This window comes from Schistocerca nitens, chromosome 5 (genome assembly GCF_023898315.1).
Source record: "Schistocerca nitens isolate TAMUIC-IGC-003100 chromosome 5, iqSchNite1.1, whole genome shotgun sequence".
Taxonomy (NCBI): Eukaryota; Metazoa; Arthropoda; class Insecta; order Orthoptera; family Acrididae; genus Schistocerca; species Schistocerca nitens.
In genome coordinates, this window is record NC_064618.1 from 712,478,964 (window position 1) to 712,623,142 (window position 144,179).

Consider the following 144,179-nt stretch of genomic DNA (forward strand, 5'->3'; position numbering starts at 1 on the left):
GGTGTGCCAATGTCGTATCCTGAGAGAGACTGCTCAAATGCTTGTCACTCCTGTGGGGTACATACACGATCCTGCTTGCTCGAGATGTGTTTGTCTGTGAAAGCGTTTGTCATTGGGGCTTGGATGACAGCTACGTAAGGGAAATGTTGATGATTAAAGTTTACCATTCCGAGAAATCGGCATAATTTGTGGTAGTTTCGCGCCTGCAGCAGCTGCCGGATGAATTCTGTGCATTATGTGGTAGGCTATATGCCATCACAACTAACATTGTTGTCATTGATCACAGCACCAAAATAAATCAGGTGACGCCACCTCTCTCAAATTGATACCCGAGAAATTCTTGTCGAAGCAAATGTTGTCTCTCTCTCTCTCTTTCTCTCAAATGGCTACTTCCTGCCCAGTGAGCGTCCGCCACATGCCACAATAAGCCCACTTTTTTCACAAACAAAGAAATAGATAGCTGGTAAATCACCAGCTATGGATGTCTTCGAAATATTTCCTCACTCTATCAGGTTGACTAACTAATTAATTAAATAGATACCCTTTGTGTGTGGACAGTTTTTCCTTGCATACTAATGGTGGATACTCATCATCATCATTGGGTTGACTAACTAATTAATTAAATAGATACCCTTTGTGTGTGGACAGTTTTTCCTTGCATACTATTGGTGGATACTCATCATCATCATTGGGTTGTCTGCCTTGCGGCAGGTTTCTACTGCACATCCCTCCATGCTTCTGTGTCTTCTGCATTCCTCTTCATTCTTTGGTACCCTCCTTGTGGCCTGCTGACATCATCCAACATCTGGAACCTTCTTCTGCCCTTCCCTCTCTTTCCCGGAACGAAACCTTCAATTGCCTCTACTAGAAGGCAATTTCTTCCTAGATTGTGGCCTATCTAGTTAATTTCCTATTGTTCACCGTCAGCAGCATCCTTCGTTCTTCTCCAACTCTTCTCAGTACTTCTTCATTCCTGACTTTATCAGTCCAGCTGATCGTCTCCATTCTACGCCATATCCACATGTCACAAGCTACAATTCTCATCTCATCCTGCTTTCTGAAAGTCCACGTTTCTGCTCCATACAAGACCACACTCCATATTAAGCACTTAACCAGTTGCTTCTTTAATTCCTTACCTAAACAACCAGTTAGAAGTCTTCTCAGCTTTTGAAATGCCTCTTTCGCCAGAGCCATTCTCACTTTGATATCTTGTTGGCAATCCATACCTTCTTTAACCCAATTTCCCAAATACTTGAATACACTTACCTATTATATGATTTCTGACCCCAACTACTAGGAATGGTATATTTGGTTGCGTTAGATCCCTGAACTGCCCAGATTTCAAAACTTCGATTATTTTTCCCTTGCCTCCTATTGGTATATACTGGCACATTTATATCGTTTGGTAGGAAGTCTATTACACTGAAGGTAACGGGGACTTGAAATTTCAGCTCAGTTGCATGCTATGTATTTAAACAATCTGCAGAGGTGTTCGATTGATGTGTGTGCTCGCAGTACCACTATTTGAAACAGTAAATCGGCCAATCGGGAATTTGATGTTACGACTGGAAGTAGTGCTGTAATGAGAACTACAATATAAAATTTCGGTGTGAATTTATACCGTCTCGGTTGCGGAGTTCCCTACCATTACAGGCCTGGTAAATGTATTTTACAGAATTCCTAAATTTGTTATCTCAGCTACACCAGGAAGAAGAAGGAGGGGGAAAGGCTCTACCATATGATAGGATAGTAACAACGAGAAATACCATTGCAAGACAGAGTGCACTGCAGTGTATTGAGAAGCACTAAACCACGATCCTAGTAGTTGTCAAGGCTAGATGCCTTAGATCGCTGAGAGTACTTTTCCATACGGCCCACTCATCTCCCAGATATCCACACACAGCGCGCCCATCCCCTTACACACCGCCAGCACCAATGCTCAGAGGCCATAGAAAACAGCTGCCACGACCACAGCCACAGTCATGAACAAGCGCCTCAGCGATCACGTCCAGTCTGCAGCCAGTCTTGGCCCACTGGAAGGACTGACCAGTCGGGCAAGGTGTTCAGGATGACCAGAGTGGTAGGAATTTGGACGTTATCAATCTATCCAGCAACAACGCTTGTCAGTGATAGATATTGGGTCTTCTCAAATACCCATGTAAAAATTGGAGAATACATGTAACACACATGTTAATGGAGACAGCCCAGTGCATACTGAGTATTAGTTCACTATTCAACTATCCAGATGGCGCCATGATGGCTGACACCGGGACTTGGGACTTGTCCCCTCGCTGCATGCAAGAGTCTCAAGCGGTATCCATCTTAAAGACTATACATGCTTTATAAATGGAGGTAAGGTATTGCTTCAGAACGAATTGGTATTCCACGCAAATACCGCGACATTGAATGTAGACAGTAATTGTGAGGGTGTGTACTAAAACACGGTAAGGGCAGGTGCACATCGCTAGCATGTATTTTTGTAATAAAATTCCATTCTCACCGAATTTAGAAAGTGATTCGGCTAACGAACTTGGTATTAAGCCTATATTTGCAACTCCCTCATACTGCTACTAGACATTTCCCACGGTAACAAACAGTATTTGTAAAGCATTCTGTCTCAATACCATGTAGAGAGTGTAACAGAGGTTCTATGATATCTTCAAGGGGTTACAGGTGAGGAAGGATGATGGTTGAGTGAGAATGGTCACATACAATAGACGATGTGCTATGTGAGGTATCACTTAAAAAATGCAACACTAGACTGAAGTTGTAAGCAATGTACAAAATCCTATGACCAATACACTGGCTTTTCAAACGTAGTGTTACGCTTTCTGGTAGGAATGCTGTGTGCAATTTGGAACCAAGTCCCTCCATTCAACCACACACTTGCGTTGGATCCTATGGAGATGTCTTTTAATGATGACAGCCACTGGTGGCACTCTCATATCTCGAAACTAGTCACGTTTTCCAGATCTATTTGCTGAGGACCCCATGCAACAAAACTCCAGCATGGCTTTACACAGTCTCTCTGCATCTTGTAACTATTCCTCAGTCTCTGCCCGGGGCTTCCCTGCAGCTTTGTCCATGTGATCGTTCCAATTTTAGTCAGAACTGAGCAGAAGTCAGAGAGTGCTATATCTGCCACCTTCTTCATCCCGTGGGGAAACAGGGTGAGCTGAGATAATGAGACAGGACCATGTTTCGACCATTCAGTGGAAATGGGAACATGTCATAGCTCTGCCCACAATGCACAGTGTGTAAGTCCAGTGCCAATGGAAGCTTTCTCCTGCAACACAAGGTAGCAGAAAAGACAGTATGAGCAATTATGGTGGTGTTTGTCACCTGGAAAAATAGGAAGACTTCATATGGTATGTGAAGTGGAAGAAGGATGACGATTTAGCTACTGCATTGCGGTGCATTTCCAACCTAGATACAGGATATGTGTCTCTCAGGGTGAATCCAATCTCTCGCTCCGTGTTATTTTGTACTAACCAAAAGAATAAAACTGCAAACTATAAAAACTTCACTAACATCACCCAGTGGAGAACTCGATTAGATATTACCACATCCATCTCTTCCAATATCTCGAAAACAAATATTGGTTGCATGCCAACATCAAGCACATGTGGCAATCCTACTAAATATATTGGTATTGGTCCACTGGAGCAGATGGCCGGTCATCAAAGTAGCTTGCACAGACCAGAGCAAAGTTTCGTTGTCTATACTGTAGAAGGACGATATCCCACAGACAGTCGATCTCAAGAGAGGGTTCCTGTGTTTCTCTTCCATAAGTAGTTTGATAAAATGTTTTTCTGCTGTAACACACCCAAGCAGTGTATGGCTACAGCTTTGTACAGCACTATACATTTTGTTTTTCCACCACAAATTTGATGTCTGCATCAGGTGTTAAGCCGACATTAACGTGTTTTGATCCATTGGCTCTTACAGACAGCTGGACGTTGCATGGTGTAAACTATGCTGCTCACACAACACAAAGGATGGTTGAAGTAAAAGAGAGAGGTGGTGTTTCTTATTGACAAAAATACGGAGCACATTGCAACGTATGGAAACTGCAAAAGTTTCAGGCATTAGGGAGCATTTCCAAATGGCTGTCTGAATGAGCACTAGTTCAGTGTCCTAGGTGGTAGTCATCCTGACCTCCAAATCTTTGGACACTGTGTCTTTCAATTTTATGACTTACAGTGAATAATGAAATGTGAAACAAGGGGTATTCTGCAGGACTTAAACTCATAGAGCACCGATAGTATACACCATCAGTCGTCAATTCCACCGCTGGAGGAATGGAATGATTTTCATACACCCTGGCAAGCATGTGTGTACCCTCATCCCTCTACATTTTTTGTTGCATTCTCATTAGTTTTACGTATTTTCAATCAATTTCCGTAATTTTACCAGGTTTTCCGTAATTTCAGAGTATTTTACTCAATTACACAAGGTCGAAACTATCACTCTCGATGAGTTGTCACATCTACAAAATATCTCATCACGTTAGTCTCGTGATGCTATTGGCCAATGACACTGCAGCATGGTTCTCAATTTCTGTAACATAGCTAAACCACCGTCTCATTACTTTACAATGGTCATATACATGTGGACATATCGCAAATTTGTTACACAGCCTACATCAAATAACACAAATGCTGTTTCTTAGTATATGAAATAGCCACCAGTACAGAGGAGGTGCAAAAACTACGTTTGTAAATTCGGTAAGATTTTATTACGATTTGCCATATCCTACAAAGTGGATGGAGGCAGGAACAGTTCTCAAATTCATGGAATGAAGTTGGAGATTCAAATTTCTAGCACTCAGCTCTCTATTTCGAAATGAGCTACCCATTCGTTTAACCTATAGGCTAGGGACCTTGAGCAAAACTTTGTATGGCCTCTTTCTCTCTATGCATATCGTAACTCTTCCTCTGTTTTTAACCAACCTTCCCTGCAGTATTGTTCCCCATTCAGTCTGAAATTGAGCAGATGTCGGAAGGTACATCACACATTGCGATCGATGTCTCGTGAATGAACAGAACGAGCTGAGTTCTTCTTAATCAATATTCTTCGATATTATGCTTTCACAAAAAGTATAACTCCTGTTTCAAACTTGTACTGAGCGGCGCTAGTGATATAGACAGGTTTTCTCATTCCAGCACTGTAACTGCTGTTCTGCCAAGACTGTTCCATACCAACATTACTTACGTCACCCTTCCAATTACTCACGCTCTCTCTAGATGCTTGCATGCTGATAGTTTAGCACTCCTCATTAGTATATAGTATATACAAGCCTGATACATTTGAGAGTGTTGTAGTGCTGCAACAGGCGACTAAGAAGAAGAAGAAGAAGAAAAAAAGACACGTTTGAGTTATGGATGGTGGAGCTCGAGAAAAAAGGAGTTTGAAACACTTTACGTAAATTACTTGTGCTATCAATTCTGAAGAATTGTAGTGTCTGGATTATTAAAGAACGTTACACTTGGCAACAGGTCTGCCAATAGTTCGCTTTGTGAATTCTTTGATATTAAGGTAGTCAGATATATATTTTCTGTTCTCTCAACCATTCTGTAGCTATAATAGTAGTTACATTTTTTGGCGCATCGCAGCTAACTAATTTGTATAAAAAATTTTCCACAGTTCATCCACATTCATATGCTCCGCTTGTTTTTTTTTTTTTTTCACTGAGTCGAGTGTTGAAATTTTGTCTTTGGATTTGCACCCTGTATGTGATTTAAGATGCCACGCAAAACAGCTAGGGTTCCTGCGCGTAATCTTACAATTAACGATACCGCAATGAATGGACGACTTTCCGATCATTGGCAACAATGTTGAGAAAGACAGTGACCACTCTACGGTGCAACAGTTGCAAAACACCACAGTCTGTTTCCAAATATAATGAACAAATCCCTGAAATTATAATTTCACATTTCACCCACTAATTTGACGAGTAATAAGACGGTAGATTTCGGTATTGCGGACGCCGGTGATCTCCATATGGCTATGTCCACAATTCAGAACTTGATTGTTTAACTAACCACTTTTCACACTGTTAATCAGTTTGCCAATAGTATGTCAGAGGAAACAATAGTTCAAAGTACTCAGTCTGTTTTTAAAAATCCGTCTGATTCCGTAAACTGTAATTATGCAGACAATGCAACAAACGAGACGTCCATGATTGTAGATGACGTCTCCACACCACAGAACACAACACAGGTGACACCCGACGCCACAGTTCAAAGTAATATGGAAGCGATGTTTCAAAATCTCATGCACATGTTCAATGAACGATTTAATAAAAATGATGAACAATTTTCCATCACAGAGAAATACAAGTTGACGCCACCACTCAGTTCAATGAATGATTTAATAAAACTGATGAACTATTTTCCATTATACGAGAAATAAACGAACCGGTTACGACAAGAAATATGAGAAATACAAGTTGACACCACGAATGAGTTAGGACAAGAATTACGAGAAATAGAAGTTGACACCACCACTCTGTTCAATGAACAATTTTCCACCATACGTGACGAGCTTAAATCGTATACAGAAACGGCTGATAACCGTTTCAAACAGGTTGATATAGACATTAAAGCGAATCAAAAACGTGTCTGCGACAAAATTGAAACCATAGCCAGGCAAGGCGGAGAAAGCACAAACCTTTGAGAGATGACATTAACTCTTTAAGACATCAAAAAAAGTATAATCAAATCCAATCAGTTATTGAAAGAATAGATCAACAAGACACTCGATTAGATGCACGTCTTAAAGTTCACACTGAGACCTCAGAAAAGCTATACAAAGACTTTATCCGTTAACACACAGAGGAAAACAATCTAGTTGTTACAATCATTAGCAGTACAAAGACAGGCAGTAGAACAGCAGGTGCTCACTAGTTTTACAACCCATTTTGACGCTAGTATAAATTCCGTTACAGACGAGGTTAATAGAGTAAAACAGTCACAGACCCAAATACAGACAAATGTACATAAGTGATTTCGAAACGACTGTTGACACAAGGATCCAAAAAGTGGAAGAAAAGTGTACGGACGACGTTGAGTCGTTAAGATCCCGTCTTGAACAAATAGAGTTGGTGCAGGACCCTGATACAATTAAAGCAGATTTTAAAAAGATGAACAAAACTACACGCAAATTACAGAAGCAAGTCGACGCTTTAGATTCAAACAATTCCACACACGTTCTTACGCTCAAGGAAAGATGCGATGAGCTATCGGCAAGATTAGAAACACTTGAAAATCAAACCGAAAATAAGTCAGATGACACAGCTCCCATTCCGTCCACTGAATCTCAAGAGTATCGGTGCATGCAGTAAACATTAAACCAGCTTGGTGCACATAACAGTTCAATACATAGGAAAGTTAACAGTTCACATCAGGAAGTAGACAATATCAGAAAATTTCCTTCACGTAATCAGTTTCAAACTAATCCCGCAACAGCAACGGTCACTTACTTTTCAGCCTCATAATAATATGAGCAGACTACAAAGAGTGCGTGACTTTGATACAAGACAGTCATCTCAAAATCAGTTCTTTAACGCCGCCGAACCCTCTCAAAATCTACAACGCGAAGGATTCGACTATAAACATTTCCTATATGAAAAGAAATTCGAGGTATTTAGAAAAAACCGCACAGATCTGTATCCCCTTGATTCCGTGCAGCAATTTTCATTTTGCTGCCACCAAATTGGCAAGTGACACACAATACATCAGAATGTAGACGCCAACAGTCACAGTTTCCAGCCGCAATTCTTGCCGCAGCCGCAGCAGCCAGGAAATATCCAACAACAATACGGTCGACAAGCTCAACCCAAGGTCAATGTGCAACCGCCCTGCTTTACCAGTACAGTCCAGACCAGTAATTTCACGCAACCCACAAGGGAATAACTTCTCCCACAAAAACCAATGGTCACAGTCACATCGAAACTATCAACAGCAAAGAAATTTTCACCACAAGCATGAAGGGAATAATCAACAATTTAACCGTAATTTTGGCAACAACTTTCATCACAATGAGCCCCAGCAGTCTCAGTTCATTCTTAATGAACCCAATGTTCGTTTCAATCCACCGCGGCATTCTGCAGACGAAAACAACCGTACAGAACATATAATTCAACCATCACAGTAATACTCTGCCACCAATCAGCCCACTAGTAATGTGTGACTAGAGGCTACTGACGCTGCTCAATCGGAGAACGTACAAGGCTATTCTCCTACTCTTAATACCGTTCAGCAAAACGTCATAACCTTCGACGACTTTAGGGACAAATTATTATAAGAGAGACACCAAACCCAAAAGAATGTCCACAGCTCGTGGTCGTGCGGTAGCGTTCTCGCTTCCCACGCCCGTGTTCCCGGGTTCGATTCCCGGCGGGGTGAGGGATTTTCTCTGCGTCTTGATGACTGGGTGTTGTGTGCTGTCCTTAGGTTAGTTAGGTTTAAGTAGTTCTAAGTTCTAGGGGACTGATGACCATAGATGTTAAATCTCATAGTGCTCAGAGCCATTTGAACCCAAAAGAATATTTCTCATCTCGTAATTGAAATTAAGATTGGTTTGTATTTATTTTCTGCAGTGATCGACTCTGGTTCACCAGTAACAGTGATATACGAAGCAGAATTAGATAAATGATAGTACCTGTTCCACCTTTCCACTTGGTAAGACGAAAATTCGAGGCGCAGTCTCTAACAAGGGAGTAGATGTGAAACTGCAAACCCACCTATCTTTTATACTTGCTGATCATGAATTTCACGCTAATTTCTGGATCGTTCCTCTCTTGACAACCGACGTCATCCTTGGTATGAGTTTCCTTGTCGAATATGACGCTGTCCGATACACAACAACTATCTGTCACTTTTCAGAATATTTCGTCAGCTGAGGAGTAAGACATTAACAGAGTAGAGGTCATTTCAGCATCTAAGAATACTAATTGGCATACAACATTCTTTACAGATCCCTGAGGAAGTAGATTATGACATTATACAAACGATCAAAAGCAAGGTGAATGAATGTAAAGCTTCGACCGACGAATAGCGCCAACAGTTGCAGGATATTCTTTTACAGCACTCTGAGGTATTTAACAATGTACCAGGAACCATGTCCAACTTTGTTTAAGAATTTCAAGTAAAACCGCATGATACATTCAAGGCAAAACATTATTCCAATCCGTTCATCTATTGAGATCAAGTCAAGCAAGAGCTTGAGCCTATGTTAGACCAAGGTATCACTGAACTAGCCGTTAGTCAATATATTAACCCTCTTCACTTTGTTAACAAGAAAGATGGTTCACTTCGTCTTGTGTTGGATTCACGTCAGATCGACGAAATCATCATTACTGAAACCGATAGTCCCCAAACGCTGAAAGAGCTCTTAACAAAAATTTCACAGAACGTCAGTCTATTCAACTCTGGAGCTAAAAATCTGGTTTCTGGCAAATTCAACTGCATCCTAATTGCAGAAAATACATTACTTTTCTTTGTTTCGGTAACTGCTATCAATTTTGTAAATTGCCTGTTGGTTTAACAATGAGCTCCGCTGCTTTCATCCGTGCGATGAATACCATTCTTCCCAATGATTTAAAAGACAGAATCACCACATACATTGACGACATTCTAATTGCAGAACCTTCTTGGTTGGAAAACAGTTCCGTTCTTCGCACATGCTATTGCAAACTTTTCTCACAGGTGTTACCGTGAACCTCAGTAAATCTCATTTTGGCAGGACTTCCGTTAAATTTCTTGGTCACGTAATTTCGGCTGACGACATTACGCCCGATCCCGACAAACTACAAGCCATTCGTGACATTACAATTCCGTCTACATAAAAAACAAATTCGCAGCTTCCTCGGTTTGATCAAGTTTTTCGCCGTTTCGTACACCACTCTGCACTAGATCCCCTAGATTGTGTCATTTTACTGGAAAAACTACTATCTGATAGTGGGACGACCAAGCACAGTCCGAGTTTCTCAGTTTAAAGAAGGCTTTAGTTAACGCTCCACTTCTATCACATCCTGATCCGACAAAGAATTTTACGATTGCTACAGAGTTCCAAGACTGCTCTTGGTGTCCATGTACGAGGGCGGTTCAGAAAGTAACCTCCGATTGGTCACAGTGCGGGTTGTGGGGGGAGTAGCGACGCCATCTGTGCGTTCACGCACTCAACAGGTCAGTCGGCATCAAGCCGTGGTCGAGTGAACGTCGTACCTGCGCTAGTTTAGTTTTTGTGGCAGTTTGAAATGTGTGCTGCAATAGAAAACCCCGCCAAATGTGAAGTGCGTGCTGTCATAAGGTTTTTTACAGCCAAAGGATATTCTGCAGCAGCTATTCATCGTGAGCCTTGTGCTGTGTACGGACCAAGAGTTATGAGTGAAGGAGTTGTCCGTGAATGGGTACGTTTATTTAAAAGTGGACGAGAAAACGTTCATGATGAAGAGAGGAGTGGTAGACCATCATTGGTGACTGACGAACTCGTTCAGACAGTTGATGCAAAAGTTCGTGAAAATCGACGTTTCTCAATGTCGGAGTTGTCTACTGGTTTTCCACAGATTTCTAAGACTCTCTTGTACGAGATAGTGACAGCAAGATTGGGTTACCGTAAGTTCTGTGCACGATGGGTGCCCAAAATTCTTACCGACCACCACAAAACTCAAAGAATGGCCTCTGCATTAGACTTTCTGTCACGTTATGAGGGCGAAGGAGAACCATTGTTAAACAGAATCGTGACCGGTGACGAAACCTGGATTAAGTACGTGAACCCTGAGACAAAAGAACAATCAAAGATGTGGGCACATTCAAATTCGCCTACCAAACCAAGAAAAGCCTCGCAAGATTTTTCTGCCAGAAAACTGATGGCAACGGTGTTTTGGGATGCCAAAGGGGTGTTGTTGGTTGAATTCATGGAACTTGGTACGACCATTAATCAAGACGTGTACTGTGAAACAATAAAAAAGTTACGACGGGCTATACAGAACAAACGCCGTGGTATGCTGACTTCCGGTATCGTTTTTTTGCACGATAACGCCCGTCCTCACTCTGCTCGCAGAACAACGGCCCTTCTTGAGTCCTTCAAGTGGGACGTTATCAACCATCCACCTTACAGCCCAGACCTGGCGCCAAGTGATTATCACCTCTTCATGCATTTGAAGAAATGGCTCGGGTCATAGCGGTTTGATGACGACGAAGAGCTCAAAGATGCGGTCACAGGCTGGCTCCAGGCACAAGCGGGTGATTTTTATGCAGAAGGAATTTCAAAGCTTGTGAAGAGATACGATAAGTGCCTCAATCGCTATGGAGACTATGTAGAAAAATAGTGCAAAGATGTAGTTGTAAGATGTATATATTAAAATATTTTTATTTAACTTGGTGTATTTTTTTAAATCAACCGGAGGTTACTTTCTGAACGGCCCTCGTACTTCAGGTAATAGAAGAAAATGGCCCAATTGTTAAAGGAGAACATCGCGTTTCATAGTCGCATCTTCACATCGGCTGAAGGAAATTATTCTATCACTGAACTCGAAACGTTATGTGTTGTTTGGGCTTTCACTATGTTTCGTCACTTTCTCTATGGCAGACAATAAACAGTAGACACAGATCACAGAGCTATTCAATTTCTGTTATCAGCTAAAGCACACATGACAGACTTAGTCGTTGGAAACTTTATTTGCAAGAATTTGATTCTACGATTGACCACATCCCGGGAACCCAGAATACTATAGCAGATGCACTGTCACGCTCACTGTTCAGTAACCAGCAAGAAATCACCACTAATTTCTGTGAAACTAATTTCAGCCTTCTCTACATTAAGCAAGTACCTTTTGAAAATTTTATTCCAGCGTCGTTAAAATACAGCCAGAGCAAAGACGACGTCTGGAGGGAAATCAAACTTCTGTGGCGTGACACGAGCCAGACAACAACAAGAAATTACTACACCGTACACAATAATATTCTGTTTCGTCGCGCTCGCCCTAAAAGCGATAATTGGACACTCTGCGTACCTGAAGAACTTGTCAATAACTTAATCTGGTATACACACTTGAGTTACGCCCATTATGGTGCTCGCAAATGCTTTCTAATACTACGGCAGAACTGTTATTTAACAAACTTGGAAAAGCGTATTCGACGAGTCTTGGCGACTTGCAAAAAAAGTCAAAAAGATAAATCCTCTACAATATCTAACATTGCCCCTCTGTACCCCGTTGTACCCAATTAAGACATATGGCAGCAGTTGATCTATTTGGACCCATTCCAACAACTACTAGAGGTTTCTGTTACATATTCGTTGCTATAGAACTAACTTAAAAATTTGTATCTTTCACTCCGCTACGAAAAGCCACTGCTACAACTGTTTCTAATGGTTTTATTAAACATTTTTTGCTTCATGTTGGACATGTTCAGAAGGTCATCTCCGACAATGGACCGCAATTTCGATCAGTGATATGGAAACGTACATTGCAAGCTAGAAACATTTCACCCATTTTTATCTCCAGATACCATGATTCTTCCAGCCCATCAGAGTGCATCATGAAAGACACTGGAAAACTTTGTAGCATCTACTGTCACAAAAAACACATAGTTTGGAAGAAGCACATTTCAGATTTTCGGAACGTCATAAATTCAATACCAAACGACTCCACCATGCTTTCACCGCATTTTGTGTTGAAAAATATATACATCTACCTAACAAAATTCGTGAACTTGTTTTTTCTCCTTCTACAAGAAGATTACGTCACCATGAAATTATAGACGTCGCACTTAATAATATAAAGCATGAAGCACAGCGCCGCAAACGTTTACATAAACAGTTGAGTAACCACCAGGAATTTTGCAAGGGCAAAAGGTATTGGTACTCACTCACTACCTGTACAACAGAGGAAAGCGTCTTTGCAGTAAATTTGAACTTTTATATTCTGGACCTTTTAGGATACGAAATATTCCCCATCCCAACGTGGCTCACACTGAAACTTTATGAACAATCGCGAGACAGTCATCACGTCAGCAACGTCAAGCACTTTATAGAATAACCTTTGCTTTGGTTTATATCACGTAGCTTGATTGAATTTCTATGATTACGTACCACAACTACTTATTTTGTCGCCTTTTAGATTTGTATAAATCTTTTTTCCTATTTTACAGTAACTCTGCTAACTGCCATATCTTTTAGGGAAATGCATATTTATATTGCCAGCTTTTATATATGCTTATTCTGATTTACATATGAGTGTACATAATATATGACACAACACAGATCCTTTTACCTGATGCAGTTCCCATGCTTCTAAAAATTCTATTGGTACCTTGTTTTCACGTTTCCTTGATTATTCAGCATTTTATTAGGTGGCGACGTGCCCGGCAGGGAGAATCTTGCAGGTCGGTTCTCTTACTGCAAGCTGAGGCCTTGCATATTTTTCTATTTTCATACGGGTGTACATGAAAACAACAACTGAAAGAGACAACATTTATTTTGACATGTGTCCAGCGGATCTCATCCCTTGGGTGGTCTGACCGCTGCAAACTGTAACTCAAACATTTTTTTTTATATAATAAGAATTTGCGTGCTTTTTGTATATAGCCTCTATATATATCTTATGTTCATTTATTTCTGATGCTATTTTGTCTTTACTGATACCATGTATGTGCCACTTTTATGATACTGTGCTGAAATTTATGCTATTGTCTAATGAATTATCATTACTTTGATTGTCATGTTAGTCACTCTTTGCACTTTATAATGTTGCCGTGTTTCATTTATGGCCAGTCTTATGCTCTAATTTGCTATATCTCTTGTACTTGATGATGTCACTAAGTTACTTGCTTTCATCTATGTAGATTTAAGATATCAATTCCCCCTGTAACATGTGCCCATAACATGTTCTCATCCATTTTGTACATTTTTCGGAACCAATTTACCAAAGCCTCATCATTTATTCCAAAAAATGCTTGGTGTTATATTAATTGCGTGTGGGATATGATTATATTAGTGTTTGAATTTGAAATAAGTGTGTGACGACTCAATAATCACTTGCCTTAGCAAACTTTATGACCAACAGGGCAGAGCCCCGTGACTTTTGTTACGTATGTAGCTTTTGCGGCGGGGCGGGGTTTGTCGTCGTTGCTCGTTCCTACAGTCTCTCATTAATTGTCCACCTACCTCAGTATGGCGTCCTTACGAACTTCTCTGAAACTTGTGCATTACACATATCTCCAACTAATTTTCGAACTTTTCCGTACTGGATGTATCTTATGTTTATGATATATTAATCTACGCTAATACCAATCCTAAACTGAATTTCCAGATCATATCTTCCTATTTTGAATGTCACGCTTAGAATGTCTGAAACTTATTTTGTGTTACACTCATTGCTAAAAAATAACGTACACACATCAAAAGAACTCCTGAAGATAGACGTTGACTGTGGATATTGTATCACAGACACAGTCCCTTTGTCTGTTCAGAGATGTCGCTAAACCCGCCCAAAGATGTAAACAACCAGGCATGAGCAGCGCCTATTAGAAGGAGGGAGTCTGACAGCCGATCAGTTCCTGTCATTCCACCAGGAAGGAGGTGCATGGCTCGTGTTGTCTGTATTTCAACCATGCCTAGACGATCAATACCGCGTTTAGATCGCATCCACATTGTTACTTTGTGCCAGGAGGGGTTCTCAACAAGGGAAGTGTCCAGGCGTCTCGGAGTGAACCAAAGCGATGTTGTTCGGACATGTAGGAGATACAGGGAGACAGGAAGTGTCGATGACATGCCTCGCTCAGGCCGCCCAAGGACTACTACTGCAGTGAATGACTGTTACCTACGGACTATGGCTCGGAGGAACCTTGACAGCAAAGCCACCACGTTGAATAATGCTTTTCGTGCAGCCACAGGACGTCGTGTTACATCTCCAACTGTGCGTAATAGGCTGCATGATGCGCAACTTCACTCCAGACGTCCATGGTGAGGTCCATCTTTGCAACCACGACACCATGCAGCGCGGTACAGATGGGCCCAGCAACATGCCGAATTGACCACTCAGGGTTGGTATCACGTTCACCGACGAGTATCGCATATGCCTTCAACCAGACAATCGTCGGAGTCGTGTTTGGAAGCAACCCAGTCAAGTTGAACGCCTTAGACACACTGCCCAACGAGTGCAGCAAAGTGGAGGTTCCCTGCTGTTTTGGAGTTGCATTATGTGAGGGCGACGTTCGCTGCTGGTGGTCATGGAAGGCGCCATAACGGCTGTACGATACGTGAATGCCATCCTCCGATCGCTAGTGCAACCATATCGGCAGCATATTGGCGAGTCATTCGTCTTCGTGGACGACAACCCGCGCCCCCATCGTGCACAACTTGTGAATAACTTCCTTCAGGGTAACGACATCGCTCGACTAGAGTGGTCAGCATGTTCTCCAGACATGAACCCTACCGAACATGCCTGGGATAGATTGAAAAGGGCTTTTTATGGACGATGTGACCAACCAACCACTCTTAGGGATCTACGCCGAATCGCCGTCGAGGAGTGGTAAAATCTGGACCAACAGCGCTTGATGAACTTGTACATAGTATGCCACGACGAATACAGGCATGCATCAATGCAAGAGGGCATGCTACTGGGTATTAGAGGTACCGGTGTGTACAGCAATCTTGACGACTATATCTGAAGGTTTCGCTGAATGGTGATACAACATGCTACGTGTGGTTTTTCATGAGCAATAAAAATAAGAGTTGGCTGTTATTTCGCATTTACTTCACATATTCTCTACCACTATCGACACCTTTTCTGTTTGGCTATATAAATGATGGCAGGGGCTGTTCAGTTTGTCACACTGACGTCGCGCTGCCACTCTATGGTATTTTATTCCGAGGAGGTAAGATGAAGAGGGAAGTGTCATTACGTCAAAAACTTGAAGCTGATGTCCACAATCTTAACTAGTGCTAAACATTAGGTTCATCGCTTTCATACCCCCATATTTCACCGCGGTGACGCTTCCCCGTGACGTCATTCTAACGTGCTCGTGCCCAGTTTCGACCGTGTTCGGTGCGTTGATTGTGTGGAGACGTAGTTGTTTCATCAAAAATGCTAGATAGCATTGTTTACGGAAGTACTGATCTATCAGATCATCTAAAGTTGAAAGGAATTACACTTCATACGTAAATGGAGCTATTAAAACAATTTTTCTTTTGTATACATGAATTATTGTTGTACTCTCTACTTTTATTTTAGTGGTTTTATTCTATCATTTGACTTTAGATTTGCCGTACTTTACTCAGGATCTGTACTTTCTCTTATCTCCCGCGTTTTTCACTGCCTTCCAAATCGCACACGCTTCGACAACCGAGCCACACTGAATCAACGGTCTCGTCCCCGCACAACACACGGCGCTGATTGTTGGGGCAGCATCCGATACACTAAATTCCTCTCGCCGATAATTATTATTCATCGTCCACATTTCCTCCCACTTTCAGAAAGGTTCTGGCTGGAACAGGCGGAGACGGCGGCCATGTGTGTGTGATTGGTTTAATTGGTTCAATTGGCTTTGAGCACTATGGGACTTAACATCTGTGGGCATCAGTCCCCTAGAACTTAGAACTACTTAAACCTAACTAACCTAAGGACATCACACACATCCATGCCCGAGGCAGGATTCGAACCTGCGACCGTAGCAGTCGCGCGGTTCCGGACTGAGCGCCTAGAACCGCTAGACCACCGCGGCCGGCCTCATGTGTGTGTGAATTCACTGTGTATGAGTATATGAAAGTGTTTCTGTGCTGTGCTTCCTTTCTGAAGAAGGTTTTGGCTGAAAATTTGTGTGAACACTCTTTTCGTCGTGCCTGCCTTCTGCTCGGCGTGTGACTAGCATCCTGTCCGTTTCACAGTACAGTTATTCCCTCACGAAGTTTGTTGTAAATCCACTGCACTTCAAAAGGAGCAATGATGTACATAAGTTCAACACCAGAAGAAAAAACGACGTTCATTACGCCACATTAAAGTTGTCTCTAGCACAAACAGGGGTTCACAATGCCGCATCCAAAAGTTTTGTACCCATTGATATAAAACGTCTAACACACTGACACACAGCAAAGTCAAGTTGAAACTAAACAGAAGAAGTTTCTCTGTGACAACTCCTATTCCGCAGAAGATTATCTATTACTATAGTGTGTAAATAGTGATGGGTAGGAATTACTCACTAACTCCTGTCTGTCTTCAATTAAAAATGTAAAAAACTAATAAACGGTCAGCATGGAGGCATATTTACAAACAAACAAAAATTAACGTCAGTATATAATGACTCGTCCCATATCATTACGGTTTATCGTACAAATGATACATGGAACATGAAACTAAGTAACTAACTATTGGTACATCACAAAGCATGGTAAAACTTATATACTTCGAAAATTTCAAAATGAAATTTCAAATTAAAATCAAGTAGATGATCAAAGTAGACGCGCATTCCAGTTGTGCTATGAGTGGTCATTCCTAAAAAACTGACAGAGTTACTGGCGGGAAATATTGCCGGAAGAGAAGCAAATAGGCTACTGTTGGATTAGTAGGCCTACATCTTACACAGGTTAGACTGTTGGCCACTCACTGAACGGCACATCATAGGTAGGATTTCAAAGTGAGAAGAAGGGTAAACTACAGTGAGACTAATGCACTGACACTCTAATAAAACCAGAACTCTGTTCTGCATGGAGGTATACGAGAATGTAGAAACTGTACCGATATTAGTAAGCAAACTAGCGTTGGTTTCGGAATTCCAGTTTCATCTGCTATCGACACATGCAATAAAAGTGGAATTAAATGGATTACGAAAGCAAGCCTTACACATCACTTCCTTCTGTTTCTGGTTATTCGAAATATAGCAGCAAACAACAAATTACGTTAACGAGGCCACGTGTGTTGTATTACTAGAGCAAATAAGCATTCAAGAGCAGAAAACGTTCGAGATTACCTTTCTCACACTATAAGATCTATAATTTTTAGTAATGAACAAGAAGCAATCGTAAACAGCAGTCTGCTAATGTTTTGGGCGATTTAAAATGGCGGTATGCCCCGCCCGCTCTGGCTTCAAAACAACGTACCGCGTAAATCTGATGTGCCACCTACCTTCTTTTATTATGTGCATTACATTATCTCTTTTTTTATATTCACAAGTAATCACTTTCATCTTAGGCGAGGCGACACACATTATCTTTGGTTTGAGCATTATGTAGTCAGTGTGGCTAATCGTAAATTTTTAAATGACGTTTATTTTCATTTGATTGAGTAAATTTGTTACCGGAAAAATTTATTGATACAATGGATTCATTATTTGTAATTTCCGTGATGTTTCGGGGGCAGGTGGAAATGTTGGCTGTGCCTTAGTGTGTTGCTGCCAGCTAGCGGTGTCTTTGGGCGCACAATGAATGCAGCTCTTCAAGCGAATATTGCCTCGCACCGACATCTAGCCGCCAAGTGAATAAACTACACGCAATCGCCCTCAACATGGTGCAGCAGCAGCAGCAGCAGCAGCAGAGCCGGTAGGTGACGATCGCAATTCTGCGTTTTCTGTAGAAACGTTTTCACGTTCCTAGCTGTGTTCGCGGCATAAAAATTATATAACCATGTGGTAACAGATTAATGTTATTATAATGCACTTTTGTTAAATTATAGTTTTGGCTTGCATAGTTTACTTTTGAGTGTCACCAGATTTTTCGTTGCGTATTGCTGTTGACATTTCTTTACCGTTGTTCGCAATCGATCTCGTGATGGCGTACGGTAGCCAGTGAAAATCGCTCATTATTGTAAGTTTCGCTATGAAAAATGTTTCGTTGTTTTTTTCTGAATATGTCACGATTTCTGAGGTTCCAGGATACTAAGATAAGGCCTTCAGTTGATGCGAGTGCAACAAAATGTCAGTGGATTAAATTGCGATGCGTGATACAAAATATCAGCGAACATCGTTTACGACGCAAGGGAAATTACGAACGAGAATCTACATCTACATGTATACTCCGCAAATCACACGTAAGTTGCTGGCAGAGTGTTCATCGAATCACCTTCACAGTAATTCTCTTATTAGTCTGATCTTGAACAGCGCGAGGAAAAACCGAACACCCATGTCTTTCCGTGCGAGCTATGATTTCTCTTATTTTATTATGATGATCGTTTCGTCATGTGTAGGTCGGCGCCAGCAAAATATTTTCGCATTCGGAGGATAAATTTGGTGAATGAAATTTCGTGAGAAGATTACGCCGCAACGAAAAACGCCTTTGTTTTAATGATGTCAACCCCAAGTCCTGTATCATTTCGCGATAGTACAAAACGTGCTGCTCTTCTATGAACTTTCTCGATGTGCTCCGTTAATCCTACCTGGTTAAGGATCCCACACCGCGCACAGTACTCCAGAAGAGGACAGACAAGCGTAGTGTAGGCAGTCTCTTTAGTAGATCTCTTATATTTCGTAAGTGTTCTGCCAAAAAAAACGCGGTCTTTGGTTCGCTTTTCCCCGCAACATTTTCTATGAGTTCTTTCTAATTGAAGTTGTTCGTTATTGAAATTCGGAGGTATTGTTTGGGGTTATGTCCTATTTAGATTCGAAGTTTAATGAATTCCTTTTAGTACTCATATGCATGTCCTCACTCCTTCCATTATTTAGGGTCAACTGCCAATTTTCCCACCCTACAGATATCTTTCCTAAATAATTTTGCCATTTTTTTTCTTCTGATGACTTAACTAGTCAATAAACGACAGCATCATCTGCAAACAGCCCAAGATGCCTGCTGAGATTGTTTCCTAAATCGTTTATGTAGATAAGGAACAGCAGAGGACGTATAACAGTACCTTGGCCAACGCCAGAAGTGACTTCTGTTTTACTCGATGACTTTCCGTCAATTACTACCAATTGTGACCTCTCTGATAGCAAATCACGAATCCAGTCACATAACTGATACAATATTGCATAAGCCCTCATTTTCACTACAATCCGCTTGTCTGGTACAGTGTCAAAAGCCTTCTGGAAATCTGGATACACGGAATCAAACTGAAATCCCTTGTCAATAGCACCCAACACTTCGTGTGTGTAAAGAGCTTCAGTTCTGTTTCACAAGAACTATGTTTTTTAAATTCGTGTTGACTGTGTGTCAATAGATCATTCTCTTCGAGGTAATTCATAATGTTAGAATAAAACATATGCTCCAAAATCCTGCTGCATATCGACGTTAATGATATGGGCATGTAATTTATTGGATTACTCCTGCTACCTTTCTTGAATACTGGTGTGACTTGCATAACATTTCAGTCGTTGGGTACGGCTCTTTTGTCGAGGGTGCTGTTGAATATTGTTGTTAGGTAAGGAGCTGTTGCATTAGCATACTCTGAAAGGAAGCTAATTGATGTACAATCTGAACTGGAAGACTTGCTTTTATTAAGTGATTTAAGTTGCTTCACTACTCCGAGGATATCTACTTCTATGTTACTCATGTCGTCAGCTGTTCTTGATTCGAGTTCTGGAATATTTAGTACGTCTTCTCCGACGAAGGAATTTCGGAAGACTGTGTTTAGCAACTCTGATTTGGCAGCACTGTCGTCGACAGTGTTTCTATTGCTATCGCCCAGAGCAGACATTGATTGTGTCTTGGCGCTAGCATGTTTTACATACGACCAGAAACTCTTTGAATTTTCTACCAGATTTCGAGAAAAAGTTTCGTTGTGGAAACTATTATAACCATCTCACATTCAAGTCCGCTCTAAATTTCGAGCTTCTGTAAAAGATCGCCAGTCTTGGAGATTTTGTGTTCGTTTAAATTTGGCATGCTTTTTTCGTTGATTCTGCAACAGTGTTCTGACCAGTTTTGTATACCATGGGGGTTCAGTTCCGTCGTTTTTTAATTTATTTGGTATACTATTTCTTTGAATTCAAGCCACATCAGGTCTGCACTTACATTATTAATTTGGAGGGAGTGGAGATTGTCTCTCAGGAAGGCGTGAAGTGAATTTTTATCTGCTTTTCTTAATACGTATATTTTTCGTTTATTTTTGGAGGATTTAGGGATTACAATATTCAGACGCGCTACGACAACCATGTGTTTACTAATCCCTGTATCTGTTCTGATGTTCATTATTGCTCAGGATTATTTCTTGCTAAGATGTCAAGTGCGTTTTCACAACCGTTTCACGTGGTCTCATGAACTAACTTCTCGAAATAATTTTCAGAGCCGGCCGATGTGGCCGAGCGGTTCTAGGCGCTTCAGTCTGGAACCGCGCGACCGCTACGGTCGCAGGTTCGAATGGTTCAAATGGTTCAAATGGCTCTGAGCACTATGGGACTTAACAGCTATGGTCATCAGTCCCCTAGATCTTAGAACTACTTAAACCTAACTAACCTAAGGACATCACACAACACCCAGTCATCACGAGGCAGAGAAAATCCCTGACCCCGCCGGGAATCGAACCCAGGAACCCGGGCGTGGGAAGCGAGAACGCTACCGCACGACCACGAGCTGCGGACGCAGGTTCGAATCCTGCCTCGAGCATGGATGTGTGTGACGTCCTTAGGTTAGTTAGGTTTAAATAGTTCTAAGTTCTAGGGGACTGATGACCTCAGATAAGTCCCATAGCGCTCAGAGCCATTTGAACCATCTTTTTTTTTAATTTCCAGAGAAAGCATTTAGCACAATTTCGGATGATGTTTTATGCGTTCCTCCGCATTTAAACAACCATTTTCGCTACCATATCGAAGATAAGTTAAAGTCACCACCCATTGTAACTATATGAGTTGGGTACTGTTTGAAATTAAACTCAAATTTTCTTCGAACCTTTTAGCATTTCAATCATCTGAGCTGGAAGGTCGGTAAAAGGATCCAATTATTATTTTATTCCGGTTGCCAATAATGGCCGCTACCCATACTAATTCACTGAAACTATCTTTTTCAGTTTCACTACGAGATAAACTACTTCTAACAGCAACGAACACGCCACCGCCAACTTTGTTTAACCTATCCTTTCGGAACACCATTAGGTTCTTCGCAAAAATTTCGCTGACCTTATCTCCGGCTTTAGCCAGCTTTCAGTGCCTATAACGATTTGAGCACCAGTGCACTTTATAAGCGCTTGAAGCTCTGGTACTTTCCCAACACAGCTACGACAATTTACAACTGTTATACCGATGGTTCCCGTATCTATGTTCTTCCCATGTTCGACCTGCACACTTTGGGACTGACGCCCTTTTTGTGTTTCTTCGAGACCCTCCAACTTAAAAAACCGCCCAGTCCATGCCACAAAGCTCCTGCTGCCCGTATAGCCGCCTCCTGCATGTAGTGGACTCCTGGCCTATTCAGTGAGACCAAAAACTCAACCACCTTAAGGCGCAAGTCGATAAATCTGTAACCTACATGGTCGCAGAACCGTCTGAGCCTCTGATTCAGACCATCTACTTGGCTCTGCATTCGGTCCTATCAACTATGCTGCAAACGGTGAGCTCCGCTTTCATCTCGAAAGCAAGAATGGCAGCCTTTATCATTGCTCTTAGCCCCTATAAACCAGAGAGAATCTCTTCTGATCCAAAGTGAACACATCATCCAAAGCATCACATATCATCGTTACCGACGTGAGCCACCACTTGCAGTTGACTGCACCCTGTGCTTTTCATGGCATCCGGAAGGACGCATTTCATGTCATGAGTGGTTCTACCCAGTATGCACACAGAGTGCTCATTGGCTTTCTTCCCATCCTTGGTAGCCATTTCCCTAAGGGGCTCCATAATGCGCCTAACATTGGAGCTCCCAACTACCAATAATCCCACCCTCTGTGACCACCTGGATCTTGCAGCCTGGGAAGTTTCCTCTGAAATAGGACAAGCAACTGCATATGGATGAGGGACAGTGTCAGCCACAGACAGCAGCTGGAACCTGTTGGTCAGACTAACTAAGGAGGCCTTACATCAGCCCCCTGGCAAGTCATTTGCTGTCTGCCACACCCCGAGGTGACCTCCCACTTGACCACAGGTGAGGGGTCATCCTCAGTGTGAACAGTAACTGGGCTAGGGGCTAGCCACCAGTGAGGACTGATCGGAGGATTCTGATGTGCTGGACATCCGTTGGATCCATGTGGCTGGCCCACAACAGTGAAGGCCATTCACCGCGGCTTCAAGCTGTGTAACTGAAGCCATCACAGCCTGGAGCTGAGAGCAAAGTGTCCCCAATCCGGCTTTCATCCGCACACAGCAATCACAGTCCCTGTCCATACCAAAGACTATGGATAACTACACTACACTGACAAAAAAGGACTGTTGATATGCACTACAGAACTCTACTGTAGATACGGAGGAAAATGCAAGAACTGTTTCTAATAAGTTAGATTAACAGGCAGAGATTCAAAAACTGAACCTCCAAAGCTGTTGAGACTAAATAATTCGCTCCTTATTAGGGACTTGTAAGAAGTCACAAATCTTTTACTTTCAGATGCAATCGGAAACGCGAGAACTGTGTCTATAAAATACTAAATTAAATTAAAACGCGGAAACTCAAGAAACTAAACTACCAAAGCACACAGATGAAACTATACAATTTTGTAGTGTGTACATCTGCCCATGATACATCACGTGTTGACTTCCTGTCGTTCACCACGCAAACCATTACCAACAGTAGCACAGAATGGAAAATCTCCGGTATCATAAGTGCACTTTTACCAATCAAATGTGTACCTTAATAGAAAAAGCAATGAACATTCCCTTTGACATCAATTTTTGAACTAATTCTTTTGAACCTTTCCTTCTTGAGCATTATGATGCATTTCGTCTCACAATCGGTGATATCTGTTTGACATCTCGAAGCTTACAAATAAAGAGGGTGTTGCTGGATTATCCTTCAAAAAGCATAAAATGGGGAAGTAATGAACAGGTGAAGAGGAACCCACTTCAGAAAGCTTAGGCCTACAGTTTCCATTCAGATGAAAAGGAAATTGTGATAGTAGCCGTCTCCTTTGCGCAGTGATGTAGTGAATTTGTGACAAATGTCGTGGCGACTGCAATATCTTATAATCGTCGATATTTTAGAAGATAAAAAGCAAACTTATTACCAGTCACATATAAATAAGAGGAACAATAAGTGAAAATAAAACGAACTGAGAATCTTAATAACAAGTTCTGCAGCTGTAATGGACATCACGATACACAGATGGAACTAAAAAGTAATATTTCGCAACCAAGTCGGAGCCGAGAAGGCTGTATGGAATTTCGAATTAATGTACTTTTCAGTATGAAATCTAAAATGATTTGATGAGAATAACTGAACTACTGGCCAGAAAAAAGCGAATCTAATACTCTAAAAATCGTTCTACAGGTGTAGCGGAGACCCGATACACAGTACCAACTAAAGGAAATATGTATCGCAAATAGTTTCGGAAAATATACTTTTGCTGTATATAACTCAAATAGAGACTGTGATACCCACTTCTGTATAAATGTATTTGGCAGTAATAAAAGGAAACAATTATCACAAGAAGAAATTTAACTAAGTAAAAGGAGGAATACGAATCGAATTTCGTAAGATAGTTCTACTTTAGTCGAGACATCGATACACTGTACGAACTAAAAATAAACAATTTATCGTAAATGAATCGAAACAAGTATCGAAAAATACTCTTGAACCATGTAATCGCAAGTCTAGAGTGCAGTATTCAGTAAGGAATATATGAATGTATCAGCAATAAATTGAAACTTTGAATATTTAACGAACAGAAGATGAACTGAATATCGGAAAAGGTCCCTACAGCTGTAGTGGGAATCATGATGCAAACAACGAACTAAAAATTAATTATAAAGGAATCCAAGGTAATATCGAAAAATACTCTTTAGGTATACAGGGCGTCGAAAAAACCACTGACAAGTTTTAGGGACAGATTTCTTGCACCAAAACTAGAAAAAATGGACTTTAAAACGCATGCCTCAAGAGCAATGAGCAATTGTTCATCTTCGATATTATGCAGTACATCTCTTCTACTTCAAGCTCTTTGCTTTCCGTATTTTGGGAGGAGATAGTATGACCAAAACAAGCAAAAAGTCTAGTAAACATGGACTCTACAATGAATAGCTTAAGAGCTATGCATTAAAGTATTCACTTTTGATCCCATGTTCACTAGACATTTTTTTCTTTGTTTGGTCCATACTACCTCCTCCCAGAATATGAAAAGCAAAGTCCTTGCGGTAGAATAGATCTGTTTCATAGTGCCGAAGATGAATAAGTGCTCATAGTTCTTAAGGTATGCATTTCAGAGCCCATGCTTTTATACATTTTTTCCTTGTTTTGGTGTAAGGAGCCTATCCCTAAACCTTAACCGTGTCTTTTTGCGACACGTTCTGTATCTCGAGACTCCGATACGCAGTTACTAATACATGTATGTGTATTTGCATCAAAAAGATTATTACAAACAGATCTGCAACAATTTCTAGAAAAAAAGGTAACAGACAGAATATTAAAAAAACGACATCTTCAGTGGAGACCGCGATAAGAAATACGAAATTAAAAAAAAATATCGTAAAGTATTAAAGACTGACAAATTGAGCAAATACGTATAACTCCAACCAAAGCAGAAGATACAATATTTTGTTTCTCGTTTGTAGCAGCGATTAAAAATATAATTTCTTTCGAAACTAACGAAAATATTTCAACAAGCAGCGCTATAAAAATGCACTACGAAATGCACACCAAGAGCTGACATCACAGCATCCATTAACACAGTCCAGTGGCGACACTACTGCACATTTTTGCTATATACAGCGACACCATCAAGCGGACAGTAAGCTATACATACCGTTGAATGAGACAAGTATCATCTATAGTGATTTGTAACATGGCTTATAGAAAAGGGAGCGTATGTAGCGCAATGAATTGTAGCATTATCAGAAAGAAGATACCAAATTTGCCATTGTATGGGTTTCTTAAGGACCACAAAACCAATTAAAGAGCACGTTACAGAACTGTTTGGTTACTATTTTCTTGTATCCTATTGGCGTCTACTGAAGAGTGACATTTGTTTTTAAGAACAAGAATCACATAGTAAACAGTAGAACATACGACGAATTACAGAAAGACGTCGTATATCTAGATAATACCGGGGCATTTCCTGCACTACACTTCGAAACAAACCAGTGTATGACTATGAAGTACATTGTAAGCCACCGTAACTGTGACGGAAGATAAAACTACCGCTTAGACGTGATAATAAAACGATAAAAAGAACAATAAAACAGTTCCCCGACGCCAAGGAAACTAATTCCCGAATGGGCACTTCATCAGAGCCACAAACGTCAGAATTTTTCAAAGGGTCGTCTTTTGAATCAGACGTAAATATAGTAAATAAACATTCGAGTACTGGAGAGTCGCGTGAAGTGCAACAATGAGCAACTCTTTAAATTTGGTGTAAAATAGTTGTGTGAAAGAAAGTGCCAGTCATAAGAACAGTTAGTAACCGAAATATATGCTGCTTAAAGACGAAATATTGCTTTATTCTCTTGATTTCAGTGGATATGTGAAATTTCGAGAGTATTTGTTCTTGAAAACATTGTAGCTTACAACATTTCATTCATACATTTTGGCTCTGTTTACATTTATTTCAAGATTACTCGCAGGTCAGTCAAGACACAAAAAAATGCTAAAAACTCAAAACGAGATGTAGTTCTAATTTTTAAATAAGTCTTGCGTGAAGAACTGCGAAATTTGCGGACTTTTTTTAGTTGCCGCCTTATAATTCTTAAACTCAGCGTTTTCCAATATTAGTCGTTATTACCATTTTAAAGTATATTAAACATTAAATATGCATCCATGTAAGTCCAGCCACAGCTCTATAAATCCAGAAGTTTCCAAGTTATGAAATTTCAAATGCTGGTTATTTTTACCAAAAATGAAAATTTTAAGTTTTGCTCTTGTTTCTGGCAGTATATCGATATAATCGCTCATCTTGTGAGAAACGCCATGCGAATTGAAGTTGTAGTAAATTATATTGGCTTTCATTTCAGTGCAAAATGAAGTTTCCAGGGCGAGTAGTTTTCCTGAAATCGTATAACAACAAAATGTCAGAAAACTGGATTTTTCAAGAAATAAGCCTAAGCACGGCTGCTATCAAATTTCTAGCATTCAACGTATGGGAAATGCATAGCATCATATTTAAAAGTTGGATTGTACGTTTACGTGAATCAAGTGTATTACAAAAATTGACATTTCTTGTGGACTCACTTAAGTATGGACCAATGAAGTAAGTCCACCCTTCTCTATATAGCTATAATGCAGCCTTATGTATCGCAACAATAGGCGTCTTATCAAAATTCTGTTACCTGTTCCCTTGCTTTATTAACTTCTCAGTCGCATTCGGTTCTCTGATCTTTGAGATTCTCAGCGAGTTTTAAAAATGTCGATTGCACCACGTGGTTGTTTTATACGTCGAAAAACACTTGAGGAAGGTCAAGTAACAGTGGTGAATAAACGTGGTGTGCTTTCCCTAATTGAAGTGGGTGAGAAGCGTGGCCTTAAGTAGAATTAACAATTTTTACAAGCGTTAACTGTGCGCGGTGCGTATGGGAAGAGATACACCATTCAGTGTGATGCTGCGGCGATGATTTGTCGTGGCTGCAATACAGTTCCTGAACCATCGTCTTTAAAATTATCAAGAGGACACAGGGACCTCCGAAATATTTGTTTCCTCTATAGAAATAATATCGCTGAGGTATTTATCAAGCACCAAAAGAAACTGGCTCAATCACGAAGGAATCATGTGCAGTCACTGGGTGCAAAGGAAACTATTCTTGAAGTGGGACATCTGCTGACTGAAGGCAGGGCTAGATACCTACCTGTACAGAAATTTGGCTCGAAACATCTTGTTACATCTGTGTAGCAATGGGACATTCATGCTGTTACGGCGATGCAATGCTTTTTGAAAATTCAGCTATTGTGCGTGGAGAAGAGCACCATCGATTATAAAAGTCAATCATACTGTTCGTCTTCGGCAACGCTGATGTGAATGTTAGCACCATAGGCAGCGAAAACACCTTCCATGAATGCGTGGCATAATGATAATTACACCTCTGTACGCAGTGTTGCCGGACAGATCAATACCTCATTTGAAGAAAAATGTTTCTGCTGACAAGTGAAGTTCGTATGCCGTCTCACAAATCCAGCAAAACAACACCAGAAAAAATATTGGATTATATGCTATTCCTATCGCAGGTTGGCAGTGACATACTGCCCACAGCTATAAATTTGCTACGGTTGTTTGGAAAAACCTCCAGAACCTGTAGTATTCCAGGCTGCATCGGGTTAATGGAGCAAGTGACCAACGGTCTTGATTTAAAGTGCTGAAAAACTGTTTTCTGCCATTCATTCACACTCCATCCATGGATTATGACACGGTACAAAACCTCTTCTAGTTCAACCTGTAGTAGAACGCCCTGCTCAGTGTCATATGATCAACTGCTGTTCATGAAAGCCAGAGACATTATCGACAAATGCCAACATCCCGAGCTGAGTGTCATGGAGGTTAGGTAGTTTTCACCTACTCATTTCGTTTATGGGAGCCATTGGTGGCACGATGGCAGATAGTGGCCGTAGGAAATTTATCACTACAATACACGCCGAAGAGAGTGTCGACAAAATTACCACTGGGCATGCGTACTCGAAGGCTGCGGGAGCTCGTATGTTGACAAACGTTGCGTTGGCTAATTTAAATTTTAAAGACGTTCAACTAAGTGAAATGGAACGAGCTGAAACATAAGCATATGGATGAAAAATAAAAACACGCCTTGCTCTCACTCACACTACACACCTCTATGAAGAATGTAGGGCTGTCTGGGCGTGGATCATTTGGTGTATAGTAACGCCTTGGCCTCGAAACCTGGACTTCAGCCTCACACCGTTCATTTCCTGGTTTTAGGAGCAGATAGTCTGCCCCTTGGTTCGTCCTCTTAATCTTCTTACGATGCTATGGAAAGCTCACCCAGAAATTGGCTTGGCACAATTTACACGAACGACAATCGGACGGAAAGGCAGTAAGAGCTTAAGAGCGACTGGCTACGACACAACCAAGATCGAGTAAGATCCTTTCCAAAACTTTTTAAGCTTTTTGACCTGACTCTTCTTTAACACTGTGTGGCTCAGGTAATGAGATCTCTGACGCCATACTATGGCGTGACTGCTTGGTATTGATGATGTTTTATTTTCTGAGGAAACCATTGATGATCCCGCTGTTTCACTCCCTTCCATACCTCCTTTAGCTTGCCTGGTAATTCCTTTATGTGTTCGTTGCCAATTCGATCGGTTGATCAGGCAAAGTCCAAGTACGAATCATCCTCCTTCCGTATACAATTTCATACGGACTTGCGCCAGCTGTTGTGTGCATTTTTGCGTTGTAGACACTCACAATATAAGGAAGGTAGGCATCCCAGTTATCATGTTTACTGCTCACATTGCGGCTAACCTTCTTAATGAATGTTCTGTGAACTTACTCTATGCTGCCGTTTCCTTCAGTGTGTGATGGTGTAGTTTTTAGCTATGTTATTTGCATCAGCTTACAAGTCTGTTTAAGCACTAATGAAATTCGTTCCTCAGTCACAGCTTATGCTTAATGGTGGTCCAAACTTTAGAATGAAGTCTTCTGCATAAACTTTCGCAATGGTCTCGTCACTCTGATCATGTGTTAGCATCATGAGAACTTGTCTGGAGGAATGACCTAACATGGCCAATATGTATATATGCCCTTCTTTAGTCTTAGGTAAAGGTCCAACAACATCCAGTCCTACTGTGTCAAACTGTTCAGTAGCCCTCTGACAGTTCTTGAATTGGTGCCCTAGTTTTTTTCCAAATTGTCCCATCTGTTACAGAAATCACAATCACTCAAAAAACACCAACTCAAAAAAGTCAGCTTTTCGAATTACTCAGAAATTTTAATCTTTTGTCTCTTTACACAGTTTCCAGTTAATAATCATGTTGTTCCACCATGATTTGTTCTCTTATGCTTGCTGTAATAATTAGGCAGTTTTTCTTACTAGTGATTTTGTACAGCAATCCATCTATTTTGGCAGTGTTGGTCATTTTTCCATGTTTTGCATTGTGGATCATCGTCTTGGGCTGTTTTTAACTCTTCCTCAGATCTTATTGTAAAGCAAATATGAATCTTTTTGGTCATTGCATCAGCATTCACACATTGCTAACCAGATTGATTAACAACATTAACCGAGAGCGCTCACACATTCGTATTGTCCGTCTTATTAATTTGGAACTTGGGTCCTTTAAGCTCAATAACCGTTTAAATTGTCTTTCTATGGAGAAGCATCAGTTACCAGTTATACCAAAATCCGAAGCACAAAGCTACTTTAGTATTGTAATATTTTTAAATTGTTCTTTGTTCTATTGTCCAGAAGCAACTCATACTGTGTATTCATGGTTACCAATTTCTTGAGCATAAATAGCGCTGACAGCAGAATTTGAAGTATCTGTTGAATGAATGGAGAGCTTGCTGAAATCTGGCTAAGCTAATACTGGAGCTGTGGTTAGAGCGTTTTTAAGTTCTTCCATCGCTTTTTTGTAGTATGTAGACCAGTTAAATGTGGCTTCTTTTTTCAGTAACTGCGTCGTTGGAAGTTCTGTATTAGCATAACTGGCTATGAAACATCTAGAAACTTGCTAATCCCAACAATGATTGTAGTTCTTTTAAATTCTGTGATTTAGGGACGTTGTTGACAAATTCAGTTAATTTTGAGTCGGGACAGACACCTTCACTGGCTATAGTACGTCCAAGGTAATTGACTTGACTTTATGCAAAAAGACATTTCTATATTGATACAGGTTTATGTTTCTTATACGTTCGAAAAATGATTGGAGTCTCTCAGTAATCTGCTTTCTGTTTTCAGCGAAAATTAATACTGTGTTGAGGTGTACAAGAGTTTGCGTTTGCGTGAGCCCTCAAAACTGAATCTAGCAGGCGCTGAAAGGTGGTTGGCATGCAGTGAAATCCAAATGGCATACTCAGGTGTTGACAAATTCCTGTTGTAGTGAAAAATGAAGTTTTTGCTTGATTACCTGGATGCACCATCAGCCGGTAATATCCTCTTATTAGGTCACAAACGGAAAAAAAATTTGGACATCTGCCCAAGTAATGAACAGTTTCTACAAAGTTTGGTAAGGGCAAATGTCGAGTGCGGTTACTGCATTCAGAGCTTGGTAATCGAGGAAAAAACGAAACTGTGATTCTTCAGAAATAGATTACTTTCTAATAATGTCTATTGATGAAGATCACCGTGGCTCTGCAAGATCTCTTGCTATTATAATTGCAGCTTCCAGTTGTTTTTTAAGCATTTCTTCTACCAACTCTGTTTGACTGAATGACATTCTATACGGTTTTTGGGTGACTGGTGCTGCATTTCCACTATTTATATGATGCTGAATCAAATGAGTGATAGGTATATTTGAACATACTCGGAAAGGATCCGCATACTCCAATAAAATATTGTATCCATTAACTGTCAAATTGTCTACCTTTAGCCAAATCTTGTTCTTTTGTTCGTTATTAGCTATGACTCCTTGTTGTAATTTTTCAACACTACTGCAAATATCTGCCTCCATGACTGCAGCATTTTATGCTGCATCTGGAATTTGTATTACATCATTTTTACTTGTGCTTGACTCTTCAGCAACAACTTTCGTTCCTCGTGGCAACAAAATGTCTTTGCTTCTTGTGTTCGTTATTGTTATTGGGACTCCAGCTACATTATGCCACACCATTGTAGCTACGCCTACACTTCTGGCAACACGAGAATGCATTTTGTCCAGTAACTCACATTTACCCTATTGCCCGGTCAATAACAGAGCTCCTTCTTTGCATCGGTGTCCTTGACTTCGACGTAGATTGTTTATCCTCTTCCCTGGGGAATTTTCTGAGGCTGATCAATTTGTACATCGACTCGGAGGGTTAGGGCACTCCAGTCCCACGGCGCCAGTATTGCTGCTCCTTTGAGTACGGACTGACGAATGATTTCCGTAGTTTGTTGTTACTACAGCCCAGTCTGATTTTCTGTCTGCGACAAATATCGCTGCCCAGTTAGCAGACAAGAAATCAAAACCAAATACACCTTCGCAGCGCGTTTCATTATTCGGAACTACTTGCACCACCGCCGAGAATTTTTCTTGGCTTAAACATAATTGAATGTCAAACTCCCGGTGATTAAGTAATTTCCCGTCGTTTAGTCCTGGCTCCTTTCACTGTGGCGATCGTAACTTATCCATTTTATCAGTACAGCACCACATTAGTGACGTATGGGATACGTGCTCCTTTGTCAATAAATAGCTTGATTTGTCGTCCACGGTACACGGCAAGTATCACAAAGTCATTTTCTCTCCGATTTTCGGTGGAGCTAACGGGAATTCTGTCTCGCGCAGGGTGCAGTCGGTGCTGTGGCATTGTCTCATTAATGGTCTTCTACATTGTCTGTTTCTAACATTAGTTTCTTTTTAATTTGGCAATCTCTCGATACGTTACCCTGTATATTGCAAGTGTAGCAAATTTATTTCTACTTACAGTCTCTCCGTTTATGACGTGGCTTGTTACACCTGTAACATTCTGCATTTGCGTTGCATAGACGACGCTCTTCTTTTCGCGTAACATTCGGCCGTCTCAATGCTTCCACTACGCCAACAGCTGCCTCTACTGCTTCCTGAAAGTCTCAGTGCTTTGCTTACTTCCTTTCCACACAACCCGTGGATGATTATAACCAAAGCTCTCTGACAGACTTCGAACAGTTGAATGCGTTGCTCATTCTCATCTTCTGTCACATCGTGCGTTTGATTGTTAATATTTTGAATTCTACAGGCAAACTGCTCAATTAGATTCATCCTGTCGCATCCGCAGACTACGAAGTTGTTGTCTGTAGAATTTGATAGTATTTTTAGGTTTGAATATCTGAACAACAGTCGCTTTGAACTCACTGTAATCTTCTGATTTCCCGCAAATGGGCTTCGCGCGAATGAAATCTTGTGTGGCTCATGAATTCTTAATTTAGCAACTGCTAACCTATCGGAATCAGTCAATGAATCTATCAAGGCGGCTCAATCGAGTTTCTGAAAGAATATTTAATGTCTTACTCGGTTTCCCGCTATGCACTGGCACAGATGGTAATGATGATAAATATTTCATTGGGCCAGCATTGCGTGAGCTATTATTTGACAAGTCATTTGTTAGGCAGAGCTCACTTCTGTCATGTTTTAACTGTTGTACCTCCCTTTGCAAATGGTTTAGTCTGCATTTCTGATTAATTTACGCCCCTAAAATCACTCAACCACAGGAAATAGTTGTACAAATCCGTCGCTACATTTCGTATTGAAGCCAAATTTGAGCAGACCAACCGGAATTCCAGCGCTGGATGTCCCAGCGTTATAAAATGTCGTCCATGCAAGTGCTGTTATTGCTCTTGTTTCGCCATGGAGAGATTGTAGGAACTCAGGCATTTTCTGAAGTTGACACATCACTGCACCTTCTGATTACTGTAGGATTTCCAGAATTGATGCCCACGCTGAAGAGATTTGTATCCTCAGATGAGGACCTACCGTGTTATTTGTCAGGATATGTGGCATTTGGTCTCTGACGTACAGAAATACATGAATACCGAATAAATGAGCTACACGACTTTATTACATGACTAAAGTTTATAGTAATGCGCACGCTACGCCGATCAGATAACCATGTCTGCCGTCCTAGCACTGGATACATTCGGATCTATAGAGACTCCATTGTGAGCCGAGAATGACAATGCTTCCACGTCCAAACCACGCGAGATAACAGCGCTGTGCTCCTTGGAGTTTCTGAGGAGGGGTGCGCCGAGGGCTTAAAAAAGCATTGCCTATATTAGTCTTTCATATTTTTTGGGAAGGTTTAGTGCATTCAGGACCTACGGCACTCTGTGCGGTGAGTCAATCGCATGCTTTGGATGACTGAAGTTATTGTGTCGTCGGTCATGACACTATGAAATATTTCGCGTCAGTTCAGTGAGGAGTTAGGATAATCTGCAGTGGTCAGAAGTCTGTTTTATTCCCGTTGGTTGTTCAGCAGAACTTGTATTTTAATGAGTGAAGCTGATCTGCACTTTGAGATGTTTGCATTGAGTCTGTTTTTTAACTAAACCAATGGTGACTTTGATTATTTTCGTCACTGATCAAGACTTAAGATTACTGGATCCTGTTTTGATTAGACTGCCATTTATTTGTGTTAGAGTGGAGTTTGACTTCAATTAATTTCAGCTGTGAATTTTAGCTGTGAACACCGCCTACGATTTTCAGCTGTATGTATCGACCACTATTATTGTATAGGAAAACTAAAACAAAAGTTGCACTATTGGGGAAAATTAAGGATGTAAACCGACAAGCAACGCTTGAACTGGGTGCCACGGATCCACACTGATATGATATTTCCTCTTTGTCGCTAAACTAGCGAGTCACTTAATTACTGTTATGGACTTCCTCAGTGAGTACAGTGTACTGTTAGACCTAGACATGGCAAAGCCATTTTACGAACAGTTGAAAAGATACATATTCATTTTGAAGAACAAGTTATACGGGAACAAATACCGGTAAGCTGTTTGAAACTCTGCATGGAACAAGAATGATGTGAGGAAATGACTATAAATAGGAAAAGAGAAGAAAGGGAATCTGAGGAGGCCGGCCAGGGAGGCCGAGCGGTTCTGGGCGCTACAGTCTCGAACTGCGCGACCACTACGGTCGCAGGTTCGAATCCTGCCTCGGGCATGGACGTGTGTGATGTCCTTAGGTTAGTTGGGTTTAATTAGTTCTAAGTTCTAGGGGACTGATGACCTTAGAAGTTAAGTCCCATAGTGCTCAGAGCCATTTGAATCTGAGGATGAAGACGAGATGATAAAATAAGAAGTCGTCAGATCATCAATGAACGAGTGCAGCAGACTACAAAAATCGATGCTAAAGATTCGGGAAGAATTGCAGGAAATATTACTCGGCAGCCAAGATATATTTCTACCCTAACCTGGCACCATTAGTAATTTCCAGTAATCACTGAAGGTGAAGGACCAGTGCAAATTCTTTTTACCTCCCTATGCCATTGCATTTGCATACAGGTCTAACATGACCCTAGAAATAAGGCAAATGTTAAGAGATGGAGTGACTGAACATGCAGTTTCTACTTACTGCAGCCCTCTGATAGTTATCAAAAAGATTCATATTAAATTCAAGGCAAACGAATACCTTTACCACACTAGAGATGGACAAGCTGAAGAACCCTGAAGAGTTGTTGCAAAGATTTCTGGCGGTGAAAGTCTTCTTATGGATGGCTCTGAGATCAAGTTTCTGCCAAATAGAACTGCATCCTTCTTGCAACAAATACATTGTGTTTCTCATATTTGGTTGGCGTTATCAGTTTCGATGCCTACCCTTCGTACTGAATATATCTTCAGCTGCATTAATTCGGAGATTTAGACAGAACGCTTGATGAGTCTGTGAAACAAGAGGTATCATGTTACGCCAATGATTTTCTGATATCCAAAAAATGTGGAAAGACCGTAATGTAGCCATAAAGGCGCTGCTAGATGCTCTAAAGAGTTATGGGGTAATCGCGAACTCAGATAAATCTTGTTTCGGGACAAGCAAGGTGAAGTTCCTAGGACATATCATAACAACGGAGGGAATACCACCGACTTCAGAAAAGATAGAGGCCATCTCTCCATTCTCGACAACACGAAACAGAAAAAATCTGAGGGGATGTGTTCGAATCACTAATTTCTACAAAAAAATTCACCACAATGGGTGCATTCGCAACACTGAGACTACATACAATAACAGACAAGAAAACACCATGGGTGTGGGATGTGGCCACCAAGAGCAAACTTCATCCACAGAAAATTGTACTGTTAATCGTCCCGTTACCGTCGCATCCAGACTAGTCTGCAAAATTTTGTGTGGTGACTGAAAGTCCAAAGACAGGCATCAGGGCTAAGAGCTTTCATATGATCTTTCAAGAGTTTGAGGAAACTGGAGAATGCGGAAGAATGGCATTGCATTTGGTAACTATGTTCTGCCGAAGAGCAAGAGAAATTACTCGGTTTTGGGACTCGATACTTAGTCATAGTTTTGAACTTTAAGAAATTTCAGTACTTCCTCTTCGAACGTAAAACCAGAGTTTAAACAGACTACAGAGAGCTGGAGTTCCGACCAAATGAACCCATGACGGATTGATGAGGTGAATACTGTTCTTTCAAGAATTTGAGTTCCAAGTCACTTACGTACTAGGGGAAATGAACGTGATAGCAGATACACTGTCATTCGTAAATAACTGAAGACGTCAAGGATAATCACTTTAGCTTATTTCATTTGCGGAACGTGGCCTTTTAAAATTACATTATCATGTTGCTGTGGGAGACTGAGAAGGAATGGGACACAGATCTGGCACTTAGACAGCTGAAAGAGAAGTGGGGAGATAGAGATCAGGCCACAATTAGGCAGTTTTACTTGGCGAGAAGGGAAATCCTTTTCCATCTTAGAAGCGTTATTGTTTCACTGTGGGTCATCTCTACACCAGAAGAATTAATAAACAAAGTGGTATGGTACAATCACTTGAGCTACTCGTCTTTTGGACTGAAGAAATATTTCTTAAAACTGAAAACCTTGTGTCATTTGAACATCATGGAGCGCAGGATAAGTAAGACACTTTCGATTTGCAAGGAGTGTTAAAAGGCCATCTACTCAAGCCATGCAGGCCCCTCTCTTTCTGACTGTGCCTAATAAACTGTAACGCCTTGCGGCCGCAACTTAATGGTACCTCTGCCAGTTGACACCCCATGGCTTTCATTGTATGTTAGTTGTGGTAGAGATCACTTAAAAGTTTGTGACTCTCACACCACTGAGCAGAGGAATGGCACTTACCATATTGAAGGCAGTGTACAAGGACTTTGTGGCTCAAGTACGTCGCTTTCACAAGATTGTCACGGTCAACGGGCCTCAGTTCAAATTGGATCAGTTGAGAGATACACTGAGAAGACACAGGACGCAGCTTACGTACATTTCAGAGTACAAACCAAGCTCGAAGCCCACAGACCACGCATGAGAGGTCTTGGTAATTTGTCTCGAATATATTCTGTCACAAACAACACTCTCAATGGGGCATATTGATGACGAAATTCCGAAACGTAATAAAAGAGATGGCGCACAGTGCAACATTATTGCCACCTCCATCTGTCCTGAAGAATTGGGAGCCACGAGAGACATTGAGGAAAGTGGCTGACTACCCACCAAAAGCGAGAATACAACATGAGGAACTGGTTAGTCAGGCACTGAGCTGGATTCACGAGACAGGAATTAAGAGAAAGGAAAGAGCCAATAAGAAGAAGAGAGTGAGAGAGTGGCTGGTGTGGCACAGAGTCCTTGTCAAATCCCTCCGACTTTCAAGCAATGAAAACAGGTTGTGCCACATGTTTTTCTCAATATACAACGGGGAGCTGAGAACTGCATGAATTGCACACATGAGCGCATTTGAATTAGAGACCATCAAGTCCAAGAAATCAGTTGTTCTGCATCACATCAGTCACATCAAGCCATTCTTTGAACAGAACAACTGAAAAGTGCGAAAAGCAGGAGAAACAGCAAATATGGGAGAAGATTTGGAGAAGATTACTAGCCGGCCGGGGTGACCGAGCGGTTCTAGGCGCTACAGTCTGGAACCGCGCTACCGCTACGGTCACAGGTTCGAATCCTGCCTCCGGCATGGATGTGCGTGATCTCCTTAGGTTAGTTAGGTTTAAGTAGTTGTAAGTTCTAGGGGACTGATGACCTCAGCAGTTAAGTCCCATAGTGCTCAGAGCCATTTGAACCATTTGAAGATCACTGTTCCACTGTACACGAGCTCATTCAGTAGTGAAAGCAACAATGCACGAAGTACGTATATGATCGGAGCCTGAACTGAAGAGGAACATTGAGCGAGAATCACAAGAAAGAATCTACGTAAATATGTTTGTTGTATCTCAAGGCGCTGAAGTTCTCAAAGGGAGAGAGGCTTGTGGAGGATTCGAAAGACGTATGTGTGTTACTGAGACGCACCAACGCCTGGCATACATGAATATACAGCGTAAATGTTGCAGGGGAAGATATGCTGGATATAACTGAATGAGATACATCATGATCAAGATTCAAGCGTCATGTCGAATGACAGTTGTGTGGAATAAGAACGGATACTGTTCCTTAAATGGCGCTTTTTATTTCCAATTTGTTATGATTGTGTTGTCATCAATACATTGTTAGATTATGGTCTCTAATATTTCGTCCGCGCCAGCCTATCGTTGGAGAGGATTATCTGAGAATGCGTACTGAAGTCCTCACCAGAGATGCGAGTGGACTTTAACTTTCAAGGATGTTTGTGTGGACACAGCTGTTCGATGTTAGAGAACATTCGAACGAAATGTTTGTTCAGTATGAACTGTTTTGTTTTCGTAGGAGCATGACTAGTACGAGTTTGAGGTGGCAAGCAAGGCTTTTTGTCTTAGGAGGAATGTTATGGTCGAGCCACGACTACAGAAACATACGTTGCACTGCGGTGCATTCAGATGTTCACGAATCTGCAAAAATTCCACCTGCACATTGTGTGTCAATGAGCACCCACTACCCTCCTGTGACAAAGTGAGCTCCAGAGTTCGTGACGATCTAAAATAATGCTATCCCAAGATCAGATTCACATTCAGTGATTTGTGTTCATTATAGATGCGTTCATGTTTGATGTCAATATTTCGTGTGTTTCTTATTGGGTGTTGTATTCCATTTCTTTGCCGTCAATGCCTTATCAATTAATTGTTGGTTTAACAAGTTTACACATGTTCAATCTTAAGAGTTCCATGATCACACACTAACGATATGTTTTAATTTTGACATTGTCACATTATATCTAATACTCACACCATATTCTCACGCAGAAACTAGTTAGTAAGAAGAAACATTTTATGATGTTATATGTAGAATTTCATTTGGTATCAAATCAACTGCTTCAGTTTCTGAAAACGTGGCTGCCTTTAATCAAGGTATTGGAACAATAATATTTTATGTTTTTCAGTGTTACTCAACTTGTTCTACACATCATTGTGCATAAACGTAGAGTAATTTTCTAAATACCTCTTGTATATTTGTGTGATTATCACGTCTGTAGGATGTGTCTTTATTTCCATAACATGATTGATATTCATATATTTTGTAGATGATATATATTTTCCATATAATTCAGGTTACTAAAGATACTTGTTAAGTATATGGTATTAGTTGACCTTTGTCACAAACGTTATCATCCTCTAACAAAGTGAAAGAGCAAGGAGCCATACTTGATGAAAGGTGGAGTTACACATTTAATTTTACAACGTCATGATGACTCTGACATTAGTAAAGAGTTGCTGCTATGTACGTTCAATAATTCGAGACGAACCTGCACTCAGCCTTCAGTTCAGCATTAAGCAAAGATTTGGATGGTTTCCTTGAGGACGTATGCAATTGTCTCTGTTGGTCAATTGGTTATTATTCATATGTCGTTGTTGTTGGGGTTTGTTGTTCTATGCTACTGACAACTATTAATGCTGACTGTCACATAGGAAAACCCAACGTTCTCGCAAAGGCAGACGGATTGTGGGTAGCAAAATTTTACTTACTGCCTCTCTATGTGTCTGAAGAGGGTCACCTCCGGTATGAAATTTTTATGTGTAGGGATATTATGAAAAGCGGCAAACCATTTCACATGCGCCTTTTCATTTAATATAAGAATGACGCTGTACGTACTGACTTCTAACTAACTTCGTATCAAATACATTTCACACATAGCAGATCTTCCCCATTTTTGTCTTTGGTTTCTGTGAGTGTGTGGGACTGGGAAGCACGATGGATCTGGAACAGGCAAAGCAGTGACCGAAGAAACGAAGGAAACGGCCCTCTGGCATCAGTAAAGGCGGTGAACCTCTGGTGTTGACTCCATCTACATCTACATATGCATCTGCATACACTATGTGATCAAAAGTATCCGGAAACCTCCAAAAACATTCGTTTTTCACATTAGATGCAGTGTGCTGCCACCTACTCCATACCACTGACCTCAGTAGTCATTAGACATCGTGAGAGAGCAGAATGGGACGCTCCGCGGAACTCACAGACTTCGAACGTGGTCAGCTGACTGGGTGTCACGTGTGTCATACATCTGTATGCCAGATTTCTACACTCCTGAACATCCCTAGGTCCACTGTTTCCGTTGTGATACTGAAGTGGAAACGTGAAGGGACACGTACAGCACAAAGGCTTACAGGTCGACCTCGTCTGTTGACTGACAGAGACCGCCGACCGTTGAAGAGGGTCGTAATGTGTAATAGGCAGACATCTATCCAGACCATCAAACAGGAATTCCAAATCGCATCAGGATCCACTGCAAGTTCTATGATAGTTAGGTGGGAGGTGAGAAAACTTGGATTTCATGGTCGAGCGGCTTCTCATAAGCCACACATCACGCCGGTAAATGTCAAATGACGCCTCGCTTGGTGTAAGGAGCGTTAACATTGGACGACTGAACAGTTGAAAAACGTTGTGTGGAGTGACGAATCACGGTACGTAATGTGGCGATCAGATGTCAGAGTGTGGGTATGGCGAATGCCCGCTGAGCGTCATCTGCCAGCGTGTGTAGTGCCAACAGTAAAATTCGGAGGCGGTGGTGTTATGGTGTGGTCGTGCTTTTCATGGAGGGGGCTTGCACTCCTTGTTGTTTTACGTGGCACTATCACAGCACAGGCCTACATTGATGTTTTAATGACCACCTTGCTTCCCACTGTTGAAGAGCAATTCGGGGATTACGATTGCATCTTTCAACACGACCGAGCACCTGTTAATAATGCACGGCCCGTGGCGGAGTGGTTACACGACAATAACAACCCTGTAATGGGATTTGGGATGTTTTGTAATGCCAGGCCTTACCGACCTACATCGATACCTCTCTTCAGTGCAGCACTCCGTGAAGAATGGGCTGCCATTCCCCAAGAAACTTTCTAGCACGTGACTGCGAGAGTGGAAGCTGTCATCAAGGCTAAGGGTGGGCCAAAACCATAATGAATTCCAGCATTACCGGTGTAGAGCGCCACAAACTTGTAAGTCAGTTTCAGCCAGGTGTCCGGATACTTTTGATGACATAGTGTAGATACTCCACAAGCCACCGCACAGCGCGTGCCGGAGCGTACCCTCTACCACTACTAGTGATTTTCTTTCTTGTTACACTCGAAAATAGAGCGAGGGAAAAACGACTATCTATATGCTACTGTATGAGCTTTAATTTCTGGTATCTTAACTTCGTGGTCCTTACGGGGAATGTATGTCGGCGGCAATAGAATCGTTTGGCAATTGAGTTCCCGAAGCACATCCGTAACACTTGGGTATTTTTCGAACCTACCAGTAACAGTAACAGGTCTATCAATCCGCCTCTGAACTGGTTCGATGGCTTCCTTCAGTGCGACGTGGTACGGATCCCAAACACTCGAGTAGTACTGAGGTCTTCTGTACAGATGAACCACACTTTCCTAAATGTCTCCCAATAAACCGAGGTCGACCACAGTCCTCATATACTCCATGAAAGTCATCACGCCGGGCCACCCGTAGGGTTTGTCAGCTGTTGTGCATTTGTGACCGAGCCCTGCTCTGCGGCCAAGCTGAGGCCAGGGAAGGGACTCCGACAGCCGGAGACTGGTGCTTTCTCGTTTTCTGAAGAGTCCCTTCAGGAGATAATAATCTTACGGTTTCCTACAGAAACACAGCTTGCAGAAAGATAAGAGCCTAGCCTCGGGCGCAGAATTTTACTTTCAGAGGCACCCCTGACGCGAGGCTGCTTACTAGGGGGAAAATGCACGACTTGTAAAAATGTTTGTGACGTCAGAGGAATAGAGCAGAAGCAGCAGCTTTTTGGAAGAAGAAGGACAAATCGAAAAGTCGTTGCAGTTTTTTTGTGGTACGTTTTTAATGGCGGGATATTTGTGTGTGAATGAATCTCACCACTGGCCAGCCGAGTGTTCATACGCTACGGTTGGTAGACAGGTCATGTTTGCCGCGAAGGAACAGCAGGCTGTACGGTTCAGCTAAAAGTCTTGGAGTTCATTGGGGGACGTGTAGGTGTGTGCATCTTGTGCACATCAGTAGTGTTCTTTCGGAGACAGAGACCCGTGCACATCTGGCGCGCCGGTTAGCACGTAAACGAAGCTGTACCGCAGAGCCACACCAACGAGGGTGGCGTTCTGCATGTCTCATGATGATGAACTTCTGTGAGCATAAGTAGCGGCACTGATATCATAAGACAACTCTTGGTCTGCAATTGCTCGAGTCACTGTGATCATCAGTCTCAAGTCCAGTATTGCAGCAGTAGACACATGAGTTTCTCAGTAACTGTTAGGCTAACTGTCGCGTCTGAAAACCACTAAGTTTATTTAGTAGACTTCACATAGAGAACATCTGTAAAGCAACTGATATTCTTTCATAAACAGATCCGTTTAATGTATGTTTTAACTGAATAACTGAATGTTTTAACTGAATTAATCCAAAGTTTGTACCTGTTGACATCTTCCATTCATATCAATTGATTTCTTTGTGATTCTCCACTTTAGGTTCAAAAATGGTTCAAATGGCTCTGAGCACTATGGGACTCAACTGCTGTGGTCATCAGTCCCCTAGAACTCAGAACTACTTAAACCTAACTAACCTAAGGACATCACACACATCCATGCCCGAGGCAGGATTCGAACCTGCGACCGTAGCAGTCGCACGGTTCCGGACTGCGCGCCTAGAACCGCGAGACCACCGCGGCCGGCTCCACTTTCGGATCCAGAGATAGGCCCGTAAATTTTTCGCGTTATCCTTTCATTGTGGGCAATAATTACAGCTTGGGTCTTAAAGCCGTTTCCGGACCTTGATCAGCTCTCTGAATCACAGTTAACATTTTCACACGCAGTGAGTATTGATCAGTTCTCTTGGGACTAACTCTTAGGACCTGTTTCCTTCACCAATTTTGCACTGTGTAATTGCATTGTGTAATTGTTCTAATGGTACTTGTAAATTTACCAAGTATTACTATCACTAAATCGTCTGTGAATCCTTGGTAAATATAACCTCTAGCGGTTACCTCTTTAATGAGTTCATTCACCACTATGTACCTCAGTAATGGGGACAAAACCCCACCTTGGGGTTGTCCTCTGGTGGTGTTGATCACAATTTTCACAGTTGACATGGCGTCTTGTTTTTTATACTCAGCATGGTCTTAATACAACTACATATAGTGGTATTAATGTCCTGCTCTTCTGCAGCTCTAACCACGTACTCCAACGTCGTATTGCTAAAACTCCCGCAATATCAAGAAAGATGCAGAGAGCAGTTTCCTGAAAGTGTAGAGCTATTTCCACCTCCCAAGTAAGGTGTAGTTTCGGATGATTTGCCTGGTTGATATGTGTGTTGGTTTTCTTGTTGGAGAACCTTAGCTACTCCTTTCTCTAACGAGAACAGTAACTAGTTTCTCTAATGGCTTTAAAAGAAAGGAGGATAGACTGATTGGTCTCAGATCCGTAGCGTTGATGTGGTCAGTTCTCCCTGGCTTCTGAAAGAAAAAAACGTTCGCTCTTTTCCAGGCATTAGAAATGTTTCCTGCTGCTAGAGTGACTCTATACAACTTTAATAGGAGTCTGATTAATGCGTCTTTACATGTTGCTGTAGGGTCGGGAAAAGTCCGTGTGGATCTGGTTACTTGAACAGTTGAAACGTTCCAAGCACCCAATTGAATTTTTTCTCAAAGGATCACGTTCACTGGCAGATCCTAGTTGTGCTTTTGTTTGCCTGCAAACCAGTAACTCCCAGGGTCTGAACCTAGGTCTGTGTTATCTGCCAGAGTGCATTGAGGGGGGGGGGGGGGGGGGAGTCCTGTGGAGCAAATCCACCGCCTCCTTTGCTATCCATGTACAGTTATGGTTACCATTGTCCTTCCTTAGTGTGCCTCATGTATTTTTTGTGTTATGTAGATGATTTTGTGAAGTCCGACCCTGACATTTGTGCATTCTTCATAGAGCGCATTCAGGAGTATTGCTTCGCTTGCTTAACAGCAAGATTGTATTTGGCGTGGGCTTCCTGATATTTTTGTCATTTCCTTCTTTCAAAGTTGAGTAGTGCCCTGCCTGCTTCCTTTGCAATTCAAAATTGTTATTTCACCTAGGTAAATTTCTGTCTCTGTGCTTCGTGGTGAACAGACAGTTTTCTGATATTTGTTAAGTACGAGATAACGACAGCAGACGTCACTTCATCTGCCATTTTCTCTCAATCTACAGTATTCCTGTCAAGATTTAACTTCTGATATGCGTGAGTTTAGGTCTTTCCTATATGAGTCCCTGTCTATTTTACTAGAATTGATAGAGGGCATGTTTAAGAACCATTTCAACCGAAGACACAATGTACTCGTACCTGTTGTCAGGTAAGGGTGGCTCCATAGCAACATGCCAGTTTTTGACGTAGCTACACATTAAGATGGACTCAAAAGTGTCAGTTAGTTCTTCGCATTTTGTATTCCTCAAGGTAAGCTCCTCCGATGAAGATCTCTGCATTGCTCTCCAACAGGTATTAAAGTAAGTGCTTACCTCTGCTGTTGGTGTCGTTGCTTCCCCACGCCAGGTTGTGGGCAATTGCATCGCAATCAAACACCAGTAGCTCATTAAGCTAAGAGCCACTATCTACCAGTCTCCTCACTCTCTGGCAAGGTAGAGCATTGTCCTCATACAGAAGGTAAGCTAAGGTCAGCAAAATTTCCGTCTAGCTCGCTTCCTCACACGGTCTCATCCTGATGGTTTCTTAGATCCCTGAAACAAAAGTTCGAGTGAAACTCCGTTATTAACGTAAATGCATTTTCCAGAAGATTTTGGGTTTCTAGAATAAAGAGCTTAATTACAGTTCCTCCAAGGTCTGAAACGCCCCTCTTATGTAATTGGAGTGCTTATATCAGGGCAACGCGTACGTTCTGTCTTCCCAGAAGGCGATTCAAGATGACATTTCGCCACTTAATGTTTTGCAGGATTGTCTGTAATATTTCCAACCACCAGTTTATTGCCAGTGACGCCTTCCGCTGGCCTTAATTACCCTGACAGTAACATGTGAGAATCCTAAATACAGTTTAAGGTAATGCTATCACACTGATTCAGGAATTTCTCGCTGATTTCCACCACAAGGATGTGGCCCTCAGATACAGCCTTCTGGTAAATTATCCTCGAGTCATCCGTCCAGACGTTCTGGTTTTGCACCTGTATTTTCTCCAACAGGGTCTTTGGAGGAACATCTGTAAATTGTTTAGTTACCCAGATTGATATGTTCGGAGTCCTGAAGAGTTCCTATGCCACCTTGGCAAACAGCATCACCTTTTCTCTTGGTGATATGTTGAGTGTCATCTCCTTCCGCCACTTTACCATTCCAACCCCATCACTGGCAAAGATCAGAGCACCTTTGTTCAGATCGATCTTCCTGAATTTGGAACCTTGACTTGTGTCTTCCCCCATTTTTTCAAAGAGAGCCATCTGAACTAGCAGTTCTTGCTGCGTGGTGATGTTAATAAGATGATATTCTTTTGGATTACCACCATTTTAAAAATCCAAGAATACAGTAGCATGTATCTGTCTCCTTCTTTTCTTCCTCTGCTTTTTCTGGACTCGGTTATCCTGGAAAGTGAGAGAAATGGACTCATTCTTTGTCTTATTCCCTGTCTTAGAAAAGGGAGTGATCTTTTTACCCCCTTCAACCCGAGACAGTCTTTCCTTGGAGGTCTTAAGTTCAAGACCTTTTCATTCCCTCCACTTGCTATTTGGAAGCCATTCATTGACTTCCTTTTTGCTATGTTTTCTTCGAAATTTTCTCCTTTGTGCCCCAGATAAGGCTTTGATCTTCATCTGATCCAAGTTCTAAGTGACATTTTCCGCTTTTAGATGGTCTACCCCCAACCCAGCAGGAGAAAAGACTCCCATCTGTTCAATATACAGTGTTCGAGTACTTAAGGTATCATTAACTCCCTCGGTTTTTAAATCGATTTCTGTGTTCTCCAGTTTGGTTGCACAAGAACTGGGGATATATCAAGTCGACACAGTGGAACCTCACGCCAGTGTGAAACTAATTGCTCAGGGAGATCGCTTGGTACTTCTGAAGCTCCATTCAGGACACATCTTCTCATGTGCTATGTACCCCTTTTCATGGATTGCACCACACGGTGGGTTTGGTGTCTGGGGCGTTTGAGGAAAAGGACTATGGAGAGGATGTGGGAAGAGGCAAGGAGTTCTGGGACGCACTTTGTCAGTGTCATCCGCTGAGATCTGTTTGGCTTAAAAGACCCTGCCAGTAGCTACATTACCTCTGGCATAGCCCTCAGCTTTAGGCGAACATGTCTAACGGTCTTCGGATGACAGGAGAGACAACGTGATACTGGGGTGCAAGACTCACACGTCTCTCGCAGTTGACACACGTATTGTGTGCAGCCGATCTTCTTCTCGGATCAGACGGCTGCGTCGATCTTCGCAAACTCTTCTTCTCCGAAGACTATACCTCGTTAAGGGAATTTCAAAGTAGACTTCTTTCCTAATCTTGAAATGATTCCGTACTCCCAAGATACTTTTGTTCAACTCTTTTATAGTTTCATCTATACAATAAAACAACTTCACAAGATTCACACAAACGTTCAACTCTCGCGAGTCAGCCCCGTCTTAGATCAATAGAAACTAACAGATACAATTATAACGTGTCTGGTTTAATAACCACTATAAAACCAGTTCTTGCTTCTCTCAAGTCCAACGCCAGAAAATCAAATGTAAAAGTCTTCTTTTTAATACATAATTCATTTGTTCACAACAATCCAGCCGTTGCACCGTCAAGGAATAGAGCGTGCTTGCTCTTTGTACTGGAGATACAGCTTCTCAGGCACGCGCTGCAAACACTTGTCCGCTCCGAACGACCGTCACTATTGCCGTATTCTCCCGATACACGTCCATCCTGCACACACAGAAACCGGCGGCAAGGTAGACACATCTCCACTCTCTCACCCTCGTATTTAAAATATCGGATGTTCGAGACGGTGGAAAGCCGAGTGTCTCTAGAATTTACACCGAAATTCTCGACGCACTACGTATCCTTCCCCTTGGCTCGAACACGCGATATTTTATACATATTCATTATGTACAATTACACAAGATACTTCTTTATCTTTTAACAATGCATCTCTTTCTACTAATAACCGTGCATTTTTTACCACAATTATAATACATGACCCTTTCAATCAATGTTGGAGTTGGCTCTGTTTTCTATTCCTCTTCCAATCGTAAATTACAGGCGTACATAACTCATGAATATTCTTCTGCTTTGTTCTTACATCCCGTCCTACTTTTTCTAAGTATGTACTTAATCATTACTTATTGTGATCTAGAGGAACTCTGGGTAGCATAAAAGTGTTCTCTTCTTGGTTATTTGTAAACCCGAAACTTAATGAGGCTGTTTATGCATAGAATTCAGACTTACCAGACTCATCCCTTTAATCGTGTGACTTCTGTCACGATACTGCCCTTTTCCTCCTTAGGAACAGTACCTATATCTTACATGGGTTGATCCTAGAAGTACCCTTTCTCCTTCCGTTTTGGTAGGTACGCTCATTTTAACTTCCTAATCTATGGTCAGGTCGATCCCCTTCTTGGTGCCCCTGTCCGTACAGCATAGGTCAGCCTCTCTTGGGTCTGCCTATCTATCCTTTTCATCCAATAAACGCTGGGTACGCCCCCCTTCTCCTTCTTGAGTAGGCCTCCTGGTTCATTGTCCGAGAAAGTAGACACATCTCCACTCTCTCACCCTCGTATTTAAAATATCGGATGTTCGAAACGGTGGAAAGCCCAGTGTCTCAAGAAATTACACCGAAATTCTCGAGGCACTACACATACAAATCTCTCTGCCCACAGTGCTACAACAAAGCAATGTTGCATGAAGAGGATGTGGTGTTTTCATGAAATTTTCTAATGATGCTTACGGGTTCTTGATGCCTGGTTACACTACAGCCAGGTTAACTGATACGCGTCTCGTCTATGGGAAAGCACGCTGCAAGAGTTGAGTAGCAACGTCTGTATGCAGAACAGTTTCCAGGGAAGAGGTTAGCAAATCGTGACGCATTTCAAAGACTTGATGTATGTGTTCGTTAAACAGGTGCTCATAGAGTACACTGACCGGAAACTAGTAGACCTTGCAGTGTGTGATCTGATCTGTTCACTTTGAGGCTGGTGCGTTACAGTGAACTGAGGACAATCGCAGCACCAGCGAACGAACCATAGCCAAGACATTAAATACTTCAGACGCCAATATACGGACCGTCCTGTACGATTCGGGCCTGAAGCTATTCCAGGATCAGAAGGTACAAGATCTATGAGCTGTTGGCTCTCCAGCGTGTGGAATTCTGCCACTGATACTTTGAAGTCATAAACATCCATGACTGCCAAACGAGTGTTTTATTTACTGACAAGGCTGCCTTCACAATGAAAGGAATGTTCAACAGCCACAGCAGCCAGGTCTGGGAGAAAGTCCTAAGGGAACTCGTTCGTTCCACCATCAACAAAGATTTAACATAAACGTGTGGGCTGCTGTTGTTCATGACCATCTGATTGGGTTGTACATCACACTTTGCAGTTGATGTCAAATGACATTCAGATAACTTTTTTCCCAGTTGTTGGATTGGGGGGTGTTGGCCAAAACCGTGACCACAACATTCTCCTGACCTCACTCCTACAGATTTCCTTTTGTGGCGGGATATGAAGCGTTTGGTGTGTGAGACACAGACAACACGCCAGAAGAGATGTTTGCCAGTTAAGCTGAAGTTGTAGCCTTTATTTGTGAGGGACCTGGTTGCTTTGAGTGTGTTGGATAATAAGACACCCAAGTAGTCAGCTGTGCATTAATGTAAACGGACGACATTTTCGGCAACATCTTTCAAGCAATATTCACCACAGAGCAGTTTCACACCGTCTCTAAACACCACTAGCGCCAATGCCTTCAAGGTCTGCTCACGGGGAAATGGTGCACCTGTAACTTCCTGACACACAAAAAGGTGTTGGAAAGAGGGAGTGAAGGAGGGAGGGAGGGAGGGAGGTAGAGAAACCGGAAGTTAAACGCCTATAGAATTAGGTTACCATTAATACTGATAGACACCGTTTACTGTCTGATTACTGTTTTATGACTGATTGACAACTAATCGAATTATGCCATTACACAGGTTAAGCTGTCACGTTGGCATAGCTGCAGTAGAAGTATCGTGGCAGTGGCGCTCTTTGGGAGAGAATGTTGGATGCAGCCTTCGTTAACTGCGTGTGGAAGACTGAAGCATTCTGAAGAGTGTTCTGAAAGCTCTTAATCGGGTGAGGACACCATTAAAAATCGTGTTTTGGCGTCATTAGGCAGATGTGAGTCACTTGTATGCGCTTTGGTTAAGGTCACAATGACGTCTCTGCTTTCAGAAGGAACGGCGGAACCAACAATCCAGCATTTCCACGCTTGCGACTGTTCTTCGCAGAGAAACGAGGTGGGCGGTGCGGATCGCAGGTCACTCTGCGCTCGGTGTTCGGCTCCAGGAGGGCAGTCCCAAAAATATCGCGCTATGTAAGCTGTTGACATCAGCATCAGAACCGCCATTGTCTGCAGTCTCCTCCCTGGACAACGACAGTGGGCCGTCATCAGTTGCTTCGGGACACGTTCTGCATGTGGCCCCAGCTCTCGCAGGTGGGCAACAACCGCAAGCAACGATGTATCAGGGCGGCTCCTCATCAGCCGGCGGGCCGCACAACGAGCCAATGCCGCAAGGAGCCCCTCAGGCTTGCAGCGCGTGCGGGCATGCATCGCCGGGACTGCCAGCACAGCAGGATGGGCGTGGCCTCCAAATGTCGCCTGTGTCATTTATTGGGGCACCCAATGCGCAACTCGTGCCACCTGAACACTGTTTGCCTTGTTGCTTCCAATGGGAATCCAAGGCGCTTGGAGATCAACCTGATGCCCAGGGGCAACCAGAGGGACTACTGCCACCAGCTGCTACAGCGAGAAATGCAATTCAAGGCGCTCAGGAACGGCCACAGCAAAATTCAGCACCTGCACCTCGTCAGATGATGTACTCCCATGATCCATGCAGATGGCAGCCTCGTTCTTATTCTGCTGAGATATGCCAGCGCTGTTGCTCTGCCAAGGAGTCAGTTCAGCCTGCTGTTTCAAGTGTACCTCATACCACACCAGCATCTTACCAACTATACGACAGTCTAGATTCTGTGAGCAGAGGAGGAGGAGCAAGAAGAAAAGAGTTCCTTGTTGTAGACCCAACATCAGGTAGAGCAGAAAAAATTCAGGTGCTACAATCCGGCTCATATAGCCTTACACCTGCGCAAGGAACGCAAAGAAATAATCTGCAGTCACTGGCACCTGCCCAAGCAATCCAGCCAATGGGAACAGTTCAGCGAGAGTCCTCCAGTTTGCCTCCACCTACGCAAATACCCCCCTTTCTGCAACCATCTGGAACAAGAGGAGTGCAGATTCCACAACAATCTGAAGTACCGGGTATGACTCAGAGAACGGCCAATGGTGCAGCTGTGCATGTGCGATTGCCAGTGCCATCAGCTTTGAGTCAGCAACAGTCCACCAATCCAACTGCATCAGGGAATACATCGAGTTCAGTGGCCCATGTCGAACATCAACCCCTTGTACAAGATGCTGTTGTAAGAGACTCCTTGCCAAACACACAACCCCAGGCAGCAAGCAGGTTCCAACCCCCAGTTACTAAAATAGGTGCTGTAGCATTAAAAATCTTGCAGGACAACTCACCACAGCCAGCAAGAGAATCTTTTGGATACATTTATGACCAACGACGTCGGCTTATTATGCGTAAACATCACCAAATTCCGAACATAGGTTTTCGTTCTTTGTATGACAATGCTTTGGACTACATGCAGACCCGAACTCCAATGGCATCTGATGAAGCTGCATCACAGGAGCCACTGATAGATGTACTACCTACGTCTGTGGTAGTCATTGAGAGCCAAGACACTGGAAAGGGAAGAAAATCGCAAACCACCACAACTCAGGTAGACACACTGGCACAACCACAACAATAATCCGAAATGGCCAGATCAGAGCCTGTGTCCACGGAAACTGGTCAGCAGGGTGGGAGACAAGTATCCACAATGGAGAAAGCATCACAACCCACCACATCTCAGGGAGCCACACTGGCACAACCACAGCGATTGTCTGAGATGGCCAGATCAGAGTCTGTGTCTACAGAAAGTGATCAGCAAGATGTGACCCAGAAACTTGCAAAGGAGAATGCATGGCAACCCACCACATCTCAGGCAGTCACACTGGCAAAACTACAGCGGTTGTCTGAGATGGCTGGATCAGAGTTCGCGTCTACAGAAACTGGTGAGCAGAGTGGGAGCCAAGCATCCGCAAACGAGAACACATCACAACCCAACACATCTCAGGCGGCTACACTGGCACAACCACAGCGAACATCTGAGATGACCATATCAGAGTCTGTGTCTCCAGAAACAGATCAGCAAGGTGGGAGCCCAGAATTTGCAAAGGAGAATGTATGGAAACCCACCACATCTCAGGCAGACACACTGGCAAAACCACAGCAGTTGTCTGAGATGGCTGGATCAGAGTTCGCGTCTACAGAAACTGGTCAGCTGAGTGGGAGCCAAGCATCTGCAAAGGAGAACGCGTGGCAACTCACCACATCTCAGGCAGCCACACCATTGCAACCACAGCGATCATCTAAATTGGCCAGATCAGTGTCCGTGTCTACAGAAATTGGTCAGCAGGTGCAGGTGAGTAGTGCAGGGAAACTACCTGTCGTGAAAGTAGGAGTTACTGTAGAAATTTTAATTATGTTCAAACAAATTCAAGCAGTCCTATGTTTATATAATTTGCAGGCACTTGTGGGTAAATCGTTTAGGTTGCCAGGTGAAGTAATGTTCCTCTCCAGTTTCTTATACGTATTAGACGTTTCTACCCCTCAATCGGGATCTTCCTCAGGAACTCCTGGTGTTTACGATTAACTTAACAGTGTCAAAGACCAGTTTTCCAGCGCTCATGCTGAAGAAGTAGGGTAAAATTCTTCTGGCTACAATTGGTGGGTCATCGCCATTGGATAGAAATGGATATTTCCCACTCTTAATATGAAGGAGGTCTGGTTCGTCTAGTTGCAATTCTTGGTCCATCGACAAAGGTAGATGCGAAGTAGGTAGAAGAAGGAAGGAGGAAAGTTTATCAGAGTGTTGTTGTCGTGCTGCAGAGGAGCCTTCCTGGTCGTTGTTTGTATCCCTCGCGCAGTGTGGCTGCGGATTTGCTTCCTTGATCGCGGAAGCCACAAAGGTGGAAGTCTATAGCCGCCTCCTCTGTTGACTTTACATCCATTCTTGGAAACATCAACAGTTTTTCTTCTATGAATGTTGGTGTCCTTGGCCAGCACACGTAGTTGTTGAGATCAATGCCTTGGTGGCAGTTCTGCAGACGTTCCGCTACCGCAGATTTCGTACTTCGATTTAACCGCATGTGACGATCACGTTCTCTTACAGTCCTTTCCCTTTCGCCTATATACACTCTGTCACAGGCACACGTAACTTCACAGATTCGCGTAACGTGGAGATAATCAGGTGCACCTGTTTTATATCGGATAGAGTCTTATATTTTCTTTTGTCTGAAAAATGTAGTCTGTATATCATCTTTCTGTAGGACTGTGCTGATTCATTCAATAGCTCCAGAAACGAACGGCAACCAAATAGAGTGAGAAAACGGTCTCACATGTTTATTATTGTTGTTTTTGATTTTGCTATTGGTGTTATTTTCATTTTGAGGACTGGTCTGATGCAGCTCTTCAAGTACTCTTCACGTGAAAGCCTCTTCATCTCCAAATAATCACTACAACCTACACGTGTTTGAAGCTGCTTACCATAGTCAGCTCTTGGTATTCCTCTACAATTTTTACACCCCAAACTCCTTTCCAACAATAAATTGGTGAGATCTCGATGTCTCAAAATGTGTGCTATCACCCGACCTCCTGTTTAGTCAAGCCATTCCATAAATTTCTTTTCTCCCAATACTCATTAGCTATGCGATCTAACTATTAATCTTCAGCATTGTTCCATAGTACAACATTCCAGAACCTTTTATTCTCTTATTGTTTTAACTGCTTATCGTCCACGTTTCACTTCCATACAAGGGTTTCCTCCAGACAAATTCCTTCAGTAAAGACTTTCTAACACTCAAAGTTATATTCGATGTCAACAAATTTGTCTTCTTGGGAAACGCTTGCCGTTGCCAATCTACATTTTATATCTTCTCTATTTCGGTCATCGTAGGTTATTTTACTGGCCAAATAGCAAAACTCAGGTACTACTTTTAAGATCTGATTTCGTAATCTAATTCCCCTAGCTTTGCCTGACTTAATTCCATTGCATTCCATCACCCTTGTTTTGCTTCTGTTGGTGTTGGTATGACGTATATCCTCTTTCAAGAAATTGTCCATAGCGTTCAACTGCTGTTACGAGTTCTTTGCTGCCTCTCACGGAATTACATTGTCTTTGCCAAACCTTGAAGTATTTATTTATTCTCCCTGAACTATAAATTCTTCTCCAAATTTTTCTTTGGTTTTCTTTACTACTTGCTCAATGTACAGATTGAGTAACATCAGGGAGAGGCTGCAACCCTGTCTCATTCCCTTTCAACCAGTGGTTCCCATTCTTACGAACTGCTGTCTGGCTTCAGTACAAGTTGTAGATAATCTTTTGCACCCTATGTATTACCTCCGCTACCTCCAGAACTTCAGAGCGCAAGGCCATGTTGGCTGATGTCACGACACGATTAAGTCAATCATACATACTGTTACCCCTGCAATTACTGTAAGTGCTGCTGCACCTCTTCAAGAACCACTTGTCGGTCTGCCCTCAAAAGAGTAAAACAAAGAATCAAAGGTTTAGGCAATGATGGTCTGAAAGCTACAGAGGAAAACAGAGAAGTCGAAAAGGAGTTGGTTCCTTATAAATGTTTTGAATAATTTAATGATGTACCTGCAATTAAGCAATATGATAATGATAAAAGAGGTACATTAAACGAATCAGAAATACAAAATTTATTAAATCACTATGATGTAAAGGTTAAAAATAGAGCGACTTAATGAAAACATTAACAATAGTTGAAGAAGTCTAGAATATATTGATCACAGTGAAGATGAGGTTTCTGGATTATGACTTGATGGTAAATGTAAATTCGTTGACAAATTACCAGTGACATTTGAGGGAGATAAATTAACTGTTGGTGAAATGACATATGGAGGAACAGACTGATCAATGAATTTCTTAACTAAAAACAGATTACAATAGATGATATAAATACAATATTTACAAGTTCTAGTTTATCAATTCATGCATTATATTCTGATAATAATCCAATTAACAAAAAATCAAGTAAAAGAAATAAATATAAATATTTAATAAAAGAAATCATGATGATTTTTTCCAGCATTGAGGCAAAGAAATCTAGATGATTCACTGCAAGGTGAGAATGGGAGAAGAGGTGAAGGGTTCATAAAAAATACACAAAGAAGCCAATTAAATATATTTGGATGAATGATGTTAGAGATTCTATTGATAGATTAGCAGTTATTCATGTAGAACAATTAGCTTGAAATAAAAATTATCATAATGAGAATCTTGGAATAAGACACATGTTAATAAAAAAATTATTGATTTACTCAATAGCAGGCCAAAAGGGATACCATATCAGCTTAGATTTTTGAATTACTTTCCATAAACATTTTCGAAAAACGAAAAATTTGGAAAATGATTACTTAATACTTTGATTAATAAATCATCATTTGAAATGCATTTCCCTGGTTGTGGTTGTTGTAGTCCAGGAACAAAATTAGAAAGACGATTAGCTACAAGAGATCAAGGAATGAATCTACTTGATAAAGCTAGTAAGAAATATAATATTGCATATACAGATCTTAAAGATTTATAAAAAAGACATGAAGCAGATAAAGAAGTAAGCTATCTACAAAAGAAAGAATGCATGCTTCTGATGCAACCAATGGAGGAAAATTAGGTGCTACAGTATTTACAGGAATAATGTATAGCAAGAGAAAATAAGGTATAGATTTAGATGTTGATGATAATGGTTGGGGACTATAAAAATAAAAACCTTTATAAATATTATCCTTATAAATGAATAACTTCAGCATTGATCATACTTCACTACCTAGTGGCAACACTAAACCAAAAACAATTACAATTAAATTCAGTAATTAACATTTACATGGTGTCAAACATTTTTTGGCTGATGCACAAAAAAGAAAGAGAGATAACAAGGCATGTGGCAATTCGCTTTTAACATTAGGTATTCCTGTTGTCAAAAAATTATTGAATATCTAACAAGAAAGAAAGGAGGTTCTGGATTAACAAAATAAGAATGGGGATTTTTCCATTACTTCTGGGGACATTACCTTATTTAGGTGTTGCTGGTACAGTGGCCAGTACAGTAGCAAACACAGTAACAGATAAAAAAGATCAAGAATTAGAATAAGATAAAAGATCGAATTTAACAGTGGAGAAGAACGCTGTAGCTGGAGTGAAAGCAACAAAAAAATCCAAAAAATACTCAAAAAACATGATGATGCATTATCGTATTTTGATGTAGAAAATCTTGCTAAAGAATTAAAAATGAAACACTTTCGTGGCCTCTTCACAACTCATGAATTACCTAATCATCCTAGAGAATATGACTCAGGAATCGTTAAGTTTGATATTTCTCATAATATAGGCACTCATTGGATGTGCTGTTATAAAAATAATGATAAAAAATTGTGTTTGATTCATTTGGAGGAAATAGTCCCAAACAACTGGCTCAAGTGAGTTGGCTCAAGTGAGTTGTATTAAAATGGCCAACGAATTCACAATTTTAAAGAATTACTATGTGGTCGTTTTTGTCTGTTCGAGCCAAATCTATTGTCAGATAATTATAAGCTTAATGAAATTCTGAATATAGCAAACATAAATTTTTGGAAATAAGCTGTAGCCCTAAGGCAGTATAATAGATGAAAAACAAACTTAAATAATTAGAAGCAAATGATGATTAAAAATTAGAAAGTTTAATTAGACAATTTCATAAGGAATTATATAGAATTTTTAAATGACCAAGTGCTATATTAGTTTTAAAGGAAGAAATTAGTCAATATGAAAAATTCAGCAAGCAGTTATGATGCAGTTAACAGTGTTACAGCATCTGAATATAGAAATATTTTAACATAACTCAGTAATCATATTACTAAACAAGAATTAAGTAAATACTATCAAAAGATATAGAAAAAGCTTTTGCAGATTATTTCCCAAGTTAGAATTAACTCCACATCTAAACCAATTTAGTAATCTTCGAAATAAAATACGTTATAGAAAATAATTGAATTTACTTTTATGATTGGAGATGAACAAAAAATTCTTAATTTTGACTATGATTACAGTCTTTAAAGAATTATTTTTGTTGGTAACAATATACACAAAGATTTGAAATTTGATGATTTTGAAATTATAGTAAGTGTATAACGCAAATGCAAGTCGTTATGCCCTTTAAGCTCCCTGTTAACCAAACTCCTAGTCCCGTCACAGGGAAACCAAGTATAATGCATGCGCTACAATTCCGTGTTAAGTATAACATTTCATTGCAAGTAGCATACCCTCTGGGAGGAATTTTGGATAGTTTGACTGTGTTGATCCAGTGCACATTGGGTATCGAACTATGATTTCGTACAAATTGCAATTAGTAGAAGAACCGAAAGACTTTATTTGTGGAAGTTAAGAAAGTAATTAAGTTCACATAAAAGAATGAATGTACTGTTGCCAGCCTAATTATGCATAATAATTTAGATTATTAAGTTCAAAGAATTTAACTAAAATTTTACTAAAGAACACTTTCGTTACTTATTTCTTTGTAAAGTGCAATGAATGCACACAACTACCAGATGAACTGAACAGTAGATAACAGTAGTTAACTTTGAAATGACTTTCATTAATGCTCCTTTTAAATAATGTAAAACTACCAGACTAACAGAGTAAGGGATAGCAATAGTAATCATTTGCATATAATTGGCATTCACAAAAAAGAGAAATGGCACTTCACTCCTATTGATAATAATTACTATCTCAATCCTTAATTAATTCAGCACCAAAATGTTACCAAAAACACCAAGAGACTAAATTGAAGCATAACCAGGTTCTTGGTTTAAACTAACACACATATACCACAAATATTGTACAAAAACTTTTTACCCTCTTCATTTGTGGAAATGCTTCAGATTTCTTTAGCCAAAAAAATCTTTAGTTTAACTTTCTCATGATGGAAATGAATATATTGTGGCCACATAAACTGTCATTTAATCTATAGGCAAACTCTGTAACTATTTTAGAGACAAATTGCTTTACACTAATGTGGATTTCTAACCGCACTTGTATTTCTTTATATTTCAATACTATATAGCAAAGTTAAATTTCATGAAAGTTAAGATTTTGTACCTCTTTCATTACCTGTGTAGCAGGTGGTTTAACTAGTATTGTTTATACATTCTACTACAGAAACTTTGGTACATTTAAAGTAGAAACAATTCACTGATAATTCAGAAACAGGATACTTGGTCTTTAGCACATTTAGAATAGGACCCTGTACTGGTTTCATGATCTGGGCAATTTCAAAGTTCAAACATATATTATTATCACTGAAATTATTATTGAAAAATACACACAAATATGCTGGTCCATACTATTATACATATCGGATTTCCTTAAGTTGGTGGAGAAGTGGTGCAATAGTGGTTGCAAGCATGTGGCGGCTATCTGGTCTCACCTCTTGCTGTTTAAGGCTCTTTACAAATTCTTCTTGGCGATGTATTAATTATTTTAGAGCCATTCCAGAATATAAGGGCAGTATATTACAGCCAAAACTACATCTGAAGCAATTTCAACATAAAACAACTTCTCTATGCCTCACTTGTCACCCACGATGTTGACTTTACAGCTGCTGGCCACTGACTGCGTAATGACTCTCTTGCCGCTCAAATTGACCACCATTTCCACCTTTTCCCGCGCCAAACCGCTTCCAAAGTGGAGGGGGTTCCCTACACCTTTTCTTGCCGCATAATACAACTTCCTTATGTATGAACCAGTTTTCAGCATACAATTTCTCTTTTCTAAACAGGCATATTTTATAAAGATTCATTATTTAAACACTGTTATGTTTTTTCAGAATCTCCATCAGCAACTTCCACTTCCCTCTGGCAGTTCAAAGACATTAATCAGTAAAGATCAAACATTTCATAACTGCATACATAAAATTACACAGTATAAATTATTTATAATCGATCTTGGTATTACAAGTGTAACTGATAAGCTGTATGCAGTAATAGTAATCAATCAGTAAAGGTACACAAAACAATTATTTTAACTGTATGATTTAATCTGTAGAAATGGAAAACCACATTTGTGCTTGAAGTGCAGAAAACTTACTGAGAATCACCACTCTCAAGGAGACAGCATTAAAAATGGAAGACAGGGAACTGAAGGAATTTGTACAGTATGTAAAACTAAAAAGAGAACATTTGTTAAAAAAATTGTAGGTTGTGGTCTGAATACTTGCGAAGAAATTATTAATGAACTAAATAACCCAATAAGAAAAATTTTAAAAGAAGAAGAGTTGTTTCTTTTGGTGTAGATTATTTACGGCCTGTTGGTCTAGTGCAAATGGTGTCTGGATAATTAAAGGGAATTTCAAATATAATTTATGGCTATAAATATTTATTAACTGTAATTGATATCGTCTCAAAATTTCCTTGGGGTATTTCAATTAAAGATAAAACAGGTAAAAATTTAGTTGGTGCTTTTGAAAAATATTTAGAAAGAGAACTCCAAAAAATTTACAAACAGATAATGGAAAAGTATTTCATAATGAAGAATTTCAGGAACTTGCCATTAATGACTATTCTACTTTTACAGAATTAAAAGCGCCTGTTGTAAAAAGATTAAAAGTGTGGAAGAGATTTGCTCTTCAAGGAAATTACAAATGGGTACACATAGTAAAAAAATTAGTTGACAAATGCAATGATACAAACCATTTAACAAAAAAATGAAGGCAACAGAAGTTATTCGAAAAAATTATAAGCCAACCATCTTAGTATCTAATTATAGGCCTAAATATAAAATTGGCAATGAAGCTAGAATTAGTAAACTTAAAGGAATTTTTGACAAATGTAATACAGCTGTTTTGTCAACATAACGTTTTGAAATTGGAGATGTTATTTGTTCTAATCCAGTCACATGTAAACTAAAGCCACTGGATGCAGAAAAATAATAGGAATTTTTTATGAGTATGAACTACAAGAAACAAAATTTCCAGATCTTGTAGAAGGAATTAGGAAAAGAAAGATAATAGAGTTTCTATTAAATGACTTGGTTCTGATAATTCATATGATAGGTGGGTATAAAAAATAATCATATAAAAATATTTTTTATTTTTCTAGTAATTTTTTGAAAACTAAATAGAAGGCTTCCAATGTAAGTTATGTAAAAATTGTAGATCTGAGAAATTAATTATTAATTTCAATTCAGATATTTACAAAGGATGGTTCTACAACCATATGTAGACCTTTTTTAAAAGAATATCATAAAAATATATAACAACAATCAAATTCTTTGTGTTTGTCGAAAAAATTATAAATATTATTGCATAGAGTTACATGTTTTCACCTATTACTGTCCTTCAAATCAGTCACTACTTGTGTATAGAATCCGTTGCCAGCAATGTGGGAGGCATATTATACCATTAGCAGAGCCTGTTCTGTTGATGGTGTGAATGGAGCAGTCTACTGCCTGTCTAATCTCTGAACAGTTCTGAAGAAAATGCCACAAACTGGTTCCTTTATCTTCGGAATCAAAGTCACAAGGACTTAAGTCTGGGAAGTGTGGTGGATGGAACAGTTCTTCCCAGTCCCATCGACCAAACAAAACAGCCATAGCTTGCACTGTATGCGCCCATGCATTCTTGTGCAAAATAATGGGTGGGTTGTTCAGAAAGTATCGCTGATTCTTTCACAAAGCTGGTCACAGCTGATGCTCCAAAAATGAAAAGTAATACTGTGCATTGACGGTCTGCTGTGGAGGAACGTAATACATAAGGATAACACCATCACAGTCGTACACAAGAATCACCATAACTTTAGACCGCTCCATTCGCACCATCAACAGAATAGGCTCTGTTAATGGTATCCTACACCTTCCACATCGCTGGCAACAGATTCTACACAACGCTGGTGGCTACTTTGAAGAACAGTAACAGGTGCAAACCTTTAACTCTTTTGTATCAGTTGAGAATAAATAGTTGCCACTATTTAAGTTCCAACATTTATAATAAATTATTATAATAATTTTATATAAATGCGCCTATTTAATATTTTGGAAGAGTTAGATAATTTAAAGATAAAATATATTTCAGAATATGCAGCAAAAGTGTTATTTGATAAATCTATGAAAATGTTATTTATTACGTACACATTTTGCATTGAGAATTACAATAAAAAACTTCTGGACTTTTATTGATATTATGAATTTAAAAGATGATTATGTTGGTTGGGAATATAGCTTAGGAATCAAAGAACATATAATCGATTTTTTTTAAAATGGGAAACATAAATAAATTAAATGTGAATTTTATAAAAAATAAAAATTAGTGATTTAATTAAGTGATGTCCATATGGTAACATATCTGTTTTAGTTCCCAAGATAGATCTCTCATTGTCATGTGGACTCGATGCTTTCTTATTGACTTTAATTGTACAGCCCTCATGTTTTTGACTTCAATACACACTCATCATTCTACATTTTTCAGTATTGTTGAACAGACAGTCCTTGTAGTCCCAAAAGTATGCTTTCTTCTGTATGACACATGTCTTGACTCCTTTTGATATTTTTCTCTTCGTAATCATCAAATTTATAAGCGTACATTTTTGCTCTTGAACCAAAAAATTGTTCCATTATTTTTCCTTCACATTTATATTTCATTTTTCCTAGTACTTTATTATTTACTAGTGGAACACTATAAATATATTTTGGATCCTCACTTGTATCACAAAAATCAGGCATAGATTTCATATCTTCATAAAAATCTCCAGTTTTTATATTACAGATGATAGCAAGGTTCAATATTTCCTCCATATTTGGTTTAATAACTTTGTAGTGAGAATCATACATTATTTCTGTCGATAAATCAAGTATAGACTTTCCAATATAAATAGGTTTAGTAAACAAAATTTCACTTTTATTCATATCGATAGCAACTAAATTTTCATTAAATACTGTTCTATTTTTGAAAATTGGTTTAGCAATTAATTTATCAGGTTTATGTGGATTTGAGACTGATTTTGTATCAACTCTATTTCGGAAGTTGTCCAAGGTTTTTCCAAATACAGCATTATTCATCAATCTGTTGATACATTTTTCAAATTTAGTTTTTGATTCCACTCTCATTTCCCATTTCTGTATTTAAATATTTAACCAATCACATCGTTTAAATTATAAAAACTTTTATGTGTTTTTGTAATTTTCAGTCCTAGAGACAGATACTGTTTAAGATTTCTGTATGAATGACATAATTATATTTATTCTCTAGAGTAGTTTACATTGTTTCTCGTTGGTTCCTGGAACAACTTTATTTTTGGAGGCTAATAGCAAATGTTTGTATAAATAATGAAATTCTTTCGAATATTTTAAATTGACTTTGAAAATATAACATATTTTCGAAGTGTCTGAAAGTTCACTTATCTTTTTAGCATCAAAATTTTTTGGTTCACCCCTTTGATGGGAAATATTGAGTCATAGCATAACCATAGAGATTGTTGGCATCTAAAATGCTAAATAACATGATATTTTCTTTACATCAATTTTTTTCATATATTTATTATTTACTTTAGTACATCTTTTAAAATATGGAGATATACCACCTCTTATTCCTTTTTATATCATTGGAATCATATCATAATCATGTAATAAATTGAGTTGTTGATCAGTCATTTTTAGCATCACATCTCGAGATAATCCAGGTGCCATATACTACCAAGATGGATCTAAGCTATATGTTTTCATACATACGTTTCTAAAATTTGAAAAGCATCAACTAATAGTAAAACATATAAATCTTGATATTCACTAAGATTTTTTATATTACAATTTTCCCAAATTAGTTTAGCATGATTGTAATCTCCTTCACTAATATCACTATCTTTCAGTTGTGTGTAAAATTCTTCTTTTGCTGGAAGCTGCTCTTCAAATTTCTTCCTGAGTACATGTGTGGATGTAAACCTTATTTAGTCACTAGACTGACTTGTACTTCTGGGAAAAATTTTCTAATGTTGATCATTCGTTCTCTCTTTAAATTTGACATAAGTGTGTTGAGGTTTAAAGACACAGGTCCGAATTTATCAATAAATCTCATTTTCTAATTTTCTGTTTTTTTTTAACAAAACTAATTTAACAGCTTTCAATATTTGGTATTAAATCAATTCATCAAAACCGAGTTCTCTCACTAACAAATGAGAATCTTACCCTGGTAAATCATGGAGATAAATCAGGACAGAACTAGGATGTTTCAATAGTAAATTATATTCTTTTCGTCAAATGATTGTGATGATGAACTTTTTTATACAATGTTTTTTGCATAAAAACATTTTCTAGATTTATTATGTCTAGGTTGTTCTTCAGATGTTGACAGTTTCATTTCTTCAATTTCAGAATAAATTTTCCGAATTTTTCAAATCTTTTCTAATACATTCTATAAAATGTTCATGTGCCAAGTGGTTCTTTATAAGCAACTGGATTTTTGTAATGTCTGTTTTTTTCACTTCGAATCGCCCATCTTTGAGGTACATCAGAGCAATCACTTCTTAGATGCTTGTGCTCTCTTTTTTTCCCAATACTTCTTCTTTCTATCTGATCTCTTCTTTCTTTCGACCTCTGATATCTGAATTGGATCCTGGTGTTGATCTTCACTTGGAACCTTGCATGGGGGCTTAATTATAAAAGATGAAAATAATTTTAATTTTTTGATTTAGTTTTTGTATGTCCGATTACGAAGTCTCGTAAACGGTTGGCCCTGACTAGTATTATTACGCAATCTGACTGCTTAGAACAATAACAAAGAATGAAATGGAAATTTTCATTAACAAAATTAATTAATTAAGTCTCCAGCAACTATAAAAACCTACGAAACCAAAGCACAAGTGTAACTGTTCTGTGTGTGGAAGTATGACTCAACGTACGCATCTGGCACGGTTCTTCTTCAATAACACAAGAAATTTTAAATATCATTTATACTGAATTAATTAAAGAAAATAAAAATACCATAATTACTCAAGAAAACCAGAATTACACTCTAATACAAGAACACAAGCCAGATGCTTTGTTGACTGAACCTGTAATGACGCATTATTTAAAACATGGAAATAATGAAAAATAAATCAAGTTTCGTTACCTTCATATATTGACCAAAATCACTCTAATCATTACAATATATCTCCACACCGACTCGCTATTACCACATCTCAACAAGAACTTTTCAGTATCACATCTCAGCAAGCACTCCCTACTAGCACATCTGAACACGAACTGACTACTACGAGTCCTCGACAAGCACTGCTCACTACGAGTTCTCAATAATCACTGCCAGTGGAGGCGGCGGAACAATGCTCTCTAGCGATCTCTGGCGCTGTGGCTCAGTGTAGCCACCTTTCAACCTCTTAGTTTTGTCTTTGGTCACGATCTTGGCTGTACCATTCTTTGACATGACTTTGGTAATCTGGAGTTCTCTCAAATCCTTTTCCACTTATATATACCAGTTAGGTTTAGTCTTTTTCTTTTGTAAAAGAAGCGAATGATTTGATTAGTTAGTCTGTTGCTATTTATTTGGAGTATGTGTCCAGAGAAATCAATCCTCCTTTTCCTCATGGTTTCTGAGAGTTTCTCTGACTTTGCATAGAGGGCTTCATTTGTATAGAAAACTTGTTTGTTACTTTGGAATTTGGGACCCATAATCTTCCCTCAAAATTTTCCTCCCCTTGATTTCCAATTTCTCCATTTACGCTTTCCTCCCCATGACCAGTGTCTCTGCTGCATAGAGTGCTTCTGGCATAATTACTGTGTTATAATGACTTATTTTGGTGTTCCATTTTGCTCCTTCTTGCTTCCATTGCTTTCCCTTCAAGGCTGTTCCTTTCAATCCATTCCCCTAGGTGATTGAGACTCCTAACCACCTCTATTTTTTTAGCTCCTATTTTAGTTCTCTTAGGAGTATGTAGTATATTCGCCATAATCTTCGTTTTTTTCTTATAAAATCTTAAGTTCTATCTTTCCTGCCTGCTCTTCTAACTTGGAGGACTGTTATTTAGCCTCCTCCCATGTTTCCGCAATCAGCACCTTGACGTCAAATGCTGAACACTTAATTGTGATTCCTTTGTTTTTTGTTTGAAGTCTTATTCCCCCTCTCGTTCTTTCATTCCATTCTCTCACAACCTTTTCGAGTGCACAGTTAAACAGCACAGGCGAGAGACCATCCCCTTGTCAGACCCCTGTTCTGATCTCAAAAGGTTCCGATAGTTCACCCATGAACCTGACATTAGAGGATGTATTCGTGAGCTTGTTTTCCCATGCAAGCTAAACTCCTCCAAAATATTGAACAACGACTCTCTGTCTATGGAATTCTAAGCTTTTTGGAAGTCTACAAAAGTCACTATATCTGTTTCTGATATTCTAAAATGTTTCTGAGGTTTAAGATCTGTCCAGGGCAGATATTCCCCAAACTGGCAGTCCAAGTGGGATTCTGCTCTTTTTAATAAAGCTCTGGACAATATCTTGTAGGTCACATCCAGCAGGGAAATCCCTCTATAGTTATTGGGATCAGATTTAGGACCTTTTTTGTGAAGAGGGTGTATCAGGGCAATTTACCATTCCTCTGGAATGATCCTTTCTTTTATATCTCCTCAAAAAGTTTCTAGAGTAAGACAATTGCATTTTTGCTAGCATACTTCCATAATTCGGCTGTTATCTGGTTTTTCCCTGATGCCTTGAAATTTTCCATAAGATTTAATATCACCTGGATCTCACTTACAGATGTGGGTTTAGAGTCTGGGTTGGGGGATGATTTCGGTCCATCATCGAACGCCATCTTTTGGTATGGTTCCTTGTAGTTTAGAAGTTCCTTGAAGTATTCTGCTAGTATCTTACAGTTACCCTATTACTATACGCCATGTTCCCTTTTTTGTCCTGAATTTGGAGGGTTGGGGGTCATATCTGTTTAGCTTCTCCCTAAAAATCCGATAATGGTTTCTCATGTTGTTCTTAGCAATGTCGTCATTTATCTTCCTGAGCAGTTGGTCCTCTTGCGCCTTTTTAAATTTCTTGATCTCCTTGGACACCATGTAACTGTACTGTCATATTGCTGGTTTAATTGTGGAGTATCTTTGCGGGCAGCCGTGTCTAGAGAGTCGAGTGTGGGACATGGAACTGTTATGTTGTGTAGTGTGTAGCTCTGCATGTGAGAGGCATTATTAGTATGGAAGTTGAAGTGTTGCTACAAGTGCTATTGCTTTAGAGTGATAAAATGTGCAAATGGTTCAGAGAAAAATGCATCAAGAAGTGATTTAAAAATGAACAGTGCTTCTCTCGTTGCGTGTCGTAGCGCACATTATCAGTCATCTGCGCCGTGTTCGGTCTCCGAGAATGAATTGATGTGAATCAGCAGAAATTAGTTACCATAAAAGAGTGCAATCAAGTGCCAGTGATCTGTAGCGAGCGTGAGAAAGTGCGTTCAGTCATCGCGTTTCCGCATTATCAACAATCAGCCGCGCCGCGACGGTTACGCGCACGCTCGTACAAGTGAGAACTGAAAAACTAACTTTACGAACAGTGTGAAAATAACATTACTAGTGTCAAGGAGGACTGGTACCAAATATCTCTGTATGCGTGACGAGCGTGAGAACTTCCGTGCGATCATCCGGCTTCTGCATCATCAACAATCACCCGCGTCGTGTCGGTTACGCGTACACTCGTTCGAATGATATTGTGGACTGATAATCATCCATTGGGAAAACACTTCTGAATTAGAATGTAAACAGTGCAACCTACGATTTTCCTTTAATCGTCTCAGAATATAGTCGTTCACACGTCGAACAGTGTTGTGTTTTAACGTTGAGTGGCTCCCCTAAACCCGCTTGCATAATTCGATAGATAATTTCAGGCAAGCCTGCAGCAGTGTGGAGCAGAACAGTACGACCGCCACGGGATTATGAGGTACGTGGTGTGGACAGGGCGCACGATTAAGAAATGGTCCGAAACGACAACCAGTTTAAAGGGTCCCCCACCCCCATTACTACAGCTGGGCGTGTTACAACCATCTTCTTAGTTTCCACAAAGTGCTGCCAGGTACTCTCGTCCTTTTTGGTTTGGCACATTTGCCACACCTTCTTCCTGGGATCAAGTAGTCTATCACACCCATCATTCCACTACCTGTGCTTCTTCATCCTGGTAACAGGACGAAGCTGCTCTGCCTTGGTTATAAGACTCTTCTCCATCTGCTTCCAGTCCTCATCTTCTAGGTTACTGGTTAACTTTGCCCATTCCTCCTTCTTCTCCTTTATTTTCTCTGGATCATATCTCCTTTGTACAAGGTTTTTCCTATGAAATTTACTCTTGGGGATGATTTTCAGTTTCACTTTAGATAGGCAGTGGTCAGAGTCAAAGTTGGCCCCTCTTAGGACCCTAACATTTTGGATTTCCTTATGAAATTTCCGCTTTATTGCAACATGATCTAACTGTAATTCTCCCAGGAGAGAGTTAGGTGAAATCCACATCTTCTGCTTTCTTGGTAATTGCTTCAAACTAGTTGATTTCAGGACCAAACTGTGCACCTGGCATAATTCTATGAGCCTGATACCATTTTGGTTTGTCCTGTTTCATGCTGGGTATCTCCCCACTATATGCCTAAACCTTTTCTCTCTCCCCACTTGGGCATTAAAATCCCCTAGAAGGATGACTTTATGTTTTTCGGGGATCTTTTGAATTGTGTCATCTAGTTTGTCCCAGAATAGTTCCACCTTCTCCTTACTCTTTTTGTTGTCAATGTTTCTAGGAGTGTGAACATTTACGAACGTATATACTTGGTTGGTCGACTTAAACGTGAGTGTGGATAACCTTTCAGAGGCAGACTCGAAGCTTATAATGGAACCTAATACTTTCTTGTCAATTACGAAACCTATCCCAAGGTGGGAATCATTTTTCGTAACTCTTGTCCCCGTCTTCCCCTTAAGTATCCTGAATCCTCCCAATTAAAAGCTGTCCTCCTCCAAGAACCTGGTCTCTTGCACAGCCATAATGATGATTCTATGTTCATTTAATGTGTCTGTTAGAGTCTTAAGTGTCCCCACTTTGAAAAGTGAATTTGCACTTAAAGTTGCTAAGTAGTTTGCTTTCCTGTATTTTATTTTGTTTGAGGTTCCAAGACACTCCGATTCGTCTTTGTCTGACGTTGAAGACTCCCCAGAATCCGAATGTCTGCTTCTGCACTTATGTGCAGTGAATTGACCATCTGGGGTAATTAGTTTCACATCACACTTTTCCATGATTGATAATTCTTTGAGTTCTGAGGGTGACTTCTAGAGCCACCTCTTTTACAACCAAGGTAGTTAACCCTGGAGGATTATTCACAGCCGCCCCTTATATGGAGACAGATGCAGACCAAAAGCTGCCCAATTTGGGAACAGTCGCTTTTGGATTTTGATTTGATTTTTAATCCATGGTGAACTTCACTAGGCTCTTCCACTCACTCCACCATTGGGAATCAGATTCCTCTTCACCTTCGAGACTGTTAACCAGGTTTCACCTAGTAAACCTAGGCAGTGGCCCTTACAGAGTATACCATCTGGAGCCAGATGAACCCAGGTTTCTTAATGAAGTGTTACTCCTCCCCCTCCTCCTTCCTCATCACTTGTGAAATGAGGCTCTGGGCTTTGGACTGGCACTGCCAAAAATATGATGTCTATTTATATATTTAACATAATAACAAAAACCATTTGGTTCATGTTTTAATTTCGTAGTAAAAGAGTGTTCTGGATTAGGTTGACAATTATCCATTTTTAATAATAAACTATCAACGTATACATAAACACCAAAATGGTAAGTTTATAATTTTCAAATTGTTTTTGTTGATCTTTTCCTAGTAGTTATACTTTTATTGATTTATTATTTAAACACTTTTTTGTGAGACCATCTAATTTTGTTCATGATTACAGTGTAATAGAAACATATCACAAATACATTTCTTGTACTCTTTTTTATTGGTTTGACTAGAAACAAATTGACAAATATTTTATCCAATAACAGTGTGAATTATTTTCTTTTTTAAAACATAGTAAGTTAATATGTTTTTCTTTTTTACATTTTGATATTTTTAATGGATATGTGTAATAATATATATCTTTGGAGGCTATATTTTTCCTTTAAGGGAGTAAACATTAATAGTGGCATTAATTTTAGTCTCAGTTTTTGATATATCATTAATTTCACCAAGGAACGAAATATGTGGTATTCCCTTCTTCAAACTCCTTAAAAATACTTATAATTACCTTTTCTATTAGGATTTTTACATTTCTGTCTATCTGTTGATTTTAATGTGGGAGCTGCTGCCTGTGGGAAGTATTTTAATCGTTTTTTTGTGTTAACAAAAGCATTTTTTTCTTCTTTTGTTTGTTCTGGTAATTCTATGCAAGACAAATCACTTAATGGAACTTTTTTTATTTTTTATTTTTTTAAACAGATGTGTGTAATAATATATTTCTTAGGAGAATATCTTTTTCCTTTAAGGAAGTAAACATTAATAGCTCCTTTAATTCAGCCTCAGTTTTTGGTATATCATTAATTTCAACAAGGAACGAAATATGTGGTATTCTCTTCTTCAAACTCCTTAACAAAATTTTTATATTTTATTTTTTTTATTTTTTATGATTTTTTAAATTTTTTATTTTTATGATACCCTTTTAAATAATTATGTTTACAATATTCTCAAAAGCCAACCACGGTGAAATTTCTTTTAAAATATCCTCAAATCTAATCCAAACTTTTATATCACCAATCATTTATAAGGTGAAAAAGTTAGATTTTTATTTTTTAAGATTAAAATAAGTTTTTACATCCTCAAAAAGTCCAAATGAAATTCATTATAATAATGGAATAAATTTATTAGTTGTTTTTTTGTTATACTCTCTGCTCTCTAAATCTCTAGATTCAGATTTATTTGTTACTGAGTGAGAAACTTCGGAAAATAACATGTTGTTATTGTTGTGGTCTTCAGTCCAGAGACCGGTCAGGTGCAGCTCTCCATGTTACTCTATCCTGTGCAAGCTTCATCATCTCCCAGTACCTACTGCAACCTACATCCTTCTGAATCTGTTTAGTGTATTCATCTCTTGGTCTCCCTCTACGATTTTTACCCTCCACACTGCCCTCCAATACTAAATTGATGAACCCTTGATGCCTCAGAATATGTCCTACCAACCAATCCCTTCTTCTAGTCAAGTTGTCCCCCAAATTCCTCTTCTCCCCAATTCTGTTCAATACCACGTCATTAGTTAAGTGACCTACCCATCTAATCTTCAGCATTCTTCTGTAGCACCACATTTCGAAAGCTTCTATTCTCTTTTTGTCTAAACTATTTATCGTTCACGTTTCACTTCCATACATGGCTACACTCCATACAAATACTTCCAGAAACGACTTCCTGACACTTAAAAATCAATACTCGATGTTAACAAATTTCTCTTCTTCAGAAACGCTTTCCTTCCCATTGCCAGTCTACATTTTATAACCTCTCTACATCGACCATCATCAGTTATTTTGCTCCCCAAATAGCAAAACTCATTTACTACTTCAAGTATCTCATTTCCTAATCTAATTCCCTCAGCATCACCCAATTTAATTCGACTACTTTCCATTATCCTTGTTTTGTTTTTGTTGATGTTCATCTTATATCCTCCTTTCAAGACACTGTCCATTCCGTTCAGCTGCTCTTTCGGGTCCTTTGCTGTCTCTGACAGAATTACAATGTCATCGGCGAACCTCAAGGTTTTTATTTCTGCTCCATGGATTTTAATACCTACTCCGAATTTTTCTTTTGTTTCCTTTACTGCTTGCTCAATATACAGATTGAGTAACATCGGGGATAGACTACAACCCAGTCTCACTCCCTTCCCGACCACTGCTTCCCTTTCATGCCCCTTGACTCTTATAACTGCCATCTGCTTTTTGTACAAATTGTAAATAGCTTTCGCTCCCTGTATTTATTTTATCCCCGCCACCTTAAGAATATGAAAGAGAGTACTCCAATCAACATTGTCAAAAGCTTTATCTAAGTCTACAAGTGAGATAACTCGTATGGTCATTATTGCCTCACGTGTTCCAACATCTCAACGGAATCCAAACTGATCTTCCCTGAGGTCAGCTTCTACTAGTTTTTCCATTTGTCTGTAAGGAATTCGTGCTGGTATTTTGCAGTCATGACTTATTAATCTGATAGTTCATTAATTTTCACATCTGTCAACACCTGCTTTCTTTGGGATGGGAATTATTATATTCTTCTTGAAGTCTGAGGGTATTTAGCCTGTCTCATACATCTTGCTCACTAGATGGTAGAGTTTTGTCAGGACTGGCTCTCCCATGGCTATCAGTAGTTCTAATGGAATGTTGTCTACTCCCAGGGCCTTGGTTTGACTTAGGTCTTTCAGTGCTCTGTCAGACTCTTCATGCAGTATCATATCTCCCATTTCCATAAAATTGTCCTCAAGAACATTGCCCTTGTATAAACCCTCTATATACTCCTTCCACCTTTCCGCGTTCCATTCTTTGCTTAGAACTGGGTTTCCATCTGAGCTCTTGATATTCGTGCAAGTGGTTCTCTTTTCTCCAAAGGTCTCTTTAATTTTCCTGTAGGCAGTATCTATCTTACCCCTAGTGATATATGCTTCTACATCCTTACATTTGTCCTCTAGCCAACCCTGCTTAGCCGTTTTGCACTTCCTGTCGATTTAATTTTTGAGACGTTTGTATTCCTTTTTGCCTGCTTCATTTACTGCATTTTTGTATTTTCTCCTTCCATCAATTAAATTCAATATCTCTTCTGTTACCCAAGGATTTCTATTAGCCCTCGTCTTTTTACCTACTTGATCCTCTGCTGCTTTCACTATTTCATCTCTCAAAGCTACCCATTCTTCTTCTACTATATTTCTTTCTCCCAATAATATATAAGCTTTAATATAATTTCTGAGCGTTGTTCGAAAATTATTTATTAGTAAGCCATTGTCATGAAGCTGATAATTCCAGATTTTTTTTTTACAGTCAGAAAAAAGCGAGAATTTGAGTTTTCTATTTCTTTCCATATTACAATATCAGTATTCTTATAACTATCAAAATTCCTTTTGTATTCTACTTGAGTCACCAATAACAGGTAAACCAATAAAACCCGAAGAGTTAACGTTGGCCTGCACACACAGTTCGAATGTAGCGGTTGACACAGGTACCTCTTGATGCAGGACGGTGGCGTACATCTGATGGCAGCAACAATGCCACTGGACTGGCAAAATATGAAGGATGGCTACAGAGCACAGTTGCGACACATTGTAAATGTAGCATAGTTCACTCCAGTACTGATACTCTTATCCACTGGCATCAACTGGACACCAAGTATTTTCCACTACATCTTACAAGCTAATGTAGGGATATTTTCTTTCATTTTTGTTCCTGCAAACAAAAAGAAGTTCATGAAGGCTATCCACTGCCCCATACGCTGGGATTGTGCCACAGTGATAAACCCTCTAACTTCTAACTTCGTCTGGCCATTGTCTAAGTTGCCAGTTGTTGAGGATGCATAGATCACCTTGATTTCCTGATGTGTGCGCAGTATTGTAGAATGAAATGTCTCTGCCGAGTCGTTAGAGCTAGAAAGAGTGCATCTACTAGCCAGGACTTCGTTTGACACATCTGATATTAAATGTGTATGGTACATATGCTACTTTCAAAGCTGTACTCCCAACTGTGCTTCAGCAATAAGGTGATGCACACCAGCGTCATACCTAAATCACCTTTATTTTGTTGGTGACATTGTAGTACATTCCTCTGATGAAGATAATCTTTAACAATAAATGAAAGAAAACAGATCAAGTTCGTAAACAGACCTTAGTATTACGTTTAATAAGACCTAAATATTGTACTAAAAGACTTTGAATAGACAGTTTAAAAATTAAGGATGAATCTTACAACCATCTGTTGGACTTGCTCACTGAGCTATACTGACATGCATATTCGATAATACTTGAGAAAATGGAAGAACAAACAGATATACATTGCTGGAAACAAATAATACGTCTGGAAAGGCGACCTCGTTCTGGTTCCAATAACAGCTATACCACCTGTGGGGTAGTAGATGTACTGATAATGATTTCAGTGTAGTCCGCCGAGAGATAACGTACCGACATAGGTGCCAGAACACCATCTGTGTCTACCATCTAATAAAGACTACTCACAGCCAGAAGGCTCCATGTGGTGCAAACGTGTGAAGCAAGCGAACAACCATGCCACACACACTGTAACGCTACGAGTATGTAGGCGAGTTATTCGTCCACATACAACCGATACTGAGGACAACTGAATATGCGTGCTTAGCTGGGTGCTAGCCGGCCGTCCGAACTGAGCTCAGGTGCACAGACCATTAGTGCGTCGCTGAAAATGGGTAAATCCTAAACTTGGATGATTTGGACGGTTGACGCTCGCACCTTCTGCACAAAGCAGAAGATGCGTAAAAAATGGCGGAGTGTCAGACAAGATGAAACCTGGCTTCTTACAGCTCTTTGAGAGTCTATAACAATTCACAGTCAAGTATTAAATAGATCAAAACATTGGTGCTCTCAGACAAATGAGATACGTCAAGTGACACAATAATATTTCAGTATTTTCAGAACTACACGAGTTAATATTTCACAGCAAATAAACATTTTCACAATGAACTTCTGAATTAACAACTCTTAAACGCTTCATGCGATTTCAACAAACGATATCTCAGATGATATCATTGCATTATAGCTATAATCACTGAAAGTCACTTATCTGTGTTGTTGTTGTTGTGGTCTTCAGTCCTGAGACTGGTTTGATGCAGCTCTCCATGCTACTCTATCCTGTGCAAGCTTCTTCATCTCCCAGTACCTACTGCAACCTACATCCTTCTGAATCTGCTTAGTGTATTCATCTCTTGGTCTCCCCCTACGATTTTTACCCTCCACGCTGCCCTCCAATACTAAATTGGTGATCCCTTGAGGCCTCAGAACGTGTCCTACCAACTGATCCCTTCTTCTGGTCAAGTTGTGCCACAAACTCCTCTTCTCCCCAATCCTATTCAGTATCTCCTCATTAGTTATGTGATCTACCCATCTAATCTTCAGCATTCTTCTGTAGCACCACATTTCAAAAGCTTCTATTCTCTTCTTGTCCAAGCTATTTACCGTCCATGTTTCACTTCCATACATGGCTACACTCCATACAAATACTTTCAGAAATGACTTCCTGACACTTAAATCTATACTCGATGTTAACAAATTTCTGTTATCTGTATCTATTTTATTTCTTGATTTATTACGCCTTTTCTATCTTTTTTATTACACAAATGTTCGTCAGAACATCGCATTCTACTCATTCACCTAGCAATTGAACACAGCATCAGTACCTCATATTTTGTCATACTCGTGTTTTTATTTAGTGAACAGTTTACTATTTTGCCACTAACTTTATTTAAATGCTGATATGAAATGCTATTGAAAAGCAGCGCCAATTCAAAAGTAGTCAGTCGCATGTGTTAACGGACACCATATTTGGGAAAAGAACCAAAAGGTTCTTCTGTCAAGAAGGCAAAAATAATCTTTTCAACGATTGTCATTTATCATGAGCGCACTTGCGCAAGATTGCTGGTTTATTTATTTATGGACAGACCTTTATTTACAATTATTGTAAATTATCTGAATGTGACACAATATTTATTACATTTCTTTATTTAAATATTGTTGTAATATGTTAGTTTAGTCTGGTAAGTAAACAAGATGAGTCAAATCATGTCTGTAAATCGTAAGAACGATGTATTTTTTTTTTGGGCGGGGGGCGGCCTTCAACTACTGGGTAATGAGACAGTAGCGGAATACGACGGGAGTGGAATGGAGACTGGGACTTTTCAAGCGAAGAGCTCAAAGGAGCTATTCTGGGCAATTTATGTCGAGTGCTAGAAGGAATCAGACCTGCATGGGCTAATTAGTGACATTCGATCGTGGAGGTGTTTGTTTCTGGGCGGTGAACGGCCGCTATCACACTTTAACTTTTAAAGGGACTTTAGATTTCGAGAGGTCTGAATGTGCCCAATAGTAGGACTAACTTAACCCAGCTGAATGACAGAACTGAGGTCAGGCAGAGTGTGGATTACTATTCTTTGTGTAGTGTAAAACATCATGTTGATCTCTCAACTGCTTTGAACTGATGAATATTTTATGTATTGTGATCACTAAATGGATTTATTTTTCTCGTTTCTTTGATGACTTGTTTAGTTTGAGGACTTTGCTACCTTTCTTGTTTCATACAATGTAACTTAACTGCATTTGGTAGGGGTACTTTTTGTCTGTATTTTAAATGAATATCATAGGACCAATTCCCGTTTATTTGAGAGGTACTTTCTTGAATAAACGTTGTTGAACATAATTCTCTACCGCCTACATCAATTACAGACGTTAAGATAGAAAACTTGTTATTAAATTATTCATTTAACTTTTGTTCTGTATTTCTCTGTATTTTATTATCTCATAGTTCTAGTCATTGAATAGACTATTCGATTTTTTTGACCGCAGGACGTCAGCTACAGATTATTATTTGCAGCGAATTGGCTGTGGGCATGAAATCAGACGTCCAAGGATCGACTCTGTCACTGCAGCTATCTATTTCTTTTAGACAGAGACATGCATAGCCTAAGTACGAGCAACCACAGGTAAAGACGCAGCTAGTTTAGTTTGCTCGAATGGGATGCTATTAGAAAGAACAACTAGCAACTATTCAGCAATAACTATTAGGTACTGTCGCAAGGTGCTACACATGCTTACTACAGACAAGGGGTCAGATCGGGACCTGTGAGTGGCGGGGTAGTCCTTTTTGGAGACCTGGCACACATGTTGACTTAAGCTAAACTCCGTCCGAACAGGCCTTGAAAGGCCCAACGGTACCGGCCGACCAGCTGAGGCCATTATTCTGCTGTGGATGTTAAATGGCTCTTGATGATGATGGCTTGATGACGATGAAGTTTGTGATTGACGAGCGACAAGAAAGGAAGAAATTCTTCAATCAAGCAGTTTTATTGCCAGTATATATGGGGTAGTCATAGCACCTTGCTTTTTCGATTCTATGATAAAAATTGATAACAGTTGTGATGATCAATACGCACAGTTACAACACTTATGGTCGTCCAAAATGAAACTGTTCAATGTTCTAAAGTTCTTTTTATGCAGTCTTAGTCTCTATTTCTAGTTTTCGTAGTGCTAGAATAACGACAAATACGCTCAAAAATTCCTACCTCGTCCATTATTTTTACTGTGTAATAGTTACGAAAACTTTCTTAAGTGTCCATAGTTTAACTAGTAAACAGAGGTATGAAACTGAAAGTTGTAGAAAGCACACTCTTTTTCTGCCTATTACAGCAAGCATTTTCACACCAAAATTTCTATCTATGTATACGTTATGGAGGTATTGATAAGCGAATTGCACGAATTTTGTTTTCAGTTTCACATCAGTTGTTTACTGTGTTTCAGAATTAGAGAAGATTTCGCCACACCCGGCTCAAGGAAGAATGATGCTTCCGACTCTGAAGGAAACACGTAAAACAGTCTCAGACGACACTACTGTGACAAAACGTAAGTGAGCTGCCTTTCAGTGTTAGCATTCGGCACATAAATCAAAGGTGTGACGCAGAACCATCGTATTTGCATGTCGTACTGAGAAAGCACGATAAAGGCAATGTTTCAATGCGGCATTTGTCGACGGTTTGGGTCAACGGCTGAGTGGGTAAGTTTCGGATTGCAATTACTAACGCATGGCAGTCAATCCTTTGTCAGACCTACCATTATTTTCTCGTTGGTACTTCTGGCTTCTTTCACTTCTGGCACTGATTTATATACATGAAAAATTCTCAGTGGTTCGCAGTCCTCATTAACTGTAGGTCTTGCTATAATTGACTGGGTAAGTCAGTTCAGTTGTCGGGAGAAGCATGCCTAGTAAAGCACTGTGCTGTTCGAAGCAGCCTTCGAGTTGATCACATCTTCAAACATTTTCTTACTTCAAGTGGAAAACCTTAACGGAGTTTGCAGTGGTCTCTGAAGACGCCAAAAATTGTACCAATAATTGTAGTAGCTGTCAATTGAAAAGTAGTAATAATGTAAATATGACAGTATGGAATTTGGTAGTTGCTGAAGTAGGGGTTTTGGGCTGACTGACTTCTGTACTGCAGTTTATAACTAGTATGTAGGTTTGTTACAGGTCGTGATGTTTGTGTGGTGGCAATAACAACAGGAAGCTATCGAGAACTTAAACAAGTTTACCTTCACATAGTGTGGAAACGTAAACTCGTGTAATCACTCATTTTACAGAACCTCTACTTTTGCAGTGTCATCTAACAGTCGCGAATATTCTTGGTGGTTAGAACTGACCATGTATGCTTGTGTGCATTCTATCCGAAAGGTCCGTCTGTTTGACCATGTCATTGCATCGCACGCCCAGTTAGATTGCCTGCTGCCAGAAAATTTACATGACTACCATAAGACGTCTACTTCAGCGGCCCCTCACTGCGCATATGCCCCCGTATCTAGCACAATCCAAACGCTAAGTCTCACTAGTGTGTTAGCCGTGCCTATCTTAAAAACAGAGACATTTGCTATTTCTTTATCTGTTGGTGCTGTCTACCACTGAAACAAGCTATTTTGAACTCCGTGCCCTGTTACTTAATGAAGAGAAACTGAAGCAGTTCTTTCTGTCTACCTTGTAACTCATCTCCGCCCCTTACCCCACCCTCAATGTATTAACACACATTACCAGTGCCTCTCTGTCTTCCTGTTAGGACTGATTTTCATTTGTGTCAGTATCGACAATTTTTTTCCCCTAAGTCTACATGATTTGCGTTATATCACGTTTGTCTTTCTTTCCCCCTTCCATCTGTCGGTTGCTGCTAGCGCTCAAAATTTAAATCCACGAGGAGTCATAAAATGAACAAGCACAGTGGTGACTGAGGAAAACACATAGCGCTCTGAATGATTTCAAGACGGTTGTGTATACACTGCTAAGCCAAAACATTATGACCGCGACGTTGGATGCCGCCTGATGGCGTTACAGGCACGTGACGCGGTAACAAAAGTATATAAGCGGAGCAGACATGGACGGGGAATCACCCTAGCCAAGATATGGGCTGCAAATGGGGAAATCCATTGATATAAGCTACTCTGACAAAGGGCAGATTATTATTACGCACAGCCTGTGAACGAGTATCTCGATAACGGCGAAGCTGATGGATTGTTCACGTGCTACTGTCGTGAGCATCTACGGAAAAAGGTAGAAGGACAGTGAAGCTACCACTAGGCACTAAATGGTTGGACGTCCACCACTCTTCATAGGAACTAGGCTCTGAGCACTATGGGACTTAATTTCTAAGGTCATCAGTCCCCTAGAACTTAGAACTACTTAAACCTAACTAACCTAAGGACATCACACACATCCGCGCCCGAGGCAGGACTCGAACCTGCGACCGTAGCGGTCGCGTGGTTCCAGACTGTAGCGCCTACAACCGCTCGGCCACCCTGGCCGGCTAGGAACTAGGGTTCTGAGGCTTGACTGCTCTGTAAAGTAGGAGAGATGGTGATCTGTGGCATCTCTGCCGAAAGAGCACAATGCTGGTGCACGCACAAGTGTTGCGGAGCACACCGTTCATTGCAGATTGTTGAACATGTTGCTCCGCAGCAGACCACCCCTACGTGTTCACATGTTGACACAAAGAGGTGGCCAGTTACGATTGCAGTGGGCACGGGTCCATCGGGATTCGACCAGCAATCAATGGAAACGAGTCAGCTCTTCGGATCAATCACATTTTTGCTAAACTTGGTCGTTGGTCGTCTCTACAAGCGCATCATCAAGGTGAACGGCGGCTCGAAACATGCTGCGCACCACAGATGCAGGCTTGTGGGAGCAGTATTATGCTGTGGGAGACATTATCCTGCGTTTGCACGGAACCTGTGGTAGTAGTCGAAGACACGCTGGCAGCTGCGAACCACCTGCATCCCTTCATCATTGATGTCTTCCTCGACGGCGTTGTCATCTTTCAGCAACATAATTCCCCGTGTCAAGGAACCAGAACTGTGGTATAATGGTTTGAGGAGCATCATAGTGAACTCATGTTGATGTCTCGGCGACCAAATTCACCTTGTGTAAATCCTACGGAACCCATCTGGGTCGCTGTCGAGTGCCATAACCGAGTACACATATCAGCGTCCCGTTATTTACGCGGATTGCATGACCTGTGCGTAGACACTTAATGTCACATACCTCCACAAACCAACGAAAAAAGTGTCGGATCTCTCTTATGCAGAATCAGTGACGTATTTCGTTCCAAAGACGGACAAAAAGGTATTAAGCAGATGGTCATAATGTATTGGCACAACGGTGTGTACTGTCAGGTAATTCAGTATGTTCTCGGGAATTACCACGATAAAAACTCATGATAAGCTGACCGAAGTGCCCTCAATCCCAGGTGAAATAATAATGTGGTCGACTAATACAAGTTCTGGGTTTCATGCAGACACTCCTGCTGCGGTAGAGATAACAGAAGCATCGCAGTGAGGCAACTACACTCATGCTCATAAATTAAGGATAATTGCAGAATGTGGTGCCACACAACGTGGCACTACACAAAACTGGCGCTAATAGCACAGGACATAAGGAACACATATGACACAGATCTGTAAGTCCACGGTATTGGTGATAAGTTAAGAAAACCGTCCCGAAACAAATATGATACAAAACGCCACTGTTTCCTGCGCGTGTACCCCGACATCAGTGTGGGATATGATCACCATGCGCACGTACACAGGCCGCACGACGGGTTGGCATACTCTGCATCAAGTGGTCGAGCAGCTGCTGGGGTGTAGCCTCTCATTCTTGCTCCAGTGCCTGTCGAAGCTCCTGAAGTGCGCTAGGGGTTTGAAGACGTGCAGCGATACGTCGACCGAGAGCATCCCAGACGTGCTAGATGGGGTTTAGGTCTGGAGAACAGTCAGGCCACCCCATTCGCGCCCGATATCTTCTGTTTCAAGGTACTCCTCCACGATGGCAGCTCGATGGGGCCGTGCGTTATCATCCATCAGGAGGAAGGTGGGATCCACTACACCCCTGAAAAGGTGGACATACTGGTGCAAAATGACGTCCCAATACATCTGACCTATTACAGTTCCTCTGTCAGAGACATGCAGGGGTGTACGTGCACCAGTCATAATCCCACCCCACACCATCAAACCACGACCTCCATACAGGTCCCTTTCAAGGGCGTTAAGGGGTTGGTATCTGGTTCCTGTTCACGCCAGATAAGAACCCGGCGAGAATCACTGTTCAGACTATACCTGGACTCGTCTGTGAACATAACCTGGGACCATTGTGTTCTTGACACCAGGCTTTACGGGTTCTCCTCTGACCAGGGGTCAGTGGAGTGCACCTTGCAGGTCTCCGGGCGAATGAACCATGTCTATTCAGTCATCTGTAGAATGTGTGTCTGGAGACAACTGTTCCAGTGGCTGTGGTAAGGTCCCGAGCGAGGCTACCTGCAGTGCTCCGTGGCCGTCTGCGAGCACTGATGGTGAGATATCGGTCTTCTTGTGGCGTTGTACGTACGTAGCGCCTGGACACGTTTCCTGTCTGTTGGAATCGTTGCCATAATCTTGAGATCACACTTTGTGACACACGGAGGGCCCGTACTACGACCTGCTGTGTTTGACCAGCCTCTAGTCGCCCTAGTATTCTACCCCTCATAAAGTCATCAATATGTGTTCTTTGAGCCATTTTCAACACACAGTCACCATTAGCACGTCTGAAAACGTCCTCACACTTACTCGCTGCACCGTACTCCGACATGCACCAGCACACCTCTGCATATGTGGGCTGCTGACAGCGCCACCGTGCGACTACCGCAGGTCAAATGCACCGCATGGTCATACCCCGAAGTGACGTAAACCCGCAAACCGCCCATCAGAGCGTTGTTTCACCATATATCAGCATTATCCTCAATTTATGAGTATGAATGTAGAAACGTACCCCGAAGTTGAAGTACACGGGGCAGTACGAGTCTTGTGGACAAAACGGTTAACTTGCACATAGATTCACCGTGAAATTCTGGCACTATATGGCACACATTCAGTGTCGCATCTAGTCTTAGTGAAATGGTGCCGACAATTTTACCAAGGCCGCACAGACGAGGGTAACGCTGATCTGGAAGGAATACCACCGTCATCGACCACAGACGGCAGTGAACAAGCAATCGAGGAATTGAATCGTAGCAGTCGCAGAGTTTCTGACGTTGAGGACTTTCATACAGTGGATCTTGAATAGCTCCAAGACCAAGAAGCAGATTTCTATCGTCGAGCAATTAATAGTTTGTAGAACGTTCCGACCAGTGACTATTTAAAAAAATAGTGTCACTCTGAAGTAAAGTGCATCATTCAATATAAGGCACTTGACCTGCAGTTATAATGTGGAATTTAGTTATAGAAGTCCCCTCGTACCTGCACGTAATTCGTTTTCATGTTATCCTTTTATGAACGAGTAAAATCTGTGTTTTTCTTCTATGTTATTTCCGTCATACAAATTTCTAATTGTGTGATTCTACATTAGCTATAACTTATAAAATACTTTTCTGACTGCCGAGAATAATGGAGCGTCCTCCTCATATGAATGAAGCAGCAGATTTCACAGCATTCCAGAGGTGGACCAAACAGCTCCCTGTTAATGTGGCCTGTAGTAGAACAGGGTGACGTCACGATACATGAGAGGCCAGCGCCCATGGGCTCCGATGCTAATACAGTCCTGCCCATGGATGTATAATAAGGGGAGACGGTGTTATATGCTTACGCTGTACGTTGATTTGGGGCCGGTGATTGGGACCTGCCGGCTTTTTAGATGCCTCATAGTACTAGTAGACTCCTGTTTACGATTGCTTCTTGTGAGTAGCTTCTGTCATGTGTACTCAACAAATGCCATAAATAATAAATATTGCATTGCTTTCGTAAATAAGACTATGTCAGAAAGGTGTTTCCACAAGTTTTTCTGATGCAAAATGCGTAATTGATCAGGTAATATGGCACATTTGGCGTTGTTTAGGTAAAGTCTTTTATTATACGTTTCGAATAACAAAGGAGAGTAAAATAAGATGTTGAAAGGCTGTTTTCATAATCCATTTAAATTGTCTTTCACTGTACTTACGTCGATATTCGGTAACCGATGAAGCCAGTATTCGGAAAGCAATGCTTGTTTGCTTACTGCTACTGATTCTTATTCGTCAAATTTTCAACTTTGAAATCATACGTACAACATTTTTAATCTTAACGTTTGTAAGAAACTTACCTACGTTCTTTGCTGGACCATAAATGTGTGCTACAAAGCCTAACAGATTGAAATTAACCACAGTACACAGATATATGATCTACACTGCCAACTCTTGAAAAAAATGCTTAAGATAAAATTCCAGTTACACTATTATTGTCTACAAGGCCTAAGAAATGTACGAATTATTACATTTTTCCAACTTGTATGCCAACAGAAAAAATCACTGTGGACAGGTATTGAGAAGACGGAAGCAAAATAGAAAATATAGAGAAAGAAAGTAGTGTACCTGTTTTTCAGTTTTATTATTTACAAAGAAAAGTTAAGACGTCCATGAGAAAGTCCTAAAAGAGTAGCTATGGTTCAATGTGTTCAGTAGAAATTTGTTTTACTCTATTTTTACTCAACAGAGATTACGATTTTATTAACATATTTCAAAGTATTTGTACTTTATGTCAAATCCATAAGAAGGCATACAGTACAAATTGCGCTTGCTGTCAGTTACTCTGTGTAACTGAAAATATGGGTAAGGGCACTTAACTTACCTTTCTGAATTAAAGGATTCCGATTAAATGTAAATGAGGAGACAGAAGACAAGGACACACCACGGTCTATGAAAAATGAGCTATTCTTGAACAGAGACCATGTCAATGTAAATTCAAAACTGTAAAGCTTGGTGTACTGTATACAATTCAGTCAAACGCATAAACATGGGAAAATCCAGGATCATTTACTTAGTTCAAAGATGTGACTTCCTTTCTTTGGCGTCACTTTATTGAAGAACTTTTATTTCTTTCTTGCACCTCTCCTGAGGGTTTTCCTGCTACTAACGCCTCCTCACGTTTTTCGTTAAAACTGTGAGAGAGTGCCAGAAACAAGAAAACACAATGCACAACGAGTTCCATATCCACGTGCTTTTTGTAACCTTCTGCCTTTCTGCTGCTGGTGGTGTTCCTCTATTTCCAAAGAAAATTAAAACTTGTGGAAGACTGCAACTGTGCAAACAATGGGTTTGTTCGTAAATAAGTTTTTTGTTATCAGTCACGATTTCCTATTTTTTTTTGTGTTACGCATTATGCTTTTCGGGAAATGTTTCTCATTTTCAAGAGCATTTTTCTCTGCTTACTATTTCGTTTTTTGTAATGTTTTTGATGTATGAGGTTCTGCTTTGCAGTATATAGAAACGTCGATTTGTAGCTGATTATCGATATTTATACATAGTTACTGGCGAAATTAGGAAGAACTTGTAAGAGCAATTTTTCTGTGGTCCATTTGCGCAGCGTTTCACGGATACTAAACATGATTTAGTTAACAGAGATAATGCTATAGGTCTTCCACAGAGTATGATACACTTTCGTACAGAGGGTCTTTATGATATCAATATGGATTAGAATTTGTTATATCTCATTACAATGGTGCTTTTTATATGTTGGAATATCTATCTAAGAATACTGTCGAAGCATCTGAAATTCAAGTTTCAAGTATGCCATGCTCTGCACTACAGCATTGTCTCTGTTGATTACATCTAAAACATCTTTATACTCTTTGTTTATGTGTTTTTTTTCTCGACAGATGCTGTGCACAGAAAATTGTGTATGATGTTGAATATGAGCGAGGCTGTGCTCAAATGGACCACAAGAAAACTAAGTGTGAGGGAAGTGCCCTCTCTGCATGCGCAATCGGAATACTTGTGGCCAAAATCAGCTGTCTCATTGTTATTATTGTAAATGGGCTAATTTTGGTAGTTCAGGATGTAGCGTCGGCGCCAGTTGACGTGCCCAAAAGCGACAGTGACTTCTCCTGGCGTGCATACAGTACATAAGGGCACTCCAGCACTCTCGGCCCCAACTCCTTACTCTCCACATCCCGACACACAGAAACTTTAACGGGTTCCCTATCTTTGACTCTGAACTGTATCTGAAAATTACGTATTCTTCCAGCTATAGTTTTTTTTTTTTTGGTCATCAGTCTGCTGACTGGTTTGATGCGGCCCGCCACGAATTCCTTTCCTGTGCTAACCTCTTCATCTCAGAGTAGCACTTGCAACCTACGTCCTCAATTATTTGCTTGACGTATTCCAGTCTCTGTCTTCCTCTGCAGTTTTTGCCCTCTACAGCTCCCTCTAGTACCATGGAAGTCATTCCCTCATGTCTTAGCAGATGTCCTATCATCCTGTCCCTTCTCCTTATCAGTGTTTTCCACATATTCCTTTCCTCTCCGATTCTGCGCAGAACCTCCTCATTCCTTACCTTATCAGTCCATCTAATTTTCAACATTCGTCTATAGCACCACATCTCAAATGCTTCGATTCTCTTCTGTTCCCGTTTTCCCACAGTCCATGTTTCACTACCATACAATGCTGTACTCCAGACGTACATCCTCTGAAATTTCTTCCTCAAATTAAGGCCGGTATTTGATATTAGTAGACTTCTCTTGGCCAGAAATGCCTTTTTTGCCATAGCGAGTTTGCTTTTGATGTCCTCCTTGCTCCGTCCGTCATTGGTTATTTTACTGCCTAGGTAGCAGAATTCCTTAACTTCATTGACTTCGTGACCATCAATCCTGATGTTAAGTTTCTCGCTGTTCTCATTTCTACTACTTCTCATTACCTTCGTGTTTCTCCGAGTTACTCTCAAACCATACTGTGTACTCATTAGACTGTTCATTCCGTTCAGCAGATCATTTAATTCTTCTTCACTTTCACTCAGGATAGCAATGTCATCAGCGAATCGTATCATTGATATCCTTTCACCTTGTATTTTAATTCCACTCCTGAACCTTTCTTTTATTTCCATCATTGCTTCCTCGATGTACAGATTGAAGAGTAGGGGCGAAAGGCTACAGCCTTGTCTTACACCCTTCTTAATACGAGCACTTCGTTCTTGATCGTCCACTCTTATTATTCCCTCTTGGTTGTTGTACATATTGTATATGACCCGTCTCTCCCTATAGCTTACCCCTACTTTTTTCAGAATCTCGAACAGCTTGCACCATTTTATATTGTCGAACGCTTTTTCCAGGTCGACAAATCCTATGAAAGTGTCTTGATTTTTCTTTAGCCGTGCTTCCATTATTAGCCGTAACGTCAGAATTGCCTCTCTCGTCCCTTTACTTTTCCTAAAGCCAAACTGATCGTCACCTAGGGCATTCTCAATTTTCTTTCCCATTCTTCAGTATATTATTCTTGTAAGCAGCTTCGATGCATGAGCTGTTAAGCTGATTGTGCGATAATTCTCGCACTTGTCAGCTCTTGCCGTCTTCGGAATTGTGTGGATGATGCTTTTCCGAAAGTCAGATGGTATGTCTCCAGACTCATATATTCTACACACCAACGTGAGTAGTCGTTTTGTTGCCACTTCCCCCAATGATTTTAGAAATTCTGATGGAATGTTATCTATACCTTCTGCCTTATTTGACCGTAAGTCCTCCAAAGGTCTTTTAAATACCGATTCTAATACTGGATCCCCTATCTCTTCTAAATCGACTCCTGTTTCTTCTTCTGTCACATCAGACAAATCTTCACCCTCATAGAGGCTTTCAATGTATTCTTTCCACCTATCTGCTCTCTCCTCTGCATTTAACAGTGGTAATTCCCGTTGCACTCTTAATGTTGCCACCGTAGCTTTTAATGTCACCAAAGGTTGTTTTGACTTTCCTGTATGCTGAGTCTGTCCTTCCGACAATCATATCTTTTTCGATGTCTTCACATTTTTCCTGTAGCCATTTCGTCTTAGCTTCCCTGCGCTTCCTATTTATTTCATTCCTCAGCGACTTGTATTTCTGTATTCCTGATTTTCCCGGAACATGTTTGTACTTCCTCCTTTCATCAATCAACTGAAGTATTTCTTCTGTTACCCATGGTTTCTTCGCAGCTACCTTCTTTGTACCTATGTTTCCCTTCCCAAATTCAGTGATGGCCCTTTCTAGAGATGTCCATTCCTCTTCAACTGTACTGCCTACTGCGCTATTCCTTATTGCTGTATCTATAGCGTTAGAGAACTTCAAACGTATCTCGTCATTCCTTAGTACTTCCGTATCCCACTTCTTTGTGTATTGATTCTTCCTGACTAATGTCTTGAACTTCAGCCTACTCTTTATCACTACTATATTGTGATCTAAGTCTATATCTGCTCCTGGGTACGCCTTACAACCCAGTATCTGATTTCGGAATCTCTGTCTGACCATGATGTAATCTAATTGAAATCGTGCCGTATCCCGGCCTTTTCCAAGTATACCTCCTCCTCTTGTGATTCTTGAACAGGGTATTCGCTATTACTAGCTGAAACTTGTTACAGAACTCAATTAGTCTTTCTCCTCTTTCATTCCTCGTCCCAAGCCCATATTCTCCTGTAACCTTTTCTTCTACTACTTCCCCTACAACTGCATTCCAGTCGCCCATGACTATTAGATTTTCGTCCCCCTTTACATACTGCATTGCCCTTTCAATATCCTCATACACTTTCTCTATCTGTTCATCTTCAGCTTGCGACGTCGGCATGTATACCTGAACTATCGTTGTCGGTGTTGGTCTGCTGTCGATTCTGATTAGAACAACCCGGTCACTGAACTGTTCACAGTAACACACCCTCTGCCCTACCTTCCTATTCATAACGAATCTTACACCTGTTATACCATTTTCTGCTGCTGTTGATATTACCCGATACTCATCTGACCAGAAATCCTTGTCTTCCTTCCACTTCACTTCACTGACCCCTACTATATCCAGATTGAGCCTTTGCATTTCCCTTTTCAGATTTTCTAGTTTCCCTACCACGTTCAAGCTTCTGACATTCCACGCCCCGACTCGTAGAACGTTATCCTTTGGTTGATTATTCAATCTTTTTCTCATGGTAACCTCCCCCTAGGCAGTCCCCTCCCGGAGATCCGAATAGGGGACTATTCCGGAATCTTTTGCCAATGGAGAGATCATCATGACACTTTCTTCAATTACAGGCCACATGTCCTGTGGATACACGTTACGTGTCTTTAATGCAGTGGTTTCCATTGCCTTCTGCATCCTCATGTCGTTGATCATTGCTGATTCTTCCGCCTTTAGGGGCAATTTCCCAGCCCTAGGACAAGAGAGTGCCCTGAACCTCTATCCGCTCCTCCGCCCTCTTTGCAAAGTTCGTTGGCAGAATGAGGCTGACTTCTTATGGCGGAAGTCCTTGGCCGCCAATGCTGATTATTTATCAAAATTTAGGCAGTGGCGGGTATCGAAGTACTAGCGCCAACATCCTCTCCTAAGATCAAGGCCCCTAAACCTCATCAAGTGTTGTGGCCGCCACAACTCTGCTGTCGCTCTTCTTTGTTACGCCCATCGTCTATCGATCAAACGTTCCCAACCCCAACTTTGCCCTCGCCCCCCAACTACACTACTAGACGATCCGACTGTATTGCCTCTTCATTTCTCCACCTCCTTTCTTACCCTCTAAGCTCTTACTGGGACCTGACCTCCTAGAACCTGCTAGAATGAGCTTCGTAAACTACATAATTTCACCAGCTACAACATAACCATATGTGGCCTTTTTGTAGTAATATAATCCCAAGGAAACTTCTCGTATTGCACTTAACATACATGTTGGGAATTACTTGAAAAGACAGAAGTGCAAAAGATAATGGAAGAAATTGAGGAAAAAGGCGTAATGAAAATGACATGGAGAGGGGGTGGGGAGAATATGAAGTGAACAGGAATAGTGGATGTACCAAGTAATTTCTTTTCTGGATTCTAGCAGATAACAGAAAGGCAGAGACGACCACCTAATGGAAGGTTGGTGCATGACATTGGAAAGAGTTAAGATCGACATAGATGAGTGTAGCTGACAACATTAATGCTTGCTACCATCTACGGGAGGCCTTTATCCAATTGTGTATGCCAAATGGCTGATGATAATGAAGATGATGATAAAACTCATTAAAGAGCGAGAAAAAAGAAAGGTTTCTTTCACCAAGCAGTCAGCGACGTACCTATTTTTTTTTTTTTTAATTTTAGACGTCTAGTTCCGCAGGACTAAATTGAGGAGCAGATCTCTATGGTCATGGAACGTGTCAGTACATGATAAAACAAAATGTTTATGAATCCTAAAAAGACGTCAAGCTATATGTTTACTTAAACGCAAACAACAGTATAACACAGGACTAATTTCTAAATAGACTTGTGGCTGGTTGGAGTATTGCTCTTACTTTACAGAACTGTAAAAGAAAACCACTTCAGAAATCACAAAAGTAGCCTCTCCCGTGCTCTAACTTTACAGTTTGTTTCATTAGTTACTTATTAGTCAGAAGCCCAATCACACATTCGCACATACCAAGAAACTCTTTCAAACGCACGCATCACATGGAACTGAAAAAAAAAAAAAAAAAAAAAACGATGAGACTGATGGGCATCATTATTTTACCCACTTTGTTCTGAGAACGCCGCAACTGTTTTCGTAAATTACACTGTAGGAAATACTCCAACCAGCCACAAGTCTATTTAGAAATTATTTTATTGTGCTGTTACTAGTTTTGAGCCTGAGCCCATCGTCAGATGGTAGCGCTGATTTCTTGAAAATTTTTACGTGTAGTCCTAAATATCGACATCAAACAGAAAATAGAAAACTGGTCACTGTAGTGACGATAATCATTATTAACTACATTGCAGTAATATAACATTAAGAAAACAAATACTACACTGCTCAGAAATTTTGATAATGTTGTGAATCATAAACCATATACTATAGACCACGCCATGGTGGGACGGTCTGCGTGCCCCAACGAAACAGAAAGCTGTACTGCAGTTACAACCACAGTGCAGGGGTATCTGTTGAGAGTTCATACAACCGTGTGCCGTGTGGTTCCGAAGAGGGCAGCAGTCTTTTCAGTAGTTGCAGGAGCGGCAGTCTGGATGACGGACTGATCTCGCCTTAAATGAACCAACATGACCTTACTGTGCTGGTATTGCGAACGGCTGAAATCAAAAGGAAACTACAGCCGATATATTTCCCGAGGGCATTTACCTCTACTGCATGGGTAAATTATGACGGCATTCTCTTGGGTAAAATATTCATGAGGCAAAATAGCCCTCCATTTGAATCTCCGGGCGGGTACTACTGTGGAGGAAGTCGTCATCTGGAGAAGCAAATCTTGCAATCTACGGGCCAGAGCGTCTAATGTTAGAACCATTAATCGGGCAAGTAGGCTAGGAAATTTAAAAGTGGTTGAAGCTAAATTTAGTCAGCATTAGTGGACCTGGCTCCCAGAATGAACAGGACTTCTGGTCAGGCGAGTATAGCTTCACAAATACAGTATCAAATAGTGGTAATGCAGGAGTAGGTCTAGTAACGAATAAGAAAAAAGGAATCTTGGTAAGTTAATTTGAACAGTATAGTGAACGAATTACCGTAGCCATGGTGGACATGAAGCCAACACACAGCAGTACAAGTTTATATGCCGACTAGCTCTGCAAATAATGAAAAGCTTCAAAAAAAGTATGGCGAGATGAAAGAGATTATTCAGATAAGAAAATTTAATTGTGATTGGAGACAGGAATTCGGTAGTAATAGCAGAAAAAAAAGGAAAAACAGTGGATGAAATGGACTGGGGGAAAGGGATGAAAGAGGAAGCTACTTGGTAGAATTTTGCACAGAACATAATTTAACTATCGTTAACACTCGATTTAGTAATTATGAAAGAAGACTGTATACGTGGAAGAGACTTGAACACATTTGAAAGTGTTAGACTGATTATATAATGGTAAGAGTGAGATGGTGGAAATAGATTTTAAACTGTATATTTCCGGGTGTAGATGTGGACTCTGATCACAATTTGTTGGTCATAAAATGTGGATTACAACTGAAGGAATTGCAAAAAGCTAGGAAATGAAGGGGATTTGAACTGGATAAGATAAGGTACCAGAGGTTGTTGAACATTTCAGAGGGAGCATTAGACGACAATTGACTAGAATACAGGAAAGGAATACAGTAGAAGACGAATGGGTAGCTTTGAGAGATGAAATAGTGGTGGAAGTAGAGGACCAAATAGGTAAAAAGACAAGGCCTAGCAGAAATCCACGGATATCACAGGACATATCAAATTTAATAGATGAAAAGTGAACATTTAAAAATCAAGCAGGTGAAAGGAATTAATAACCTCTAAAAATGAAACTGACAGGAAATGCAAAACAGTTAAGCAGAAATGGCTAGAGGACAAATGCAGTTATATACAAACATATATAACTAGAACAAAGGTAGATACCAGCTAATGGAAAATTAAGGAGTTGTTTGGTAAAGAGAAAAGCAACTGTATGAATATCAAGGACTCAGTACAAAGCAAATAAGAGAAAGCTGAAAGTGGAAGGAGTATATAGAAGTTCTTATACGAGGGAAATGTACTTGAAGGCATTGTTATGGAAAGAGAAGAAAACGTAGAAGAAGATGAGAAAGGAGATAAGAACCTAAAAGAATAATTTGACAGAGCACTGAAAGAGCTAAGTTGAAACAAGGCCTCTGGAATAGACAACATTCCATCAGAACTACTGACAGCCGTGGGAGAGCCAGCCACAACTAAACTAATCCACCTGAAATGCAAGATGTATGAAACAAGTAAAAGGATTTAATAATTCCAATTCAAAGAAAGCACGTGCTCACAGGTGTGAATATTACCGAACTATCATTTTAACAAGTCATGGTTGCAAAATAATAACACGAATAATTTACTGAAGAGAGGAAAAATTGGTAGAAGCCGTCCTCGGGGCAGATCAGTTTCGATTCTGGATAAATGTGTGAACACGTGACGGAATACTGACCTAACGAATTATGTTAGAAGGTAGGTTAAGGAAAGGCAAACCTAGGATACAGGTTTTGTATATTTGGTGAAAACTTTTGACAATATCAATTGGAAACAGTCTTTGAAATTATGAGGTTGCTGGAGGGAAAGGGAAGGAGTAGTTGAGAAGGGTGGGAGACAGAGACAGAGTTGTAGCCTATTTCCGATGTTATTAAGTCTGTTCACTCAAAAAGCAGCAAAGGAAATGTTAGAACTTCTAGTTTAACAAGTATATTTAGGAACGACACTACAACACATATATGTCACAGAGTAAGTTAACATGTGTACACGTTAGCGTTCAGATAAGCACTGAGTCTCAGTCTAGCGGCCGCTGCTCGGCTGGCCGCTTAGGTGGCGCCGCTGCTGCATGGCTGGCAGGCAGACAGCGCCGCACGTAGAGGACGTGCGTAATTGCGCGGCGGCACTTTAAATGATCGGCGAGTCACAACACTTTTCCCCCCTTTGAAATTGTTGCACTGGTCTTGATGGATGTGTCCTGGAGATGGCTGACGTCCATAGGCGTTGTGTGACTCGACGTAAAGTCTCGAGGAGGAGGCTTCCCGTACGGACGGAAGTGTCCCCGATGATAACGGGTCGAGATGACAGGAGACGTAGGGGTCGAATCTGCTGGGGCCCCACGCACCAATCTGCCCGTTGCGGCAAGTCCAGTTGATATGACAGGAGACATGGGCGATGCGTCAGCGTCTGTTGGAGGAGGAGGCGAGCAGATGTACTCTGACGCTGGTTGGTCCTCCGGTTCCCGCATGGGCACGTCGTCTGGTGGCATCCGTTCTGGTGCTGGCATCGCGATGACGGGTAGAGGGCGGCGTTGTGAGTATGGAGATGTGCCAAGATCCCGAGCATCAGGGAGAGTCAAGGGTGGTGTGGCGGCATTCGGAACAGGTGTTGTTGGCACCCGAGGCCGAAGCTGGTCCGAATGACGCACTGCAACACCTGTGTCCGTCTGGATTTCATACAGGCGTCTGCCACGGTGTCTTAAGATGCGGCCCGGGCTCCATTTTGGCCGCCTGCCATATCCCCGTACCCAGACGAGGTCGTCGGCGGTGAACCGGCCAAGTGACGGCACCCGCGGCCGGGAGGTGGGAGGCCGCAGAAGATTAAGGAGAGTGCGGGGCTGTCGGCCATGTAAGAGCTCAGCCGGGCTGTGATCGCCCATGGGGGTGAAACGGTAAGACGTCAGGAACTGGAGAAGCGCCTCATCAGCAGCAGAAGAAGTCAGAAGTTTCCGCATTTGAGCCTTAAACGTGCGGACCAGTCGTTCAGCCTCACCGTTGGATTGTGGATGGAACGGCGGGGCCGTGACATGCGTAACACCGTGACGAGCACAAAAATCCGCAAAGTCAGAAGAGGCAAATTGCGGACCATTATCAGTAACAAGAGTAGAGGGGAGGCCTTCCAAAGAAAAAATGCGGGTGAGAGCACTGGTGGTTGCCGCGGTGGTAGGTGACGTGCAACGGACAATGAAAGGAAAGTTAGAGTAGGCGTCAATTACGAGGAGCCAATAAGTACCTAAAAAGGGTCCCGCAAAATCAGCATGAATGCGCTCCCAGGGCTTCTCAGGCGAAGGCCACGGTGACAAAGATGACTTCGGGGCAGCGGCCTGTGACGCACAAGGGCCGCAGGCAGCGACCATGTGTACGATTTCAGAGTCGATGCCAGGCCAGTACACATGACGGCGCGCCAGAGATTTGGTGCGCGACACACCCCAGTGCCCCTGGTGAAGGAGGCGCAAGACCGAAGCACGCAAAGACGCGGGGACCACAACACGCGGCGAAACATTGTCAGTGGAGAGGAGGATAACACCATCCCTAGCCGTGAGGCGGTAGCGCAAAGGGTAGTAGTTCCGCAACGGATCAGAAGTCTTAGTGGACGGGCGATCAGGCCAACCCGTCTGAATACAGCGTAAAACCCGGGAGAGGGTAGGGTCAGAACCCGTAGCAGCCGCCAGCCTGTCCCCAGTGATGGGGAACCCGTCCACAACCCGCTGCTCGGCAACATCCAGGTGGAAACACAAAAGTTCGTCCCTATCGAATGCCTGATCAGGGCCCATGGGGAGGCGAGACAAAGCATCAGCATTCGCATGTTGAGCCGTTGGCCGGAAATGAATCTCATAGTTGAAACGGGACAAGTAAAGAGCCCAACGCTGGAGGCGGTGTGCAGCCTTGTCGGGAAGTGACGTTGATGGGTGAAACAAGGAAACAAGTGGTTTGTGATCCGTAACAAGATGAAATTTTGTGCCATAGAGAAAAACACCAAACTTATGAAGAACATAAATGATGGCCAAAGCTTCTTTCTCAATCTGAGAATACTTTTGTTGGGCATCCGTGAGCGTTTTGGAGGCATAAGCAATGGGTTGTTCCGAACCGTCAGAAAAACGGTGCGCAAGGACTGCCCCAACCCCGTAGTGAGAGGCGTCTGTAGCAAGGACAAGATGTTGGCCAGGTCGATAAGTAGCTAGGCACGGGGCCTGTATCAGCATAGTCTTCAATTTCTGGAAAGCCGCGTCACATGACGCGGACCAGTGAAAAGGCACGTTTTTATGCAACAGGCGATGCAACGGCTGAGCCACCGACGCTGCAGACGGTAAAAACTTGTGATAGTATGCTATTTTCCCCAAGAAGGCCTGCAGTTCCTTAACAGACGTAGGGCGAGGAAGGGCATCGATCGCAGCGACAGTTTGTTGAAGCGGACGAATACCATCCCGAGAGAGTTGAAACCCCAAGTACGTGATAGACGCCTGAAAAAATTGTGATTTCTGAAGGTTACACTTAAGACCTGCAGTCTGTAAGACAGTAAAAAGTGTGTGGAGATTTTGAAGATGTTCGTCAGTGGTGGAGCCCGTGACAACAATGTCGTCCATGTAATTGATACACCCAGGGACAGGGAGCAATAATTGTTCCAAGAATCGCTGAAAGAGAGCAGGGGCGCTAGCAACCCCGAATGGCAGGCGTTGGTATTGACAGAGGCCGAAAGGCGTGTTAAGGACCAGAAACTGCCGGGAAGCAGCGTCGAGAGGAAGTTGATGATAAGCTTCTGACAGGTCAATTTTAGAAAAATACTGCCCTCCAGCGAGTTTAGTGAACAGTTCTTCAGGACGGGGCATAGGGTAAGTGTCGATGAGGCATTGAGCATTTACCGTGGCTTTGAAATCGCCACAGAGACGAATAGCACCATTGGGCTTGGCAACTACAACGACAGGAGAGGACCACTCACTGGAAGTGACAGGAAGCAAGACCCCTGAAGTAGTGAGACGATCCAACTCCTGTTTGACCCGATCACGAAGGGCCACAGGAATGGGCCGAGCCCGAAAAAACTTAGGCCGAGCAGTGGGTTTGAGCGTGATATGAGCTTCAAAGTCGTGTGCACGGCCTAACCCAGGAGAAAAAATGGACGAAAATGTCGTCGACAAAGAATCCAGTTTAGCATAAGGAATAGCGTCGGAGACAATATTGACAGAGTCATCTATGGAGAACCCAAAAACGCGGAAGGCATCGAAACCAAAAAGATTTTCTGCGTTGCCCTGGTCGACCACAAATATGGGAACAGTGCGAACGACGGATTTGTAAGATACCTCAGCATTAAACTGTCCCAAGAGAGAAATCTTCTGTTTATTGTACGTCCGTAATTGCCGAGTGACAGGGGACAGGAGTGGAGAACCCAGCTGAAGATACGTCGGAGAATTAATTATAGTGGCGGCAGAACCGGTATCCACTTGCATGCGAACATCTCGACCAAGGATTTGGACAGTGAAGAATAACTTCCCGGAAAGGGAAGAAGTGCAATTGACAGACAACACAGAATCAGAATCAGCGTCATGTTCATGGACGTCATTTATGCGGTCGGATTTACAAACGGAAGACACGTGACCTTTCTTTTTGCAATTGTGACACACAGCCCAACGTTGTGGACAATCCTCGCGTGAATGTTTCGTAAAACACCTTGGACATGAAGGAAGTTGCCGGGGATTTTGCTGCAGTTTCTTAGGGGTTTGTTTACGGCTTGGCCGAGGCTGCGCGTGGGAGCGCACTGCGGCCACGTCGGCCGGCGGGGACGCGCCGCGCGCGTCGTCAACAGCGCACAGAGGTTGTATTTCCCCGACGTCACCCCACGCTTCTATTTGTGCCCCAGCGGCGCGAGAAATTTCAAAAGACTGCGCAATGGAGAGAACTTCATCTAAAGTCGGATTCGCCAACTGAAGGGCACGTTGCCGAACTTCTTTGTCGGGCGCCGACCGGATAATAGCATCCCGTACCATGGAATCGGCATAGGATTCTTTGTGAACATCAGTAACAAAGTGACACTTTCGACTGAGGCCGTGAAGTTCAGCAGCCCAAGCGCGATAAGATTGATTGGGTTGTTTGTGACAACGATAAAAGGCAACACGAGAGGCTACCACATGCGTTTGCTTTTGAAAATAGACCGACAGAAGGGAACACATTTCAGCAAAGGACAAAGACGCAGGATCCTTCAAAGGGGCCAATTGCGACAACAACCGATACATTTGAGGCGAAATCCAGGAAAGGAACAGAGACTTACATGCTTGTTCGTCCGAGACATAAAATGCCAAGAAGTGCTGTCGAAGACGTTTTTCATAATCCGACCAGTCTTCTGCCGTCTCGTCGTAAGGAGGAAAAGGAGGTACAGCCAACGACGAGAACCGGCCCGCATTTGACGCCGCGACGAAATCGCGAATCGCCGCCGTTAGAAGCGTTTGCTGTTCAAGGAGATTTTGCAAGAGTTGCTCGACAGTAGCCATGGAACCCTGTGAGTCAACGGTGAAAAGGAAAAATCCACTACCTCGTCGCCAATTGTTAGAACTTCTAGTTTAACAAGTATATTTAGGAACGACACTACAACACATATATGTCACAGAGTAAGTTAACATGTGTACACGTTAGCGTTCAGATAAGCACTGAGTCTCAGTCTAGCGGCCGCTGCTCGGCTGGCCGCTTAGGTGGCGCCGCTGCTGCATGGCTGGCAGGCAGACAGCGCCGCACGTAGAGGACGTGCGTAATTGCGCGGCGGCACTTTAAATGATCGGCGAGTCACAACAGGAAACAAACAAAAAAGAAAATAAAACGGAGTAGGCATTAAATCCTACTCACCTGATTTGCTTTTTTTTTTTTTTTTTAGTCACACAACATGAACTTTTCTTCAACCACATAAAATTTCAGTCATAAACCTCACTCATCAACGACTGAAATATCCTTTGCACATACTGGACACTCACAGGGATACGTATATACACACAGATTACCCACAACAATGTCAACTACGCTGATATAAGAATACGGACATTTACACTTCACTCCAAGATCTGTCAGACTATGTTCCACGTTTACACACCAAGCTAGTTATGCATGCCAGTATGAACAATCCCCATCTGCCACTTAGTATGTGTTACGCACTACATCTCAGTACATAGTAGGACATTTCCTACTGTGATCTCTCCCTTGAAAAATCATAAACATAAAGTAAAATAGCTCATGTGCCAACTCACGGTCTTACATAACACTCAAGCCATCAAACAGCCAATAACACACTCATCAAGCGATCACATTTGTGGTAAACCCATCAAGACCTTCGACACGATATAGAGTAGCATAAATAAAAGTTGTCGGCCAGTTAATTGACCGATTTGTTTCAAACATTATGACTATGCCTCTTAGACAGTCGAGTTAAAGAGCACAATTCACACAATGAACTTAATTTCAGCTAAATGACACTGTAAGCTTATTGAAAGTGAATATCATTATGAAGAACTACCAAGAAGATGGGCGTAAGTTGTAGGCAGTGTATGCCTTCAGTTGGCAACGGTTTCGAGTTTCAGCTCTGGAGATCTGTTTCAGACACGTAATATTTATTGATCGTATAGTGAGTAGATGAAAAATGAGGACTAAGGTTGTTCCCTGAGAGTCAGTCAGAACTAACAGTGGTCACTTGCTAGGAATTGGGCCTGTGAGAAACGACGCAACTTACCTGAATTCCTCAGCATAACGTCGTCATATCGACATCAGATGGCGTAGCGAACTATCTGGAGACACATACGGTGCAAAAATGTACAGCGACATAGGAAGATAATTCGCTGCCATCAGTGATGGTGTTGGCGAGTTTTTGTCGAGCAGGAACTATCGCTGTGTATCATGCAGCGACATACAATAACAACTCAGAACATCGTGATATGGTAGTTGATAGTCTACAATTACTGTGTTCTTCTGATGTCTATTGGAGTAATAGTCGTCGGCGTAGGATGCATCCAGACACGATTCAGCTGATTGTGATATTTTTCTTATAATGTGGGAGAGATGTGTTCTTGTAGCATACATACTTGTTACATAAAGCTATCTCTATAGCGTCATCTACTCTGGTCTATAGTACTGGCAACACACCATGATGATCCAAAACATTTTAAGCACCTGCTTAATTGGGTGTTGAACTCCTTTTGGAGCCCAATACAACTACGATCCCGCGTGGCGTGGATTCGGCAAGTCTTTCATACGTTTCCAGAGGTATGCGGCAACAGATATCCACACATCGGTGACGCAGATGCCGTAAGTTACGGGCCAGTGGTTTGTATGACCGTCTACCTGACAGCCGGTATATCCACCTTAGGCACGCATGACAGCGGCGACACGCCGTGGCATGGAAACGTTGAGGCCTTGGTAGGTAGGTAGAGGGAGTTGTCACCACAATTGCACACACAAGTCACGTAAGTTCCGTAAATTCCGTGGAGGGGAGCGATGAGCTCTGACGCCACGTTCGATCACATTTCAGATGTGTTCGGTCACGTTCAGATCTGACGAGTTGGAGGGCCAGCACATCAGCTGGAACTAGCCACTGTTTTCCATCACTACTAGTGACATGGTGCATTATCCTGTTGATAAATGCCATTCCCCTTGGGAAACATGATCGTCCTGAAGCCTTGTATATGATATGCAACCAGTGTACGATACCCTTGGCCGTCATTGTGCCTTGCTTGAGCGCCACTGGACCCATGAATGCCCAAGTGAATGTTCTCCAGGGCATAATGGAGCCGCCGTCAACCTGTCTCCGTCCTCCAGCACAGGTGTCAAGCTGCTGTTCACACAGAGGACGACGGATTCACGCCTTCCCATCCTCGTGATAAGGAGGTGTCGGGTTTCATCAGATCATGCAACGCTCTGGCACTGCACCAACGTCCAGAGCCGATGGTTACGTGCACATTTCGATTGCGGTTTCCGGTGTCGTGGTGTTAACATTGGCACATGCATAGGTCCTCGGCTGCGGAGGTCTATCTTTAGGAGTGTTCGGTGCACCGTGTGTTCAGACACTCTCGTAGTCTGCCCAGCGTTAAAGTCTGATGTTAGTTCCGCCACAGTTCGCCACCTGTCCTGTTTTATTAGTCTGCCCAGCCTACGACGTCCGACATTTGTAATGACAGGTGGCCGCCTGACCCCACGACATTTGGACGTGGTTTTATCTTGGTTTCGCCACGTGCTGAAGACACTCACCACAACACTCCTTGAACACCCGACAATCGTGCAGTTTCCGAAATGCTCGTCCCGAGCCTCCGGCTCATCGCAATCTGTCCTCGGTCAAACTCAGATAGATCGCGCTCCTTCCCCATTCTGCAAACGAGCAGCACAGTCACTGATACTACATACACCATGCTTGTATCTGACTAGAAGTCATTCCTCTCCAGGTGACGCTGCTATCGCCTGGACGGGTTTATATCTGTAGTAGGTCTGTGGTCATAATGTTCTGGCTGATCTGAATATGTGTTTCTATCTCAGAGACGCTTGTGTGTACTTGTTATCTTGTACTGAACTGAGCAGATCAAATACATTCAATGGAAGGCTTAAGGTAACGTGCCCCTGAATGCATGGAAAAATATTAATAATTTTTCTAAAGTTTACACGAGTCTACCAGAAAAACGTGCACTCTTAGCAGGACGAAAATTGTAGGACATCAGTGTTTCTTGCTGAACATTTTGATATACAACTAATCACAGTAGTTCTCACGTTGACTTTATTACTAGTTTTTTCATGAAGATCAGTTAATTGCATTTTTATATACCAGTCCATGTTTACAAATCTATGCACTGACTAACTATCTTACTTAAATGCTTAAAACTTTAAGAACACATTAACAAAATGTCCCTCTAAAAAGAAGGCTAGAATCATGTTATTTCATCCACAAGTTTTTATTCTAGAAATGATTACATCTGGTAATCAGACTTAAGGTTACTTGTTATAAAATCTTCACGGGTTATCAGCCGAGTGGCGTCGTCTTCTAGCCGCTTGAAGATGATGGATACGGAGTCCATTGAAACGTTGCGACTAGAAGACGACTCCACTCGGCTGATAACCCGTGAAGATTTCATAGCTGAGAAAGCCTGCGATCCCATTAAGGTTGCTTTTTCATAATTAATCAGTATGTATTTTCTTTCCTGTTGATAGGATGTTAATTTGTGTAATCAGTTTTCCTCCTGCAACGTCCCAAAAAATTTCTGACCTCTATCTCAAATATATTTCTTGTGCATAAATAAATTTTGAGAAAATTTAAGTCTCGACAAATTCAGCTCTAAGGTATATTTGATCTATGACTGACTTGTGTTGTTCCTAACACACTCCAGGTGCATAGTCTTCTTTTTTTACTTGTTCCTCATCTTCTAATTTCCTTCTTGTTTCTCCTTGTTAATCAGGCGTCTGCAGTTGTCTCAACGACCCACTTTGCGGCTTCGGCCACTCTCATGGAATCAGCTGCCCACAACACTAGAAGTTCACACCTGCTAAGTGACCCACATTAAAAAAATACAGGCATAATAACATTCGAGAATGACAAAATAGCAGCAACTCGAACTACAGAGAAGTTTATAAAGAAAACAACCCTCAAACCCCAAGTATAGACAACGAAAATATAAGCTGTTGTAGGTGAAGGTGGACAGGGGGAAAGGAATGAAATAGGAGGCTGCCTGGTAGAATTTTGCACAGAGCATAACTGAACCATCGCAAACACTTGGATTAAGGATCGTGAAAGAAGTTTGTACAATTGGAAGAGGTCTTGCGACAGTGGAGTGTTTCAGATTGATTATACACTGAAGAGCCAAAGAAACTGGTACACCCATCTAATATCGTATGGAGACTCTGCGAACACGTGGAAGTGCCACAACACGAACTGACATATACTCGACTAATATTTGAAGTAGTTCTGGGGTGAACTGACACCATGAATCCTGCAGGGGTGTCCATAAATCCGCAAGAGTACGAGGCGGTGGAGATCTATTCTGAACAGAACGTTGCAAGGCATCCCAGATATGCTCAATAATGTTCATGTCTGGAAAGTTTGGTGGCCAGCGGAAGTGTTTAAACTTAGAAGAGTGTTCCTGGATATCCTCTCTAACAATTATGGACATATGGGGTGTCGCATTCTCCTGCTGGAATTGCCCATGTCCGTAGGAATGCACAATGGACAAGAATGGATGCAGGTGATCAGACAGGATGCTTGCATACCTGTCACCTATCAGAGTCGTATCTAGACTCGTCAGGGGTCCAATATCACTCCAACTGCACATGGCCCACACCATTACAGAGCCTCCAACAGCTTGAGCAGTCCCCCTGCTGACGTGCAGGGACCATGGATTCATGAGATTGTCTCCATATCCGTACATGTCCATCCACTCGATACAATTTGAAACGTGACTCATCCAACCACATATCATGTTTCCAGTCACCAACAGTCTGATGTCGGTGTTAATGGGCCCAGGCGAGGAGTAAAGCTTTGTGTCGTGCAGTCATCAAGGTACACGCATGGGTCTATGGCTCCGAAAGCCCATACCGATTATGTTTCACTGAATGGTTCGTACGCTGACACTTGTTAATGGCCCAGCAATGAAACCTGTAGCAATTTGCAGAAGGATTGCACTTTGTCACGTTGAACGATTCTCTTCAGCCGTCGTTGGTCCCGTTCTTGCACGATCTTTTTCCGGCCAGAGCGATGTCGGAGATTTGATGTTTTACCAGATTCCTGGTATTCACGGTATACGCGTGTAACACTCTCGGTAGTACTACTGGGTGTGGGTTTACTTAAACTGTTCGCCGTTTCGACCGTGAGCCCTGCTTACACCACGTACCTGATAGTCCCGCGGCGGTAGTACTCTTTTGCTCCACACTGCTGCTGGCTTGCCTAAAATAATCTATCAAAATATGCAAGCGGGTTTAGGGGAGCCACTCATCGTTAAAACACAACACTGTCCGACGTCAGGTACGAACAACTATATTCTGAGACGATTAAAGGAAATCGCAGGTTGTACTGTTTACACCATAAGTCGTAAATGTTTATCCCAATTGACAGTCTTGATGATTATCTGTCCACAATATCATTCTGACGAGTGTACGCGTAACCGGCACGACGCGGGTGATTGTTGATGATGCGGAAGCCGAATGATCGAACGAAAGTTCTTACGCTCATCACACATACAGATATCTGGTAATAGTCCTCCTTGACACTAGTAATCATATAACACTGTTCGTAAAGTTAATTTTTCAGTTTCTTAGTTCTCACTTGTACGAGCGTGCGCGTAACCGTCGCGGCGCGGCTGATTGTTGACAAATGTGGAACGCGATGACCGAACGTACGTTCTCACGCTCGCTACAATACACTGGCACTTGACTGCACTCTTTTATGGTAACTAATTTTTACTGATTCACATTAGTTCATTCCGGAAGACCGAACACGGCGCGGATGATCGATGCTGTGCGACACGCAACGAGAGGAAACATAAATACGTTATTGACGGCACTGCTCATTTTCAATTACTTCTTGACGCACTTTGCTCTGAATTACTTCCATATATCATCACTTTACTATAATAGCACTTTTAGCAACATTTCAACTTCCGCCGGCCTGTGTGGCCGAGCGGTTCTAGGCGCTTCAGTCTGGAACCGCGCGACCACTACAGTCGCAGGTTCGAATCCTGTCTCGGGCATGGATATGTGTGATGTGCTTAGGTTAGTTAGGTTTAAGTAATTCTAAGTTCTAGTGGACTGATGACCTCAGATGTTAAGTTCCGTAGTGCTCAGAGCCATTTGAACCTTCAACTTCCATACTAAGAATGCCTCTCACATGCAGAGCTACACACTACACAACATATCAACTCCGTGTCCCGTGCTCGACTGTCTAGACGTGGCTGCCCGCAAAGATACTCCACAATTAAACCAGCAATATGACAGTAAACTAACACGCCCAAAATGGTCGTACGGGAAAATCCCCACTTCATCGCTACCTCGGAGATGCTGTGTGCTATCGCTCGTGCTCCGACTGTAACACAACGTTCAAACTCACTTAAATCTTGCTACATTGCCATTGTAGTAGCAGCAACCGATTTAACAATTGCGCCAGACACTTGTGTTATACAGACGTTTCCGACCGCAGCGCTTTATTGTGCCTGTTTTGTGTGTGTGTGTGTGTGTACGGGTGTATCTTCCCCTTTAACACTAACATTAAAAGAGCACCAATGTGTTCCAGCAGTCTATTTCACAACAATAATTTCCTTAAAAGTTCCTAGCAGAAATTACTATGCACGCTACATAAAATTATTACGACCTGTTCTATGCAAATGTATGGTTATTTATTGTTATACTATGTAAAACGATAGCAATGGCTACGAGCCATCATAGTATCTAACAGTCTTTTGTGGCCTTATTCATGTATATTGTTGCAGAGATCTTGTTTATAAATAATGACTTACTTTTACAGGTACGCTATATAGAGTGGCATAAAAAGGAACAAATTGCCTAGGAGACCTGCAAAGTCGTATGTCTTCATGTTTTCAGTAATGTAATTGAAATGAACGTTTGGCATCACTGGCCTGGAGGCCCCTTACGGGGTAGGTCCGGCTGCCTTGGTGCAGGTTTTATTACTTTCGACGACACATTGGGCGACCTACGTGCCGGATGGGAATGAAATGATGATGAAGACAACACAACACCCAGTCCCTGAGCGGAGAAAATCCCCGACCCAGCCGGGAATCGAACCCGGGCCTATTAGGACGGCAGTCCATCACGCTGACCATTCAGCTATCGGGGCAGACAGTAATGTAATAATCAGTTGCTATTGTTTACCTCTATCAAGAGCATAATGTAGTCCACAGCCGCCATAGTGCCTTCGATCATTATCAAAGGTCCCATGTAAACGCGGATGAATGTCCTTCATAGCACAGTACTGCTCCCACCAACCTGCATCATGGCGCGGTGCATGTTTCGACAACATTTCGCCTGTGTGGTAGCCTGTCCGGATGCAAGGATCGACCTGTTGTAACAACAATGGCAATCGACCCGAGAGGGCCACACGTTTCAGTGATTCCGTTCACATTGCAGATCCTACATAACACAGTGGGCATGATTCCGACCTTCACTTTTTGTGGTGACGCGTCGACGTCCGACACCGTGTGACCTGCTTGTGATTTTGCTGTCCTTCAGCCACATTCCATAGATATTCACGACAATAGTACACGAATTGCCAAGCAGCTTTGCCGTCTCTCAGATGTTTATTCCCACGCACCAGACCACAACAGTGTGACCTTTCTTAAAGTCGCTTATATCGGTGGATTTCCCCCTTTGCGCCCATTATCGACTTAAGAGTGACTCCCCAATTCTCTGTGCTCCGGTGATATTCTTTCCTTACAGCGTCACACACCTGAAACGCCACCAGATGGTATTCCTTCTCTCTGTGGACTGTGATTATAATATTTTAGCTCACGGATGTGTCTTCACCAGTTGCTACAGATTATGACTGAAGCGTCTATAGCCTCGTGAGGTAATACTTAACACCTACGTCGTAGTCTACATAAACGTTTGCAGGATTGCATCGAATCTAGAGCAGCCTATAAAGGATATTACCATCGTTATCCTGTGATTATTATTATACACTATTTACAGCCTGTATTATAAAGGTTTCAACAAAAATGTACTGACAACCTTCGAGTGTTGTAGAGGGTGTCTTAAAGAGTAAATGGGGGTGAGAAACGACATCCGGAAACGCGACCCCATGTCGCTGCAGAGCCTAGACACTGTTGTGGGGAAATACACACATCAAAAAAAGTTTTGCATCACCTCGGTTCCGAGAGTTCCGGAACCTTACAGAAAACTGGAATAGATATCAACATAAACATCATTTCGGCCTTTTTTGTTGCTAACGAACATGATAAGAACATGTTCGATAGGGTTCATGTCTGCAGAACATGCTGGCCACTCTAGTCGAGCGATGTCTTTATCCTGAAGGAAGTTATTCACAAGATGTGCACGATGGGGGCGCGAATTGTTTTCCATGAAGACGAAAGCCTCGGCAATATGCTGCCGATATGGTTGCACTATCGGTCGTACCTCCTTCATGGTGGAATGAATTGGGCTGATCGGCTGTCGGACCCCCTCCGTCTAATACGCGCTGCTCATGCATGGTTCCTAACATCTTTGGGTGGATTTAGTGACATCTCTGAACAGTAAAAGCGACTGTTTCTGTGAGACAATATCCACAGTCAACGTATATCTTCAGTTCTGGGAATTGGGGTGATACAAAACTTTTTTTGATGTGTGTATCAGCAGACTTAACTTCTCACACTAATAATGACGTGTCCAGTAGCAGAGCCGGCACTCCGTAGCGTCATTGGATCAAGTTTCAAGATGTTGGTTCTTATCATCGATTTGATTCTCAAGACACGCTCTGCAACACCTGCAAGTTTGTCAGTCCGTTTTTATTACACATGTTGTACCACCATACAGCGAGGCCTTCAGAGGTGGTGGTCCAGATTGCTGTACACACCGGTCTCTCTGATACCCAGTAGCACGTCCTCTTACATTGATGCATGCCTGTATTCGTCGTGGCATACTATCCACAAGTTCATCAAGGTACTGTTGGTTCCGATTGTCCCACTCGTCAACGGCGATTCTGCGTAGATCCCCCAGAGAGGTTGGTGGGTCACGTCGTCCATAAACAACTCTTTTCAATCTATCCCAGACATGTTCGATAGGGTTCATGTCTTCAGAACATGCTGGCCACTCTAGTCGAGCGATGTCTTTATCCTGAAGGATGTTATTCACAAGATGTGCACGATGGGGGCGCGAATTGTTTTCCATGAAGACGAAAGCCTCGGCAATATGCTGCAGATATGGTTGCACTATCGGTCGGAGGATGGCCTTCACGTATCGTACAGCCGTTACAGTGCCTTCCATGACCACCAGCGGCGTACGTCGGCCCCACGTAATGCCACCCCAAAACAGCAGGGAACATCCACCTAGCTGAACTCGCTAGACAGTGTGTCTCAGCCGTTCAGCCTGACCGGGTTGCCTCCAAACACGTCCCGACGATTGTCTGGTTGGAGGGATGTGCGACATTCATCGGTGAAGAGAACGTGATGCCAATCCTGAGCGGTCCATTAGGCAAGTTGTTGGGCCCATCTGTACCGCGCTGCATGGTGGCGTTGTTGCACAGATGGATATCGCCATGGACGTCATCACGCAGTCTGTTGCGCACAGTTTGTGTCGTAACACGACGTCCTGTGGCTGCACGAAAAGCATTATTCAACATGGTGGCGTTGCCGTCACGGTTTCTCCGAGCCATAATCCGTAGGTAGCCGTCGTCCACTGCAGTAGTAGCCTTTGGGCGGCCTGAGCGAGGCATTTCATCCACAGTTCCTGTCTCTCTGTATCTTCTCCATGTCCGAACAACACCGCTTTGGTTCACTCCGAGACACGTGGACACTTGCCTTGTTGAGAGCCCTCTCTGACACAAAGTAACAATGCGGACGCGATCGAAGCGCGGTATTGACTGTCTAGGCATGATTGAACTACAGACAACACGAGCCGTGTACCTCCTTCATGGTGGAATGAATTGGGCTGATCGGCTGTCGGACCCCCTTCGTCTAATACGCGTTGCTCATGCATGGTTCCTAACATCTTTGGGTGGATTTAGTGACATCTCTGAACAGTAAAGCGACTGTTTCTGTGAGACAATATCCACAGTCAACGTATATCTTCAGTTCTGGGAATTGGGGTGATACAAAACTTTTTTTGATGTGTGTATCAGCAGACTTAACTTCTCACGCTAATAATGACGTGTCCAGTAGCAGAGCCGGCACTCCGTAGCGTCATTGGATCAAGTTTCCAGATGTTGGTTCTTATCATCGATTTGATTCTCAAGACACGCTCTGCAACACCTGCAAGTTTGACAGTCCGTTTTTATTACGCAATAATTTTTTCCAATGAGATCACTATTACAATGTATTTTTTTAATACAGGGTGGGCCATAAGTCAATTACCTCTAGCTACACTTGGACTCTGTTTTGTTGAGCGTAATGGTAGTCAGTTGTGATTTGACTAGAGTGTCGTACTTTTAACTCAGTTGACACTGACAGTTTAAGGTTTGTAGTTTGTTTTTATGTGAGAGATAGTGAATAGAAAGTTAACGATAGAACAGCATGTATTCGTTTAGAAACATGGTGGAAACATGATCAAAATTCCAGTAGTGTTTTTGACTTCTTTGTCAAACGTTTCCCAAATACCCAACCTGCGTCTCGACAAGATATTCGCAAATGAAATTTAAGATTTGAAGAGACTAGGTCGGTTGCGAAGTTTCCTCATTCAGGTAGGCCAAAGTCTGTGACTACAGAAGGAATCTTGTTGCCGCGCAATGTTTTGTGCGGTCATCCACGAAATCTCAGGGTTCGGAAAAACCAGAAGTTGAGGCCTCGTTTACTTCAAGGCGTAAATGCTGGTGATCCGAACAGGAAAATAGAATTCTTAAGCTGTACACAATCCGGCCAGAAAGCAGTTCCAAGTTTTACAAAAGCCCTTTTTGGAGATACGACATGATTTTTAAGGGCAACGGCAAATTGAAAGAAATCTATTGGGATACTACGAAATCCTATCTTGAGTGTGTGGGCAGAAATTTTCAGCGGTGTTCTGTTAACTCCTTATTTTTTAACGGTACTTTCAAATGTGTAAATGACGTAGATATATTTCGAGAAGTGTTGTTAGAAATGGAAAACAGACCACATTTTGGACGTCTACAGTCGATTAATAAAAAGCTGATATTGCAACAAGATGGAGCACCCCCACTTTATGGAGCTGTACTGACAGACTTTCAAAATGAAAACTTTGATGGACGGTTTGGCAGATGGGGTCCTACTGGATGATCTACACAATCCTCATATATAGCACTAATGGATTTTTCAGTCTGCGTTATGGTAGAATAGAGGTTTATTCCGCCAAGATTAGTGATATTCAGCACTTGAAGTTATGAAACCAAGCAGGATTTGAAAACCTACAGTTCCGGAATATTTGTGACAAAATTTGTAAATCATTGTTGTAAAGATTCAGTGATTGATTAGAAAAGCATGGGAACGACATTGAGCATGTTTTGTAGATGCACTGAACTCCGCATTTATTTCTGTTATAACAAATTTATATTTTTAATCGTTTAGTATTATTGCACCAAAAGCATCGTTGACAATTGACTTATGGCACACCCCGTAATTCTTCAGAATACATCGTTTATCCATACTATACTGAAAGCTATGGATGTATTGAATGTTCAGTGCAAGGAATGCCAGAAACGGAGAGAGAGTTGAAACTTCTTTATCTATTTATCAAACTAAATATCTATCATCTCAATTTTGTTTACTACTAAAGCGTTGGTTCTACGCCCTTATGACGTGTATTTAATTCAAATTTCTTACGAATATGTTTTTAGTCATGTATCACAAATTTATGATAACTGCTGAAACACTTCGGCTTACCAAGGCAGGCAAATGTAGTTAACTTTCAGAATGTGCTATTCCAGGTAATCGTATCAAGCTGCAGCGATTAACAATACCTAAGAAAGACAACAAAAAAGAGGTAAATTCAGGTTGATAGAACATTATATTTGCAGAGTATACAACTGTTATTTTATAAGCCAATGATGAGTAAATAGGGCGGAGGGGAACAAAGGGTAGAGGCTTACAGGAGACAGATTGATGCTTGATTGCAAACAGCACAGGGTATACAATTAACGTAGAACACTTGCAGAAGCGAAATTATACTGTCGCAAGGTGTTTAAGTTAATCAGCACAATCAAAAATTTCAAATCACTAATGTAGAAGACACATAAAAATCTGTCTTGAATATATATATATATATATATATATATATATATATATATATATATATATATATATATATATATATCTTGGAAGTACATATTCAGAACAATGTGTAGACTGAATGTAGACTGAAAGTTGTTATCTCTACTAAAAGAATAATGTCCATCGCCTCTGACTCTGGAAAGAGAGAGCTTGTTAAATCCGCATACTTTCACTGTATTATATCATATTCTGGAAAAGTTTTGTGCATTCACAAATAATGGTCTTAGACCAAAAAATGGCAGCCAGAATGATTTGTACTGTCTGTTCACGAACTTCAAACAAGCCATTATCAAGTGTGTCGACAGTCTCTGTCTTCCCTGTAGATACACTCCCTCATGGGATGTGTGGTTCAAAAAGGAATTGTAACGCTGACACAATGAACACTTGACGCCAAAGTGGATTGCTGTTGCAAAAAATTTGTAACCACAGTAAAAAGAGAGGGCACGTTTTTGAATGTTTCATTTTTAACAGGCTAACAGCACAGTTGAAAGATCTGAGCGAAAAAAACCCAAATTTTGAGATATTCCTCTTCGAGCACTCCGTTTGTTCTGTACGACGGTTCCTCGCAGTAATAACGAGTGAGTGGGAAAAGGATAATATTCCAAGAAAATAGAAATTAGACTGAGATAGGGATTTTGCAGCCAACTGTACCTGCTATCCTGTGAATGAAGAATGGGGAATATTCCAGTAGAACTTGAATGATGTAATTGAGATTGAAAATTTGGTTAAGTAGAAGAGATAATGTTCCAGGAATGATATCCTTGCCACTGAAAGGTGCACATTGCTTAGATGTTTGCAAACGGTGGAGGCTGGGTAGACAATGAGGGCTAGATTTGATGACAGCTTTTGTAACAATGCAAGTTGGAGCGCCTTGTTGCATTAATATATTCAGTAGGTAGCAGATATTTCTCAGTGAGTGAAGCATTCTTTTGTGTTCCGTGAAAAATGCCTGAGTCAGATGAGAATGTGACTGAGCCTAGAAGACAGCTAGATAAAATGAACAAAGGTAAACATTGAAAGAAAATGGAGAAACTAGCCAGAAAAAGAGGTGAAGAATTTGTCTCAAGCAATGGTTATTTGGTGGAGGCATAAGACCTGGTCAAGATTGTGGATGTCGTAAGAATTGCAAGGCTGGTTTCAGTGCTGCAGACAAATGGAATATGATCGAAAATTTGTACAGTGGATGTCCGGAAAATTAAAAACATATACATCTCTTAGGATTCATAGAAATACACGATTGTTAGACATCGACCAAACACAGAAAATTCCAAACAAAACACATCATCCTTTAAATACTTCGCCACGAAAGAATTCACTCGAGTTGAATTTTGTCCTGAGGCCTGTGTTAGTCTGCATGCTGTACCAAATAAAGTGGTACAACGATTAAACTAGCTTTTAGAGAGGAGCAATCAGTTTCCTATTGACATGAGAGGAAAGCATTTAAACCGTGGAAGTACCCTCGAAACAATGACCATAGCTAAAAATCTCGGTCATCAACCATTACTATCCGATTCAAGGACACAGTTTCTTGCCCTGTGATGAAACTTCTCAGCCGTCGAGTGAGTCGTTCGAAGACTCAGTCGGATTTATTTGCCTGAAGAATATGAAGAAATCTTTCGAACTACAAGGAAGCGCAAACTCCATTTTGGAGTTAAATGCTGAACTTAAGGGATTGGTGGCTTCGCTACGTCAAGAAGACATCCAAGAATATTGGGAGGAATGGTTGTTCAACATCAGTACATATAGGCATCTGGAGTACGCTACAAAATGCAAGGATCTGTGATGGCTTTTGAGTTCATCGATGGCCTAGTTGAGAGGAAAGTCAAGCTGAAGAGGGAAGAGGATGTGGAGCTCCCTAAAGATATAGGGTATGTTGGAAAAGTCCGTATCAATCCTAAGATGTTGCAGGACATCTGCAAGGCCAACACTATGTGCCTGAAAAACAGTTTTAAGATCAGATTCTTCAGTGGCCTATTTCTGCCACAGGGAACAATGAATTGATGAGTGAAGTATCTCGAAACCATTCTGTAAACTTTAATGGGTCACTTTTTGTTCTTTCAGTAAATAAATTGTTCATTAACAGCTGTAAATGATAGCTATGGTCTTCAGTATTTTGTCCTGACTATTTTCCGTCCCAGTAGCCTTTCTTATCTCTATTTATAGAGGTATTTAAACAGTGAGTGGAAAAGGGATAATATTCCGGCATGTTTAGTCATTGATTAGTCGTTAACTAATGACATTCGTATTACGACATTTTGTTTCATAACCAGTACTGCAATTGCTAAGTAGCGGATTTTTCAGTACGACGTGTAGTTTGGGCAGCAAAGAGTTTTTTCGTTTCCCCGAAAACTTGGTCAATGGACTGTTATCCTTTTTCCACTCATCTGTTCCTTGGAGACTTACAGCATAACGAATTATTTATTCTACATACAGTTGTAGATCTTCTTTGTGTTTCTATACGTTACAGTGCTCTTGTTTAATTCTTTTAAGAGCTTTGTGTGAGTCACGTACTGGCTCGTTCTATGGAAAAATGACTTTGATGCCCATAGCCACCTCACGGACCGCCGTCATGCTTGACACAAGCTTCTGGCGGTTCCTCAGAAATCTCTGAGCGGCATATCATTCCTCTAAAAGACATGATGAGAGGTCGTGAACAGTTTTACACTGGCTGAAACTATTTTAGGTGACATCCTTAATTTATGGCTAGCGTCTCTTGCCACTTATTCCTCTTAGGTTGTCGTTACTGACTGTGTAAGTGCAAGTAAATGTGTAAAGACGGTAGTGGATTTGTGTGTACCGCAGGGGTCCGGAGAAACTTGGAGCAGGCTGCATGGCGACCCTTCTACTCCGACTACCGCTGCTTCCCATGCTGGACGGCCGAACTCTTGAAGTCTGAACACTGCAGCTCAACTTAAAAACCCTTTGTATTTGCATATATTTCAAATAAAATGTGCCATTCAACATCGCTGTAAACTATTTCTGTTCCTTTCTCTCCTACCCAATTTGTCTATTAGCACGTTTGTGTCACGTTACTTTCCAGTTGTCCGCTCCGTGACCTAATAACCTATCGATGCAGGGTCCAGCACAATTACTAGCGAAAACTGACTCGGGTGATAGTTCTTGACAAGAGAAGCAAAAATTTACCATTATAGACGCATCCGCATAAGAGCCAATAGCGAGACAGTTGCGAATGTTTGGTTGTGAGCTGCTACTGGAGTCGGTATGCAATTTATCCTACAGCGAACCACGAACGATGGCACTTCATGCAGCTTGAGACACGAATGGGGACTGTATTGTTGTCGGTTCCTAGAGACGGTTGCAGTAAGCGAATACACGTACTCTGCACTTGAAGAAAGCGTTTAGACTGCAAATTACGTCTCTCGCTTGCTTGTGCAGAATTTGTCGCTTATCATCACCATCAGCCGTGAGAACTCGCAACAAATGGAATAAAAATTCATTATATGACTCGCTACGATTACGTTTAGCGCTCGCATTGGCAACGACATTCACAACAGTGCGATTAGAACACTACAGTACACCACTAATTGGTTGTCGCGTATGTTGTTTTTTACTATGTATATTGTTGTATTTTGTTCTGTGCTTCAAGTGGTGATTTAATTGTTCAAACTGTATTATTTGTAGCCACATGTACGTATAGTTACACTTCAAACGACGCCACACAAACCAAACTGTAAACACAACTTGTAATTGACAAAGTACACAGTCTATTTTAAGGAAACATTATTTGAAGATTTAATGCCCACAATATGAAATACGTAAAGGTGCTGTGAAACACCGTACTAGCTCGTATGTCAACAAATATCCCGGGTTCGTTTTGCATTGCAATTTCATGCAGAGTAATACTGCTTTAATGTCATGGGTTCGCGTAGAGAAACATTATTGTGTGGCATACTTATCACTGATCATTTCGGAGTAAGTTATTTCTGTGAATTTACGTAGTTGAGACAAAAGATAGACGTTATATGGTAACCACAAGAATTTAATGAAAACTGCTATTAATCCTTGCAAATAAATTAAAATGACACTGATGTTCAATAATACAGGATGTTACAAAAAGGTACGGCCAAACTTTCAGCAAACATTCCTCACACACAAATGAAGAAAAGATGTTATGTCGACATGTGTCCGAAAACGCTTAATTCCCATGTTAGAGCTCCTTTTAGTTTCGTCAGTATGTACTGTACTTCCTCGATTCACCGGCAGTTGGCCCAATTGAAGGAAGGTAATGTTGACTTCGGTGCTTGTGTTGACATGCGACTCATTGCTCTACAGTACTAGCATCAAGCACATCAGTACTGTATGGAGAGTGCTACATGAGAACCAGTTGCTTCCGTACCATGTACAGCATGTGCAGAGATCATCAGCAGCTGATTGGCCTCCACGGGTACACTTCTGCGAATGGCTCATCCAACAATGTGTCAATCCTCATTTCAGTGCAAATGTTCTCTTTACGGATGAGGCTTCATTCCAACGTGATCAAATTGTAAATTTTCACAATCAACATGTGTGAGCTGACGAGAATCCGCACGCAGTTGTGCAATCACGTCATCAACACAGATTTTCTGTGAACGTTTGGGCAGGCATTGTTGGTGATGTCTTGATTGGGCACCATGTTCTTCCACCTACGCTCAATGGAGCACGGTATCATGATTTCATGCTGCTAGAACATGTGCCTTTACAAGTACGACACAACATGTGGTTCATGCACGATGGAGATCCTGCACATTTCAGTCGAAGTGTTCGTACGCTTCTCAACAACAGATTCGGTGACCGATGGATTGGTAGAGGCGGACCAATTCCATGGCCTCCACGCTCTCCTGACTTCAACCCTCTTGACTTTCATTTATGGGGGCATTTGAAAGCTCTTGTCTACGCAACCCCGGTACCATATATAGAGACTCTTCGTGCTCGTATTGTGGACGGCTGTGATACTATACGCCATTCTCCAGGGCTGCATCAGCGACGGAAGGTGGATGCATGTATCCTCGCTAACGGAGGACATTTAGAACATTTTCTGTAACAGAGTGTTTGAAGTCACGCTGGTACGTTCTGTTGCTGCGTGTTTCCATTCCATGATTAATGTGACCTGAAGAGAAGTAATAAAATGAGCTCTAACATGGAAAGTAAGCGTTGCCGGACACATGTCCACATAACATATTTTCTTCCTTTGTGTGTGAGGAATGTTTCCTGAAAGTTTGGCCGTACCTTTTTGTAACACTCTGTATACAATAATTGAAACGCAAACTTTGTAAGTTGTTTCCGCAGCTCTGTGCCGGTTAGTATTGGCAACAGTCAAATAAAACGTTACGACCGTGCAAATGGCCGACAGCAATCAATCATAGGTTCGCGCTGCATTGAGCTTTCGGATAGTCTGAAAAAAATAAGTTATTAGTTCACTAACAGGTAGGGATGCTACAGATACAGCAAGACTGAATAAACGGGGTCAACTGAAGAATGGGATACAACTCGTCGGATTTGACCAATGACGCTATAGTTTACTCTTTTACTTTCGAGCCATAGATAATAAATCGGTTATCTTCTGTGCCGAGGCGTCATCATTGTAAACTGAAATAAATGGTTCTGTTTTTAAAAGAGAGTGCTAGTCATTGTGTACGATTTTCGTCGCTTGTATTAATTTAAATAATTTGTCTGTTCCAATTCATTCGGTACTTATTTTCATTCTTAATGAGTTTGAGATATTTTGAAAGAATTGTTTTTCATTCTACAAAATTTTTACTTTTTGATTTTCGTTTGTAGCTATTGATTTACCAATTCCTATAAAAATGGAAGACTTGAAGCAGGGTTCGTCAACTGCAGTACGGAATACAAATTTTGCACTTGTCACTTTTTTTCACCTTCACTAGCATTAGTGTTACTACATTTTTCAGCCGATACTAGTGCTACCGCAGGTTAAAAGACCGACATATGAAAAATGACCTATATAGGTCAACTGAAGAATGGGATACTAGTGCTAGCAAAGACGCAAAAGTGATATACGTAACACTGGCATCCTGTACCTCAGTTAAACTACGAGACCTGTTCTTCAGTTGACCTACCTAGGTCAGCTGAAGAACGGAATACAAATTTTATATGCGTCGTTGTTTTTCGCGTAGTTTAACTGAGGTACAGGATGCCAATATTGCATACGTCGCTAGCATTAGTATTCTGTTCTTCAAGTTGATCTGTATAGGTCTTTTCGCCCTCGCTAATACTAACATCAACTGAAGAGTAGGTTGGTAGTACTAGCGAGGGTAGAAAAAGCAACAGCTGTAAAATCTGTATTCCGTATTTCAGTTGATCTATATAAGTCAACTGAAGAGTAGGATACTAGTGCTGGCGAAGGTGGAAAGATCGACATACATTAAATTTGCATCCCATAGTGGAGTTCACCTATTCAGATCAACTTGAATTTCCTGATAAAACTCATATATGTCACAACTGAGGTTCTTGTTGTTGTGGTCTTCAGTCCTGAGACTGGTTTGATGCAGCTCTCCATGCTACTCTATCCTGTGCAAGCTTCTTCATCTCCCAGTACCTACTGCAACCTACATCCTACAACTGAGGTATTACATGCAAAAGTTACGTTCTTCTATGCACTGGTATCCCATTCCTCAGTGGAGCTATATAGGTCAGCTGCAACATCAGCTGATTTAAGCTATCTGATATTTTCAGTCCGGTGTCGAAGTGAAGAGTTGCAAAATGATCCTGTGGTGTCTGAAAGAAATTTGTAATAAACTATTTCACAATTATTAATATTTTTAGCATAGAGCAAAGAACAATAAACATGAAACTTCCTGGCAGATTAAAACTGTGTGCCCGACCGAGACTCGAACTCGGACCTTCGCCTTTCGCGGGCAAGTGCTCTACCAACTGAGCTACCGAAGCACGACTCACGCCCGGTACTAACAGCTTTACTTCTGCCAGTACCTCGTCTCCTACCTTCCAAACTTTACAGAAGCTCTCCTGCGAACCTTTTGTTGAATGAAAAATTTTTTCTATTCATTTTTATGCACGTCTTTCAACAGTCGTGTAAGTCTTAATTCATTGCACTGTTCGTAATTCCGTATGAATAAATTTTGTTCTCCTCGGGGCAACCAGTACACGGAGAACGCAACATATAGATGCTCAGGACAAGCCTAAACTCGACGGCCATCGTTTCTGACTCCAACTATACTTAGTGTAGTTAGTAGAAACACAACTGAAGTTTTCGATTAAGTCCTCCCCTGCTTGGGCTCGCATTTAATCCAAGATCCAGGGTTGGGATCTGTGGTAGATGGGTGACGGAGCAGCTGCTCATTTTGTTGCCGATGTAAGATAACATCTAATGCGTCAACACGTTCCCAGGTGGAGAGCTCGAGGGGGGGCCTGTAACGTGGCCTGCAACATCTGCTGATCTAAACTATCTGAAATATTCAGTCCAATGTCGAACTGAAAAGTTGCAAAATGGTCCTGCGGTGTCTGAAAGAATTTGTAATTCATTGCAGAGTAGAGTGTAGTATTACTTTCAAATATGAGACGACAGCAAGTGGAACACTTCCATTAACAGCTAAATGTGTACGGTATATTGTACAATTTTTTTTGGTCAGATCCCATTTCTTTTGCAGACTGTTGCCTAATTTCATTATTTAACCAAGATATCTGTGGTCGTAACTTATCTTTGTGTGCTACTTGAAGATCATTACTGAACTTTACATACATATAATTTGGAATCAAACGACACTGATCACACAGTTCTACAAGTGCTATTTTTCTCATATGGAAACATGTGTTTCCAAAGAGTTTTGATATGAATAATTCAAATCTAAAATCAGAAATTCTTTACCAGGCACAGATTTCTAATTATAACTAGATGTATATGTAATTTAACTGATACTTTTTAGCTAAGATAACGCTGGTGAAATTTGCTTTGTATTAGTTGGCGGTAATCAATTTTTTATTTCACTTGCAGTTTTCAGATGTTTCGGTCCCTGTTGCAGATACAGTTATCTCAAAATGCAGCCATTGTTACATTACTGTTTAAAATTGACTGTTAAACTATAATTATTTAACCGATGTGAACGTGTTTTACACGAGTAAATACCGATATTTTAACTATATTACATACACTACTGGCCATTAAAATTGCTACACCACTAAGAATCGTGCTACAAACGCGAAATTTAAGCGACAGGAAGAAGATGCTGTGGTATGCAAATGATTAGGTTGGCGTCGGTGGCGACACCTACAACGTTCTGACATGAGGAAAGTTTCTAACCGATATCTCATACACAAACAGCAGTTGACCAGTGAAAAGTTGTTGTGATGCCTCGTGTAAGGAGGACAAATGTGTACCATCACGTTTACGACTTTGATAAAGGTCGGATTGTAGCCTATCGCGATTGCGGTTTATCGTATCGCGACATTGCTGCTCACGTTGGTCAAGATCCAGTGACTGTTAGCAGAATATGGAATCGGTGGGTTCAGGAGGGTAATACGGAACGCCGTACTGGATCCCAATGGCCTCGTATCACTAGCAGTCGAGACGACAGGCATCTTATCCGCATGGCTGTAACGCATCGTGCAGCCACGTCTCGATCCCTGAGTCAACAGATGGGGACGTTTACAAGACAACAACCATCTGCACGAACAGTTCGACGACGTTTGCAGCAGCACGGACTATCAGCTCGAAGACCATGGCTGCGGTTACCCTTGACGCTGCATCACAGACAGGAGCGCCTGCGATGGTGTAATCCACGTCGAACCTGGGTGCACGAATGGCAAAACGCCATTTTTTCGGATGAATCTAGGTTCTATTTACATGATGGTCGCGTCTGTGTTTGGCGTCATAGCGATGAACGCACATTGGAAGCGTGTATTCGTCATCGCCATACTGGCGTATCACCCGGCGTGATGGTATGGGGTGCCATTGATTACACGTCTCGGTCACCTCTTGTTCGCATGGACGGCACTTTAAACAGTGGACGTTACATTTCAGATGTGTTACGACCCGTGGCTCTACCCTTCATTCGATCCCTACGAAACCCTACATTTCAGCAGGATAATGCACGACATCATATTGCAGGTCCTGTACGGGCCTTTCTGGATACAGAAAATGTTCGACTGCTGCCGTGGCCAGCACATTCTCCAGATCTCTCACCAACTGAAAACGTCTGGTCAATGGTGGCCGGGCAACTGGCTCGTCACAATACTCCTCGCAGAATCTGTAGCAGTACACCTGACAGTTTCTACTGTCTCTGCGGAAATTTCGCTTTTGCCAGGCATAGGAAGAAGATTTTGGCCATTGTAAAGGAAACCAATTTGGTTTAGAACTTGGGAATCAAGAGAAAGGCTGGATTCCCCACACTTATAGCGTGACTTTCTGTGTTAAAGTGATAAACTGGTGAATGGTTCAAATGGCTCTGAGCACAATGGGACTTAACATCTGAGGTCATCAGTCCCCTGGAACTACTTAAACCTAACTAACCTAAGGACATCACACACATCCATGCCCGAGGCAGGATTGGAACCTGCGACCGTAGCGGTCGCGCGGTTCCGCACTGAAGTGCCTAGAACCGCTCGGCAACACCGGCCGGCAAACTGGTGAATGGATAGAGGTAACTACACATTGTTTGCAGCACCAATGGCGTCGAGGGAACAGACTGTTACTTTTGTTTGACAGATATTCATGGTTTTACACAATGAAAATATAAGACACATGTGCCTTCTGCAGTTAGACTAATCCTTCATTCAGAAACTCTTCCATTACCTACTAGACCAACAAATGAAGACAACAAAACTTATACCGACAGTGCAGAAAGCGTGATTGAAGAACTGAAATCACATCCTGAAAAAAAAAAAAAGTCATACCAGTCCGCGAGCTCTGTGACTCCATGTTTATGACACAAGCATATTCGAATGTCCGCGTTCGTGAGTTAGAACTAACAAAAGCAAAAGCAGAACTATTAGGTCCGAGGTTGCAAGCATGTAATCTATTTGCACCAGACACGAAAATAGCCGACTTTAGATACAGGAAACGAATTTTTACACCCGGTTTTGCGAATGACGATGGCATGTTGGCGTACTTCAAAGACGTTCGAGCACCGTTGAGTGCTTCGAACTTCAAATATGAGTCAGAGAAGTAAAGGCTTTTCATAGATGGCTCCATATACAGTCTAAAGGGAATTAAATTTATGAATCCGCAGTTGCCTAGCCTTAGAGCTCAAATGAAGTTACATAAACCTGGCTCATCCATACGCCCCATTGTAAACAATATTAACTGCCCTTCATAGGTTAGTTAGGTTTAAGTAGTTCTAAGTCTAGGGGACTGATGACCTCAGATGTTAAGTCCCATAGTACTTAGAGCCATTTGAGTCATTTGCACTTATCGTAAAAATTGTACTTCAGAAGACGCCATCCCGATTAGCTTTGACAGCTACGATCGACCTCAGTCGTTATTGTAACATATGAAATCCATGATACACATATTGAATATTTCTTGGTCATCTTACTACGTGGTCTCCATGCCAACGGCAACTGTAGAGAGCAGGTTCAGACCAGAAGAGTGCGCCAATATTTCACTAAATTTCGTCTTACTCAGAACACAGTTTAATTACTGTTTAACTGACACAGATGATAATTATTTTACATAAATTCATTGTTAATCCATATAAACATTCTACTAATTAAATAGCCGAAGCTACGCATATAGTATACTAGTTAAATAAGTTATTTCACCCAGATGGTTCAACAACAAAATAAGCGAAATAATTTTTAAATAATCTTATTACAGTTACTCACTGTTTTAACAACTTGTCAGATGATAATCGTTTTACATAAATTCATCGTTATTCCATACAAACATTCAACTAATTAAATATTCGAAGCTAGGCATACCGTATACTAGTTAAATAAATTATTTCACACAGATGGTACTACAAAAAATAAGCGAAATAATTTTTAAATAATCTTGTTACAGTTACTCACTGTTTTAACAATTTGTCCTGTCCTTTAGGCACTACATTTTTTATAATTATTCACTTTTAGGTAAACCGTGTCTTCAAATGATACGTAACTGACGTAATTCGTTCCTCATTGGCTAACGTTAACGTCTTACAGCACAAACACGCCCTCACTGAATCTATACAACGCAACGCTGCCTAGCCGACAGCAGCAGTTGCAGGTTCTAAGGTCTACTGTCTGTTTTGGACATCAGCTTCAGCAGATGGGTAACGACTCTTCGATTTTAATAAGTATAAACTACATTATTCTAAGTTACTGACTTCTTTACGTAACTAGGACGATTTCTATCCTTCACAGTGCTATTATAAAGATGGCATAAGACTAGGTCGAAATAGGTTATTTTACTTAAAATAACCATTGCGATCTAGACTGCTTTTCATTGATTTTATGTAGCTTACAATGTAAGTAGGCTGTTTAGGTTTTTTTTATTGGTAACGCCACGTAGCGCTCTGTATGAAAATCACTGGCTGTGCTGTGTGCAGTCTGTGGCTAGTTTGCATTACTGTCTGCCATTGTAGTGTTGGGCAGCTGGATGTGAAAAGCGTGGAGCGTTGCGGAGTTGGAGGTGAGCCGCCAGCAGTAGTGGATGTGGGGAGAGAGACGGCGGAATTTTGAGAGCGGACGATCTGGACGTGTGTCCATCAGAGACAGTATATATATATATATATATATCAGTAGTTTGCATCTTTTATTTAGCTGGCAGTAGTGGCGCTCGCTGTATTGCATTAGTTTGAGTAACGAAGATTTTTGTGAGGTAAGTGATTCATGAAAGGTATAGGTTATTGTTAGTCAGGGCCATTCTTTTGTAGGGATTATTGAAAGTCAGATTGCGTTGCGCTAAAAATATTGTGTGTCAGTTTAGTGTTGATCAGAATAAGTAAAGAGAGTAATGTCTGACTACGTTCAGTTTTGCTCAGCTGTTTGAAAATCAATAATGTAAGAGGTTTATCAGCACAGTAATTCAATAATTTTTCTAAGGGGACGTTTCAACAAGATCGCTGTTCTCCGAAAATGTTACCCAAAATTTTAAAAGGCATTCTCCTCCTCAACGTAAATACAATGCCTTCTGTTCCAGTTGCGTATGCCGCTATGGCAAGGAGTCTTATGATGTTTTGAGACATGTGAGTTGAGTGTGAAGAACATAAATGGAAAACATGTGCGTATTTGAAAATAGTTCCCATGTTAGTGGATATGCAACAATACCACACGAAATACGGAAGTTTTCTGTGTGAGTGGGATAGTCGTGACAGAAATTCTCACTGTAAACGAATAGTTTGGCCTCAACGGAGCCTGAAAGTGGGGAAAAAATATATAGAGAATGAGAAAGTAGTAGCTAGTGGAGATGTTTGTCTGACATCACATCAAACTAGGCCATTTTAAACGGCAGGTAAAGGCCATGAAACCGTCTGGAAAAGCATTTGTGTACCTCTCAAAAAATTTCCTCTTCTTCATTCAGCAAAAATAAAGGAAGATGTGTTTGTGGCTCCCCACATAAGAGAACTTCTAAGAGACTCACATTTTGACAAATGTCTTGCAGCAAAAGGGAAAAAAAACGGCTTTGTTTCACGAATGTGATGCATAACTTTCTGAGAAGAACAAGAGCTAAGCACTGCGAAGAACAGATTCAAGAAATGATGCCGGCCGGTGTGGCCGAGCGGTTCTAGGCGCTTCAGTCTGGAACCGCGTGACCGCTACGGTCGCAGGTTCGAATCCTGCCTCGGGCATGGATGTATGTGATGTCCTTAGGTTAGTTAGGTTTAAGTAGTTCCAAGTTCTAGGGGACTGATGACCTCAGATGTTAAGTCCCGTAGTGCTCAGAACCATTTGAACCAAGAAATGATAAAAGCATATAGGGATTTAGGAAATACGATGTCTTTGAAAATCTACACTATTTTCGTGAGAGCTGTAGTAATGCTTCCGACGAACATGGTGAAAGTTTCCATCCAGACATACTCTTCCTGGCAACGCGTTATGAAGGGAAATGATTGCCTGCAGTGCTAGACGTTACTGCTGGGACATTGTTCAGAGACCAAAATTGTTCACAGGGAAATAAAGTAAGGTTCCTTAGATAAAATATCGATTTCAAATATGTAATTCCACACAGAAAATACTGCATAGCTCTGCATATGCTTTTGTTTTACACTATATGAATGGTTTGGCTCAAATGGTTCAAATGGCTCTGAGCACTATGGGACTCAACTGCTGAGGTCATAAGTCCCCTAGAACTTAGAACTAGTTAAACCTAACTAACCTAAGGACATCACACACATCCATGCCCGAGGCAGAATTCGAACCTGCGACCGTAGCTGTCGCGCGGTTCCGGACTGAAGCACCTAGAACCGCTCGGCCACCAGCGGCCGGCTGAATGGTTTCGAAATAGTTATACAAGTGGCTAGAATAGTGATATTTGATTTTTTTGTCCATGTAAATACAGAAAATAGGATTGAATATAGAAACTGCCTATAACTTCAAAACTGTGCCTGACACAAACTACTTACACATTTGAATTTAGAAGGTACGTTTCACATAAGTATTATGAATGAAACCCCCAAAAAAAATGTATTTAATATTTTTTAGATCGATGTTACACTTCTGGTTGCTTTTCGTATTATATTTTTCCTTTGGAGCTAGCTGAGGTCTTCTTGTAGGTCTGTGACGGAACGCTAGACAGACAGTAATAATATTATGAATATCTGCAGCTATTATTCTCAGTTACTGCTTAAATTATGTTTATCATGTAGATAAGAATAAATGTATCCATCCGAGCTACATCAATTAGGCCTAAAATCGATATTAATAAAACGTTATATTAATCAGTCAAAAACGTCAACTATATTTTTCTAATGTAGAACATTATGCATTATCATCTTCTCACCTAAATGATGCTTGTTAGTAAACTACTACCGAAAACTTCTAAAAACGTCAGATCATGACAGTTTGTTTTTTGTACTGACCATTTCTTGAACATTATTTGCAATAACAGTTGCTGCCCCATGTCACTGACAACACTTTCATCAAAGATAAGTGCCTTTTGCTTGGAATGTAGTGGTTTAAGAGCGCGAAACTGTAATATATAGTAAGTAAATAAACGGTTTTACTTTTTACTCGCAAATACACTCCTGGAAATTGAAATAAGAACACCGTGAATTCATTGTCCCAGGAAGGGGAAACTTTATTGACACATTCCTGGGGTCAGATACATCACATGATCACACTGACAGAACCACAGGCACATAGACACAGGCAACAGAGCATGCACAATGTCGGCACTAGTACAGTGTATATCCACCTTTCGCAGCAATGCAGGCTGCTATTCTCCCATGGAGACGATCGTAGAGATGCTGGGTGTAGTCCTGTGGAACGGCTTGCCATGCCATTTCCACCTGGCGCCTCAGTTGGACCAGCGTTCGTGCTGGACGTGCAGACCGCGTGAGACGACGCTTCATCCAGTCCCAAACATGCTCAATGGGGGACAGATCCGGAGATCTTGCTGGCCAGGGTAGTTGACTTACACCTTCTAGAGCACGTTGGGTGGCACGGGATACATGCGGACGTGCATTGTCCTGTTGGAACAGCAAGTTCCCTTGCCGGTCTAGGAATGGTAGAACGATGGGTTCGATGACGGTTTGGATGTACCGTGCACTATTCAGTGTCCCCTCGACGATCACCAGTGGTGTACGGCCAGTGTAGGAGATCGCTCCCCACACCATGATGCCGGGTGTTGGCCCTGTGTGCCTCGGTCGCATGCAGTCCTGATTGTGGCGCTCACCTGCACGGCGCCAAACACGCATACGACCATCATTGGCACCAAGGCAGAAGCGACTCTCATCGCTGAAGACGACACGTCTCCATTCGTCCCTCCATTCACGCCTGTCGCGACACCACTGGAGGCGGGCTGCACGATGTTGGGGCGTGAGCGGAAGACGGCGTAACGGTGTGCGGGACCGTAGCCCAGCTTCATGGAGACGGTTGCGAATGGTCCTCGCCGATACCCCAGGAGCAACAGTGTCCCTAATTTGCTGGGAAATGGCGGTGCGGTCCCCTACGGCACTGCGTAGGATCCTACGGTCTTGGCGTGCATCCGTGCGTCGCTGCGGTCCGGTCCCAGGTCGACGGGCACGTGCACCTTCCGCCGACCACTGGCGACATCATCGATGTACTGTGGAGACCTCACGCCCCACGTGTTGCGCAATTCGGCGGTACGTCCACCCGGCCTCCCGCATGCCCACTATACGCCCTCGCTCAAAGTCCGTCAACTGCACATACGGTTCACGTCCACGCTGTCGCGGCATGCTACCAGTGTTAAAGACTGCGATGGAGCTCCGTATGCCACGGCAAACTGGCTGACACTGACGGCGGCGGTGCACAAATGCTGCGCAGCTAGCGCCATTCGACGGCCAACACCGCGGTTCCTGGTGTGTCCGCTGTGCCGTGCGTGTGATCATTGCTTGTACAGCCCTCTCGCAGTGTCCGGAGCAAGTATGGTGGGTCTGACACACCGGTGTCAATGTGTTCTTTTTTCCATTTCCAGGAGTGTAACTAACACTCATTTTCAAGTACAGCAGAAAAAATAGGTTGTTGATTTAGCTGTAGAAATGGCTGTAACTTCAAATGCTTCCCATTGAATGCAACATTAATAAATGAAACTACCATCTGTTTGTGATGCATAAATGCTTAACACACATATGTTTAGGCCCATACTGCACACTGTAGTGATACATCCAATTCCTTGATTGAGAAGTATCACATCCTTAAATACATATGTCAGAGAAAAGATGTTCGTGACTTAGAGCACCTCACTGTTCGAAGGTGTTTCAAATCGTAGGTGCTGATACCAGAGTTAACGACCCAGTGACTGTGCAGAAGCGGACAGCAGTCAGACGACCCCACGTGCTGATTAGGAGATAGGAGTTCCGTGGAGCGGGTTGTGAGGAGGATTGATTGAGCTCCATGAAATCTGAGAATGCAAAATGTCAAAGATAATAAATGTATTGTAATTGTTAATTAACAAGTTGAATATCAGATCTGTTAGGAACGAAGTACAGAGAGGCAGTATACTATATATTTCGTAGCTGTCCTTATTTATCATGTATTGAGTTGTAATTTTAAAAATAATGTAAGAATACGTATTGTATCTCATTTCTTATTTATGTGGTGGATTGAATGAGAAAGAGAAGTTTATTTTCAGCAGCCTTATCTGCAGCCTGAGGGCAACGGCCTTGCCTCAGTGGTTACACCGGTTCCCGTGAGATCACCGGAGTTAATCGCTGTCGGGCGTGGTCGGCACTTGGATGGGTGACCATCCGGGCCGCCATGCGCTGTTGCCATTTGCCATTTTTCGGGGTGCACTCAGCCTCGTAATGCCAATTGAGGAGCTACTCGACCGATTAGTAGCGGCTTTGGTCAAGAATACCATCTTACGACTGGGAGAGCGGCGTGCTGACCACACGCCCTTACTATCCGCATCCTCCACGGAGGATGACACGGCAGTCGGATGGTCCCGGTAGGCCACTCGTGGCCTGAAGACGGAGTGCTTATCTGTAGCCTGTACGGAGGCGAAGTCTGTGCGAAGTTGGAGGATGAAGGCACACAGATTCAGGGCACAGACTAGCTGGGCCTTGATTAATACTTAACGGCGACCGACTATACAGAAAGCAACGTTCGTCATATGTAACAGGAGTGTTGAGGTGACAATTTATTGAAGTGTTTGGTGCGTGAGGAGAAGTATAGCAAACCACCGCGCACCTCAAGTCAAACTGGAACACAATAGCTGCATCGGAACAGAAAAATCCAGAAAAATAAGCCAATAATATCCTGTCGAAACTGCTCGTAGTGTTATGTTTCCCTTTTCAGCTTCCAGTATCGAAGTCAATAAAAGGGAAATAACAGTTCACATATGCCAAAAAACAATGTAAATCATGATGAATTATCATCTTCTCCCTTAAAATGGTGGTTGTTGAAATGAACCATTGCTGAAAAATTTCCGAAGAACGTCAGATGTTGAAAGTTCTTTTTTACTACCAAGGGTACAACATTACCTAAGAAAAAGCTATGTTAGCTAGCGGAGAATGTCCATTTTTCTAGAGTAGAGCATTATACACTATCACTTCCTTTCCCAAAATGTCACCTCCTTCCCCAAAATGGTGATTAATGCAGTGGACCATTTCTAAAAAACTTGTATAAAGCTACATTTCCAGCTAACAACGTCAGTTATATTGGTAATATTTGCAGCTATTTCTCCGCAGTTACTAAGTTCAGTTATGCGTTGTGATTTAGATACGATAATTTTTTTTTTTTTTTTTTTTTTTTTTTGCAACTGAAATGCATCGCGTCGTGTGCACTAGGAGGTGCCTCGGAAGCAGAGCCCGTGGGAAAAACAAGTGACACCTGAGGTGCCCCATGCGTCGCGCTAGATTCTCCACCACCGCTACGCGCCGAGGCAGCAGCTTGAAGGTGAATGACCCTAGTCAGCTGCACGCTCAGCTGCTCCAGAGCCACGACCAGCTCCTCTTGCGTCCGCACACAGTAGGCATACATCCTACCCATCCTAGCAAGACTAACTGAGGAAGTGAACTACAAAAGCAGACAGTTCTAGATATACGACTTGCTATCCTCTTGATGCGTCACCAATGGACGCCGATGCGTTAAAGAGCTACGCAGCTGGCTGTTCAGTGAGCACCTATTGCGCTAAAGACTGAATGAATTTACACTTACAAAAACGCGAGATTAACCCTTTTGAACAGAGGAACACGCACGAAATTTAATAAATATAAGTTGACGCTCTGCAGACATACTCGTATCATAGCCGAGAGTTTGTGCGTGACTAATAAATGTACACAGCAGAAGTGCCTTCCAATTGATATCACATTTTAACACTGATTTGCACATGATGTATATTGTAGCTGACTGCACATGTTCTTGTTTATATGCTTTAGTGTTGACTGAGGGATAATGGGAAATTCAGAGGGAGCGAGTGGAGGGGAATGGTGTGCTGGGGGAGGGGATGGAGGTAAGGTGTGTGGTAAGGCATTCGTGTGTTTGTGTGTGTGTGTGTGTGTGTGTGTGTGTGTGTGTGTGCGTGTGTGTAATTTTTTTATGGTAAACTGTGAATTACTTTGAATATTGTACTTTTATTGCTCTTTTGGTCATTGCAAATATTTTTACTTTTGTTTATGGCTTTTCGCATGACATATTCATCCTGTAGGTGAGCTTTCTAATTCTTTTTTGATTAAGGCAAAAGACAGCCATATCTGTTTTAATCTCAGTCTGATGGTGATTTTCTTTCGTTAGATGTTCTGTGTATGTGGAGTGGGTATATTGACTCCAAAATGCCCTTAAATGCTCTTTGTAAGTTGTGTTAAAATTTCTTGCAGACATACCATCACTTTAGAGCTCATGGATAAACAGAAATACATGAATAAAACATGGAACTATTACAGAAAAATAATAATGAAGAACTAAAATATGATTCAATTAATGGATTTCAAACAAAACTGAAAACCACAGTAAAAGATGTCAAGACCATAAGCACAAAAACAAAACTTTGTATAAAAAAAATTCAGCAGTGCCAATGCTCAGAAGGCAGCCCAAATAAATGAAGACAGTATTCCTAAGAGACCAGTTATGAACTTCAAAAGCCCTCCTACATATCAAATTGAAAATTTTGCACACAGATATTTAAGTCAATATTTTGAACTAGAGAGGTATAAAAATCTCCTTAGAATTAATACAAGGAAGAAAAGATACACATACCACATCAACTGCAAAACTGGTATGCTTTGATGTGAACGGTATGTCCGCTTCAGTCGCACTTGTTTACACAATTAACATTATAAAAGAATAACTGTCAGGAAACCCAGAAATTTCACACACCACTGCAGAAGAACTGAAGAAAATCATAAAAGTAATCACCAGGCAAAGCTACTTTGAATCAAACAATTCATTCTACTTACAGTAGCAAGGACTGCTAATGGGAAACCCAACCTCATACTACTAGAAAATATCCTAATGGACCTCTTTGACAACAGATTTTCTGCTGAAATAATAAAAAGATATTAAGTATTTTACTTGAACAGATATGTAGACCGTATCATATGTCTCATAGATGAACCAAAAGAACATATAAACAGTTTACAGAGACATAGATATAAGAGACAATACTCTACCTCTACCTCAAAATTACGAAATGTAACAGAACATTTTCAGAAAGGCAACAGCTATAGGCAAGATAATACACAAGAAGTCAAAACACCCGCATTCTCGAAGAACAACAGTCATCAGGCATACGCTATATCGACTACTGCAAAATAACTCTAAGCGAAAAGAACTATCAAGAAGAACTAAACATGATCATCTACATAGCACAAATCAGTGGATACAACAGCAACATAGTACGCAAAATACATGACACCGTTAGGCGAAAAACACAGACTGAAGACAGCAAAATTAAGAACACTCCGGAAATACAAAAGGATAACAATAACACACAATGCTCACTCAGCCCAGGAAACGCATCCCCCATCACAAAAAGGTACACCATAACATACCAAAATCACGTCACGCACAAGATTGGCAACATCTTCAAAAATCATAAAATTACTATATTCTTCAGCCGGCCGGAGTGGCCGTGCGGTTCTAGGCGCTACAGTCTGGAGCCCAGCGACGGTCGCGGGTTCGAATCCTGCCTCGGGCATGGATGTGTGCGATGTCCTTAGGTTAGTTAGGTTTAATTAGTTCTAAGTTCTAGGCGACTGATGACCTCAGAAGTTAAGTCGCATAGTGCACTTATATTCTCCAAGACAAATAGCACAATTCAAAACAAACTAAAAACTATGAAGGACGAGAAAGATAAATACAACAGTTTAGGAATATATTAATTAACATGTGATAGATTCATCTCTAAATAGATTGGGAAGAGTGCCAGAAACTGTAACGCAAGGTAGAAAAGAGCATATAAGAGCACTGAAGGGTCAATGTAACCACTCCACGTATGCACAACGGCTAATGAAAGAAAAATCATCATCAGGTTAACAACAGACAGTTTCAACATTTTCAGAAAAGCAACAGCTACCGGCAAGGTATTATGCAACAAATCTAATCACCCCACATTCTCAAAAAACAACAGCCATGAGACATATGCAATACAGACGGTTGCAAAATACCTCTAAGCAAGACCATCAACAAAACTGAAAATGTTTGCAGTGCCCAAAAGAACAATAACGGAAGAACAATATTCAAACTAATTCACTGTTTACCATAAAAATAACATACACGTGCACGCCCATCCTCCTACCCTTACGTACACACACACACACACACACACACACACACACACACACACATTGCCCTATCACACACCCTACCTCAAACCCCATCCCAACACACCACTCTGCTCCACTCTCTCCGTCTAGAGCTCTCGTTATCCCTCAGTAAACCCTGTAGCATGTCAACAAGAACATGTGCAGTGTGACACAATATGTGTTATGTGCAAAGAAGTGTTTAAATATGACATATAAATTGGAAGAAACCTCTGCTACATACATTTAGCATATATAGAACGACAATGGACGCACGAATATGACATAAAAATTGGCCAGGTGCGATTAGGACTTACGCGATGAACGTTACACACAGTCTTAATTATGTATGTAGACAGTTAATCCATTCTGGGAATCTAGTATATCGTTGATCTTTGCCCGTTATCACCACTGTTACTGTAAAGACATTGGTCCCAGGGACTCCAAGATCTTGGTTAATGTTTTAATTTCAAATTGGATGACAAATGACAAAAGAAATTTTGTTTAGTGTGCTAAAATAAACATATTAATAGTTCTCGAATTATTTCCTTTGGTTGTAGTATGAAACCTTGTTTCTTGGCAAATTTAATGATTCTATGCCAACAGGGAGTATCACGTAAGTTCTGATGAGTGAGTTTGCGACTATCAGAATGTGTGACATAAATCTTTTGATCAGATTGAGCTTAGAAGCTTCACTTTTTTTACATCGCCAAGGGACCACAGACCTTAATATGTGACATAAATTTCGACTTAATGCGTCTACCGTTTCCTGAGAAAAAGGGTTTTGAAGAATCGAACAAACAGACGGGCAGATGGACGAAATCCTAAGGATGAAAGTAAATAAAAAACACAACCATACAGTTGTAAATAGAAACAGCTAGGCAGAAGCGAGATGCTACGCATCAATACAAATCTCATTTCAGTCTATGCATAATCAAATAATATCGTTGCATTATACACCACTGAAGATGCCTAGCGTGAATAGGTGAAACATGTTTGATACGCACAAATTCGGTTGCAAAACACGGATTTTGCTAATTTTCTTTGGTAAATGATAGCTGAATGTCAGTTACATTTACTGGTATATAACATTGTGCATTACCATCCACTCCCGTAATAGGGTGATTAGTAGAGTGCACATTCCAGGAAGACTTCTCAAAACGTCACGTCATGAAAATTAGTTTTTATATCCACCATCCTTTCACCATTATTTGCAATAACAGATGCTATCCTCCACACCACAGGGTACACTGGGTTTTTAAATGCCACTGCCGAGGACTGAGTTTGTGAACGAGCCATGTTCCTGTATCGTCTGGAAACTCCTAAAATAGATGCCAATGACTGTGGTCCAGCTGTTGTTATGTGGCAGTCGGTCAAATTTCAGAAGTTTACTAAAGGTTGCACTCTCAGGTTGTTGGCATCCAGGCACGGCAGTACGGAATTGGCAGCTGCTTCTGAACTGCTATATTGTCAGGGGCATTTTTAGCTGTCATGCTGTGACTGCGGCCTGGTTACGGTCCTGTGCTACTTTCCGTACAGCTCAAGTTTTGTTGGTTGGTTGGTTGGTTGGTTGATTTGGGGATGGGGACCAAACAGCGAGGTCATCGGTCCCATCGGATTAGGGAAGGATGGGGAAGTAAGTCGGCCGTGCCCTTTCAAAGGAACCATCCCTGCACTTGCCTGTAGCTATTTAGGAAAATCACGGAAAACCGAAATCAGGATGGCCGGACGCAGGTTTGGACCGTTATCCTCACGAATGCTAGTTCGGTGTGCTAACCACTCCGCCACTTCGCTCGATAAAAGTTCCGTGCTGCTGCGTTAGTAAATAGTAAGGAAACAAACCATTTTACATTTTCGTCCACAGATACCTAAGGCTCACTTTCAATAACAGGAAAAAAATGATTTCTGATTTAGCTGTAGAGATGACTGTAACTTCAAATATTTTTACTCAAAAAACGTTGAAATACGAAACAAAACCAATAAGAACATTATGCTAGCACCAGTTTGTGAAGATTTCGGGCTTGCAGCCGATCGTCGTAAACTTCATTGCACGATATTTCGACTGGACAACTGCCAGCCATCTTCAGGTGAGCCTCGTTCGTCTCACCTGAAGATGGCTGACAGTTGTCCAGCCGAAATATCGTGCAATGAAGTTTACGACGACCGGCTTCAAGCCCGAAATCTTTTTGAACAGTTGATTCGCCGGGAAAATTTCAAATTTTGCACCAGTTTGTGAAGTCCATTAAGCTAACACACATATGTTTAGGCATCTACTACTCAAAGTAGAAATGTTGGAACGCGTGAAGGAATACTGACCTTACGACTTATCTTAGAAGAAAGATTAAGGAAAAACAAACCTACATTTCTAGCATTTGTAGACTTAGAGAGAAAGCTTTTGACAACGTTGATTGGAATACTCTCTTTCAAATTCTGAAGGTGGCAGGGGTAAAATACAGGGAGCGAAAGGCTATTTTCAATTTGTACAGAAAGCAGATGGCAGTTATAAGAGTCGAGGGGTATGAAAGGCAAGCAGTCGTTGGGAAGGGAGTGAGACAGGGTTGAAGCCTATCCCTGATGTTATTCAATCTGTATATTGAGCAAGCAATAAAGGAAACAAAAGAAAAGTTCGGAGTAGGTATTAAAATCCATGGAGAAGAAATAAAAAAGTTGAGGTTCGCCGATGACATTGTAATTCTGTCAGAGACAGCAAAGGACTTGGAAGAGCAGTTGAACGGAATGCACAGTGTCTTGATAAGAGGGTATAAGATGATCATCAACAAAAGCAAAACGAGGATAATGGAATGTAATCGAATTAAGTCGGGTGATGGTGAGGGAATTAAATTAGGAAATGAGACACTTAAAGTAGTAATGGAGTTTTGCTATTTGGGGAGCAAAATAACAGACGATGGTCGAAGTAGAGGATATAAAATGTACACTGTCAATGGGAAGGGAAGCGTTTCTGAAGAAGAAAAATTGGTAACATCGAGTATAGATTTAAATGTCAGGAAGTCGTTTCTGAAAGTATTTGTTTGGAGTGTAGCCATGTATGGAAGTGAAACGTGGACGATAAATAGTTTAGACAAGAAGAGAATAGAAGCTTTCGAAATGTGCTGCTACAGAAGAATGCTGAAGATTAGATGGGTAGATCCGTAACTAATGAGGAGGTATGGAATAGAATTGGGGAGAAGAGGAGCTTGTGGCACAACTTGACTAGAAGAAGGGGTCGGTTGGTAGGACATGTTCTGAGACATCGAGGGATCACCAATTTAGTACTGGAGGGCAGCGTGGAGGGTAAAAATCGTAGAGGGAGACCAAGAGATGAATACACTAAGCAGATTCAGAAGGATGTAGGCTGCAGTAAGTACTGGGAGATGAAGAAGCTTGCACAGGATAGAGTAGCATGGAGAGCCGCATCAAACCAGTCTCAGGACTGAAGACCACAACAACAACTCAAAGTAGCTATGCTGGAAACGGAAAACATAGCAAAATAAGGCAATAATATCCTCTCAAACTGCTCATACTATAATACTGGACTGTTCTTGGGGCCTGGATATGAAAAACTGACCAAAATTGGCAATGGCGCGACTAATCTGCCGCTCTGATACACATTATGTAACTGGCAACCCCACTGGACGAGAATGTTTTAACGCATCCTCCCATCCTTGTTACTGGAAGCTCTCGGATTGGCCTAAGCGCGGTGTGTCTTACGAATAATTTAATTGGAAAAGTAGATATTGCAGTAAAACACTAAGCTGTGACTGAGCTAAATATGTTTGACGTAAGTAGCTTGGAAATTAAGTTTGGCCTATTTCCGAGAAATGGATTGGACTTAGGAAAAGGATGGGAGGGAGGGAGGGGCAGGAGGAGAGACAGGAGGGGAGGGATATCTGGGGCTTCGAATGGGAGGTTCAAATGGCTCTGAGCACTATGCGACTTAACTTCTGAGGTCATCAGTCACCTAGAACTTAGAACTAATTAAACGTAACTAACCTAAGGACATCACACACATCACCCGAGGCAGGATTCGAACCTGCGACCGTAGCGGTCCTTCGGTTCTAGACTGTAGCGCCTAGAACCGCACGGCCACTTCAGCCGGCGAAAGTGAGGGTATGGCTGGTTTAGGAGATAGGAGGAGCATGGATTTGCTCCCGGTACTTGAGAAAATAACCTGTGAGTTACTTTAAGTCAATCTGCATGCTATGGCTAGCTCAGTCGAACTGCAGGAACAGACGAAAAAATAAATCACGCCTTAAGCGCCTGCGTTTGCATGTGGCGCCACTATACAAAATATTTCTTAGAAAATGTTTGAAAATATCAAGCTGCTTTAGATAACATCATGCAGACAACTCTCTTTAATTAACAGTTGCTGCACCAGAATAAGCATGACAAATATGCTTTCGCACATATGAAGGGTAATCAAATGGAAGCCGAACACCCACCACAATGGGACCATGGAATGGTTCCATTGAAAAGCTTTCACCACTCTTATTCCACTTGGAAACGAGACGATCAGTTCCTGTTTCGTAGAACGCAGTCGGCCACTGACGGATCGACAACTGCACTCAATCCTATGCTTCCTCGTCCGACTGAAACCAACATCCAGGCACCTCTTTCGTCACGTCACCAAAGACGTGGAAATCGCACCGTGAAATGTCTGGGATTTATGGAGGATGTTTCAGTGTTTTTCAATCAAATCGCTGAACTGTAGCCTTTGTCCGATTGACAGTGTGTGGGCGGGCCTTATCGTGCGACAGAGTCATTCCGTCCGAGAGCATTCCTTGTCGTTTTGACTTTATGGTGCTGAAACGTCCCCTTAGGAAAATTATACACGACTGTGCTTATCCTAAAACAATATTTTTAGCGCAACGCAATCTGACTTTCAAAAATCTCTACAAAAGAATGGCCCTGACTAACATTAACCTATACCTTTCACTAATCACTTACCTCACAAAAATCTTCGTTGCTCGAACTACTGCAATACAGCGAGCGCCACTACTGCCAGCTAAATAAAAGATTCAAACTACTGAAGGTACTAACTACTGATAGGCATAGTTAGCAAATGAAAGATTTTAATAGAGAACAAACAATGTATTTACCTTAATAGTCATAATATATATAGCAGTTCATGACATACAGTCTTACAAATTTGAAAACTCCGCCATTTCTCTCCCCACATCCACCACTGCTGGCGGCTCATCTCCAACTGCCGAACGCTATGCGCTGTTAACATCCAGCTGCCCAACACTACAATGGCAGACAACAATGCAAACTAGCCACAGACTGCACACAGCAAAGCCAGTGATTTTCATACAGAGCGCTACGTGGCGTTACCAATAAGAAAACCTAAACAGCCTACTTACATAGCCCCCATGCTTCCCACAAAAAATTTTACAAATTTTTTTGGGCACTGGCCAATACATATTTGTGAAAATTTTTTTTCACAATTACAATCACAAAGAAATCAAATGCACACACTTATTGATACAATGTTGGTCAAAAGCTAAAATTTTCTCACTGTCCAGAAAGGCAGTCCTGATCATGCATCACAGTAAAATTGCAGTGTTTTTTTTTCTCAAAGTCTGAGCAGTAAAAGAAAATGCACACGGAAGTAGTGGATTTCCATGCAATCTTGAAGAAGTAGTGTTGTCCTTCCAACGGAAAGACAGTGCTGACTCTTGATATGCAGACAGGTATTGGTCCACAACAGAGCAAACCCATAGCAGAGTCAGTCGAAATTTTGAAGAGTATTGGTAGGTAGGTCATCACAGAGCAGACCCACTGTAGTCCTGGTAGAGATGGCCAGCAGCCATCTGTTGTGACTGTGCAGGTGCACAATCACCATTGAAGAGGCTTGCGGATAATATAGCAAGTCCATAACCACCACTTGTGTACTCACAAAGTTTTTGGAATTGTCCTTAGAACCAGCAATGCTGTTATCCAGTCCCTTGCTGAATTATTAACACATGTGCAAACACTAACAGTCCCTACTTCTCACATATTGTACATATACTATGACCAACAGAAACGTGTGCAGTGAAATGTAACTTACAAGTTAATAATATGATGAACTGGTATCAATTACAATTTTATAACATAAGAATACAATAACAACGGTACAAAATACATCATTAAAAACATAATAATACAGATAACATTTGTAGTAATAGGGGCTTTACAAAAGAATAGAAATAAACATATACATCAGTGTTACATGAATTATGACATAAGTAAATACATAAAAGATCAGAATAATTATTGAAACATCAACTTCACACATGAGCATTAAAACAGAACAGAATTAATAATGTCTAACATCTTTACAAAGTAAATAACATATTATTAATGCAAATTATATTTGAGGATAACAGTATTCCTCATCATAGTTCATGTAGCTGAGTATTAGAAAAATTCTACAACATAAGTCTTATCAGATAAACATATAAAGACAGGAAGAACATAAATACACAAGCGTACACAAACACATAGTGGGATAACACAAGGAAAGGACAGGGTTTGTTTTACTGCAGTATTTTGCAAACAAAACTTTCTTTACTTCTCGGAGATCTCCCTTCATTCTTCATTATTTCCAAAAAGTCCTATCTATACCTGCTTTCTGTACTTTTCTCGTATAGCCTCTCAGTGCATTTCTTCAAATTCATCGCAACTCATTCTCTTATAGGCTACCCCCTCTTAAGCTAACTTAAATCTACTGAGCTCAGATGCTAAACTAAGGGACGAGGCAATGCAGCAGCACAAAACAATTAACACAAACAGCAATGACAAAAAAAAATGGAAAATTGCAAAGCAAGCTACAGTAAATCTAAATTACCAAGCAATGCAACGTTACAACTAATATGAGCCAATGTGCAGCAACAAGAAAAATAAATCAGTAGTAAAACTAGCTTAACAGAGTAATACAAAGTGAAATTTAGTAGCACTAAGCCTGGCAAACAGCAGCAGCAAATGCAATAACTTATATCTGAACATGACATAGCTCAAGCAGAAAAAATATTACACTTAAGACAACAATGCAGACAGGGACATGTATATTCACATCTTAATGTCTATGTAATTAAAGTGGTGCACCACAAGAAGTTATTCTACCAAAAAAATTACCAAGTAGTTGAAAAGAAAATTCCGTATGCAATTCCTGTGAAGGGAAATGTCTTTTTATGCTCCTTCGTTTTTTTGAATAGATCATAAAATTATTTACTGGATCTGTAGGCATAAAATATTTATATTAGTACATCTACTAAATTTTATTTTAACCAATGCTGCTGCAGCTAGAAACTTGATATTAAACAAAATGAGCAAACTCTCAACTAGAAAGACAATAGATGTAAAATGTTTCTCATCATTTCATTAGGCATTTTAGTCAATATCATAAATTAAAAGCTCCACAGTATAATCATATGTTTTCAAGTTTGAGCGTGTCGTATATGCGATGCTTGCTACAAAGAAATGTCAATAGCGAGGATAATGGCCTCTTTTTTTTTTCCACCTGTGCCTCTGAAAGGCACACACTAATGGCTTTTTCCAGGTGACTGTCGTGCAGCTGCCCACGACGCATTACGTGCAGGTGGTCACTTAACTTTCTTATGGAAATATTTACGACAGCAGTTTCCGCTACAGTGACAGTCTCATATAAAAATATTTCACAGGTCAAGAATTTGCGTTACACATCTGTAGAAACAAAATCCTATTGATATAACAGAGTCCAAAAAATTTTACACATAGTCATCGTAATAATAACATCATAACACCTCAGTCAACTCTCAAAATCGTCGTAGCTTCCTCCAATAATTTCAAAACCTAAAAAAAATTCTCTGCTCATGTCAAAACTGTCATCTGCCTCAAACATACTTCAAAAATCGTGATCCCATACCAAATATATCATTCAAAGCTCTCATAATATCACAATGGGTCCGAAAAAATATGAACAGTTCACAAAGTACAGACAAAATACAATTTCGTAACTGTAAAGTTACCCAACTGTGTAATTGCGTAAACATGTGTCACTGATGTAGTAAAAAAGAATGTTTATCTCTCAGTTAAATGATCAGATAGCTGTGTAATTTGTGTTTTAGAGAAATATGGCACCAATGTGTAAAGTTGTATAAGCAAATACCATATTAGCTAGGGCTCCTTGTGTGTGCCAAACACATGGTACACAAAATAGGCGTGTACCCCCCTGAGGATTAATTTAATTATACCCTCAGGTGTTACAGATTACAGCAATGGAATGAAATGTATCACAGAAAACTTTCATTGTAATTCAAAAATCTTTAAAAATAAATATTTTATGTATAAAATTAATCACTCAAATACGTGTACTGTAGCGCTAAACTGTGTGTCTTGTTGTAAGATAATCTCTGTGGAAGTGTCGTAGTTATCGTCCTCCGAAAGCTAAGTTCTGCAGAAGTCAATGTACTTACCTCATGATAAACAAAAGTGAAATGCTTTGCGTATAGATATTTTAGTTATTACGCTTATTGCCGTGATGAAGAAAGTACTGTGCTGTAACGTATTGTTGTGCTACGGAAAAGGCAGTCTCATTGTAGCTATACCACAAAAGTTACTACTAAAACATGTTTTACTTTCCAGAATAATGCAGAAAAACTGTGCAGATATAAAACAGAAACACCGCAAAAGCAACATTGTGAATTGTCACTCATTAGTAGCGTCATGATAAAACCGTGTAGTTGTCACATAAACTAACCACTGTGTCGTCTGGTATCTCACAGAAAGTACTTTAAATCCAGAATGTATTTTCAAGTAAACCAAAATGTTGCATTAAAATCTCATTAGCAGTACCAGTATATGTTCTAAGTATGTAAGCCTTATAGTCGTTACGTAATCGTGCAACTAACAAACAAGAATGTACACACACAATAACACTGTGACGTCTGTTCACTATAACAATGCATTCGTAATTTCTGTTTCAATAAGTTCTCTTGGTCCTTGACTGGATATTTAACTTCAAACATTGTTGCATGTTAACAGATTCGAAGTCTGACAAAGCATACTAGTAATGTACAGTGAAAAATTTTGTAGCAAAAATTAAGTTAAAAAAACAGATTATCTCTCAATAAACAGTTTTACATGTGAAAAGTGGTGCAATTCTTTACCCTTCCTAGTACGCAGAGTTTCAACTTGAACGCAATTATCATGCGGTATACATCGGTAAGGAATGCTAAAATTTTTCTCAAGGTTAGCGTCTATGTTATTTTTCTCTGAGCCAGCCGGCGCACGTGGCTGCCTGTGGTGCGAGTCATTGCCTGCAATCTCTTTGTTGGCGCGCGTCGTTATTGGGATTAGGAGACCTAACTTCTACAAATTCACCTTGCCGAGAGGGTCCTGCCCTATTTGAAACCAGCCAGTTCTGATGAAATTCAGGTCTGTCGTTACGATTATATCGTCTGTCGTCATGTCGGTAGTTTCTGTAATTAATTTCTTGTCGGTCACATGGTGGAGAACTTCTCCCTGTTGTGTCAAAAGTTATTCTGTCTCCCTTGATAATAATAGTTCTGGTTGCTATATTGTCTGTTTCTATGATTGTCTCTGTCATATTCATTACTACAGAAATGCGATCTTTCTCTGTAACTATTACTCTGCCAGTGGTTGTCATATGGGTGGTCTCTGTTTTGTTCACGATTTGCGTTGTAAGAATAGCCTTGTCGTGTCCAGTTATTATTTCTTTCATGGCGGAATTGTGACGGATGTGATCTGTAATTGTTGTGTTCCTGTTTTCGCGTTCCGCGATTGTCAGTGTCAATTTCCATTTCTTGTAACAGTCCCTGAAAAGCTTCAATGTTATCTTTGCAACGTCCTGCCAAAATAATATGTCGTAAATGTTCAGGTAGTTTGATTAAGCAAATGCGGATGAGTTCTGAGGGGCTGTATGGGTTTGACAGGTACTGATTCTTGTGCAACATGTCTTCAAAATATTTCACAAGACTGGAAAATTCAGATTGTTCGAAATGTTTCATCATTATGATGCCATGTTTTATTCGGTCTTGTGTGGCTTGAGACCAATATGCTGAGAGGAAGGCATGGCAAAACTCTCCTTCACTGTGGCAATCGTGAATGACCGATCGCATTCTTACAGCTGGTTCATTCTCTAAGTAGCCACACATAAATTCTAATCTGTGTTCTAACGACCAGTTGGGAGGAAAACAATGAGAGAATTGATGGAGCCATGCTTGTGGATGAATGTCGTTGCCAGAATTCTTAAATGTTTTGAATTTACGTGTAGTAATGAACAGCTTATAGTGAAAATCATCATGTCGGCGAGTCACATGTCGGTCATTGTTACGTCGTTTTGGCGGTTCCATCTCAAAATTCGGTGTGCCTTGCCAATTTCTTTCATAATTTCCGAAGTGTTCTGTGTTATTATTTTGTGGTTGTTCCGTATTTCTAAGTCCCTCTTCCCGGGTTGGAGCGCGAGTGTCCTCTGAAATATGTAATTTTTGTATTACTTGTGCCAACTGATCTTGTACTTCCCGGATTTCTCTTTTGTGTTGCGTATTAATTTGATTCTGATTTTGTTTGAATTTCTTAATTTGTTCATACTCTTCTGTGTCAGTGATGGCTACAGGTCTTGTGTCATTCAGATCATCATCTACCTTTGTAGATAAGTTAGTGAACTGATCCGAAAGATCGGCTACTTTCTCTGATAGTGTACTTACTTCCTCAGTGTGTTTTTCTGAACCAAGTTTCAGAGTATCTACTGTGTCCTTTAAGTTTTCCTGAGTTTTTGCAAGTTGCTAACCGAATCGGTAGATGCAACTGAGTCAATTTTAGCTTGCAAGGTGTCGTGATTTTCATGAACAATGGTTTGCAGTTCTTATGGCTGCTTCGTGATTCTGTAATGCATTTTCATGCCGCGAAAAAATAGGTTGAAAATGCTCACAAATTTGTGTTTTTACTTCATTACAGACTTTTTGACATTTCGATTCAATGTTATGTCACTCAGTAGTTAAATCTTCACGTGTTTGTTCAAGTGTGGTGTCTAACGTTTGAAGCTTTTGCTGTGTGTTGTCTCTGATTTTGTTCCATTGTGTCTAACTGTTGCTGTGTTTGTCCCTGGTGTTGTTCCATTGTGTCTAACTTTTGAAGATTTTGTTCCATTGTGTCTAACTGTTGCTGTGTTTGTCTCTGGTGTTGTTCCATTGTGTCTAACTTTTGAAGCTTTTGCTGTGTTTGTCTCTGATTTTGTTCCATTTGTTGCATTAGCTGTAATAACAATGCATTAGTGTCTGGAATCTGTTCCTCTACGCTTTTCGGTAGTGCATTTGCACCGGCAACATTCACATTTTGACAAGCAGAAAATGTGTCTTGACTTATTTGAGAAAACGGTGAGGACGCAAAACCTGAATCTACAGTATTTGCAAAATTGTGTCCTGTCATTTCGGATTCCTGAGGTGAGCTGTTGCCGAGCGATCGATCGATAATGTTTCCCTGTTCACTAATTGTTTCACTGCCTACGCCATTGTTTGCCGCTCGCTCCATTTCCCTATGCACAATTACCAAATTACTATGTTGAACATTAGTTAATTCATTACACGGTGGCGCTAACACACTGCTTTCGTCTTCACTGTCATTTCTCAGTTTACCTTGGAGCCTAGTATTACGTTTTTCACACGCCATAATTGTCACAATATTTCACACGATAACACAGAAAAGCACAATTTGAAGAGCAAAATAAGATAACATAGCAATGGAAATAATGTCTACTTAATTGCAAGCGCAGCTGCGAAATACTTGGTGCAAATCTACATCCATGTCACAACTGTTTTACTGTACAACAATGAAAAACTACAATTACAAAGGAAATTCTCTCTATGATTACGCGCTAGCAATAAACAAAGGCTACACTAATTACACAAACTACAAGAAAAAAATCAGAAGATTCCAACGCAATCTGACTTTCAAAAATTTCTACAAAAGAATGGCTCTGACTAACATTAACCTATACCTTTCACAAATCACTTACGTCAGAAAAATCTTCGTTGCTCGAACTACTGCAATACAGTGAGCGCCACTACTGCCAGCTAAATAAAAGATTCAAACTACTGAAGGTACTAACTACTGATAGGCATAGTTAGCAAATGAAAGATTTTAATAGAGAACAAACAATGTATTTACCTTAATAGTCATAATATATATAGCAGTTCATGACATACAGTCTTACAAATTTGAAAACTCCGCCATTTCTCTCCCCACATCCACCACTGCTGGCGGCTCACCTCCAACTGCCGAACGCTATGCGCTGTTAACATCCAGCTGCCCAACACTACAATGGCAGACAACAATGCAAACTAGCCACAGACTACACACAGCACAGCCAGTGATTTTCATACAGAGCGCTACGTGGCGTTACCAATAAGAAAACCTAAACAGCCTACTTACAGTGCGTTGCAGTTTCCGCAGAGTGTCTTGATAGCGCTGCGCAATGATTGTGGTTCCAAGCTCGAGGAACTCGACTAGCAGAGGGCGGTTGTAATCAAAGAAGAATGTCATCATGACCTTACCGGAACTTGTGTGAACAGCCTTGGATTTCACTGGCGGGGGGTGATGTGGAATGTTTCCTGAGTTGGCTTTGCCCTCTGTCCACAGACTGTTGGAATGCTGTCGGACTGAATCATCTTGTTGTACGATAACGTCTGCCCCCACAGTGCTGATCGGACGAAGGCTACGCTTCAGCAGTTTCGTTGGAAAACACTGCAACATCCACTGTACAGCTTGGATCTTTCACCATGTGAATTTTACATCTTTTGTGACCTGAAGAAAGACGTCGGTTTATTGGGGGAACACTGCAACATCCTCTGTACAGCCGGGATCTTTCACTCTGTGACCTGAAGAAAGACATGTGTGAACGTCGGTTTCAGTCGGACCGAGGAAGTATAATAGTGGGTGAGATTGTGGAGCCACCAGCAACCGACCGCGTTCCACAAAACAGGAACTGATTGTCTGGTCTCCCAATGGTATAAATGTCTTAACACATGTAGTGATTACTTTTGAATGCAAACATTCCATGGTTCAGTTGTGGCGGGTTTCCGTTTTCGTTCGACTGCTTCTCGTGTTATCTTGCTCTCAATACACAGTACACAGTACAGCGACGCTAGAGTGTTCAACACCTCCAGAGGTTACATCAACATAGCAGCTGGTCAAGGAGCAGTATGATATTTGCAGGTTGTCGCCTGTTCACGCAAACAAACCAAGGAGCAATCATCGTACACTTTTGCTCATCTCCCGTCTCCCGACTAGTACGTGTCTGCAGCAAAAGGTATGGTTACGCAGGTCCTCCGTGATACGGAAAACATCATGTTACATTTAAACTGGGAGCAAGGTGCTAGTGAGAAGGTGGATGAATGATGCAGTCTACGAAAACAGCGATGGAAAATATTTTGAAAGGTGGCACAATGGACAGAATGCTTTTCAGGTAAATAATAGTATATGTTACTACTTGATGTAGATGTAAAAGTAATCAATACATTCTGTCATTTAAATTAAATATCGATTCTGACCAATAGCCAAAATATACTGCGGTGTCTGTTCTTTCCGCCATGTCCAGAGGAACAGATACCATTTTAATCCAGCAGCCACAATGAATTAACACACAAAGGAACCACAGGCTTTGGCTCTGAGTAGCCATCGATTTAAATCAATGGGCTGGACCGGATTCGAACTAAGCTCTCCTGCTTATTCTTTTCCTCCTGCTTACTTTTTTCCTCTTATCTCCGGCTTACTTTTCTTCTTTGTCGTTCGTGGGCAAGTGGTCTACCGATCTTTTCTTACGGTCGCTGTGGGGTTGGGGGAAAAGAGGACGGCAGTTGGATCTCGAGGCCTGGCCACTGTGTCCCCCACACACCCAAATACCAGGACTCGCTTTTGGAACAAAGGAACGGTGAATACAGAGAAATGACATTTTTTTTAATTTTGATTCTTTTATTAATTCATCTTTTAATTTGTTTTTATTTCTGTTTTACGGCAAAAACTAATTAAGTCGACTAAGAAAAGCAAAGATTAAAAAAAGAACAAAAACAAAGCCTCTCTAGGGGAGGAGAAAGGCTGTGGCACTTAGCGATTCCTGCTGGAACTATTTAGTACGTCTTCACAGAAAGATTTATTAGTTCACTGGAGTGTGGTTCTGCATGTTTGGAGTTTTCACTTCATTGGCGGGTGTCGTCTCCTACCCAGGAGGTTTCAGGTGTATGGAGAGTCATGGAAAGCACTGACTAGGTAATTTGAAAAGAACTGTTTAAACTTCAGGATGCGAACAATTATAGTATGCCTTTCTTGCAAGTAATTCGAGAAGTCCAAGATCCCTTTGGTATCACTCTGACATAGGTAATGAACCGTGTGTCCATTGATCCATGTGACTGCATTGGCTTTCGTACAGGGGTAGCAGGTATCATGTGGAAAAATGTGCACTGGCGTCATTTGGAGAAAAGAGGCCAGAATTTGTCAAACTGACTGATGCTACTAGCCTCTGCAGAGCAAAGACAATGTGCATCTGTGTCTGGCGTCTGCAGGTGGTTGAATAAGGTGAGTCTGTCATGTTCATCCAGTGGAGTCTTGATTGTGTCACCCGTTTACAGTTGACAATTCTATGTGGACTGAACATCAGTGTCTATTAGGCCCATCCTTATCGTTTTCCACAGGACCTTCGATCGGACGAGTGGATATTTCGATCCTATGATGTATGAGGGTCGACCCCTTTGGAGGACATAATAAATGTCCTGTGTCGTCATATGATGAGTTGTTAGTACGGCGAGACGAACATAGCTAAATTCGACGTGAAAATGGATTAGATTGTATAAAGATGGAGTAACGTTCCGTGTAGCAATCAGCAGTGCAAGAGAAGGTGGATTAAACGATTCCAGTGGGAGCCCATCTGGCTTTGTGGGCAAGTCCTCCACGGCTTGAGTTGTGTGTTCAGGAAGAGGGCCAATGCCCCGTCATGGAAATGAAAGAGTCTGAGTCTCCTTCGATTAGGAGGGAGAGTGAGGGATCCTTAATTGACCTTGAATAGCATGCCAGTGGTGACGAATGACTGAAGGCTGCTAACAAACGTTGTGCAGTTATGGCTGGCATAGATAAGATCTGGACCAAGTGAGGGAGATGAGAAGCAGGTAGGTGTTGACGAAGTGTGTTCATTGAATGATGTCCATGGGTTGCATCCATTGGTCGATGATGAGAGCCCCGATGCGTTGTAGAAGGCGCCGATAGTTAAGGGCCGCAGGGCGGTGTATGTCACTTCTGAATTCGATGCCTAGCCACTATATTGTGTCACAAAATTGGAGGAGGTCACACAACCCGCATGGAATTCTGCCCCTATCTTCATAGCAACATTAAGGACACTTTCTGAGGCCGTATCATATGTTTGCATCCAGTCAAGAGTGTTAGAGACATCGTCGCCATTTCGGAGCATAACAACCAGATGCTCAGCATAGGTTGTACATCGAAACGTAACTCCATGGAACGTCGTGCCCATAATCTTCTGACGAAGACGTATAACAGAGGTTCATGAACCAGTGCATACAGGACTATTGATAACGGGCATCCCTACCACACCAAACGTGCAGTAGGAATAGGATGCTCTTGATCAGGACTTTGGAGGCTAATGACCACCATAATGGAGGGCTGCGGATACCCCATGTTCAGGAGAATGTGCATCAAGTACGTATGGTCGACTTGGTCGAAGGCGTAGCTAAAGTCCAGGGATGACAGAGCACCTGGTAATTTGTCTGTCTTTGCCAGGGCTATCATTTCACGATATTTCCACAAAGCAGCTTGGATATTAGTTGGACCTCCTAACGTTGCTTGGTGATATGAGATGATGCTAGACAGTGTCTGATGGATTGGTGCTGCCAAGAGGGGGTGAATATTTTTATATCACAGTTAAGAAGTGTTGGGGGTGATCATCAAGGTATAAGCCATGGTGGGGATTATAGTACCATAGATCTGCATTTTCAGTCGGTCGGGGTCTTGAGCCAAGTAATGCATGATGTAGTGATTGTAGAGGACTGCACT

General features: G+C 41.3%; 1 protein-coding gene and 1 pseudogene across 7 annotated transcripts; both read left to right on the top strand.

The window, feature by feature from the left end:
• The first annotated feature begins 49,723 nt into the window (after window positions 1–49,723).
• LOC126260798 (uncharacterized) lies at window positions 49,724–110,744 on the top strand. Of its 7 annotated transcripts, none has more exons than XM_049958139.1 (4): window positions 49,724–51,893; window positions 75,074–75,210; window positions 76,025–76,126; window positions 110,629–110,744. In XM_049958139.1, exon 1 carries the CDS (start codon window positions 49,827–49,829, stop codon window positions 51,177–51,179), a length of 1,353 nt encoding a protein of 450 aa, XP_049814096.1. In that variant the 5' UTR covers window positions 49,724–49,826; the 3' UTR covers window positions 51,180–51,893; window positions 75,074–75,210; window positions 76,025–76,126; window positions 110,629–110,744. The 7 variants fall into 4 exon arrangements, with proteins under 7 accessions (XP_049814096.1, XP_049814099.1, XP_049814097.1 ...); XM_049958140.1 differs by lacking the exon at window positions 75,074–75,210; XM_049958141.1 differs by lacking the exons at window positions 75,074–75,210; window positions 76,025–76,126; window positions 110,629–110,744 and adding an exon at window positions 54,586–54,670.
• Window positions 110,745–124,054: 13,310 nt separating this feature from the next.
• Window positions 124,055–124,172, top strand: LOC126261355 (5S ribosomal RNA; annotated as a pseudogene).
• The last annotated feature ends 20,007 nt before the right edge of the window (window positions 124,173–144,179 follow it).

Bases quoted from the DNA above. Each gene is read 5' to 3' on its own strand.
- LOC126260798 (XM_049958139.1), top strand. From the start codon at position 49,827: ATGTATCAGGGCGGCTCCTCATCAGCCGGCGGGCCGCACAACGAGCCA.